The sequence below is a fragment of the Temnothorax longispinosus genome, chromosome 3, assembly GCF_030848805.1.
Source record: "Temnothorax longispinosus isolate EJ_2023e chromosome 3, Tlon_JGU_v1, whole genome shotgun sequence".
In the NCBI taxonomy this organism is placed as follows: Eukaryota; Metazoa; Arthropoda; class Insecta; order Hymenoptera; family Formicidae; genus Temnothorax; species Temnothorax longispinosus.
In genome coordinates, this window is record NC_092360.1 from 15,891,345 (window position 1) to 16,020,678 (window position 129,334).

Genomic DNA, 129,334 nt, shown 5'->3' on the forward strand with positions numbered 1-129,334 from the left:
TAAAGAATACTAAGTGAGAACATACAAGTGTATTTTAGATTCGCCGCACTTTCTTACGTTTATATATGTTCCTACTTCTCATTAGCTTGATTGATTGAAAATTATGCATAAATATGCGCGCTTTGAATAGTATAATTAATTTTGACGTCAGTAAAATACTTACAATTAATTACAACTTACGACACTTAGCGTTCAGAAGATCGGACTGCATAGCGGAATGTAGATACATGTCACGGCGTGAAAAAAGTTTTGTTTCGAAACGTGGGAAATGTAAAGCATGCGTCGTACTGCTACGAACTGTTACAACAGTTTTAATCGCGGCGAGTCGTACGGATTTGTCCCGTGGTTCTTTAATCCCGCGGACTTACGTAATGCGATCCAATTTAGCCCGTTCCTTCGTCCGTTCTCCGGTGATATACGCTGGAATAAGCGCGCGCCGTTTTCGCAATTACGAAGCAATCGCCCGAGAAATCTGCCAGCTCGTAGAACGAAACACCGTATGGTGTATTAATGCTCTAATAATGTATTATCGCGAATAAGCTATCATTTCGATATTTCTTCGTATTAAAGAAATGTCGAGTATCAATCGTGCACAAGCACGTTGATTGTGCACGATCATCGCATTGTTGGTAAATTAATTATCCGCGTATTAACATTATTACAAATTAATTCAAGATATCAAGTTTTTATCTACAAATTAATAATATTTTGAATACAATTACACTGCTTTAATATTCTTTATAAAATGCAATCTTTGCAGCAAAATATGAAACATTGATTGATTTTCTTGATAATTAAGTTCACGTTATGATTTTAAAGCGTATCTTGCTTCCCGAAATGTTGTGGCAATAGCGACGTTTATCGTCATTTTTTATACTGATATAAAAAGTGTCACTTAATTACTATATTAAATTTGCAAGTGTACCCTTTAAATAACTTAATTCCAATCTTTTTTTGATGAAACATTTTTTCTATTTTTTTTTGGTCTTGTATAACTCTAATTAAAATTAATAATTTTACAATTCTATTACGTTCAATATTTTTATTAAAGAAACATTGGTCCCAAATTAGTCCCAAATACGATTGCATTTACTTACTAGTTATATTAATGATATTCTGCATTCATCTATATCAAATTCTGATATTCGTACATTTTCATGCTGCATTCATACAGTGTTTTCGTTTTCTTTTAAAGTCAATAAATCTATTTTTAGAATATACCTGTATCGAGAAAGCTTTTATATGGTTTATGAAATATTATAGTACGGCGTAGCATGTTTTTACCAAGTATGTAATGATATTTTATAGCATAGTTACATTTTACTTATTTTTATTATTAAAGAATATTTTTAAGAAATTTTTAAGAAATATTTATATTCTCTCTCTCCGCCCTTCCCTTTTCTTTCTCTCTCCCTCCATTTTATACATAAAAATTGTAATTAAATAATGAAAACAAAAACAAACCTTAATTTTTTATATAGATATATTTGTTTCTATATTTACGATAAATATAATAACATTGTAAATTTGCAATTTTGTATTAAATTCTTCTATATTCCTCGCATGTCGCGAATTACTCGTCAATAACCGAACCAACGTTCACACGATAGATTTCTTGAATTAATTCATCGCACTATCCCCAAGCTTAATAGTGACATAATCCATGATCGCGCAACAGCAGAACACTTTGTGCAGGCCTCGCAGAAATCGCGCTAAGTAAACAAATCTGTCGCGATTAATTACCATCTGGATAACGCGTGGCCAGATGTTATCGGCGTGAATCCGGGCGAACATTTGCGCGGATACGGTGACTTACGCAAGATTTTCGACGTTACCTCAAGTTTAGTCAACCTTGATGTTACATACGTTCGCTCGCGCGCGCATTGCGTAGATGTTAAACGGCCGATTATGTAACGATTAAGTCCAGCGTTAGTCAGCAGCCACGTAAGTCCCTAATCGCCTCGGCTTGCAAATTGCAAAATCGACAGCGCTAAATTGAGGCGTAACTTCAATAACTGCAAAAAGCAACAATAATAAATTGGTATTATCTGGTTGTTTTTGCTCGAATCTATATAAATATAATGATACAAAAAACAAAGTTGCCATGATAAATATAAGCACGATATAAAAGAATACATTTATAAATAATTACGCGATAAATATTGTTGAGTAGAACTGACATTAGAATTGACGAGAAGCAGAGAGCAAGACTTATAAAATTCGGAGGAACATATCAGGACTTATACGTAATCGCTTAGCGGCTTATGTAACAAGTATGGCTAAGCTCGTGTAATGCGAAGTTTCGTGGTTCGCGGCGTATTTTGCGGCCCACCTCGGCCGAGAAATCAAGATGACACAATATGTGTATACCAGTCCAGGGTTTCGTAAAAGATTTCACAAAGCAGCGATCGTTTGGCTCCCGATATGAATGCGAATGCAAATATTTTTCAGGTAATTAAAATTGCGTGACAAAGTTCTGCTATTCATTGAGTAATATATTCGACATGTCTATCGATATGCTACTGGCCAATCGTTTAAATGTATTTATTATTAAATATTTCAAAATAAACTAGGAAATTATCCAAGAAAAATCGAAGAAAAAATTTTAATTCTAAATAATAAATTATCTATAGTCAAAATATGTATGAGATACAATCAAATAAAAATTAATTAACTTGAAATTGACAAATTTTATATATTTTTTGCTAATTCGGATAAAACACGGTTTTTGCGAAATTATAATAAATATTTAATAAATTTGCTACATTATCAACTTGTATCAGCACTTAATGTTGAAAATAAGTTTTTGTTCCACTAAATTACCCAAATACAGCTTGCAGCTCATTATATTTCGTTGTATTTCGTCAAATGTACCACGCGAATTATTCGGAGAAGTATCGTTGTCATGTAATAGGAACTTGTTATCGTATAAGTGATCATGTTTTTACGATAAATCAGCTAGTGGTATTGAAATGTAACAGCAGATGCTGAGGGAAAGATCGACATCAATTGATTTTCAACACACTCGATATCGTCGATTCGAACCACTTTGCCCACGCAAACTATCAACGTAGATACAACGCGTTTTATAAATCACCAATAAATGTGCCTGTCTATTTTATCGAAACTCTGTAGGAGAGAAAATGAATCTATAGGAGAAAATTGCAGCGTCTCGAAAGTGCAGATATGAATCATAAGACGAATGTCATGTAACAATAACGCAAATGTCTCTGATATATGACAAAAAATGATATATAGAAAATGAAAGCTTGCATGCAAATAGTAAAATTGTAATGAATAATGATCAGGCGTAATTAATTACACATCAGTAAAGATATGTAAGTAGATTGTTGATTGGTCAGGATGTTTCAGCAAGAATCAATCACATATCAGCTGAAAACTGATTTCTCCAAGAAAGATTTTCATTTCTGACTAATTGGTGATTGGTACTTGCACAAACATTATGTATTACCACACATACCACATGAAATTATTACATCATTAAACGCATAAAGTTACATTACGCTGTTGAAAACTGGTTGAGAAAGATTATTTTTATTAAACTGATGATTTTTGCAAGAACTTTATAAGTTGTTATATCGTCTAAAAATTAATCTTTACTAGGAAAGACTTATTTTATAAATGGCAATTACATGAATTATTAAAAAAAAAAAAAAGGATAAAGAATTTTACTTTATATACCCCAAGGGGCCTTAAAGGGCGTTTTGAAGGGACGTACCCAACCCTAACCTTCAATTCATCCTACTACCTTACTGTTTCCTACTTTCCTACTTTGGACCAACGGTTTAACGTCTCTTCCGAAAGACGGAGCCCAGTTTTCTCCGCATCTGCACGGAGGGGCGCGGTTTTTTCGGAAAAAACTTTTCCATGATTCATGTCTCTAGTGGACTCAAACCTGGTTCCTCAGATTACGAGTCTGGCGCTCTACCACTAGACCACACCGCCGCCCACTACATGAATTATTAATATTACTAATTTATTTGTGTATACAATAATTTGTGTATAAAATAGATTTATTCTTCTCTATCTTAAATATATAAAGTCAATATTACATACAAAGAATTCCATTTTTGCGGTAAAATTCTCTAATAATCTTGCACATTCTTCTGCTAAACATTCGATTTTCAGATTATAATTCTGAATATCTCTCTCGCAAATCTCGGCATACAATTCCGTTGCTACGTAAGATCGTATTTCCATTCCAGTTGCGCAAATTTGGGTCATAAAGTGAGATCGCTACAGCCCACTTGGGTTTTATCGTAAACGTGAAGAGATTATGCAACAATACAATATGTCTTTTCTCTGCTCTACAATAAACAGTTAAATATGCCGATACCTCAATGCTAAAGAAACGATATAATACACAAATCTTCGTTTGAATTTTGTATTCTTATCTGATTTAAAATATACGTTAGAAATAAAATCTTCAAGTACGGAGGCCAAATAATCAAACTCTTAACAATTTAGGTTCAGAAAAATTCATATAACATTAATAATAAAATTTGAATTCAAATAATTAACAAACGTACAATAAAAACACATTGCAATGATCGAATATAAAGATTTTTATTTATTCTAAACACATCAAATTTAAGATTATAAAATTTATGTTGTTGGTACGTATTTGAACGGAATCGATTTATATTAAAATTAATACAAATTATATATAAATTTAAAAAAATGTCATTTTTCTAGAATTCTGGATTAGATGTAATTATTTACATAAAATTATTTCAATTAGATATATGATACACAGTGTGAAACAATATAATTTCATGTTACATATTTAATACAAAGTTTTATAAACATGCCAAGCGTTTAACATTTAAGATAATTAACCATTTTTCGTGCCTACTTACGATCTTTTGCACTGTCATCCTACAGATTTCGTTTACATTGTCTAAAAGATTGAATAAATCTTTCTCAATAAGATAAACACATGGTTTTGTAATAATGAGTTATTTTAGTGTCGCATGAAAAAAGATACTGTTACTCACGGAAAGAAATGTCGGCGTCGTGTTCTGCTAACAATATTCCCTGTTGTAAGTCACGCTCGCCTAAGGAGGCGTAATCGCGCCATTTTCGTAATTGCATTATTACGAGGATAGGCATAAGCATCTAGCTAACACGTGTTGTGCAAGCAGCCACGACTTTATTCGTTACATCGCCTCACGATGACAAGTAAATAATCAGTTGCTGCGCGATGTCTTTCATATATAAGGAAAATAATTTCGCAATTTTGTATTAAATGTTACCCGCGTAAAAATTATTCATAAACGGAATCAATCATGCCAGAACAAAATCACGGAATAAATTTTTAATCAAATTTCAATTAAATATCTGATAAGCAAAATTATAGTTTATATTACCTATACTTGTAAGAAAAAAATTGCATTATTATTTGTTTACAACCTGATAGTTTTTATTAAGCAAAATTGGTTCTAAAGTTATTAAATATTTTGCGCTTTGGCAATGAAGAGAGAATAAAAAAAAAACAGAATTACTGTAAGCCAATATAGGTATCAGCATGCACTTATATAATCATCGTAATCGACGGCGCGCGGACGTGGCGGTTACGGCTTCGCAACATTGACGTCTATCGTTGTAAATGATCGCATTTGCAACCGACGCGCGTCCTAGAATATCACGCCCGTTAGATAATAAGAATGCTGTATTCGCCGTATTTACGACGTTTTCTTCTTTCGTAATTATATGATGATACGACTCATACAATTTTTTATCGACATTTCTATTAAAAATGATTACCTGTTTTAAAATATAGTTTTAAATACGTTAGAATTGATTAATCTAGCAAAATAATCTTTATCCATATCTAAATTCTAGTAAAAAATAGATAAAAAGTTATACGCGAATAAATCTGTTATCCATCTATTATATAAAATTATAGACATAAATAATTTGTTATTAATGTGATAAATTCTCTCAAGTATTAAATTTCCTAAAATTTAGCATTTTAATTATTTCATTTTTTGTGTTTTTTTAATACTTTTATTATTACAGATTATTTTAATGTTAATTATTATACTTTTTGTATTTGCATTATATGCTGTATATTATTATTATTATTATTTTATCAGACTCTCTCTTTCTTTCTTTTTCTCTCATTCTCCCTCTCTTTGGACATATATCTCATACAGCACACTTGTCCAAAAGCGGGACATAAGACGTCTAAAAGACGTCTTTTAGATATCTTTTAGACGTCTTACTCAAAGACGTCTAAAAGACGTTGAAAAGACGACTTATGTCCCGATTTTGGACATGGTGCTGTCTGGGATACATATACACACTATGGAATAAATTTCAATAATATGGTGGACTGAATTAAAAGTTAATTTTTTTCTCATTTATTATTTACTAGATTTTTCGCCCGCGCTTCGCGCGGGCTCAAAATCTATTCCCCTTTCCCCAAACTCACTCATTAATTAGGAGCACCTTTGATATTCTTTCTCCTCAAACTCTAACCTACATCTCTTCGAATTTTTTTTTTTAAATAAAAAATAATAGATAATATAATAGATGCAGATTAGCATATTGTCAAATATTTCAAAAACGTAATCCCTTATATTAAAGTCTTTAAGGTAGGCGTCTCGCTACGTGCTAGTCATGTGACTGTTTGTAGGTTTTCACGTTCAGAAATATATTTCAGGCAATTTTTGCTAACGGAAAAATAATTTTATGAATTATGGTGTAAAATTTCATACGTGACAAAGTATGTTACTTTTTCCAAATTATGTGATTTTTCTCATTTGACTCCGTTTTGATCAGCTGATCATGCGAGTCGTCGAGAAAGGTTATCATCTCCTTTTCGATTAAATTTTGACAATTACTGAGAAAGGGTTTCAAAACGCATGACAGGAGTGTCAATCACTATCCAATTCGGCTAAGAAAGACGAGCCCCATAACCTGCAACTACAGTGATTAGCCAGCGGCGTTGCCAAGTCTTCCCAACCTCACCTCGACCAAAAAATGTCTGCTCGATTACCGCATTTTCACTAAAATAAACTAAAAAATTAGCAGCGAAATCTCCGGTAACCTATATATTTTATGGTTGCATCGGATTCTTCGAAATCTAATGTACAAAAAGCAATGTTTTTTTCTTACTTCATCTAATCGAAAAATACGAAAATATGTGATTGAAACCGTGATAGAGCCTTCTTTTCTGTATGAAGTAATGCAAAATTTGTGATTTTCGAGATCGATTTTCTAGAGTAAATAGTCGGTAAGGAGCCACAGAAAAAATCGACTGCAAAGCTGATCATATAATTTGATATAAAATCCAAAATCGAAAACTTTATCTAATACATGCCCTGACGAGACGACTACCTTAAATTTTATTTTTGCTCGTGCCTCGCGCGTTTTTACCCTCCGTTGATCCACCATTATTAACTCTCTTTTATTTTCTTTTATTTTATTTTCTTTTTTTGAAATCATCGAAAAATTAGAAAAATTTGGCACTGGTTTCAAGAAAATCAATTCTTAATAAAAAATTATCCATTAATAAAAAAATAAACTTATCCTAAAAATTAAAAAAATTTTGACTCCTATTTCATATATAATTCTTTAAGATTTGGTTAATTAATTCCCGAAAAATTGGAAAAATTTTGTAACCGGTTCTCAAAAAAATCGGTAACAAAAAATTATACACTTTATAGCAAACCCCAGGAAATTCTACCTTTATTTCATATACAATTCTTTAAAATTCGATCAATTAACTCCCGAGAAATTTGAAAAATTTTGTAACCGGTTTCCACGAAAATCGGTAACGAAAAATTATCTATAAAAATTATCCATAAAAAAAATTTAGCTTGATATCTCAAAATTTACGGAAATTGGAGCAGAAATCGGAAACTTTTTTATTATTAGCAATTTTTCTATAAACTCATCGTAGCCATCCTGAAAAAATTAGAAAATTTTGAAACCGGTTTCCAAAAAATTGATTATGAAAAATTATACACATCTTCGCCATCCCCGAAAAATTAGAAAAATTTGGGCATTGTTTTTAAAAAAGTAACAAAAAATTATCTTTAAAGAATTTAGCTAATATCTCAAAATTTGAGGAAATTAGAACAATCACGTACCTACATTTTTTTAAACAAAAATCGAAAACCTTTTTAGAAAAATTGGAAAAACTTCGTAACCGGTTTCAAGAAAATCAATTCATTAATGAAAAATTATCCATTAATAAAAAATTAAACTTATCCTCCAACAATTGAAAAAATTTTGACACGACTGCTATTTCATATATAAATCTTTAAGATTTGGTCAATTAATTCCCGAAAAATTTCAAAAAATTTGTAACCGGTTTCCAAAAAAATCGGTAACAAAAAATTATACATTTTATAGCAATCCCGGGGAAATTCTACCTTTATTTCATATGTAATTCTTTAAGATTCAATTATTTTCCGAGAAATTAGAAAAATTTTGTAACCGGTTTCCAAAAAAATCGGTAACGAAAAATAATACACTTTATATCACTCCCCAGAAAATTCTACCTCTATTTCATATACAATTGTTTGAGATTTGGTCAATTAATTTCCGAAAAATTGAAAAATTTTCTGATACCAATTTCCCCAAAAATCGGTAACGAAAAATTATACACTTTATGGCAATCCCCGGGAAATTCTACCCCTACTTCATATAATTTTTTAAGATTTGGTCAATTAATTTCTGAAAAATTGAAATAATTTTGTAACCGGCTTTCAAAAAGATTGGTAACGAAAAATTATACACTTTATAGCACTCCCCGGAAAATTCTACCCCTGTTTCATATATAATTCTTTTAAATTCAGTCAATTATTTCCCGAAAAATTAGAAGAATTAGAAAAATCGGTTTCCAGAAAATCGGTAGCAAAAAAATGGCCACGACATTTTCATCCCCGGGAAATTCTACCCCTGTTTCATATACTTTTGGTAAAAATTCGGTCCACTAACGAATGAGTAGTTCGCGTACATACAGACAGACAGACAGACAGACAGACAGACAGACAGACAGACAGACGTGACTTATATATATAGATTTATTTTTATAATGTTTTTATTAAAAGAATCACTTAAGCTATTAAATTTCTAATTACATAAAAGTTACGACTGAATAAGTTCAATAAAATATTTATCAAAAAATATACAAAATTAAGACTGTAATGTTTTTTAGGCGTTTCATACTTATACTCATACGTGACAGAAACTGGAGTATGACGTTTGGTAATTATAAGAAATAGGTTGCAATGCATATTAGTGTTTATACGGAGCTACTCCTGTTCGCAAACGTAACAAAGTATTTTTAGCAGCGTTGGACGATTGCGCGAGAACAAAGTAATCTACATCTACACAAGACATTAGAAATAAAGAAAAGGCATGCATATATATATATATTTTTATAATCTACATTAAAGTTAATAAATAACGTGTCTTAATAAATTATAAACAAATTTTAATGAAGATAGAAATAAACGAATTATTTTTGGTTAGCATTTAATTTAATATCATGGCTTAAAGATATTTGATTTAATAAGAAATGTTTAAACTTACATATGTTATATAAAAGGCTTCTTATATATTCTTATTAATAATCTTATTAAACTTTAATATCAACAATCAATGCTTTACATTTTAATAAGAAAAACATTTTTGTAACAATAAATTAATCAATTTTAATGCAAGTAATTAGCATATACGATAGTGTATATTGAGATTATGCTACGCTTATATACCATTATCTCTCTTATTTTTGTTATAAGTACTCTTAAATTTAACACAAAATACTAAAAACATCGCTTATATCAGGTAGGTATAAAATAATCCAGATGTTTAAAATCACTTTTGATTGCTTACAATCTGAAGTGAATAAAAACATAATCAGCTAAGCAGTGCGTAAAAAAAAACTGCGAAAGTAAGTAAAAAAGTAAAAAAAGTCATGTGGTCAGACTCGAATTATGTGACCCATGTTTGGAATATCGCTTACGACGGACCGTATCGTGAGAAAGACATAGAGCAGCTTCCTTTGTTTAAACGATATCACATAAATACAGCGTGCAAAAGCGCTAAACATCCATTATTCTCGGAACTGTAAAACGCCAGGGCGTCATCTTGGCAAGCCTCGTACTCGAGAAGCCCGTTGTTCTCGGAGCAGTGACATATAACGCGCCGTCTACGCGCGCGTACACACATATACACAATACATATGGAATCATGATGCTACTCCGCAATGAATGTACAGAAGATATTAAATGTAAATAGCGCGTATAATAAAACAAAAAAGCAAGTGAAAAATTCCGACATTTTTTTATTAGAAGAAATCTTTGAATTGGCTTTACAGAATTGCAAAATTCTTTTACAGAATTAAAGTATGCACAAAAATCTAGTGCACACACGATTTCACATCAGAAAAAAAAAAATAAAATTTTGGGCACATAAAGCTGTCACCTGACGACAATATTCGTTTAAACAAAAATACTGCAGTTTATATATACAAAATGATACTCAATTGCACTACGGACAACATGTAGGAACAATATCGTGCAAATAGAACTAAGATTCAAAGCTTAGAAAAAAAAGATTTTCTCTAATAAAGTTTTATTGAGCAGAGGCACATGCAGGTTGATAGGATAACCAGTATATTAGGATAAGCACGTGTAGCGAGAGATGGCGCAGCAATCGGACAAGGACAGATATACCTATAGTTAGACAAGGATATAGATATAGGCCAATAACATAGTAAACATAACCCTACGGGGATATGCAATAAATTACGAATTTTACAAACATAGAAAACATAATTAGAAATGTTGACATTATCGAGATCGAGGAAGTTCGGCCTTCGCTATAGGATCCCCTTAAATAGGGAATTAATTAATTTATAAAAATTAAAGAATGAACCAGTCGTATTATTTTTTTTACATAATTTAAAAAATAAAAATTAAATTAAAAACTAGTTTGTAAAACACAGATTTATGACGCTATAAAATAAAAACTATAAAAGCTATAAAGAAAAACAGAGAAATTATCTTTTATTTAAAAAATTACATTAATAATATTTTAAAACCTAAAGAAGAGCTAATAGAATGTTTTTTAATATTTCAAAGAGATGTTTCGATATTTGTGCTGTAAAAAAATATTAACAATCGTAAAGGTAATTAATAATAAAAATTTTAATTTTTTAAATTTACACACAATGGAGCTTTATGATAAATATGGCAAGAAAGAGAGAATCAGATAAGGAAAGAATGAAATAGAGATTTATTTCATGCAATTTTCGATTACATCAATCGTGCTCCAATTTGGGTTTAACGGCGATCAACAGCTTCTATGCTTGTGTCGCGTTTCTATCCCTACTTTCGCGTACGCCTGTGCACTGAACGATGTTATGTAAACCTCTGTCTTGAACGTGCAAATGCGCGTGGTCGATCACAATATATACATGTTTAACCCATGTTTAAACTCATGGACACATACACAATGATACATATCGTGCTTCACTCATTAATTCAATTTTCAAAAATTCTATTTAACAATTTCTGATATACAATAGAACTATGTAATTGATATCTTCCTTTTTACGAAATAAGGCAAATCTTAATTTTTAACTTCTTTTGTTTATACTTTATTATAAACCAGAAATCAAAGCTAAAAATTAAGAAGATGTGTGCCTACCTCCAAACTCTTTGAAAAAAATTTGTAAAATAGCATCATAATTAATTGTTTTTATGAAAAATAAGTACTGTCTTTAGTAATATTAATTTTTACTAAACATTATGTCGTCTGCTTCAATCTTATTTTTGATGTAGATGAACAAATTTTACAAATAAAGTTTTTTATGAAAAAATTGCTCCTGTCAACAGCTGAGACTCAAAAATCTTTTTTATTTTATCAAAAGAAGGATTATGTCTAGTCATTTCTTTTTTCTCACAAGAATGCAAAGTGACACATCAGATATCGCTGCACCGGCAACAAGGTTGCTTCTGTTATTGAAAATGTAACCGCGATAAAGATACAAAATATTTAAAATAAAATTGTTTGCAGTCCAATTATTTATTTTGAGTGTAAAAGTGTAAAAGTTATCGCGCAAATTGCAAAAATATATGATGTCAGCGACTGTTTTTATTGCAATAACGAGTCTTAAGTAGATCGAGGAAAAAAAACAAAGTAGATACGAGACCAGAAATTGTTTTTTAGATAAGCGTATATGTATATAAGCAGAAACATTGTACTACGTTTATATAAAATATTTACCACGCTGATAAAAGCATGAAAGATTAAATCAAAATCCTATAATCGTGGGCCGTTTCTCGATGCAAATCTTCACATTGATATCATAATAATCTGCAAAAACCTTACAATCAAGAAATCATAAAATAAGATTTTTACATGAGATTTACAAATTAACCTTTTACAAATTTTAAATATAATCAAGAGACACGGTAGTGTCTCGCGCCCACGGTCGTATACACAGGTCTGGAAACGAAGGTGGTGGGGATGGTTCGCTTAGCGTGTGAGAAATTTATTTGGCTTGTGGCCACAAGGGCTGCGCTGCGTGTTATGGTCCTGGTTCGCATAGCGCAAGCGCCCTGCGCATCGGCCATTAGAGCAGAAGTGTCCACTTTGAGAACCGATTTTAACCAACGATTAAGACGAGCTTTATTTTCGTCTTCCATTAGCGCGTACGTCTGTGGGGTCGCGCCTATTATTTTTGTACCTCCGCATTTACATTATAATGAATTATACATTACTATACTTTATTCAAAATGGCTAGAGACTTTTTAACATCCTGGAAAGTGTACCGTGCTGAACAAATAATTCAAGAGAAGTCTCAAATAGTTGTAAATTCAGTTGCTCAATAAAATGCAACGTGATTTATGCAATATTTATTTCATATTATTTTCCATATATGCTTACTAAATAAGATAAAAGAAAAAATATTGTAATTACCTATAAGAAAATTTACGCAATCTCATACGCAAGAATTAAAAAATACGCCATATATGTGTTTTATAGATTTATTGAATAAAATTTAATATAATATATTAAATGCATTTATTTCGAAGAACAACGTGAAAGAGTTTCAAAGAACTAGTTAATATAGAATTTTATATTTTAAAGTTTAGGATTTGAAGATTAAATAATGCGATATATCAAAAGCATATAAGAATATATACGTTAGGAAAAGCATTCTAACATACACAACACAAATATATTCTTTATATATATTCTCTATCAACCAGTTTAGAAGAAAATCTCAATTTCTGTAAATGCTCTAGATAACTCTAGTGATTAATAGATATATCAATCAACCATAGTTTTTAAAGATAAACATAGCAGCGCTCTGTGCTCTTTATGCAATTATAGTTTAATAAACTTGGAAAAATAATATAATATGCATATGTATGTGAATTCATAATTAATTCTGGAAAAGAGTACGCGTAAATTCTATATAATCCAACGCAGCTGTTATCGGTCGTTCCGACTTGGGATCTACATAAGGTTTCATACGGGCAACGCAATAATCGGCCATCTCCTTTGTGAGGTTCTGAAAAAGAAAAAAAAACGATTAACGAATATAAATTGCATTCTTCGTGATTGTAGGAACATTGTAACTTATATTTCTGAATATTCAATAGTATTTGCAATACTTACAGCATATAATTCCTCCTTTGTGACGTACGGCCGATCTGCTGCAGTGATTGCTCGGAAAGCGTTCTCTATTTCCTCCGAGCTCTGCACGTTCTCCGTTTCCTTGCTGATCATAAACGCCATGTATTCTTGCAGCGATACATAGCTGTCTCTATTAGGATCCACGATGTCTGCGAATAATAATATCGTGTTAAAAATAAATGGTTCGAAATAATGTAACCGGAAATAACACAAGAATTAAAATCAACAAAACCTAATATGTTCTCGAATTCCGGATCGGGCTGTCCTTCTTCCATCATAGGAAAGTCATAGCCCAAAGCTCTCAGGCACGATTTAAATTCTTGATGATTCAGACGGCCACTCTTGTCCTTGTCAAAGTGCTTGAACATCATGGAGAATTCCTTTAGTGCGTCTTCAGATACACCGGACTGGTTTCTCGCTTGAATCTGCTGTTCTAAATTGTGTTGCATGCACATTCCTAACTGATCCCATTGTTGTGCCAATCCTACGGTACTGTGTTCTGTGTAATTGTACGAAAGAAGGCTTTTTCTCATTGCAAGATTCGTCGACCGTTGTATTCATCGAGGGCTCGTCCAAAGAGAAATAATTATGCTCTGCACTGATGCAATTGAACAATCCCTAGCAGTGGCGATATTTTCTACCTTTCTCTGACAGTCAAATTTTGAAGGAACAGCCAACGGATGGAGTCGAGTGCGCATGTAAGGAGCCTTCAATAAACATGCAATGAAGTAACAAAATCATTTGAAAGTTAACCCAGCAAGAACGAATCAAAATATTTACTTATGTAAATAGTCACGCAAGTCAATTTGTATATATAATTATAATATAATTAAAACATAGAAAAAATGTAATTATCATTAAACTTACTTCGGCGATAATCCGATCATTATCGTATTTCACCCATTTCTTGAGGATGTGATGTTCTTCGAAATGCTTCTCGCAAACGAATTGCGACGGCTTCAGATCAACAATGCCCGGAATCGCAGCAATCCATTTTTTACATTGTTCAATATTTGACGGCACTTTAAACAACGAACATTTCTTTGCTGAATAATTTCGCGATTTGCACATTGGCACCGCGCACGATTTAGTCATTATATCGCACAGTATCACACAATCGCACGTGGTATTAATGATATTAAACACGCACGATCCGCCGAACAACAGAACCGACGAGGAGTGGAGCTTTCCGCGCTTCATCGACGATCAACGATGGCCCTGGCTTTACCAGGCTTTACTAGCAGGAGCGAGGAGCGAGCAGGTTAGGTTAGGTTATTCACGCGCTTCATTTTAACCAGGTACCATAACCAAAAGCGACGCGTAGTGGCGGCCAGAGACATAAAATTTTACAACTCTAAGCGGACTACCCCCACCACTGAAATTTGACTTGGTTTCCAGACCTGTGTATACGACCGTGCTCGCGCCAAGTACACGCGGAGCGAGACCGACCGTGACTCTTTTACGCGACGCGACGGGTTGCGAGTACCCGAGATGTTGAGATCTCGATAACGAGTGAACGGATCAAGTTCTAAGTAGGCTTGATCGATAGCTTGGGGTCCAATTAGGGGGGGGTTTCTCTCATAATATTCCGCTACGTGCCCTACGAGCGGAGATATTGCGACGCAAAGTCCAAATGGGAAAATTTATTTTTAAGATACTTCTTCTTCTACTTCTAACGCCGACTTATATGATGACGTCATAATCAGAAACGTCACTTTCACTTTTTCGACGCTGGCGGCGCAGGTATCGCCAGTTTCGATATCGCGCGCGTATTTCGAAATTAGGTCGATAGACTTATCGGTCAGGAGGAAGATTTCTATTTAGGTAAATTAGGTAATATATAATATATATTGAGTCAACGGAAAAGAAGGTTCTCTACGCTTGGCAGAAAGTGCCGCTAGGGAATTTTTAAGTCGATTCTTATGAATCAAGCTTGATATAATATATATTGAGTCAACGGAAAAGAAGGTTCTCTACGCTTGGCAGAAAGTGCCGCTAGGGAATTTTTAAGTCGATTCTTATGAATCAAGCTTGATATAATATATATGAAGTCAACGGAAAAGAAGGTTCTCTACGCTTGGCAGAAAGTGCCGCTAGGGAATTTTTAAGTCGATTCTTATGAATCAAGCTTGAATTCGATGTCTAGGTATCCCAGGTTGTCGATGACGAGGTCCAGATAGTGCGCTTCATAGTTTTCGGTGTCCAGGTGTAATAATACGTTGAATTCGATGTCTACGTGTCCCAGGTTGCCGATGACGAGGTCCACATAGTGCGCTCCGTAGTTTTCGGTGTCTACGTGTATTAATACCTTGAATTCGATGTCCACGTGTCCCAGGTTGCCGATGACGGGATCCAGATAGTGCACTTCATAGTTTTTGGTGTCTAGTGTATTAATATCTTGAATTCGATGTCCACGTGTCCCAGGTTGCCGATGACGGGATCCAGATAGTGCGCTTCATAGTTTTCGGTGTCCAGGTGTAATCGTACGTTGAATTCGATGTCTAGGTGTCCCAGGTTGCCGATGACAAGGTCCACATAGTGCGCTCTGTAGTTTTCGGTGTCTACGTGTATTAATACCTTGAATTCGACGTCCACGTGTCCCAGGTTGCCGATGACGGGATCCAGATAGTGCGCTTCATAGTTTTCGGTGTCCATGTGTAATCGTACGTTGAATTCAATGTCTAGGTGTCCCAGGTTGCCGATGACGAGGTCCACATAGTGCGCTCCGTAATTTTCGGTGTCTACGTGTATTAATATCTTGAATTCGATGTCCACGTGTCCCAGGTTGCCGATGACGGGATCCAGATAGTGCGCTTCATAGCTTTCGGTGTCCAGGTGTAATCGTACGTTGAATTCGATGTCTAGATGTCCCAGGTTGCCGATGACAAAGTCCACATAGTGCGCTCCGTAGTTTTCGGTGTCTACGTGTATTAATACTTTGAATTCGATGTCCACGTGTCCCAGGTTGCCGATGACGGGATCCAGATAGTGTGCTTCATAGTTTTCGGTGTCCAGGTGTAATCGTACGTTGAATTCGATGTCTACGTGTCCCAGGTTGCCGATGACGAGGTCCACATAGTGCGCTCCGTAATTTTCGGTGTCTACGTGTATTAATACCTTGAATTCGATGTCCACGTGTCCCAGGTTGCCGATGACAAGATCCAGATAGTGCGCTTCATAGTTTTCGGTGTCCATGTGTAATCGTACGTTGAATTCAATGTCTAGGTGTCCCAGGTTGCCGATGACGAGGTCCACATAGTGCGCTCCGTAATTTTCGGTGTCTACGTGTATTAATATCTTGAATTCGATGTCCACGTGTCCCAGGTTGCCGATGACGGGATCCAGATAGTGCGCTTCATAGCTTTCGGTGTCCAGGTGTAATCGTACGTTGAATTCGATGTCTAGATGTCCCAGGTTGCCGATGACAAAGTCCACATAGTGCGCTCCGTAGTTTTCGGTGTCTACGTGTATTAATACTTTGAATTCGATGTCCACGTGTCCCAGGTTGCCGATGACGGGATCCAGATAGTGCGCTTCATAGTTTTCGGTGTCCAGGTGTAATCGTACGTTGAATTCGATGTCTACGTGTCCCAGGTTGCCGATGACGAGGTCCACATAGTGCGCTCCGTAATTTTCGGTGTCTACGTGTATTAATACCTTGAATTCGATGTCCACGTGTCCCAGGTTGCCGATGACAAGATCCAGATAGTGCGCTTCATAGTTTTCGGTGTCCATGTGTAATCGTACGTTGAATTCAATGTCTAGGTGTCCCAGGTTGCCGATGACGAGGTCCATATAGTGCGCTCCGTAATTTTCGGTGTCTACGTGTATTAATGTCTTGAATTCGATGTCCACGTGTCCCAGGTTGCCGATGACGGGATCCAGATAGTGCGCTTCATAGCTTTCGGTGTCCAGGTGTAATCGTACGTTGAATTCGATGTCTAGATGTCCCAGGTTGCCGATGACAAAGTCCACATAGTGCGCTCCGTAGTTTTCGGTGTCTACGTGTATTAATACTTTGAATTCGATGTCCACGTGTCCCAGGTTGCCGATGACGGGATCCAGATAGTGCGCTTCATAGTTTTCGGTGTCCAGGTGTAATCGTACGTTGAATTCGATGTCTACGTGTCCCAGGTTGCCGATGACGAGGTCCACATAGTGCGCTCCGTAATTTTCGGTGTCTACGTGTATTAATACCTTGAATTCGATGTCCACGTGTCCCAGGTTGCCGATGACAAGATCCAGATAGTGCGCTTCATAGTTTTCGGTGTCCAGGTGTAATCGTACGTTGAATTCGATGTCTAAGTGTCCCAGGTTGCCGATGACGAGGTCCACATAGTGCGCTCCGGTGTCGGTGTCTACGTGCATTAATATCTTGAAATTGATGTCTAGGTGTCTCAGGTTGTTGATGACGAGGTCCACATAGTGCGCTCCGGTGTCGGTGTCTACGTGCATTAATATCTTGAAATTGATGTCTAGGTGTCTCAGGTTGTTGATGACGAGGTCCACATAGTGCGCTTTGTAGTTTTTGGTGTCTAGGTGTATTAATAACTTTAAATCTGAATGTAGGACACATAGATATCGAATTCGAGGTATTAATACACGTAGACACCGAAAACTACGGAGCGCACTATGTGGACCTCGTCATCGGAAACGTGGGACACCTAGACATCGAATTCAACGTATTATTATACCTGGACACCGAAAACTATAGAGCGCACTATCTGGAACCCGACATCAGCAACCTGGAACACGTGGACATCGAATTCAAGGTATTAATACACCTGACTACCGAAAACTATGAAGCGCACTATGTGAACCTCGTCATCGGCAACCTGGGACACCTAGACATCGAATTCAAGCTTGATTCATAAGAATCGACTTAAAAATTCCCTAGCGGCAGAATCAAGAGACACGGTAGTGTCTCGCGCCAAGTACACGCGGAGCGAGACCGACCGTGACTTTTTTACGCGACGCGACGGGTTGCGAGTACCCGAGATGTTGAGATCTCAATAACGAGTGAACGGATCAAGTTCTAAGTAGGCTTGATCGATAGCTTGGGGTCCAATTAGGGGGGGGGGGGGTTTCTCTTATAATATCCCGCTCCGTGCCCTACGAGCGGAGATATTGCGACGCAAAGTCCAAATGTGAAAATTTTTTATTAAGATACTTCTTTTTCTATCTACTTCTAACGCCGACGTCTTATATGACACTACAAAAAGGCGTGATATCCGTACAAAATTACTTTTTTCAAAAAAAAGGTAAAAAAATGCGCCAAGTACACGCATAGTAGTGTATATGTTGTTATCTCGAAAAAAAAAAACAGTGGTAGTATTATACCTTAAAAAAATCTGAGTAACAAGTGGTAGACGAAATCTTTGTATCTTGAAAAATCTCGAAAAAACCTAAACAGTAGTATCTTCACCTCGAAAAAAAAAACAAAGTAGTAGTATTATACCTCGAAAAAACCTAAGTAACAGGTGGTGGACGTAATCTTTGTATCTCCAAAAATCTCGAAAAAACCTAAGCAGTATTATTTTTATTTCCAAAAAATTATTACTCAAGTGATACACATCACAAAATTACGTTACCTTATCAAAAAATGAGTCGCGCTTCAAGTGATCTATTATTACAATTACAAAAAAGAAATGATATCTCTTTTTAAATTACAGCGCCAATTACAGAGAACATATATTTTTCGAGATACAAAGATTACGTCTACCACTTGTTACTTAGGTTTTTTTGAGGTATAATATTACTACTGCTTTTCTTCGATTAGAATAAAAAATTGAATCATGAAGAATTACACAGAGGTAACAGTACAAAATACAAATATTTTATTAAAATATTTAAACCCAATAAGGGAATACAAGGTATTTAAATACAAAATTTATATATGTATTTTAAAAGATTTAATCGCATCGCAAAAAATTACAGAGGTAACAGTACAAAAAATAAAAATATTTTATTAAAATACATAAATTTTTCTTGTCAAAAAACTTGGCGCTGCTAGACCTCAAAATTAGGTCAGCCTGGTGTGTATGTGCGAGCGAGTGGGTGTGGGCGATGTGTCTAGCATATCACGCCTTTTTGCAGTATTACGCATTGTATAAACAATATGTACAGGGTGTTATTTCGAGGTATAATACTACCACTTTGTTTTTTTCGAGGTAACAACATAATACATATGTACTACTATGCGTGTACTTGGCGCATTTTTTTACCTTTTTTTTGATGTATTATACAGTAAATTAATTTTTTTTATAAAACGCATATGTAGGTATGTGGTACAATATATGATCTTAATACATATATTAAACAAAATTTTAAAAATGTGTTTATAACTATCTTATTTTTTGAATCATGTAAATATAATACTTTCAATACCTATTTAATGTGTCAAAGATATCGAAAATATTGATTTTAACTTTTAGCCAACATAACATTCGTTAATAAATGTTTATTTAATAAATTAATAATTTATATTATTAAATTATTTGCTTAATAAAATAATACAATAGTCTTTATTTAAAACAATTGCTAGATTCATAAGCCAAGTTGGCAGAATAGTATTTGGCAAACAGAACGAAGCGCTTTACAAATCAATCTAACTCTATATTTCATTTGTACAACATTATAAGAGTAGGTAACTAGATTTATAACTGGACTAGAAACATTAGGTAGAAAACATGTTTTTATAAACTTTGTTAGAAATATAAATAATTACATAAGTATTATGATAATAATCCTGAAATATAGCTTATAAAACTTGATGAATCATTGGCAAATCAGTAAATCCTCATCACATAAATATAAAAGTTTAATCTTTGGAATAGTCATTCTTCAGTTAATAGTTATTTGTGTAACAAGTGCGGGAAGTTGGAAATTGGACACGGGTGCGGAGTGGACGCACGAGCCGAAGGCGAGGTAAAAATTCATGTTTTTTTGTATAAAATCGGTAAAAATTGTTGAATAAATGCAATGAAAATGCATGAAAGAATACTTTATTGATTAAAAATAGACACATGAAAAAAAAATTATATTGCGACGCGCAAATGCTGCATATTTTTGCATCATGTTCGTTACACATGAGATTGTACCACATTGGCCGTTGACCGAGTGCGAGACCTTGTCTCCATTTCTGTGTAATAATAATAATAATAATAATAATCTTTATAATGAAAAAATGGAACAGTTTCGGTTAAAAAAGTTTTGTAAATATTTACTAGTAGAGTTTACTTGAGAATGTCGCAGCTGCCGTAATAGTTATTTGTGTAACGAGTGCGGGAAGTTGAGAATTGGACACGAGTGCGGAGTGGACGCACGAGCCGAAGGCGAGTAACAAGTGCGGGAAGTTGAGAATTGGATACGAGTGCGGAGTGGACGCACGAGCCGAAGGCAAAAAAACATGAATTTTTACCTCGCCTTCGGCTCGTGCGTCCACTCCGCACACGTGTCCAATTTTCAACTTCCCGCACTTGTTACACATCCTATTTTATATTACAAAGTGCGTGGAAAGTGGCCTATTGCGCGCGCGTTATGTGTGCGACGGATGACCGATTCCGCACGCGCGAGAGATTTCTCACTCGAGGCCGTGCGGGAATAAGATATTCCCGCACTGCGTGAGAATATCTCATTCCCGCACGGGTTTGAGTGGGGAATTTCTCGCGTGGGGAATTGGCCATTTGTCGCACAGATGGCGCGCGCGTAATGGGCCACTTTCCACGCACGTGTGATATAATAGTTATTTGTGTAACAAGTGAGGTAAGATGAAAATTCCCGGGTGCGGTTACCGCACTCGCCTTCGGCTCGTGCGTAAACTCCGCACCCGGGAATTTTCATCTTTACACACGGCTTACACTCCCTATTTTATGTTGCAAGTGCCTGGAAAGTGGTCTATCACGCACGCGTAGCGTGCGTAATGGGGCACTTTCCATGTACGTATTGCATAAAATATTTTAATCGATATTTTATTATTTGCATTTACAATATAAAGCTGCTTATAATGCAGATATATTATCGTTTTGATTTTTGAGATTTTTTGTGATTACAGCTACATTTAAGACTTCCAGAAGAATATAGATGAGTACTAATAACTTTTTTTTTAATTGATAACACTTTTCTGCATTAAATTCTAAATTGTAAACAATTGTAATTAATTTAAAATGTAAATATTAAATTTATTGTCTGTGAACACACATAGATCATTATCCATATCTATTATTCTACCAATTATCAGTATTTATCTTTTACTAATATTGCTAATACGCGTAAGTATATTCGACAAGTGTACATTGTACTTATACAGTATATTACAATATACATTTAGCATGCTTTTATATATTCATTCTTATGCATTTATAACGGAGATGAAAAATTTGTTGCAGTTTTGACAAACAATTGCTCAACTACATGTGCTCAACTACAAAGACTTGCCGATCATATATCAGCAAGCAATTCAATTCCTGAGTTTGAATGACTCAATTTTTTACCAGCGCGTGTAACAATAATAGTCAAAAATACAAAAGTACTTGGCTAACTTGGCTCTCAATTTCGGCAACGAAATACTTATAGCTAATATATATAGTTATAGTTAAATGAATGTGTCGTCTCGTAAACAGGTTTACATCACTGATAATTAACTACGTAACGAAAACTACATCTCATGCGCGTTTAATTTTAACTCCGTTTCAGTCCGATATAAGCATTTTGAAGTCATAGCTGCATGCAATTTCTTAAAAACAGAGATATGAAAGCCTAACATGTCATAGATACTTTTGAATAATATATTAAATAGTAGAAATTAAAATCGATTCATGCAATCGTGTGAAATAAATTTATTTTAATTTAAGTATTAAATTAATTTCCACTGAACTTAAATAAATAAATCTACTGTAATTTTAATTATATATAATAAATGCAAGAAATACCTAAAACACTCATAATATCTTGGGCGATAAAATCTGTATATTTAAGAAAATAAATTTGTTTAAACGTTTTTTTATAGAATACTCGGTATTATGTCGTTCAACATGCTTTATTATAGAGAAGTATTTAGAGAAGCCAATGAATTATACTCTCTACAAATACACAATTGCATGAAAAGAGTGATGGTATATTGAGTCGGCTTTGATGATGGCATAAATCTCGAGCTTTCGCATGACCGAACTTCCGTGAAACATTACGCTCCAACGCTTCAATACGTAACCATCGTTATATCATGGTATGTGAATTTTAGTTCATGGAAAGCTCAGTTAACCTACATTAAAATGACAACTAGAACTGCATTTAACTGTCGATCTTAGATTAAATTCGGTTTTTTGGCGTAACATCAATATAGATCAATTCTTGCAACTCACGATCAAATCTTATACATATGCATACATACATTAGAATATAATTATACATATATTATATATATATATATATATATATATATATATATATATATATCGTTAAATCTGAAGAACCATGTTCGTAAAACGTTTAACAATTACATAAGAAGATAGATACTATCGTTTTTAACACAAATAAAATTGGAATATTATTATTATTATTATATTTATTATTAGAGTAAAAAAACATATAGTTTATTTACATCATACAGATATAAATTTTAAAATTATCATATGACATTTTAGCCACGGGCTTTAAATCTAACAATAAATTTAAAATCAATTTTTTTCTTTCCTTGTTGCAAATTAGCAAATGTTGCAGATGTTGTTATATATAATTTACATTTTTATATAAAATATCTTATAATTTGTAACAGATAAATTCTTTTGTTGAGCATTTTTAAATAATTCAATGTAATATAAAAATTTATATTACAACTTCAGATGTTATCCAAAGCCATTTCTTGAAAAATCTTATATATCTTAAAACTTTGAAATTGTCTTAAGAAATACATTTAAAAATCTTGAAAATATTCGAATATTTAAAATATTAAAAAATTTTAAAAATATGAAATTATTTATATTTGTATAAAAAAATGAATTAAAACAATATTAACAAAGTGCTTCAAAAAAAATATATATTTTTACAATATTTTAGAGATTATATAAAATTTTTAAAACTTTCAACATATTCAAGACTTAAAATTTTCAATATATTTGAGATTTTTAAAAATTCTTTTAATATTCAAAACTTTTAAAAATTATTTTGATCTTAAATAATATTTGAAATGATTCAAGATGTTTGTCATATATTTGATTAGGATAATTTGATCTCAAGTCTATTACTCTTAGAATAAGTCTTTTATCTCATTTAAAATAACGAGTGATTTAATCACATATTAGCATGAATCATTCGGAAATTGGCACACGGAACACTTGATACATGTATAAAGACGTTAGAGTTTTATAAGTTATTTCTCGTAATTGTCGCGTAAGAGGAAAATCCGTCCATACTTATTGTTAAGTATACGCGCGCTGCTCGCAATCCGATCATTCATTGCGGTGCATCGCGTCACCGCACTAGATACGGACTCTCGCGAGTCCCGCGACCCGCGACAGACGTATCGCCGTCCGCCGATGCTATATAGCGTCGCATCGCGCCACGCTGCTCCCCACTGTATCGCGCGACGGGCGCGATTCACGCTCATTCATTACATAAAGCAGCTCACTGTTTACCGAGAGCCTGCTTTATTTTTAGTCATGCCGCGTTGCTTTATGCGACGCCCGCCGATTTGCGAGACCGCACCATCGCCCCTCGTTCGCTTGCTCTCGGTTCTTGCGCGGTTAAGTCCCGTTTACGGCGTTTACGCAACCACGTTTCGCAGCTGTCCTCGTCGTCGGGTCGTGCCACACGCGTGCAAATCCGCGCGTGCAAATCGCACGTTCCGATGCATCGCATCGCGATCGCGTCTCGGCGTTTTATTCGAGCGAAGTTCTGCTGATAACGAGAGTCGGGAAATCATCATTTAGCGCAAAACGTTTATATAACAATCATATTACGTGGCATGTAATTTTAGACAAATTAATGAGGATTTTCTTTTAAAAAATAATTACAATAGTAATTCTAATAGTCGATCTAACAGAACAACAAGAAAAAATGATAAAATGCAAAACAAATCGGCTTTGTCGAGTGGATTTTGTAGCAAGAAGAATCTGAATAATGGTTTAAGTTTAAAACAAATTGTGGAATATAAGTATAAGTTGTATATCATCGATTGCACTATTAATCGCGAACACGAAAAGTCGATACATTTTGTTTATATTAACGCGTAAAATTCTTCTCTTTTTCCAATAACTCCGTAAATAGCAATTAATATTTTTTTTGCAAATTAATCGGCTGAAAAGGCCTTATATAAGCTATTAAAACCGCGGCTTCTCTCGAAGCGGTTCTAACCACATTTTTGCGAAATGGCGCAACCAGTGAGTATCCGCAAGACGTTTCGGTCGTGTGTATCCGGCTGATTGAGGAATCCGAGCCGGTATCCGCGCTTTTCAATCGTGTGTACTGAACTCCTTAAGTGTTGCTCAACGCTCTAATAAACGTGCGACTCGGTAAGGTGCCTATAATTGCGAAACGCGATGATTAATAACGTGCGCGGTAGGTCGACTAATTGTAAGTTATGTCAGCGCACGCGACGAGCTTTTCGCAGTAACCGTATAGTTTTTGAAAATGTCGACTATAACTTTACAAATAAACAAATAAAATGTAAGACAAATGAAATGTAAAATATATCTGTATTACATAAAATAAAAGGTGGAGCTATATTTTGCAAAACAGAAGAGAATAATAAAAATATAAAACTTTCTATATTGTATAGAATTCGAATAAAATTATTATAAAGAATTACAAACAGTATTTTCTACTAATTGCAAGGCAATTTAAAAAATTATAATGTACATTTTTTGAGTTTTAAAATATTGAGATACATTTATAAAATTTTACTTTGTATTGCAGAAACTGATAATATATATTAAGAAGATTTTTAAAATTGATTTAATTGAAGTTTGAAACCATTTTTTTCCTTTTTTTGTTTCAGCTCGATTAAATAAACGTCGATAACATAATCACACGCCGGTTATTTTTATTCGTTACGTCTTCTATCCAAGAGCGAAATTAAAATATTTACATAAACTCACAAAAGTGAGATTAAAATATTAACAAAGACGTAGATTCGCTAGAGGCTACGGTCTACGAGTTTATTGAAAACCATCAACGAGACGGACGATTCAGATTGCGTTGCAAAATTCGCCGAGTGCCTCCTTCGCCAAAAGAAGCAGGTACGACGACGTGTGGTTGCGGCGCGCCTCGTCGACCGTGTGTAAACCATTTACGTAACGGCGCGAGATACGCCGTATTTCGATGATTAACAATTTGTTTTGCGATCGGCAAAGGTGACTCTTTGTACGGCACAAATACCTTACATAAGATAGCAGATAAACGCGCGTATGCAGCTGGAGATTAAGCGCGCGCGGCTTTTCGGATTTCGAGACGAGACGTTTTTCCTCTGCATTCTCTGTGACGATCGCCGTGTTTATCGAAATCGTACGAAGCGCTAGAATGCGACAGACGCGTACTTATACTATCTCTTGTTATGCATATCGGTATACAACTAGTTAGAATTACTTAAGGAAAATAAATTACATGGAAAATTTTAGAATCACTCTGAAAAGTATCTACATTATGAATTTAAATAAGTATATATATACGAGCCGGATAATAACATTAATTGGTAAACTTTTGAAATACAGTAGTTAATATACATTAGTTAATATACATTTATTTTATATATTATTTTATATACATTAGTTAAAAGCATAATTATTTTCTGATATAACAAAATATTACTTTAGTTTCTATAATTTCTCTATAATATATAACTGTTATTTGCTTAGTATTTTATTTTTTATTTATAGTTAATTATTAGAATCGGTTATCTAAATAAACTAAAAAAATAGTGCGTTAAAACGTCTGTATTTAAAAAAATTCAACATTTTATATAAAAAGTAAAATTATATTAATTCAATTTAAATGGTCCTATCTATTGATTTTCATACTTTCGCAATCTTTGTTAAATAACCATAAATTTTTGGTCATTTAACAATAAATAATTAGTAAATAATTGGTTATATCCTATCGCCTTATACGTGACATTCTTATTTTTTGCTTCCTCATAGAGGAAGCTTTGTTTTCGTAAAAAAAAAATTTTTTTTTTGTTTTTCTGAATGTGTTCAGAATGTTCTAAAACGTCGAAAAATTGCAATTTTTAAAAATGTCTGTATGTATGTATGTGTGTGTGTATGTGTGTGTGTGTGTGTGTGTGTGTATGTGCCAAATTTACCAAAATTTCTATAAGTCCAAAACTAATCAACCAAATCTTAACGAATTATATATGAAATAGGGGTAGAAAAAACTGAAGAATATAATAGAAATAATAAAAATTGCTAATAATCAAGGGGTTCTTTTTAAATAAAATTTTGATTTTTTTCAGAAATGTTTGTTTATGCTTTAATTTCCGCAAATTTGGAGATATCGATCTATTTTTAATTTTATTATATTTTTCAGTCTTTTCTACCCCTATTTCATATATAATTCTTTAAGATTTGGTTGATTAGACTCAGCTTTATACGCGATCAAAGGTCCCTAATTTTTAGAAAAATGTCTGTGATAGCTTTAACTTCTGTAAATTTTAAGATATCGGTCTATTTTTAATTTTGTTATATTCTTCAGTCTTCTCTATTTCTATATTTTATTTATATTGCAATCGGAAGTTCTTACTAAATGCGGTTAATATAACACAGTTTGCAAAAATTGATTCGCAGAAACACTAATATTCTTTGTTACATAACAATATAAAAAATAAATATACACAGTATATCTTCCCATGTATCATCAAAATTCCCCGCTAGTTACATCTCTTGATTAGGAAGTAAATTTATTCGTAGAATGCAAAGCAGTTGCAGAAAACTGTTACGAGCAAGAGTGTGTCACTTCAGATTCAGCAGAAAGATACTTCCACTTATTAAAACGGGAATATATTACAAACAAATTAGAATAATACGATAAGCATTTAATAACCATTAATTTTTATCGATGCTCTTATAATCTATAAGTCCTGATTACTTATAAGTGTCTAGTCGTTTATTGATTTATTCAACATTATTCCGCTGTTAAATAACAAAATACGTCATCGCATTTGTTATGCTTTGCTTACCCGCTGCGTGACAAACGCATAATCTAAATTCTAAATATCTCAAGCAATCACGTAAGAGTATCAATACGCGCGTTTGTTATTCCGGCTATTGACAGTTCACCTCACATCCTAGCATAACGATTACTCGCATAATTTCGAACGCAATTGAATCGCACTGCGTAAATGCGCATGTAATGAATGGCATGTAGGTATATCTGTATATCATTCTGATTAAATTAGATGTTAATACATCATCATCCGGAAGCTTAGTAATAAGCTTTTTGCTATCAGCGTCTATCGATTAGAGGTTTATTAATTACTAAATATTTTATTATTTTTATTATTGTATTTATTTATTAAAATATGTACCGTAATGTCTCAACTTTGCTAAAAAAAAAAAATATATATACAATGCGTTATCGGTTGGCAACGATATATCAATTTCATTCACGAATGATAAATAAAATATCAAGAATTTCTCGATGACAGCAATGCTGATATTTATATTTGAATACACGTTGCATAAAATTGTTGCATTAGATACTTTTATATTAATTAAAGTTTTTATTTTAAAAATAAACGTATCAAATTACATTTTAACAAAAAAGTAGGTACATTCACTTGATATTTTATATGTTTAATCTAAGCATCTATTTACACATAATGTCATTAGAAATTCGTGAATTGTTAGTATCATGAATCGCTATGATTGTATAAATCCATATAGATCTAATCCATCAATCATTATCTGCATCAATTTAAATATTGATAGATTTAAAGAGAAACATATACATAAATAAATATTTTCTGTCTGTTATTATAATACGAATACATTATAACGATCTAATCTCTCTCGAATTAATATTAGATCTAATTTATTTTATATTGCTTGTGATCTATCCATCGCAAATGAATAGATAAGACTATTTAGATTGCGTTATATACAGTACACTACTAAACGTAAAATAGTTGTTAAAAAATCGTAAATATATAAAAAAAATTAAATGAAATTAGATCCCTAGATTTATAGTATTAGATCAATAAAAATCATTTTGATGAAACATCTTTTATTATTTAAATAAAATTAATGCTGTGGATTTAATGTAACTTTATACACATACCTACTATATTAAATACTTTTTCAACCAAGCATTAAATAACTACTATTTAGATAAAGTCCATTTAAAAGCATTCAAATAATAAAATATCAATATGTACTGATTAACACTTAGTTTACAATAAGAGTACGATTTTTTATATTGAATCTCTTGCTAAAGTCTCAAAATTTTTGCTTAGGAAAAATCAATTTCAAAGCGATTTATTCTTAAATTTTGATACCGCAAAAGAGAACACTCCATAGATAGACGGTAAGTGCAAGGGGTTAATCACCCCGTGAACTCGCTATATTGATCTCTCATTCTTCGCCACCCTTTCCCTTGCTGCTCTCGCAGTTCAGCCCTCTCCTTTCGATTCGAAGAGCGGTCCTGTGGCGTCTGCGTACTCCCTTTACGCACATGCGTTACACGCACCAGACAAGCGGGATATCTCAGGACAGAGTTACTGTGTTCAGGTTTAGTGAGAACTCTGGATATCAGAAGATCGACACTTGCCGGTGAAAAGTGACTTTTATTAGTTAAAAAAACTTGTCATTCTTGCTCCACGTTGCTATACATCGATAGTGCAATCACGCTTCTTCTTCCTGAAATGTGCCATCGTACAGTTTGCGCACATCCGACGTGATTCCGGCAAGACCATTCCCGTTAGAAGAACCCGATCGAGCTAAAGTTATAACAAGTGTCCGGGAAGGTATCTCGAATAAAATTCGCTATACGAAACTCGATGATATAAAAAACCATTTGTAATTGGATCTTGGCATGAAAAGAGTGACAAGAGTGGATGCGAGGATGTGAAGGATATTAATGGGGAATGAAAGCGATTTGATACGTCGCTGAACTAACCGATAACCACTGACGTTATTGGATTCTAAAGTGATATATCGATACTTATATAATCGTACGTGATAAGAAAATAGTGTGGTCCTTTTTAACTCAGCAGATTTATAAACTTAAACAATTTTAAAGATATTAAAAGAAGCATTTTGATAAACAGACTCTCTGCTTATTAAATAAATTTTATGTCCTCACAGAAATAAAATGAAAAGATTCTAAGTGCAAATTATTACACTGAGAAAAAAATATTTCCAAAAAATATTTAGTCCAATACGTTCAACTAAACATTTCAGTTAGTTAACTAAACATTAGTTGTTTTAACAATTTATTTAGTTTCTTTAATCAAGAATTAATTAATTCAACTAATGTTTAGTTAACTAACTAAAATGTTTAGTTGAACGTATCGGACTAAATATTTCTTGGAATTAATAAATTTGTTTTCTCAATGTATATATAATTTGTGCTTCATGTATTATATATGGTACCTATAATGTGGAATTATAGGTACTATCTCATAAATAGGGAAAATAAATAAAAGCAACGAAGACTTGTTTGCCTTATAACAGGTAGATAAAATCAAAATAACGATAAATAATAATCAGAACTATACTTATATTACTATAAATTACAAGGATAATTTAAGCGTAAAATTTATTCATTATAAATTACAAAGACCAGTTAAAGACTAAAAAAAATTTAGAAAAGAGAAACGATTACGATTTTTATCATTCCCTGGACCAATAAAATCCGTAGATAAAGCAAGAAGCTTCTTATCAACCGTAACATCAAAAACGTGACATAAAGAAGCTTGAGAAAAATAGACAAAAATCACGGATTTATTCCACGAAATCTCTGAACGGTAGAAAGATATCACCGCGTCACACCGTTGCACATGACAATAACAATTTGCTCAATAATGAGGGCCGGAGATCAGGGGGCACTCGGCAGACAAAGAGACGAGGTTCGCTGGACGACGCTGCCTCGCCGGGTGGTGGGAGCAGCGTCGGGAGTGCGGCAACAACACCTACGCGCCGTGGCAGACACGCCGCTACGGTACAAGTAAAGCGGCATCTTCTTCTTCTTCTTCTGGTTTATGGCGCTATACTATATGCTCCATCACGGATGTAAACGGCCATAATTCTATTCGGACTGTATGTCGGCTCAGCAGATGGCAAGTAAAGCGGCAACACGCTCCTCAAGCTACGTGCAGCGTGGTCCGTAATTCCCTCCGCGACCTCCCGAACCAAGCCGTGGTGTATCCGAAGCCGCGTGGCGCTGGCTTCGTATCTCGAATAAGGAGGCGGCTCTGGCGGCTGCACTCCTCCAGTCCTCCACCGCCGCCGTCACCGCCACCGTTGCCGCCGCCCGCGCCGCCAGCACCGTCACCACCACCATCCCCTGCTGACGGTCGACCGAGCGCCGAGCGGCCGACTCTGACAGTGGCTCGGCCGACCGATGACAGCCGAGGCGTCAGTCCTCAGTGCGCCAGCGTGCTGTGTGAAGCGGTCTCGCGCGCGCGTTAACGTGCGGAGCAGCACGCGTGGACAGCCAACTGTCAAACTCTCTGCGTGTCGCTCCGACGATTCCCGGTGAATCCCGCTAAGTGAATCATCGCCGGTGAATCTGTTCCTGAGGGGGTCAAGTGACTCGTGACCGTGCAACCGTATTCCTGATTTCCGGTGAACCGTGTTTCCGTGTCGCGCAACCCCACGTAATATTCGTAATCTCTATAAAAGATGTACGTCGTCTTCAACAGCACGAAACCGGCATCGAGCGGTTTTTATCGAGAGATACGTCTGACGCGCGTACGCGAGTTACTCGTAGAGGGAAACGCGTCGTGAAAGGATACACGGCGTTTTTCATTCCCGAAGAGTGACGCACGAGGAGCAGCGCTCGCGATGACGGAGCTCGCCAAGGAGGCGTTCACCTCCCGCAACTACCACTTGGCGGTCGAGCTGTACGAACGATGTCTGAAGCAGCAGGGATCGAGCTACGAGGTGCTGCTGGACTACGGCGACTCCTTGGTCAAGTGCGGCCGCGTCAGGGAGTCCATCGAGATCTATTCCAGGTGTTCGGCCGCGATGTCCGTGCCGGCCGAAAGACTGAAACACCTGGCGACCGCGCTCCTGGAGGATATGGTCGGCGTCGGGACGAGCTCCAGACGGAGGTTCGAGACATCCTTCGCGTGTCCCCTGTGCGAAGGCACCCTCTGTCAACCGGTGACCGCCGGCTGCGGTCACACGTATTGCAGGAACTGCGTGGATCCGTCGAAGAACTGTCGCGTGTGCGGGCTTAAAATCGCTATGGTGAGTGAAACGAATGTGCTAGTGCAAAGACTCGTGGAGAGATGGTGGCCGCGAGAAGCGGAGGCCAGTCGGGCGAGGCACGAGGGTGATATCCTCTTGAGGAAGGGTCACCTGGGTCAGGCGCTCGAGAGATACAACCTGGCGGTCCATCTCGGTAAGGGAAATAACAATTATCACTTCTTACGACGCATCTATGTATATCATTTCGTAAATATTTCGTCGTATTTAAGTCGTTTGACATATCTAACGTATCTGTACTCTTTATCAGTAAAACGATGTGCGATTAAAATTCTCAGTCTATTGCGTAGGATAGAAAAAAGACTTTTACTGATTACGCGAATCCAGACAACTACGGATTAGTGATGCTTTTGTGGAAGATAATTTTTCGTCTAAGTTTGTTTCAGTGATAAACATGTGCCGTTCCACAAGTTAATATACTTGAATAAACTTATAATATTTAGTTTGGATAAAGAAATTTGTTTTAAGAATAGCTGAGACCCCAGCTGAGACACATTTAATAAGATTAGATAAATATTAGAAATTTTAGCCACAGAAGTGAGTTTTGCAAAAGTGTTTAAAATATTTTTTTATGTTTTTAGACATATTTTAAGGAGTCTCTCTCTAGTGTTTTATTTTGTATAAAAAGTAGAAAAAAATGTAACTTAAAAAGAAATATTTTATATTAAAATAGAAAAGATTAAAAGCGACTAATAAGTAATACATTAATGGTAACAATAGAGATGTAATATATACCAATGTGTGCGTGGGACAAATACAATATCTAAATATTGCGTGATGACTATGAATTATAAAGATTCAATTATCAAATTTTAATATTTTCTATTTGAATCATGTTGCTCATCACTTTGACGTATCGTATAAATATCACAATTCATTGATGCGTTTGTCACCAAATGCTTCCATGACTTCAATTTTAAATAAAATAAATTAGTTGTAACCGAATAAATAAGTTAGTAACCGGAGTTGTATCAAAAAAGCAATCATTTTTAATAACACTAGAAACAATTCTTAAAAAATCCAGCTACCATTTTTAATTCATTTCTATTCGTGAGCAAAGGGTAACAACATGTGGTTATATAAAGATTATTACGAAACACCTAATCTGAATAACGTTTCAGGCAAGTCGGTAAACTCAAAGTATACTGGTTTATCATTTGCATTTTATAATCTGTCTCGATTTAATCAAAATCACGAACGTTTAGCGCTAAAAAATCACACCTCGAAAGGACCACATTCCCATTATCTGGATTAATACAGGTAGACCAGTACGCTTAAAGTACGCAATGTATTCGTGGATTTAGTCCACGTACGGATATATGTATAAAAGGTAGCAACAGAGCCAAATCTGCTGCGACAATGAATGGAATCGGCAGTCTTTTAAATAGCAATTAATTAAGGCTTGTGAATAATAGAGAAAAAACTTCATATCGGAAAAATTTCGGAGATTTATTTTCATATTATATCATTTAGGAGATAATATCTATAAGTATTATAATTTTACATTATTTTTTATTTCATTTATATTATTTACCTACACGTGAATTCTCGCTGCATTTTAATTTCAAAAAATTAAATGCTAGAGAAATAAATAACAAATATATGAAAATAAAAGTTTTAATAGAAGTAGAATAGAAAACATATTGGACAAATCTTTAATATATTTATAACATTTATGAAAACTGTTATAAAGCATGTGTCGAAAATTATAATTTATTCATAATTCGTATAAAAATACTATAAAATAACGAAAAAAAAAAACATAAATTATAATAAATGACGAAATTATTCCAAAATTCTGTTGTAGTAATATTAAGTCTAGACATAATAATTATTCCTTCAAAATTTATGTGATGTTAATAATATACTTTTATTCATGCACTAGCAAAATGAAATAAAAGAAGAATGGACAGTGCACACACAAGACAAGTTTAAAAGAGAAAAAAAGAAAAATTTTTATTTACCCTACTGTGTGCGTACGTATTTAAACTTAATAACGCTATTTAATAAACACTTTTATTAAATAGCGTAATTAATTATTCACTAAAATCTACCAATTAGAGCCATTTTTAACAAATTAATCTTTCTTTGGAAATCGCGCCAAGTCCGATAAAATTATTTTGCTAATTTCAATAAGTTTTCGTTGCAGTTTATTAAAAAACATGCACATGACTCTTTCGCTTCAGTTTTTTAGGAATTAATCAATAAACATTAAAGAAAATCATGGTATATTTTGCTTCTCTTCTTTTCTAATAACAAGATTTATTCTCTCATGTGCTCTTTCCGTCATTCTCTTCCTCACTCTCAGATCATTTTTTATCACTCCAAGCTGAAGAAGAGACTACGATTATTAACCTCGGTGTAACGGTGTAATCAATTTCCAAACATCTGTTTTCTGTTACTTTAAATTTTAATCAATCTCTTTGACATTTGAAAATTTACTTCCGTTTTATTATAAATATTTTATAGAAAGTTACTATTTATTGCACTTTTATATTTTCTAATATTAAATAAATTACTTTTATATAAATAATGTTGTAATAGTTTTATGTAAAATTATATTAATAAAATTTTTGTATTGTAAAAATATTTTTATAACAAAAATTTATATTTTGTAACAAAAAACAAAAAACAATCAATCAAACAACATATTGCTCACATTTTCTATTTTATATACATATAATGTATACATTTGCAAATTAATATTAACAATAGAATTTCAAGCTTAATTGGCTAATTGGTTAAATATTTTAAAAAGTAAAGAATTGTTTCTATGACAAAATATTACTACTTTTTTCTATAAAGATTTAAAAGCTTATTATTTTGATTTGAATCAATTTTACTAAACTTTTAATGACTTTTATATTAAAACCATCTAAAATTTTATTAAATTATAGGCAACTTTCTTGCTTTTTGGCTGAACTTTTTAGAGCACCGAGGATTTAGAATATACAATATTTCGAGAATAGAATTGCTGATTTGTGGATATCTGGATATCTAGATGTTGGAATAATGTTTCTTTGGTAAGATCGCGTCTGAGAAGGTGAGAAGAGATGTGGAAATGATTTATTTCTCAAAAAACAAATGTAAACTTTTGCGTTAAAGACAGAACATCAGAGATCGGAATTGTGTTTGATGTTTAATCCTTAACTGCTCCGAGTACGTGGAAGAATTTTAGTTACTGAATAATTTTTTATCAGCACTATCACGAAAAGTATCTTAAGTAGTTTGTAGTTTTATCTCATGCAGATAGGGAAAGTTTACTTAAAAATAGATTATTGGTTATATTCATAACAATTTTATTATTTAAATAATTTAATATGAATATAATTATATTAAAATCTAAACTTTTTATATAAAAAACAACATTGTAAATCTTTATTTACTTTTATTTGTTAGACCTAAGACTAATTAGATCTAAAATCCTATACTGTTAAATTTAAAAAAGATAGTTTGACATTAAATGTTATTCGTTATAATTAATATATATGTATATTACTAATTTTGATTAATTTCTAATTATAAATTACTTACAAAGTTTTTATCTAAGCATACATGTTAGATGATACGATTTAGAACAGTTAAAAGTTAAAAATAAATTATTGAGTTACATACTGTTATAAGCAAAAGCAAATAGTGAGATAGGTCAACGAATGATACATTTCTAGATATAAACTTGATAATTGTTCAACAGTTCTATAATTATATGTTTACAAAGATAGATTCGCGATTTTTTATTGAGAGTTAGAAAGGGTCGAACTTTATCTCTATACTGAGTTTATCTCTTAATTTCCGTCTTTCATTATATATTTATAATTTTTTTCAAAGAAAGTAGAATATATTGAATACTATACTGATTACCATACTGAATTTATTTTAAACGTAATAACTTTATGGAGACTCGAAGATAAAAGAAATAATATAAAAAATCGGCTAATAGTTATATCAAGAATAAAACAAAAAAATGTAGTTATAGATATTTAAACTTTATTCCTGCATATCTATTTTATTTTTAAATTAATAAGTAGGTTAAATTAATTAAATCGTTATATACATATATCGTTAATATGCCATCCATTTTTTTCCTCTTTGTTCTAATAAGAGTTATTTACTGTATATTTCTGTGATAAAAAGCACTAAGTTGAATATTGAAGTCCGTATAGGTATATTCTTTCGTGCATATCCGAGTGCACCGGACGTGTGCGTAAAGTGCGTGAAAAGGGAAGCGTTTGCGTTCGACTGCGACGATCACGACGACGACGCCGTTAAGTTCACGGCCAGTACGAGGCGGTTCTTACATAACACTTCTTGGTGGAGATATCGGTTTGAATCGACGATGTGTCCCATCTGGAGGCACGCTACGTCTACCCCATGAGATATATCGTATAAATATTTACATGTTCTGAATCAATCCTCACATTTTTTAATGTTTGACTTGCAAAACTATATTTTAAAATGCTAAAATTAATCTCTCTTCGTTCGGGAGCACTACTTTTAGATTGCAGACAATATTAAACGTATATACACTTAATTCTTACATATACGCCAACTTCTAATCATTTATTCTATTAGAAATTCTAGATATTATTTATGTCACATAACAAAATATTTATAATTTCTTCTCAACTTTTTAAATTGAATATTCCCAAAACAGTGGAAGAAAACCTTGTTCTACTAAAAAAAAAATCACTTTTTCTCAAAGTACTTATACCTAGACAACAGTTAAAAATTTGTATATTAAATCTAACAATTAAAAGTTATGATATTAAAACGTAATAAAATAGTATTTTTATTGATGCTGCGCTAATAATAATTTTTGCTGCGAGTTATGGCTGGATGATCGACCGCGTCATCTCGACCTTCTTATTCATGCCGATTTTTGAAGCGGATTATAGAAGTCATCTATACGATTCTCTCTCTCCGAGATTGTCGAGCAACAAAATTACCAAGAACAATGACGCGTATCGCGATAACAAGTAAGCACTTCGTGACTAATCGACCTCGCCAAGATCGTCCTTGTTATCTTCGTCATCACGCATACCTTACAGTAGGACCTTTCGCGAGAAAAATATCCAAGGGATCGTGCATTGTGACACGTATTCGATTAGGCTTTCCATTGCCTGAATACCTATTCATCTAATGATCGATGGTAAGATTTTGGCAGACATAAAATTAAACGGTGAAGAATTTTTCGCCAACAGCTCATAACGGGAATTAAATATTCAATGAATGTATAAGAAGTATAGAAGCAAAATTGATAGAGAAAGAATTGATAAAAACAAATATACGCAAACGCGCGCGCGAATATATATAAACATCGCATAAGAAATTACGATGTTGATGTATTTCATTTTGGATTTAGAAAGAGTGAAATTAATACGAAGAAAAAAAGACGTGGACAATTATCATAAATAAACTCGACAAGCGTATTTCAATGATAATCGTAGTGCATCAGTGCAAGATTTCCTCGAGAAATGCGATTAGAGAGTGACGCAGTTGTTTACACGTATGTGACACGTAAATATTGCATATAACATATTGAATCAGAATCTTCGCGAATATATTACACTGTACAATAAATCGTCGAGTTAATACGCGAAGATTACGTAAAGCGACATTATCGCTCACGACGTGTCCGCTAATAAGCGGTTTTACGTGGAAATGAAATTTTAAGCATCGAAAGATCTCGCTAAAATAAAACGGACTATGAGTACGGTAGCCATGCTGCCCTCGGTCGCACCTGCATCGTTCACCTGGCCTACAGGTCGATTACGGTAGTTTTAATAACGTTCTTCAGCGACGCCGCACACTGTACTTTAGAACAAGAAAAAATATCTTATTTTGTCAGTAAATTATGTAATAAATAAAGAAATAAGTAGATGACAAAATTATTACAGCCAAATCCTTTATAAGAGGTTCTTTACCGTAAGAAATGCCTGAACTCCTTGAAGTTAACATTTTTTGAAAACAAAACTAATTATAAAATATGTAAAACACGTTAATTATTATAAATTATAGAAAATTTAATTTAGGATTAAAATTGTTTTGATAAATTAACCATAAATAAGATACTTGAGAATAAAAATAAAAAAATACAAATAAAAAAAAAAAAGAATTTAAGTTTAAATAAAAGAATATACTCCTATTCTTTGTCTCCGAAACATTTTGTATCGCAGACGTCGATGATCTAGTTGAAAACATCTTTGTCAACGGACGAGAATGCCAGAGACACTCAATTTAGTCTGACTAATTTGCTATTTTAATCGATACAAGTTCTCTTTACGTTATTTAGTATATATATAGTTAATATAATAGATTATTTTTTTAATTACAAAGAATTTATATAGAATAAAATAATATTTTATTATATTAAATAATTCATAATAATAAAAATACATATTAAATTTGAAACAAAGAAATTGAAAAACCTAATAATTCCTGATTTATATAATATAACGGATCTTAGATTGTACGCTGCATGAATTAGATTTTAATTTAAAGATTTTTATAACATTTAAAGCATAAAGATATATATATTTCTCTTTTTTAAACAATAATTGAATACATGTATCTAAAATTGCAGGTATTTAAATCTATTACTCGCAATATAAAAGTTAACTCCTATATCAATAACTTTCTGTTCTTTTATATTCTATTACAAATTAGCAGTTTTTACATTTTTCTTTCCTCTTGGAATTTACGATTGCCAGCGGTTGGGAATCGCTGTTTAAAGAATGCCACCTACAAGCGCATTTCGCCGAGACCGATACTCGTCTCTCCGCGTATTCGCGAATCCCGGAGTTTCGTTTCTCTAAAGGCAGCTATAATTAAATTCGCCGCGCCGCTGCGCTTATATAGTACAAATTTAGCGTGTGTCGCGTCGCGTCGCGTCGCGTCGCGCCGGTGCAACGTGCTCGACGAAATAAAAGCGATGACAGCGTACGAGAAGGAGCGCGCTTTTATGCACGCGAGCTCCATATATCGGACTCGCTTATATAATGATCGCCGACGCTGCTTTTCTCGCCGCCGATAAGCGTCGCAAAATTACGCCAGTGGATCTAATGGTCACAGCTGAACAATTCACATCCGATGTCATTGTTTCTAAACATGCAAATTACATAAATCATTTAATTATTAAATTTGTTGACTTTTCAGTTTCTATTTCGTAATATTTTTGTGAAAAAACTTACAATTAATTTTATAATGATTTTATTAAATATTATAAATCATTATATTTACATAGTTTATTTAGAAATCTAAATATAATTAGAGATATACAATAAACTTTAAATTATTATATTAATTCGAGTCAATTTCTCATCCAGTTTGTATTTAAATTTTTACTGAATTAAATATTATATTAATAACAAATATATATTAGCACAAATGACTCAATCTATAAGGAGATTATACTATAATATTAGACACATAAAGAATATTCTCATATACATTTTAATTATATCTTGAATTATCTATTTAAAAATGATTGAAAAGAGAAGGTTTTTGAACGATTGAAAAAGAAGAACGATAAAATTTCATATAATGATAAAATAATATAGAATGTTAAAAATTATCTCGCGTTATCGATGCGGTATATTCATTGTTCAAACTATATATAGGTATTACTAGTGCGTGTGTCAATACGATATCAGAAGTCTTTCAATATACGAAACGCTTATGTAAGATGGAACATGATATTAAACTGTGAGTGATAAGAGATAAGACAAAATGCGCGAGACACTATTTTAGATTAAATGCACTTTTAACCGTGCTTGCAATTTTTATTTCTTTTATTTGTAATAGATATATCTATAAAAAGTGCTGTGTGAATCCGACAAACCAAGTTGGCTCACAGTTTTTCAATGTTCATATTGAAAAGACGTTATTTATTGCCAGTCACGGTCGATTTAAATTACTTTAATTGTTATTCTATATACTGGCGAAAGAAATTTATTATTCAGATATACCTACATTAAAATTGAAAAAATATTTCTCAAAATAAAAATTAAACTAAATATGTACCTACTGTATTACAATCGACAAATATTTAATAAATCTACTCTTTAAATCTCATAGAGTAGTTTTGTCACTAATATATCAGAGTTATGCGATAGTCACTTCAAAAGAGAGGATTGTCACTCTAATTTAAGTAAATGTGGGTAGGGGAGACCGGGGGTAGTTGCCACACTATTTAAATACTGATATAAACAAAAATGTTAGCAATATTTTATAATGTTGTATACTACTTTATAATGTGGCTACATCCTTTAGGTGTAAGAAAAAAAATATTAGACTTGTAAATATTTATGCACAAAAAAGTTATTTAATTATAAGCAAAACCGCGAAAATGTGACAACTTACCCCATACCCAGGGTTATAGTTGTCACATGACTCTGGATTGATTGTCATGTATCTTTCATGTATAGAGGAAACATACGACAAATAGTTCCTGTTTTAATATTTTATTAAAGTTAGTGCCAGTTTTTGGTAAATTTAACTTAATAATTAAACGAAGGATGAATTAAACGAAAAATTAATAATTTTCATAAACTTTGTAATATATATCTTATAAACTTTGTAATACTTTCATAAACTTTGAGTAAATAAAAGAATAATAATTCTCATAAACTTCGAATCCCATCTCATTTGAGATATCTTACCCTGAACGGTCATTTTGAACAAAGATTATATTTATAAACATAAATTAAATTTATGTTGCAATGACGGTTAACTAAATACAGGAAAAATTATCTAAAATCTAAAACTATAATATTTCTTATGACCAAAAGGAAATTACGACTAGTAATTCCAAAAACCAACGGAACAATAAAAATAAAGGCAAGAAAAATTTACTCACAACCTCCAATTTTTAAAAAGTGCTCGTAAATATCACATGCGATGTTTTTGAAAGCGACGAGCTATTTCGTACACCCGACTAACGTACGCGATAGGAGCACTATAAAGAAGAATATTCCACTCAATTTATTAGTGAGATATAAGCTTTGTAACAACTTACCCGTGTGACTTCTAGCCCCGGTCTCCCCTACTCATATGGTAGAAGTGACAAATTTTTAGAGCGGCTGTTCTACGATCTCACTCTAAGCTATAATGAATCACGATTCTCTAAAGATTGACTGATTAATGATTCTAACAGAGTGAAATTTTTCACTCAAAATTGTAGAGTGATATAATTCATTTCTATTGACATTGATATACTGCACTCGAAAAAGAGTGCTCTTTTACTCAAATGGAGTGCGATTTCACTCATTATAAAGCACAATTTTACTCTTTCTTAGAATAGCAAATTACTCGAAGTGCACAGGCTCAATTTTTACTTTTATTACACTCATTTTGAGTGAGTAAATTTTTTATTTGCTTGTTCTTTACAAATTTTTTACATTGTTTTTATTATATTTATAATTATATTGCTTTTTAAATATAATTGAAAAAGTTTATTACGTATTGCTTTTTACATTACAATTAAGATATTTAAAAATATTTAATTTACTTGTTGAAAGAATGTACTTGAATTTCCATAAGATATAGAGAATACTAAACTATCTTATATAAAATAGTAATTGCACATAGTCAAGAAAGAATATTTGTATGTTTTTTTAATTTAAACAAAAAATTGTTTTGTTAATTTTTTAAATTAAATTATTATTGTTTGTAACGTTTAAGGCAGTTAATTATTTATCAAAAGTTATTTCAAATCCATTATAGAAATCGGGGTTATAGCAATCTGCCAATGACCCAATTTGCCACAATTTAATTTCTACTAGTAGATCGCAAATAGCTCTTTATGTATCATTTTGTATTTCGATCAATAGTCAAGTAAAGCCTTGCCGACAGAGCCCTGCCGAGCACTGTTGAACTGTTACGCTATAAATATAACGTGAACAATAGGGCAATGTTACAAATGCGTGTTAAAAGCTTTCCGACGCATTAAAACAAATTTATCTTTAGCGCGTCATAGGACCAAGTTAAAATAATGATGCAAAGAAATAATTATGCAAACGCTCAGTTCTACAAACTAATTGTAAAGAAATACCGTTATTTGCTTTACATTTTTGAAGCTAAAACAATGTTTAGCTAGCATGAAATATATCTTGCATTCACAAAATATGATATATTAATTTCAAACGCATCAAAGAATTTATTGTATTCCTTTTCATGAAAGATCTAAGGAAAGATCTACAAAGTTACAAGTCAAATAAAATTCATCCAGGAATTCCACCTCGGTTAAAATAATGTGTTTCCTCCAAGGGAAATTAGAAGAGTGACACGTACCTTGGAAAACACATCGGGCTGCGGGCGTACATCTCGAGAAACCTCGCGAATCCCTACTCGACCCCGGCACGTGCATGGATCTCTGCCAAATCCGAGATGTCATCGTCTACTCGAGCCATACTCACTCAGTCTCGCAGGACGCGACTCCAGCAGGTCCTATCGTATCAAGGACGCTCTCGTAGTGCTCCAACAATTTGCAAAAAGAGCAACGGGAGCGATTTTCGGGTCAGGGCCGCGCCGATCTCTGGTCTTGTAAGGAAAGACCTCGAGGGGAAACTTATTTTCGAACGAGTCCGTGCTCTCTTACTGCTTTACTTATTTGGTTTATTTTGCAATTCTTCACGGTGAAATTATAGCGCGTTATAAATATTCTTTTATTTGTTCTTGTATCATGATCTTTTTTTAATCTGACAAAAGATTTTTTATCTTTTGTGTGGGGGAGAAATATTTAATTTCAACACACATGGAATTTAGATACATACCGTGCTTTGGAATAAAAGTGAAATACGAACCGACAGCGACGTGCGGACATTATTACGCTTGGACAGATTTATCGAGTAATGAGTTTCAACTATAATTCACGTAGAAGATATCTTTATGAGCCACTAAGTTACTATATACTCTTTGATAATAATTTATTTTTAGGTTGAAATAATATAATGTTTCGTCTTTCCATTTTAAGCTTAATTTGTAAATAGATTAATTTAACATTACCACCTTTGAGATGTTTCGTTAACTTTGGACTTAACAAGTTGTGATTACAAGCTGCCAAGCTCGTAACATTAAAGTTGACAATGTGCGTACAGTGTGACAGCAAATAAGACGAGCCATGACGAAGAACGCATGCTATCTTGTTACGTGAGTCATGCGATAGTTTATTTAGATTTGCTTCTCTGATCTAACTGCCATATAAAATTTAATTATTTATAAATTATTTTTAAATATAAAAAAAAACTTGCAATTTTTTATAATTTATTTATATTTAATCTGATTCATATGACATTATATTATTTATATTTTATTCTTTTTTCTAATTATATATTTATCGGCAATATCTAGGTAGTTGTTCCATTTTTTAGTTTTGTGATAACTCTTGATTTGTAGCTACGTGATTATTATACACTGTTAAAGGTTGGAGGATGAAATTTAAACCAATACCATGAGTTACATTTATTTTGTTATTTTTAACTACCATGTGCGTCAAATTTATTATTTGAAACAAAATAGGATTATTTCAACTCCATTGGTTTAGTCAAATTAACATTGTTTTAGTTAAATTAACTACATATTGAGTAGGAGCAGTGGCGACCTATGGAATAGTTAAAAATTACTCAAATTGAGTTCAATTTAACCCTATGAATTTAACAGTGTATAAAGCTTTAAGGCCGGTTTATCATCGATGTGTATGTTCAGAGAAGCTAATCTTATCAAAGAACAATACTATAAAAATTTGCACAATGTTTTAACTTGAATACCTTTCATACGTAGCCATATGGTTCTAAGAGTTGATAATTAAATTTTATATATTACAAAAATTGAGATAAAATCCTCTTCAAATGCACAATCAAACAATGTACGAGATACAAAATTATATCTAAAATTAGTGCGAGGTATTTATTTAAGAACGACTATAATTAAATAAAATTCTACAGGTAAACAATATGTATATAGCGGTGAGCTATCCGCCACGAACGTACGACGGGACGCACGCGGCGTGGGCGGCAGCGCGGGCTCGCGCGCGGCGAGAGTTCGACTCGCGCCCGCTACGCGGCACATCGCCAGTATCCTTGCTCGTAATTAAAATTCAACATCAATCCCGATAATTAAAGCCGTCTCAGCGGGGTTTCTAGCTCTTTAATCTGTTTACGTCATTAACGTCTCCTTTTTTTATAATATCAAGTATCGCTTTTAAATTCTGAACCGCTTTCAGAAACTGAAAGAGTTCAGAATTGACAGAATTTAAACGTGATGCTTGATAGGTACAATAAAAATTTTGAATTCTTTCAGTTTCTGAAAGCGGTTCAGAATTTAAAGGTGATGTATTTTAAAATACATAAGATTTTCATTAAAAAATTATAAATATGAGTCAGATAGTCGCGTTTAATTATGCCCAATTTCACCAACGTCGTTTAACTTGAACCTTATATAGTTCAATTCACTCTTTGTTTGTTTCTAAGGGAGACTGTTAGAAAGAGACAAAGAGTGAATTGAACTAAGGTTCAAGTTAAACGACGTTGGTGAAATCGGGCATTAAGGTGCGAATTCATGGGACGCTCGTTTCAGCGTATCGCGAGATCACGTGATTTCGATCTGACGCTAGCGTCAAGCAAAGAAAGCTGGATTTTCTCAGCTTTAAGCGTCAAAGCCAAAGCAGCGCGAAGACGCCGAAATTTTGACGCTGTTTTCCTTTTCATGAATTTCAATTGACGCCGGCGTCAATTGTGGTCATGCGACCTTCTTGCCGCTGCACTCAGAGAAAAAATTTGTACCAGCAACTAGAATTTTTTTAGTTAAACCGACTAGAAATTTGTGGATAAATAACGCCTCAACTATGTATAATATAGTTGTAATAACAACAATAAATAAATTATTTAAACTACAAGAAAGTAGTGGCATTAACGAAAAATATATTGTGTATGCCAAAAGTATGTTGTAGTAACATGAATAATTATTCATTGTAGTGATATCAACATAATTTTTAGAGTTGTCTAATAAAGAATAATTTCTTATTTGTTAAACTAAAAGATTTATAATTAATATACCTAGGCGACTAGCGCCTGAAAATATCTGCTTTGGTCCCGTAGGGGGTCTCCTTATATACATCAGGTCGGTGCGGAATTTTGAACTCGAGAGAATGTACGGGCGATGCGACGCCTAGCGGCGTCGATGCAATCTATTTATAATCCAAAATTGATTAATATATATATGGGTGAACACACCCTGACTAGCGAACCTTAGAAGGATCGCTGGAAAAACCCTGCTGAGCGACCCTAGTTATAGGAATCGATGTTGAATTTTAAACACGCAAAAGTATACTGGCGATGCACCGCGTAGCGGGCGCGAGCCGAACTCTCTCGCCGCGCGAGTCCGCGCTGCCGCCCGCACCAGCTTCTGGAAGTATGCTACACAACAAAAAAATATTTGTCTAAACAATAAGTCAAGGAGTTGTCTAAACTTGAAAAATGTTATTGTCATATCTTGTTTTATGGAGTCTATATAACTATAATAATTATAGTTGAGGCGATATTTAACTATCAACTAATAGTTGACAAATATTGTTTCTGTGACCATACTTTTATAGTATTCAGTACTATTTAGTTCCTATTACTTTGAAAAACTAGTTACAAGTAATTAAACTGCAGAGTTGCCAAAAAAATAGTTGCCACAACTATTCAGATTTCTCTCAGTGTGAAAATGAGCGTCGAGCGTCAGCATGAAAAGGCACCTTTAGAGTAACGTCGTAATACGACGAAAAAACTGAAAAAGCTTACAAAAAGATCATTGTTTTGGATGGAATACATCTGAATTAATATCAGATTTTTTCGTTTATCTCTTTTACAATATTCTACAAATTATTTATAGTTTATTATTAATTTTCTAAGAATGTGCATGTTATATGTTGAAGATTAAAACCGTGAATACTCTTTTGTAAAATAATATTTTATGGACAGGTACTAACATTTCTATTACGAAATGTATTACGAAATGCTAACAAAGAGAGTTAAGACCATATATACCATTATGTAAAGAATGGTTATGCGAATCTCGCGTCTTTGCAAATGCAAGACCGATACATTGAGATTCAAAACGCCAATCGTGATGGGAAGATGTGAGATTATTTTGAATTTGAGAAGTATTATTGCGGAATGGCAATTAAGAAAAAGAAATGGTAGTTTACGACGTCCGTGAAGATTCCGTCGACAAAAGTGGGTCGTGTCCTCGATCCCTTTCCGATCGCGCCCATCCATCAATCGAAACTCAATTCGTTTCACCCATCGAATATCATATAACATTTTAACTTACGTTAAAATAAAATTGCCAGTTATACATCTCGCAGAAGATTTTAAACATTATAAATTATTATAATTGTTAAAAATACAAAGAGAATAAACAAAAGAAAATTGTGAAACTTTAGTAAAGTATTGATGAGAAAGGTGCGATAATAAGGATTTTATTGATAATGTTTTCCTCAGACTTTTCTATACAATAGAATGACCAAATGTAGATTAATCAGTTTTTCTTGTAAATTTTAAAATAATATTAAAATTGTTATATTATACGAAAATAAATTGCACTTTGTGCTTGCTGTTCAGATTATTTAATCATTCCTTTAATTTCTTTCTAAAATTTATTGTCTTTTATTTACATATTATATGTATCATTATTTGCTACTGTGTGTGTGTGGAAATTAGATATTTAATTTTACCTTAAAATAATATTTTGTAAAATAATTTTTTTTATTACCGATGATATTTATTACTTATAAAAATCAAATAATAAACTGAATCTTGTAATGTAAAAATTATAGCTTTATTAGCAACTGGTATATTCATAATCTCTTGTGTCAAAAGCTAATACGAGAGCTAGCGTATCCGTTATTCCAATTTACTTATTGCATTCGTCTTCTTAATAAATACGATTTGTGATTTGCAAGTATAATATTACTATATTGTACTTTTTATGTACGTTAAATAAACATTTAGGACACTTAGATAATTTTAATTAAATGTCTATAATATCCTACTTCTTTCATTTTATATAATAATGTGACTTAATTATTAAAATGCGATTAAATATAAAAATCGTATTTATCCGTAACCTCCATTTAGCTATATCTAGGAATGACTACATAATTCGTCAACTTTTTATCACCGAATCCCTGAATTTAATTTGTTCCGACGGTTGCATTATGTATGTAGAGTATGTAGACGGTCGCAATGTTATTATATTTTTACAGTTTTTCAATTGTATTTCAACCTCCCGCGCTCGTTTACGACGCGATCTATCTCACGACATTTAGCCTCTATATAGATATCTAGTGAAACATTTTTACATGCAATTATTGATCTTTTTTTGAGAACTTACACGTCATAATCGTGAGTTCGCCCACGACTTTTGCCTGCGACTTGCAAGTTACGCGATCGATATATATACATAATATATAACAGCGTCACGCCTGAGCGAGTCCATTACGGCTCTTGCAAATCCGCGAGTGCGTTTCGGTTGTGCAATTACCGCAAAGCGAAATTAATCCGTCGCAGGCGCAGTCGATTTGTGTCAAGGCGACGACAGAACAGCAATCTACACGTCAGTTTTCTCATATTCGAGGGTGGCACAGACGACACAAAAGTGCCGGAAACAATGCGTACAAAATTCTCTCTCTCTCTCTCTCTCTCTCTCTCTCTCTCTCTCTCTCTCTCTCTCTCTCTCTCTCTCTCTCTCTCTCTCTCTCTCTCTCTCTCTCTCCCCCTCCCCCTCTCCCCCTCTCTCTCCCCCTCTCTCTCTCTCTCTCTCTCTCTCTCTCTCTCTCTCTCTCTCTCTCTCTCTCTCTCCTCCTCTCTCTCTCTCTCTCTCTCTCTCTCTCTCTCTCTCTCTCTCTCAATCTTCTTAAATTCTTATTTTATAACGTTAATTCTAAAATACACATTAAAGTTCTCAAGAACAACGATATTCTCTTACATAAAAAAATGTACCACTTTTCATATATATTATTATTTTAATGTAACATAGCGCTTTATATATATATTTCATTTTTTACATTTTTATAAATTACTAGTATATTAAATATTATTTTGTTCTAGCATTTTTAAAATCCGTCTTTATTCTGTATTATTTTAGAATACCTTTAAATTCATTAACGTAACAGTAACAGCAGAATTTATTTCAATTTATTAACATATAAATAATTTTAATTTAGAATTGTAGCAAAAATGAGAATGAGAATCTTGCTGTTTCTATCAGTAAATCAGTCTTTCTCTTTCATATATACATATTACTAAAATCTTCATTCTACTCCTAATTCTGAATAATCACAAGTGTGATAAAATGAATCCATCTCAGACATATGTAAATAAATATCGTAGTTTCGGTCCTCATGAATAAAGCGATAATCGACGTCAACGCAGAGGGTCTCACGAGGTTGCTTCTATCAATGCAGGGTGCTTAAATTGATTTAGTTGCTTGAACTCTTACGTATTTTCTAATTGAGTCCGATTACGATTCGTTTCGCGAGAGGCACAGTACTGGATTGCACAATATTGGCTCAAAGCATATCTTTGCACTATGTTGCCGTGGCGGACAAGTACAAGTTACAGTTAAATTGTGCTCATAATTGTCACTGTTGTTTTGAAATTACTTTTGATTGTACATATTTTACAAATATTAATGTAAATAAGAAAAATGTATATGTAAAATCTAACGATAAATAACATAATTTCTAAAAAAATTAATGTTTTAATTAAAAAATTTTGTTAGTAAACACTATATAAACAGTTTTAGAAAGACATTTGTAAAGATAAAGAATAACATCTTGAATAATTTTTCTAAAAATAATATATTGGAATTAAGTATACGAAAATATATAGAAATTATAAGTCGTGTAAAAGTTAGGTAACGATAAAAAAAAAACAAGCACAGTAACAACTATGCCGCAATTAACACGTAGAACTACGTCTATTAGAATAGAACATATATGGAAGAGGCATTGAAACTAGACGTAGGGCTACGTCAACTGTCAGTTGTCGTAGTTCGACGTTGTTGGCACAAACTACGTTGTTGCTTGCGGCACAGTTTGTGCCAACAACGTCAAACTACGACAACTGACAGTTGACGTAGCCCTAATACGTCTAGTTTCAATGCTCTTCCATATATGTTCTATTCTAATAGACGTAGTTCTACGTGTTATAATTGCGGCACAGTTGTTACTGTGCTTGTTTTTTTTTTTGTTATTTTTTTTTGTTGGAGAGGAAAATCTTCGTTTCGCTCCTCTAAAAATGTTCTCCTGATACTTCGTCGATTTATTAAATTGCAAAAACATTTAGCTTACATCGAAATCTTTCAAAAACTATATAATAAAGTATATTTTCCTTTAATACTTTTCGAGAACAAACCCATATCGAAAAATTAACCACGAAAACATTTAGCTTACATCGAGAGCTATCAAAAACTATATAATAAAGTATATTTTTCTTTAATACTTTTCGAGAAAAAGAAAACGTTGCATGAAAACGTTGCAAGAAAACGTTGCATGAAAACGTTGCAAGAAAACGTTGCAGTCATACCCCCATACCCCCCGAGAAAGACGTAGTTCTACGTCAAAAAACCGATGGAAGACATGAACGGCAATTAAAATAATTAGTATAACTATTTGAATGCTGTTATCATAATTTCCGTAGTCTTTTTGTTTGTAAGCTTTAATGTTTTCAGTTGAGTTAACAGGCATTTTTAATCGATAATGCTGTCTTAGTCTTAGTCTTGTGATAGAAGATTACTTTAGAGATTCATTGTTATACATGAAGAAATTATGTGTAGTCTACAATTGCATGCTACACATACAAACAATTTCAAGATGCAGTTTCATCAATCGGTTATACATATTTATTGGTGACAAGAATATAAACATGATATGAAAATCGGAAAATCTATTATTATAAATTGTAAGCACAAAAGCTTGTGGAAGCTTTTAATATAGTATGAACAAAATTACAAATTTTTGCTTAAAGTATTTATTGAAATACAAAAAATATATATTAAAAAATCTTCCTTTAATTTATTTTCCAGATCAAAGAAGCAACATTATTTATAAGCAATTAATTACATAAAAGTATATAATAAAATATTTACATTAAAAAAGAGTATATATTCCTACCTTATTAAAAATCACACAGCTTTTTCTACAGTTAAAAGTTTAGCTTAAAAAGCCATTTTAGCTTAAACTTTATAAAATGTCTAACAAATTTTATCGCATAATTAAAACACAATTATTTTATTATAAATATATATTTATTTATTATTTGTATTTAACAATATATTACCTGCATAATATATTATTAATATTTATTATTTATTTATGTAATAAATATTAACTAAAAAAAATAACTAAATATAAAATTAATATTAATATTATATATATAAATTAAACATGTATCATTTTATAGTTTATTAATAATTGTATAATGTGTGGATGTGTATTTCCCATCTTGAAAATAATTATTATTTTAATTATTCGGTAATAATAAGTGGTGATCGTTTAACGAATTACATTATTATCTTCGATGCTTGAAAATGACCCGACCAAAAACACAAGTGCATAATCGTCGTGGTTACGACACGATCCAAGAACAATACAAAATAGAGTGCAAACGATCCCGATGACTAAATCTGACTTTCGCAATGAGGCGGATTTGCTGTCGGCTTGACTAGTCACCGCGGGGCAATCCGGCCAGTTAGTTGGATGACGCCTGGCACGACAACGGAAATTTGGCCGATACGATGTTAAATAGGAAACCCACGTAGCAAATGAAGGAATAGCCGCGAATCGATCCAGATCTAAAGCAGGGTTTTACAGCGCGTGTTGCGCCCACACTCCGAGTTGCGATGACCGGGGCGAATTACGTAAGATAGTCGCGAGATTTGCTCTCTTACTCATTCACCGGGTTGCAAACGTGCGTGCACATTAATTCGTGATTCATCGTTTAATCCGGCGGAAGCTTTCCCTTATAATTGAGAGGGTAATATACGCATTGAAAAGTATCGTCACCTATCTTTCGAGTAAATCGTATTGATTTAATAATTAGATAGTTCAGAGCTCGACAAAAGCTCCATAAAACGCAGAACATATCCTTAAAGATTAATAAGCACACTACTTATACACAGTTGATAGGTATGTTTAAATTATAATTATAATTATAATTTAAACTATTAAATCGCACTGAAACAATACAAGAAAAATAGTCATAAAGAAAAAGACAAAACCAAAAACATAATATAACTATATAGGTATATATAAAAAATGTGACAGCTATTATAATAAAAATATATATATTATAAAAATTATTTTATTTATAGGAATTAGTTATTCTTTTAAGCGTAATAGTAATAACATTGTAATAATTGTAAGCTATTACATGATTTTATAATTTGACTTACGTAATGTTATATAGTGTTAATACATAATATAATAATCGTTATAATTTAATTGTCTTGCAGATGTTATCATTTGCTGTGCATGTTAGTAACTATTAGATAATTTTAAATTTTTGCGTGTAATATCAATTTTGTTATCCATATTTTAATAATTAAAGAAAATAAATATATTAATGATGTTATTATATAACAATTCTGACTTCGGATTCGGATTCAGCGGGTCAAAATACATGGGAATACACTAGTGTAGTTCGGCCAAGACACTTTTTATTTTTTGTGTGCCTGTGTTATTAAATGAGTCAATTATCTATATCAATAATCAATTATCTATATATTATATCTTAACAGTACATTGATAAAACTAGAAAATCAATTATTTTTTATTGTAAATAATTGTAGCATAATTGTGTTATATAATCTTGGAAAAAATTCTTATAATAATTAGAATAATAAAAACACTGCACAGTGACGAAAATATCATATTCCAAATATTTTAAAGCAATCATATTTCTTTGTTTTAATATTACACATTATTTTTTTACAATTTAATTATTATAACACTTTAAAGATATTATTTTTATATCGAATATTATTTCTTAACTAGCTGCCCCGGCGAACTTCGTACCGCCTAACAGTAATGAATGTAGTGATAAGACACGCAAATAGTCCCTCTCTCTCCCTCTCTCTTTCTCTCTCCCTCTCTCTCCCCCCTTTCCCCTCTCTCTCTCCCTCCCCCCTCACTCTCTCTCTCTTTCCCCCTCTCTCCCTCTCTTCCTCTTTCTCTCTCTCTTTCTCCTTCTCTTTCTCTCTCTCCCCCTCCCTCTCTCCCCCTCCCTCTCTCCCCCTCCCTCTCTCCCTCTCTCCTCTCTTCCTCTCTCTCTCTTTCTCCCCCTCTTTTTCTCTCTCTCTTTCCCCCTCCCTCTTTCCCTCTCTCTCTCTCTCCCTCCCTCTATGTATTTTTTCTATGTATTTGGATATCTTTCTAGATTAATTTTTTTTTACGTGAATTTTTCCGATATTTTATTAGTTATTCTGCTATTCCGGAAAATTCTACCCCTATTTCATATACTTGTAGTAAAAATTTGGCCCAGCCGTTCTTGAGTTATAAATGGTGTAACTAACCCGACTTTGTTTTATATATAAAGATATATATTAAGGATGTTTATATCACATGTGCGTGGAAAGTGGCCTATTCCGCGCGTGACGGCCACTTTTCACGCACTTGTAATATAAAATAGGGTGTGTAACACGTGTGTTAAGTTGAAAATTGGACGTGCGGGTGATCGCACTTGCCTCCGGCTCGTGCGTCCACTCCGCACGTCCAATTTCCATCTTACAGCACTTGTTACACAAATAACTATTTCTTGATTAAGGGCCGGTTGTTCCAACCTGTTGGTAAGCTAACTAATAGTTAAATCATATGTCTGTCTTTGTCTAATGTAAAGGATAAACAAAGACATATATAGAGGAAAGTCCCCTATTATGAGATAGGTTCCTAATATGCGACAGCGAGGTTTCTGCTAAACTAATAGGCCCTATCTGTTGGTTCCACCATGAACTTATTGCCTTTGGGGTAAAACCTATTTAGTGAAAAATTCATTGTTTGATCGTGCGTGTAGTCGTTGCAGAGAAAGAAATTGTGAAATTGGATGTTGTCAAGTGTCATGGATATGAGTCTTTAAACCTTGTTTATTATATAATTAATAAATATTTGGTAATAAGTTCTGCATGCAGCGATAGAGTAAGGTCGTATTAATAGGAAAATACGGGATATGTTGAGTTTGCTCAATTGTAGAGATTAGATTTGGTGATCGCGAAACCGCAAGGCGTGGTGCTCGTAACATGAGATACTCAGGGTACTCCTGAGTTGCTGGAGTATGAAAGTTATTGTATAGTAATAAAAGAAGAGAAAATACTATATTTACGTTAAGGGAAGGTTTATACGAATTTATAAGACTGTGCTGACCTTGATTTGAGAGGGAAGGGTGGAGGGGGAAAATTAGGTAAAATATTCAGTATAAGTGGGTTTACAATTGTTGCAAATATGCTTCTCCATTACATTTGTCTTTCAAAAACTTTAACCCTCAGGGTACGGACTATAAAAAAGTTACGTTCCGTACGGACATGGGTTAGCCTAACCCGGCGACTTTGATTGACTGTATATCGGGCTGTAATTTTTCAATTGAAACAATTTTTTTTTAGATTGGAAATTTTCTCAAAAATACAATGGCGTTGATAGATTTATAACATTATTTGTTTAAACAAAGATACATTCGAAAATTTTCATTCACTTCCTTTGAAATGGCGCTACTTTCAAAATTCGCTCGGGTTACGCTAACCCAGTCCGTACCCTGAGGGTTAAATAAAGTTTTTTAATTGCAATATCATGTATTTTGCACTTTATTAGCGATTTCCCGGGGTCTCTCATATTAGGAGCACATTTTTGCAATTTTGCCGAAAACTCATTTTTCACATTTTTCTAATTTTCAGCAAAATTAATATTCAATTTAAATTTTACATTTCAGCATCTTAAAGCTTATTAAATTTCCTTCAAAAGGACCTACTATATTTTTCAATTCTGCCCATAGACTTCCGGCAATCACACAAAATATATATGGTATCTCATAATCGGGTACTTTCCTATATGATTTAACTATTAGTTAGTTTACCAACAGGTTGGAACAATCGGGCCTAACCAGTGTAAAGCTAGTCTCAGAAATTATTCATGAACAACATGTTATCATTGGGACAGAAAGAGCGTAAAAATCGCAATTTTGTCCCATTTTTGTACTTGATATTGTTTAAATAAATCATTAAAAAATTGAAAAAAAAATATTGACAGAAAAACTTAAAAAACCGTAATTGCAATTCTTGATGTCATAGAAGTGTATCATAAAAATTTTATTCATTTTTACTGTACAAGAGCAGAGATACATATTATGATATTTACAGAAAGTATATTTATATATATATATATACAATTTCTGTAACTTGTAAAGCAAATATCTCAGAAACGGGTCAGAACAATCGATCGCAAATTTAACACAGGTTTTTGGGATATATAAGTGCACAATCTCTGTAAATTTCAGCTTCATCTCTCTATTTTGACATAAGCGATATACATCTGTTAGAGCCTTTTTATTGCTTTTTTTCTCTTACAAATCGTTTTTTTTTTTCGCTCGCTCGCTTCTGTTTTTCCTGCCTCGTTCGTCACGCTCGTTCCTTTTTTACTTTCGCTATCATACACAGATATCGCACAGATCGCGCGGAGTATCGCTGAGTAGCGCCGATACGAGCGGTAGATTAAGAAATATAAGTATAACTCTTACAATTTCGGCCAATCCTGACTTACAGTCCGTCCTCGGACAATTAATTATTATAATCATATCTTACAATTTCGGCCAATCCTGACTTACAGTCCGTCCTCGGACAATTAATTATTATAATCATACAGCAACATAAAATAAACGATATTATTATAACTGATTGCTTACTTATTATTTAACTTAATATTGAACAATTAACGTATTAGTGATATGTTGGACTGGGCAGTTATATTTAACCATGGTCGCATGTTAGAGGCCTCCCATACTCCACAATAGGGTTTGTTAGTATTTTGGAATCCAGTTTTGTCAGCCACCAGATACCTATCATTTCGCAACTCTTTGGCAATCACATACGGTCCTTTAAATTTAGGAATTAGTTTTTTGGCAGCCCCTGGATTTGAATCAAAATTACGTATCATTACTAAGTCTCCCTCATGATAATGATGAGCTTTTTTTCGCTTCTTATTAAATTGTTCTGCGCTTTTTTGCTGATTTGCGACTATATTTTGTGATCCTTTAGCTCTAATTTCGTCTAGATTCCTATTACTATCTTTTACATCTTCTAAATAATTAGCAACTTCGTCTTTCAAATTTCCACGTTGATTGACACCAAAAAGGAGTTTGCTAGGGACTTCACCAGTACTCTTATTGAAACTGTTATTGATTGCAAATTCGGCGTCTGACAGAACTTGATACCAATTCTTATATTTATCCGGTTTAATGAGCTTCGCTATCATTGGAGTGAGTATACGGTTTATGCGTTCGACTTGTCCGTTGGCTTGCGGCGAGCCGGTAGCTACAAGTGTATGCCGAATACCGTGATCAACTATAAAATCGTGGAATTCCTGGGAAGTAAATGCACTTCCACGATCTGAAATGATTATTTTAGGTATGCTATAATGTCTGAAATAATCGATGAGATTACGAATAATTTCTGCGCTAGAAGTAGTTTTAGTGGCATACAATCTAACATATTTGGTAAACGCATCTATCACTAAGAATACATATCGCTTCGATGGATGTTTATTATCTATTGGCCCTAGATGGTCTATGTGCAAAGTATCGAAAGGAATGTTTCCCTTTGGAATAGAATGGAGTAAACCCTCTTTTCGTCCACTATTAGGAGAAAATGCTATACATTTTAAGCAATTCTTTATGTGATCTTCGACCTTATACTTCAAGTTAGGGAACCAATAGTTGCGCATGATATTATTTACAGTTTTTTCTACTCCTAAGTGTCCCATTTCGTCATGGTACTTGTACAAAATATTCTTTTCCATCGACGTTGGCACATAAAATAGCAATCCTGAATGTTTTTTTCTATAAATCAAACCATTTCGCATTTCATAATAAGAGTCCTCTTTTTTCTCTAATTTGTCACGTAAATTCCGTATAACTTCATCTTCACCCTGACATATTGAAAGGTTAAATTCTAACGGGTTGTCTTCAATAACCAAAATATTGTTTACTCTACTGAGGGCATCCACATGCTGCATTCGTGCTCCTATCCTATGCTCGACTTCGTAATCGAAATTCTGGAGTTCCAGTGCCCATCGTGCTATGCGTGGATTAATATCTTTTTTATTTAATGTAAGTCTAAGTGAATCACAGTCAGTAACAATCTTAAATTTGATTCCCTGCAAATGAACTCTGAATCTACGTAGGGCGTAAATTATTGCTAACGTCTCCAATTCGAAACTGTGATAGCGACTTTCTACCTCGGAAGTTCGTTTAGAGAAGTAGAATACCGGATGAAATTTTAAATCTGATTTACGTTGCATAAGGATTGCACCGAATCCTAAGGAGCTCGCGTCACAATGTAATTCGGTGATGTCATTAGGATTGTATATAGCTAATAACGGAGAAGAAATGAGTTTAGATTTTATAGTTTCAAAAGCTTCTAATTCCTTATTACCGAATCTGAAGGGAGTATTAGCCCTAAGTAGATCATATAGAGGTTTAGCAGTAACTGCAAATCCTTCAATAAACTTTCGAAAATAAGAGCTTAATCCGAGAAAGCTATGCACGTCTTTTGTGTTTCGGGGTATGGGAAAGTCTTCAACCGCTGATATGCCACTCAAGGTAGGCTGTATTCCTTCTCCAGAGACAGTATACCCTAAGTAGTCTATTTTAGTGGCAAGAAATTCACATTTGTCTAATCTTAGTTCCAATTTATTACGCACTAATAATTGAAAAACTCGTTTCAAGATCGCTAAGTGATGCTCCAACGTCTCTGACATTATCAATATATCATCTAAGTATATCGCTACATCTCCAGAGTCTATTAATTCTTTGAATATTTCGTAAATAAATCGTTGAAATCTGGGCGGCCCGACTTTCAATCCGAAGGGCATTTTTAAATATTCGTAATGTCCTAATGCAGTAACAAAAGCGGTATATTTAATTGATTCGGGCGCCATAGTAATGTGAAAAAATCCGTTCCTTAAATCTAGCCGGCTAAAATATTTCTTATTATTTAAGAGCATAAGTTGATCTTCGATCAATGGTAAGGGGTGATTATCCCTGGCTAAAATCTTATTTAGAAAACGGTAATCAACACACATACGAGGCTCGCCATTTTTCTTTTTCACCATAATAATTGGAGAAGCGTATTCGGACTCACTGGGTCGGATTACATTTTTAGCCCTCAAATCGTCCAACATTACACGTAATTGCTCTTTCTCTGCGTACGACATACGTCTAGGCTGAAAATGGAAAGGTTGTGGATTATTTAGATTTAACTTAAGTTCGCTTTTAGTTTCGGTTGTTTCTGGTCGTAACGGTTCCACATAATGCGTAAGATATAATCTTCTTAACTCTGTCTTAATTTCATTAGGTACGTCAGGATTTATTTTTAAGGAATCTATGTCTTTAGTAGTCGAAGTTTCAACATCTATATTCATAATTGCATCTACTGTTTCTTTTTCTTCCTCTACATTTCTATCGGATAAAACTAACTGGAATAACTTAAGAACATCGCGACCCAGAACAACGCATGATGTCATCGTATCGTTAGGCACAACTAATAACGTAACGTTCTCTTTGGTATGACCATTTAGGGTAACATTAGCGACTATAGATCCCTTAACAATAAGTTGTGATTGATTAATTCCACAAAATTTATTAAATAAGTGATTGTCTCTTTGAATATTAAAGTGTTTTACGAACTGTTTCTTTATAAAACTAATGGGACTTCCGGTGTCTAACAAAGTACGTAGCGAATAATTATAATTATTACTTTCAAAGCTTATCTGATATTCGACATTCTTTTGAAAATCAGTCTCCTCTGCGACGCTGTCGACGTTGACCACTTCTTTCTTCTCCTCTTTCTTAGGGCAATCTCTCGCTGCATGTCCCATTGTTCCGCATTTGAAGCAGGATCCACGTTCGCGTTTGGGCTGCTTACACTCGGCGGCTATGTGGCCGGTTCTGCTGCAGTTATAACATCGGATAGTTGTTGAACTCTTATCTTCCTCGTTCGCTCTATTCTCCTTGACTCGAAGACTTTTGTCATTGGTCATCTTTGCTCCCTGCCTGACATTCGTATCGGTGCGTAAGGTGATTTTCTTAAAAGACTGCATCAACTCTGCCATAGACGAGAAATTTTGCATCCGTGCTTGATTCTGCAACTGACGATCAGGAATGCCGTCTATAACATAATCCATAATCTCATCTGCTGCTATAGGTATCCGATTCGCTTTAATGATTTTGTCATGATAGTAGTCATGGAAACTTTCGCTGGGCTGCCACATGCGTGCCTCGAATTGTTTACGCAAATCGATTTTATTTGGTCGACAATCGAACATCGCTTTCATTTCTTTTAGAAAGTCATCAAGCGTCATTTGTAGCAATTCAGGTTTGGAATGCAGCCAATTTTGTACTTTGCCTTTAAGTCGAGATCCGAGTAAAATCTTTGCGGTATTATCATCGAGTTCATAAGTCTCACACAGAAATCGTAGCTGCCTTTCCCATTGCTCGAAGTTGGAATCAATACCCGTAAATTCGCCTAGCAGCTCGCCAATTGCTTTAATATTGATCTGCGATTTAGCAATGCGTTCAGAATCATGTGAACGGGGAGACGCGTTTCTCAAAAGCTCATTTTCACGCCTCATAAGATCTAATTCTCGCTCCATCAATAGTTTTTCACGTCGCATAAATTCGAGTTCCTGAGCATAATCGAGTCTTCCCGTTTCGGCCGGTAGTACTGACCTTTGGTCCTCCGCATTTCCGGTTACCTGGGACGTCGTAAATGTCCTCGCTAATTCCTGATTATCCTGCGCCATTTCATCGTCTTCGTCCATCCACGTTCCTTCCGGATCTGCCTGCATTATCCTGCCTATCAACTCAGATTTATTTCCGCTCGTACTCAAGCCTAACCGCTTAAGTTTCTGCTTCAGAGTATTAACCGAAAAATCCAGCGGACTCTTCCTTGTTTCGTTGTCCGCCATAATCAATTCTCGATGTCGGATATCGTTGCTTTCTAGAAGATTCTCGTCTCAACCTCGAATCGTCACGTAATACATAAACTCGTGGACCGGTTCTCGGTACTTAATTTACGAACTTACAAGATCTGGATCTTTATCCCACTTCTGAAATTGTTAGAGTCTTTTTATTGCTTTTTTCTCTTACAAATCGTTTTTTTTTTCGCTCGCTCGCTTCTGTTTTTCCTGCCTCGTTCGTCACGCTCGTTCCTTTTTCACTTTCGCTATCATACACAGATATCGCACAGATCGCGCGGAGTATCGCTGAGTAGCGCCGATACGAGCGGTAGATTAAGAAATATAAGTATAACTCTTACACATCCTTAATATTATATATGTATATATATAGCATTATGTAACTATTATATGTATATATAGTATTATGTAGTATATTTTATTAATATATATAATTAAAACTTTTTTTAAAGTGGAATACTTGTAATTGTTCCGTTTTACTGAACATAATGTAGTACATTATGAAGAAAAGATCGAGCACGCTCTCAGCGTTTTCCGATATTTAACAATAAAGTGTATTTGGAAAACGCGAATGGAAAATGGGTCACAATGACACGCAACTTATTTTTTTTTCTGCCAACTCGTATTTTTTTCTGTATACACATTTAACCTCCTCCTTTATTTGGTATGTCGTAATAGATAGCCGCAGAGAGAACTGTAATCCGCCATTCCAAACCTTTTTTCGCCTTGCAATCGAAAACAACAGGTTACAACACACTTTCCTACCTTCATACGAATCGATCTATTTTTTACACTTTTGATATTAGGTACATAACAACAAAGAATGTTAAAGCAAAAAGGTTGAGAAATAATTATGCGGCTTAGGCAATTAAAAAGCAGAATTGAAAATAAATACGACTAAAAATATATTAGTATTGATATAAGAAATATATTATGAAATGTATGTAAAGAATATGTGCCTCATATTTCAAGTGCAATAACACAATGCAACCTCGCAAAAGTCGATTGACAAAACTCGAAAAAACAATTGAGAATGTGCCCTTGTGAGTGCATAGTACATGCTGCATACTACCTGCCATCTAAACATCTAACAGATAATGTTTATTAGACTTGAAATGTAATCATATCATGAGAGATCTTTCAAGAAGCTTACTTGTACTCATCAAGAAATTTCATATTGTGCACGTTCAAACAGTATAATCGACAAGTGCTCTAGCGCAAGTCATATCGCGAAATGACAAACGATGATAAGATCTACTTAATCGCATGCAGCAAGTACCTTGCGAACGACATTTGCTCCTATACACGTGATTCCTCCACGTGAGCTCGTTGTATAACTTATGCGCCAAAGAAAACTGCATGCTACACATCGTAACAGCTCTGTTCCACACGTACAAAATTACGACCATAACTTTCATCAACGTTACACTTATATAACACCGTCTTCATCTTCTTCGTCAATGAAAATCTCGAAAGCGAGATTATCGCCGATACTCCAAATTTTAAACACTTCCTGTAAAACGAGAAACGATTTATCGGACATATTTTCGAAAAATAATACATGGCTCGATGTTGTCTATAAAATACGATAAAAATCTAATACTATATTTATTACAAAAACATTTAACTTATTATAAAACATTTAACTAATAAAATTCATTTATACTTATAAAACGCAGTATTAAATATAAAAATATAAAGCTACAGTAAGACATATTTGTGTGTGAAACTTGTGAAAGTGTTAGCCTTGAATTCAGATTTAATTCAATTAAAATCTTAATAGAGATTAAGCTTAGCAGACATAATATTCGTACAGCTGGAAAACTTTTACGTGTTTGATAGTCTCGTCGATCTATAGGCTACCAGATGCATTTCATTAAGGACGTTTTCTCGTTCTTATACTAGAGAAAATCGATTTTCTTAGGATTTTCTTGAAACTGTAAATATACGTTAATTTAGGTGTGCTTTATGCGTGGTATAAATTTCAGTACCTCTTCCGGTATAAAAAATCAAGATACTGAGCCTCAAAGTTTCAACTTTTACTAATGAAAAGGTTTTCCAGGCCAAACGGTAAGAGATACGAGGTTGGCCAAGAGGACCAAAGTTGCTCCTCTCGTCGAGTCCTTTCTATAAGGAAAAAATGCCAAAACTAAAAAAAATTAAATTTTAATTTTTTTTTTTGAAACTTTGAGGCTCAGTATCTTTATTTTTTATACCGGAAGAGGTACTGAAATTTATACCACGCATAAAGCACATCTAAATTAACGTATATTCACAGTTTCAAGAAAATCCTAAGAAAATCAATTTTTTCTAGTATAAAGACGAGAGAACGTCCTTAAAGTACAAGAGATACGTTTACAGGTATCACATTGTTTACACAACTTACAATTAGACATACTCAGAAGATAAGGGGGAAAAAAGCGTATTGCAAAGGTTGATCTGGGTAGCGGGTGATTATTTTATCTTGTCTACACTGCAGGATGCCGGAAGCTTGAAGATATCAGCGGAGGATGCCGCGGACCAAGTTGGCGGGAAACGCCCAGAGCCTAGAATGGCCGGTCGATACGGGCGACCACCAGTTACGTAAAAGGGAATAATAAGAGCGACGTGCACACGCCGCGGCCGCGGCATGCCGGTCGTGTCGGTCGGGCAGGCGTATTTGCTGAGATAAGATAGAGGCCGCGGTCACGTGCCCGGCGTACTGTCAAACTCCTCTGTTATGTAAACTTTGCGCTCTCCTGGCGACTCGCCATGAGCCGACGTCGTGTCGCGTCCGCGTCGCGACGCAGCGCGTCGGGGTTTCGGTTCCACGCCATCGGGGATTCCGATTTATTTTCGGTGGGGCATAACTCCGGAGTGCCGAGACGGATACACCGTAGTTTCCTCCTTCCCGTTGCATTCGGGAAATAGTATCTTGCGGTTTGGCTTACAGACGTTTCCTCATCATTCACCCTTTGCGATTTCGCAGTATACCTATTCCGAGTTAATCAGATGAAATGTAACTGCTTAGTTTACGCGTTACGCGTAACTGCGCGTATAAAACTATAAGATTACTTAATTTGTACATGTACATGACTTTATACCTATAAATAAGATTATAAAAATTGATTTATTATTTTATATTGTTATTTAAACGTGTGATAATGTAATATGAAAATGATGCAAACGTTTGAGAAAAAAGTGAAAATCAGGCAAGCACTTAAAGCCTAAAGGCGGATATTACTTACAATTACATTTAATTATTGCGTATCCGCCTTTACAACACTTAACAACAGTGCTTTTAATACTCAAAATAAGTAATTAATCACTAACTTAATACTTCCAATATTAAATTTCGATTAAGTTTACGCAAACCCCCCTAGGAGGGGGGGGAGGTGCGATACCCCATATTGTAGCGCTTGACAAGAGGAGTTGAGTGGTGGTACTCTTCCTTTTTAAGAGCCTCCGCACAAGACTCTCGTATGATAGCGTAGCGTAACTTAACGTGGATCAACGCACAAGAAACGTATCGGTTAGAGCTTCCGCACAAAACTTTCGTATGGTAACGTAACGTAGATCAATGCACAAGAAACGTATTGACGTATAATGCCGTAACCGATACGTTTCTTGTGCGTTGACCCACGTTTCATTACACTACGTTACCATACGAAAATCTTGTGCGGAGGCTCTAACTCTCACCCGTTGAACTCCCAAGGTAAAATAGTATAAAAAATAGATATTTGCACATTTAATCACCTTTTAACCCCCTACGGATGGTGGCACCTAACCTAACCATAACCTAACCTTGTTTCGCGCGGAAAGTGTATGCGTGGAGGCAGTAGGTTCCGCTTCCCTGCGGGGGGCTCCACTATTTTTAAACTAGACACATAGTGCATGTGCCTTACAAAGTACATGCGTGAACTTTTCATGCAAATATTTATTTTTTAAACTATTTTACGTTTTCCCCCTTGGGGATCCAACGGGTGAGAGTTAACAAGGAAGAGGACCACTCAACTCCTCTTGTCAAGCGCTACAATACAGGGTATCACACCCCCCTCTCAAGAGAAGGGGTTTGCGCAACCCTAACCTAAATTTCTGTAAAGTCGTGTGTCATCATTGCATATAAATTCAATGCTACGATACAATGTGCTTTTGCATAGTTTCCAAATTTTGATACACAGTAAAAAATAAAATGTTAATCGTAACATTTTTCAAATGTCCCAGAAAGTTCACTCTAAATTTTGAGTTAAAATAACTCATTTATCGTGTGTTACTTGTTGACAAATTAGAAATGTTAATTTATTGACACTATATTTTACATTTATATTTGTTCTTTTAACTTTAAGTATAATGTGAAAATAACTTGTAAAAAATGTCGATATAACATATTTGAATAAACGATAGTTATTTCAACTTAAGAGAAATGTTGTTTTGAACATTTGATTGTAGTAAATTTGATTATTTTGTATGTCAAAGTTTACGATTATTTGAAAATTTACTTTAACTTTTGTTTAAATATAAATGTTTATGTTAAAATAACTTTAAGGCGTGTTGATTTTTTGAAATAATTACGTTAAAATAACTCAGAATAATATTCAGTTTCTAAATGACATACATAAAGTGTTAAGTTATCACGTTGACATTAATATAACACATGAAAATGTTACGAAAATAATAACATAGCTGTTGTATGTTAATTTTACATTGAAATAATAGTCAAATCTTGGTAACACAAGAAAATTTTAACATTTGGACGTACGATTTTTTACTGTGTACGTAATGGTGTAACACTATTATCTATATATACGACAGTACGATATGCGGATGTTTAACAAATCTGTATCCGACTTAATACATTTAACATGTCTTATCTTCAAAATCAACAATAAATTAATTAAATAAGATAAAATTATTGAAATGTTGAAATGTTAGAAGTAGAACCAAGATTATTAATTGCTCAATGTATTTAATGTAATAAAATATGAAATATTTTAAATCTATAATAAAATTAAATCAGGCTCGTATGTATCAACAATAATATAAACGGTTAACAGCCAATAATGAGTATGGAAGTTGTTAAATTCAAAAAGATTTATTGTTACAAACAATTAATTAATTAGGGACGTTTTGACAACACAGTGCCTTCTTCAGCCAAAAATAATAAATAATAAAAATTATATATATACGAATCGTCAAGAGTTACACATTTCCACATCCAAAAAGTAATAATAAGAACATCATATAAATACTAAAACAGAAAAAATCGAAATCGCTGTACATTTGTGAGGTTCTTAATTGAAAGTCAAATAATAAAATCTATGATTAATTCTTCAGTCGGAAGTGAGAATAAATCGAGTCAATCATCGATGAAAGCTCGTCACAATCAAGAGTCAGATAATTAAAATAAAAAGTGTATAAACTCTAAATTAAAAAAAACTTGTAAGAGCGAGGAAATGTAAAAGACTTTGATTATACATACTGAAACTAAATGTGAGATTAAGCTTTGAATTGTTGCTAAGGGACCGTACCGTGTCAGATCTTGTGCATGACTGAGCATTACCGCTCAATACAGGTGTCGGTTGACAATAAAGGTTGTAAATAGACAAATAAATAACTCCCTAGGAATTATTACTAAGTTCGTTGAGAATATTAAAATAAGAACCATCCAATAATTCAGTATCATTATTAGAATTAATACCATTTTTCTATTCTTTTATGTGTATCATCTCTGAGATAAGTCGTTTGTAATAATTAGTTTTAAAATCTAAAATCTCCGGGTTATTCCAATTAAAAGTATGATTCAAATTTAGCATATGTTCTGTGATAACTGAATGTCTTGATGGATCCAATTTATAATTGTTTTTGTGTTCGTTAATTCTTGTTTTCAATTGTCGTTTTGTTTGCCCGACATAAGAGGCGTCGCAATTGTTACACGTGATCTTGTAAATTACATTATTATTCGAGCACAAAACGTTAACATCTTTTTGTGTTTTAATAAATTTATCCAATTTATTGAGAACTCTATACCCTATTAAATGTTCTTTTTTATCAAATAGGTGAGCTGTTTTTCCCGAAATATTGCTAATAAACGGGATAACAATAATTTTCCTTCTATTATCATCTGAATCCTTCTCATCGATCTCATTGTTATCAACAACATCTACAGTATTATTCTGCTTAAATTTACCATTGAATAATGTGTTTAATCTTTAAGTTAATTCTTTTAAAAATCAAATTTAAAGGATTTTTGATAGCATTTAAACCATATAAAATATCTCCAAGATTTTTAAAAATTGTGTATGATTTGTATCCTGTAACATGTTTTCTGTTTTTTGAATATAGAGTTTTTTATTCATGGCAACCATGCTGTTTGAGATCGTAACGACTCGCGAAACAGACGTGACTCAGATAGATTATTTTGCATCAGTCGCATCGTGAAACCGCTTTAGATTGTTCGCATAATGTCTCGCATCAAATTCGTCGCGTCGATGTTCAACATAGCATGGATCTTTCTAGCATTCGCATTTTGGAAAGTTCGCCGACATTCACTCGGCGAAAACGAAGTCAAGTAAACGAGCTAAGACAAAGGAAAGATCCATGCTATAAACATTGCGTGAAAAACAAGTATCGATATCGGCGGAGGGTCACGTGAAAACGGTGACGTCCGCACGATGACGTAGGGCTCCGGTGGCCAATCACCCTCCCGAAATTCGTGGAAACCTGCCGGGAGGGAGGCTCTTCCAGGAGGTAATAAAAGGACCGCCGCTACGCCGCGCCGCGGGATCGATTCTCGCTCGTAGATCACCCGCTAAAGTATTATCGTATACGACCGCTTGTACTTTGCTTCAACCGCATTTTCGCATTCGCGTAACCGCTCGCCGCTCTTGCCGTGCTAACTATTGTGCGCGCTCACGGCTTTTTCCTTCACTGGAAATATTAAAGACCTTGTAAATACTTGTAAATATAGACTTTATTTTTCATTTGTACTTGCTGTTCATTTTTATTCCTTTTGTGGTCATCTCGTTATCTCGCGCGATACCGCGCTACCGCGTGCTCTCGAACACATGCTTTATCTGCACGTGTAAAAATAATGTAAAGATTGTTTTTACAAAATCTTTGAGTTATTTTATACATAGTTAAAAGTTTTGTATTAATGCTGTTTGTGGTGGGTTTAGAGTATAAATAGTTATGTAATTGTGGGATGACAAACGTTTCTAATTCTTGGGAGATTATTAATATTGTAACGTTTCGTATTGCCTTCTATATCTTTTATGAATTTGTGTATGGTTTTCTTTCTGTTCAAACTACTTAGGAGGCAGAAATTGTTCCCAAATTGTAACAGTTTGGTAACATCCTGAGGAATATCAATATTGGAAAAGTTGACAAACCATTTATCACTGTTTGTTCCAAGGGTTCAATTAAGTTGTCTATGAATTCTGATGATTCGATAAGGGTTTCTATGACATTATTATCTGGATTATTGATCGGTATGTTACGAACATATAGTACTTGGTTAGGATTATTATTGTTTACAATTGAAAAATATCTAATTGCTTTAGATGACTTAATTTGAGTGAAGTTTTTGTTTTTGATAAGCCAATTGAACTTATTGTTAGAATTATTTAATCTATGTTGTAGGTTTAAAAAAGTTGAAAACTTTAAAAATTTTTGTTGAAAACAAGAATTAACGAACACAAAAACAATTATAAATTGGATCCATCAAGACATTCAGTTATCACAGAACATATGCTAAATTTGAATCATACTTTTAATTGGAATAACCCGGAGATTTTAGATTTTGAAACTAATTATTACAAACAACTTATCTCAGAGATGATACACGAAGATGATACACAGAGATGATACAGAGATGATAAAAGAACAGAAAAATGGTATTAATTCTAATAATGATACTGAATTTATTGGATGGTTCTTATTTTAATATTCTCAACGAACTTAGTAATAATTCCTAGGGAGTTATTTATTTGTCTATTTACAACCTTTATTGTCAACCGACACCTGTATTGAGCGGTAATGCTCAGTCATGCACAAGATCTGACACGGTACGGTCCCTTAGCAACAATTCAAAGCTTAATCTCACATTTAGTTTCAGTATGTATAATCAAAGTCTTTTACATTTCCTCGCTCTTACAAGTTTTTTCAATTTACAGTTTATACACTTTTTATTTTAATTATCTGACTCTTGATTGTGACGAGCTTTCATCGATGATTGACTCGATTTATTCTCACTTTCGACTGAAAAATCAATCATGGATTTTATCATTCGACTTTCAATTAAGGACCTCACAAATGTACAGCGATTTCGATTTTTTCTGTTTTAGTCAGTTTTAGTATTTATATGATGTTCTTACTCCTTGGATGTGGAAATGTGTAACTCTTGACGATTTGTATATATAATTTTTATTATTTTTTATTCTTGGCAGAAGAAGGCACTGTGTTGTCGAAACGTCCCTAATTAATTAATTGTTTGTAACAATAAATTTAACAACTTCCATGCTCGTTATTGGCCGTTAACCTTTTATATTATAGATCAAATATTTTAATAAAATATATAAAAGATAGAAGCATGTGTTTTAAGAAGATATATTTAATATCGCAACCGTAATTTCTAGTGCAGAGTATGTTATTTTTAAATGCAAAAAGTTTTATAAAATTTAATAATATATTTAAATAGAATTGTATTGAAAGTAGGATGCAAATCAAGCAAACAAGCGCAAACAAACAAGAATGAACAAGCGGCTTTAATGAATGCGAACGAGTGCCGCTGTTTATTTTTTATTTACAATTGAACTCAAAAGCTATTGATATTTAGACATTTCTGTTTAGTTATTCCAAATTGGCTGAATAAATGAAAGAAATGATAATCATTCTGTAGCAATATAATTATGAATATCTAGAAATAATTTGAATATCATATGTGAATATTTATTTGAATATTATTATATTAGATATTTATATTTATAATTATATATTGTATATTATTAAAAAAAAATCTCTTTTAAAGTATCTCTCTGATAAAGTATTCACCAATACAAAATATAGCGTTATGTGATGAAAGAGGTGTATCACGAAGGCAGCGAACCTACACGTATGATAAAGCCAATCTGCCGTAACACATGTATATGTATGTACATGACTATATAGTACCGATATGGACATAATATGCTGCCGCCCACACGTTCTCAAACTGTTTCATTCTCCACAGTCTGAATTAGAACGTGCATAAATATTGACGCATTTGTAGAAAATAACTGGAATTGCTACACTGAAACGCGAAATATTGAAGCGTTATACCAGTGACAAAAATGAACTCTAAATCATATATACATTACACATACATATATAATATATATGTATATATTTTACTTTCCAATTACATATACATATTAATATGTACCTACATAGTATATACATATGTGTATATATATATATATATATACTTTTTACTTTTCGATATTCTTTCTTATTAAGAAAATCGCATAGCGTTTTTCATTGGGAAAAACTCACTAGCACTGCAGGCAGCACTGAATGCTTAAAGCGTATTTTGTTGGTAGAATTAGTGAGCATGTTTCTGAAAAACTCAAAAACTGAGACGCTGAGTGCTAGTGAGTTTTTCCCAATGGAAGACGCCTTCACATTAGTTTTAAAGTATGGAATACAATTGATTGTTTAAATAGCTTACACGATATTCCAATACTATGACAAAATTATTAGTACCCGTACCGCGATCGGGACGCGCGTCGTAACGGTGGAGATCGGCCGACCGATTACGTAACGATAGATTTATATAAATGGTTACGTTGACACCGCGCGCGCGGAGCCCGGACCGTAGCCGCCTAGGCCATCGTTACATTATCTAACGAGGAGCACATAACATAGGTAGGATTCGAGATACATACAATACGAGGTTTGCTCTCTTGGAGCTTTTGAGGCGAGCTTTGCAAAATACACGAAAAAAAAACAGTCTAATATAGAATAAAATTAATTTCGTCAATTTTGGCGAGCGATTTGACGGTACTGTACCTATTATATAACATATATGATGTAATTTGTTCCAATATTATATCTATTATGTTTTGCCCTCATAATTCTAAACACAAAACTCGGTTCAACCAGGAACTTTATAGAATTTTTAACAAAAATAAATTTCCAATTTTATCAGTAACGATTAACGATAATATTAATTTATATAAGATTTCTAATGTTACCCGATCTATATAAATAGCAAAAAATTAATAGAAGTGTGATTGTAGACCTCTCAACGCGAAAGGGATACACACGTAGATCATATAATATGTACGTAATACAGTTATATAATGTATACAAGTATTATATCATTAAATCGAAAAATGTGAAGCATTGCGTCAGATAAATGCTAATTATTTGCGTCACAGAAAAGCATTGATTCACTCTATATTTATATATTATAAATTTTGCAATGAGAAGACTAGATCCTTTACACACATTTTTATATCTACGCAGCTTGGGTATTATAAAATTTAATCATTAATAAATTAAGATAATTAGAATCTAACATATAATTATATCTATGTAAAAGGAAATAAATGAACAAGTTAGCAGTTTTTTTTGAAAATTGAATAACTTAATTTTTTTATACAAATGTTTCTAGTGATTGAAGTTTCACAAAATGTCTTTAAGTCATAAATAATTAGAATTGATCTCCGCTTTTTCTCATCAAGAAGAAGATTCAATTAACTGTTATATATCGCAAGTGTTAACTCGAATCCACCGAAATTTCAATTATTTCGGAGACTTTTCTGGATGCGGGATTTTCGCCGGCGTACGCCTGCGTGCGCGCAGGGTCGGCGTTTCTGTCAATTACATAATAAAAAGCGTTATGTAAGGACTAGTGCTACGCATAATCGTAGACAGCGCTCTCGGCTTATGCCCATCCCGATCAGTGAATCCTGGATGTCGAGCCGTCGATACTGCCAGCTACTCCAGCTATAACTTTTTGGATGCGCGCCGATAATTATAGAAACGATCAGATTAATCGAGATTTCTTGGGAATTAGTAATTAGGTATAACACTAATATCGAGTCCACATAAAGTGACCTTAGTTGTCGTAAAATTATATGAGATCTTAGTTGTCGTAAAATCAATTAAAAAGAAAATAGGAACGTATATAATTTAGAAGCAATTTTTCTAATTATGTGTGACTCAAGTATAATGATTTTATTAAATGATGACAGGTGTGATTAAGAAATATACAAGACCGCTAATATTACTCTTTAAGAATCGATACACATATCTTTAATATATTATTTAGAAATCATTAAATAATTATATATTTATAGTTTACACATATGCCTTCACTCCTCCCTCCTTCTCTCTTTCTCTTGCTTAAATAATAAAAGAAAAGGTCCTTAAAGATTTTAAAGGTAAAATTTAATTCTAAAACAAGTTTGCAAATACATTATTTCTTTCAAATGGCGCAATAAAGTAAAGTATAATATAATTTTATGATTTTACGTAATAACGATAACAGAAATTTTATCAGCACTGTTTAAAACTTTATTTGATAAATTTTATGAATCTCTAGTATTGCCAAATAAACTCGCCTTGAATTTCAACTATGTGATAGACATTATAAATTATACATCGAACAAATGTCATATCCCCGCCCATGCTTTGATTTTATCAGTATAATAATATAGGTCCTATATTGATATAATCTATACTATTATTATAAAGCAACAGGGTTTGCATTTTTTTTGTCCGCTATGATCTCGGAAACCAATGGACCGAATTTTTACCAAACGTATATGAAATAGGGGTAGAATTTCTCGGGGAGTGCTATAGGGTGTATAGTTTTTTGTTACCGATCTTTTGGAAACCGGTTTTTCTAATTTCTTCAATTTTTCAGGAAATAATTGGCCGAATCTCAAAGAATTATAGATCAAGCAGGGGCAGAATTTTTCGAGGAGTGCTATAAAGTGTATAATTTTTCGTTACCGATCTTTTTGGAAGCCGGTACGAAAATTTTTTCAATTTTTCGGGAATTTATTGACCGAATCTTAAAGAAGTAGTGGTAGAATTTTACGGGGAGTGCCATGATGTGTACAGTTTTTGTTACCGATCTTTTTGGAAACCGGTTTTTTTAATTTTTCCAATTTTTAGGGAAATAATTGATTAAATCTCAAAAAATTATACATGAAGAAGGAGTATAATTTCCCGTGCTATAAAGTGTACTATTTTTTGTTACCGATCTTTTTGGAAACCGGTTCGGAATGACCGAATCTCAAAGAATTGTACATAAAGTAGGGGTTGAATTTCCCGGGGAGTGCTATAAAGTATATAATTTTTCGTTACCGATCTTTTAAAAATCAGTTTTTTTAATTTTTTCAATTTTTTGGGAAATAATAAGGGGGGAGGGGGAGGGAAGAAGAAGGGAAAGAAAGAGAGACTATTTGCGTGTCTTAATACACATGTTCTCCGGGGCAAAGCCCGGCGAGGCATGCTAGTAGATATATATTTAAATAGGCATTTTATTTCATATTGGGTCATTTTATATCGCTTTATTTTATATCCTATAGAATGTATAAAATAATAACCCTTATAGAAATTTAATACTGTAAGTGATTTTTTGGCTAGTAATTAATCATTTAAAAGCACTATTAAAAGCACTATTAAGTTTTTGTACGGATATCACGCCTTTTTGTAGTATTACGCATTTTATAAACAGTATGTACAGGGTGTTATTTCGAGGTATAATACTATACCACTTTGTTTTTTTTCGAGGTATGTATATACAAAATATGCTTAACAATGCAAGCTATTTATTTGAAGAACAATGAAAATGTGAAAAACAAATAAAATCGCCATTTAGAGATATATGTAGTTCTACGTTACTCGTATGGAATGTAAAATACACCTTAGCTTTAGAAATTTGTTAAATTTTTCATTACCGATCTTTTAAAAATCAGTTTTTTTAATTTTTTCAATTTTTCGGGAAATAATAAGGGGGGAGGGAGAGGGGGGAAGGAGGGAAAGAAAGAGAGACTATTTGCGTGTCTTAATACACATGTTCTCTGGGGCGAAGCCCGGCGAGGCATGCTAGTCAGTATATAATAATACATACTTATCTGCATTGCATTTCCCCGAAATGTTATCGACACTTAGGAACTTCACCGAGCTTCTTGCGTATCATATAATTATCGAATAACAATGACCATTCTCTAATCTCCAGCGTTGACTATATCAGAATCTTATCTATGCATATACAATTAATGCGTTATTGTACTTTTTTATATATTTACATTTACTAGATTTGTTATTTTTTAATGCTTTTCAAGACTTTAAAATCGATAAAAAGATCTAGATGCAAACATTAGATAACTTTCAAATGTCATATACTTTCAGCCTTGCATTATTTGATAATTGAATTTTTTTTGTATGAAAATATTGTTTTGACTAATTGTAAGTCATTTAACTATTGTTACAAAATTAAAGCAAAGATCCTTAAGCATGCTTAAAGCAAAGATAGAAGAAATTGTAAGAATATATTAACAAGGTCTCTGAGAGAGAGTAGGTCGAAGACAGTCGGGAAACTCGATCAAGCGGAAGTATCACCGGCTGTGGCTGTGGTACTTGACCATGAAAAGGCACCTTGGCTATGCGCGAAACCACGCGGATGAAGGTTACTATTACTATCGCATGTCGAAGACTGAGAGGCGCTTTCTGTAGCCGAGAGAAAGTTGAGACACTTTCCAGAGATAATTCCCGATAGTAATTGCACCTAGCAAAAGTGGGACAGAAATTCTCACATGATACAAAAGCGGGACACGATGTGATATAAATTTCACAAGAAATTGTAAAGCTGTTAGAAAAGATAAATATATAACTAAAAAAATTATGTTTATAGTAAAATGCATCTTGTTTTACATTGAAATTAAATAAAATAAAAGATTAAAAGACACTGGATTTTTTTAAAACAATTGTCGACTAAATAGAATATAATTAAAGTAAGCATGCTCTCTGTTTCTCTCTTTATAAAAGTATATTATAAAAAATATGTATAAAGTAATATTATAACTAAATATGTGCACAAAATCTGTTATATGTATATGTAAAATATAAATAACAATTTTGTAAATTAATCAGCGTGACGTTTAAATAAATAAAAAACTTAAAATTTGTAGAAAAATTAAAATTAAACTATAATTATGACTAACAACATTATAACTTAACTAGTACAAAGTATGTTACATAATGTAAATAACATTAATAAAACATACATTGTTACAAAATTAATTTAGGTATATATTACTTATTTATTATTTGTCAGAGCGTAATTTTATTATTTTTGTTCAAGAATCATATATAGCATCTTCAGAAACTTATATCATGCTAAAATAAATGTTAAAATACCTTACATTTTGTTGCGTATATTTTCATAGAATTCAATTATACTATTCAGTTTAATACAGCTGCTTAACGGCAGCATATTTCAATCATTGTCCGCAATAAAAACGGATATCGAATTTATCGAGGAAACAGTAGGCGTTCGACGAGGACGAGTCTACGTCTTTAGGTATCGTCCATTATATACATCGCCGCGTCTATTATAGATATATATATGTATATAACCGCCGTTACATAATATTACCGTTTACAATGAGCACGGCACGCCGGCGAGACGTGTCAGTCAGCGATAAACAATAATTTCCGTGCTCTCGTTCGAGGAATTGCGCAGTCATGGTGATCATAATTTCCTACACGTATTTCGCTTGGTTATCTAATTTCCACTTTTATATTCATTTAGTCGCTATTATGTGTATTATGAATTCTGTTTCTCCTCTTCTCCTCATGCAGAATATTTCAGTTGTACATAATGTGTGTGTGTGTGCATGTGTGTATATCAGATCATAAGGTTACACATATTGCTTAAAAATGAAAAAACCGTGAAATGAGGAAAAATTTCATTAATCAGGATTTTGTTAAAAAAAGATAAAGATGCACTAACATGGAGTACTATAAACAAAGTTATATTCCGTATGTTATCATATTACTGCTTAATTATTAAATTCTATTATATCTGTAAATTAAATTTAATAATTGGTTTTTGATTAAAAAAACAACTGATAACTTTTTATATAATTTTTTTTACTAAAGACAATATTAGCAAATCTAACAAAATCCTTGTATGATAGCTAGAATAAAATAATGCTGTAAAATCTATGCTATGTACAACAGTTTTAAATGTTAATTGTGACATTAGTAATAGTGCAATAAAACTCATGTTTGCAATTACATGTATTAAATTCATTGTCATTTAATCAATTCTGACGAAGTTTTATATCGAACACTCTATATGTTAAATTGTAGTTTGGGCAAACAACCCGCCCGTGATGATACCATCAGGAATTATTTTGTTCTTACGTAACTGAACTGGAACTGCTCACTGGATCGAATGTTTGAGTTATTTTGGGCAACTAAATTTCCGTTAAATATCGTTTAAAATTGTTATTTCTTTCGATTTAATTTTATCTTGTAATGTCTTGAATGTAAAACGCGGTCAAATTAATAAAATCATGACTGTAGACTTCAATATTCAAATAAGAATTCCGACCAATATTTTTGAAATTAGCGCGATCACAAATTCCATGAATTTCTTGTGAATATCATAAATCGCACAAATGAAATTATATTTATAAGAAACCTATTTCATTGTTAATATGAAATGGAAATAGTGATAGAAGTAATTTCATAGAAAGTTTGATGGAATTTGATGGAAGTTATGAGTTGAGTGAAATAATTTTCGAATGTAAAAAGTTAAGAATTAGTTAAAAAATTAGAAAATATATTGTTTCAGATGTAATAGAAAATTAAGATATATTATTTAAGCAATATATGGTATTATGATTTCTGCAATGCTAGAATTTGCATTATGTATTACAATATTACATCAGCATTAATATTAATATCATGTATTAAATTACTTTTTATTATATATATATATATATATATATATATTAAAAATATATTACACATTATTATAAAGTTGTGCAATTAGCGAACAATCAATTATATTGATATTATTAGAATTTTATTGCATTATATTTATTCTAGTTTCTTTATTATGTCAAAAAATAGTGTTTGTTATTTACTTACTTATAATTTGTTTATTATATGCAATCTTTATGTACAAAATTTGACAATTACTTATGTACAAATTTAGAAATTTCTATTATCATCTGTGATGATCTTTCACTGATATATATGTTTTATAAGTTTTCTTCGTAAGTTTATTGAAACGCTTCTATTGCACTTTTACCTCGCACATCTCTAAAAAAAGAAAAAATTATTGATAAGACTTATATTTTGGTCACGAAAGGTGGAACTATCACACATTAATTTACTGGTAAGGTCGAGCACGATTAACGTAAATGATGCAAAAAGACGCATCCAAGAGAAATACCTGCGAATAATTTGGCAGATGACATGTGGAGGAATTACGGCGTACGTTCGTTCCACCACGTACGACACGTGGAGCATTATTGATCGTTGCCGTTGCCAGAATAGAAAGACAAGATATATATATATATATATAAGTAAGTCTATATACATGACCCCCGCAGCACACAGATAACCAACGAGATGTCATACGCTGTTGATACATTGTGCATCTCGTTGGCTGGCGTATCATCATTAGTGTCTGCTGAATGGTTCAAATAAAGCATTTCGATGTTTGCAGCGAATTTAACAGTACAATTATTTTACGATGTTCTCTCACTTCCAAAACAAAGATAATAATTCTACATGCAAGTGACACTCAAATTTCATTATTAGCCACGGTTATTTTGTGAGATCTCGCTAAATCGAGACAACCTTTCCGTTCCCGTAAACGAAGACGATAATTGCACGCGGCAAGCAGCATCAGTGATGCGATGCCAGCAACAACGGCGGTGACGGCCGCGGTGGCGGTGCCGGCGGCGCGACGCGGCGCGGCGGCGTGATAGAGTAGTACGCGCCGGGTGACCGACCTTTACGTAACGTGCGGCTGTTTGTGCCGCGCCACGCCGCGTCGGCATGGGTGACGTCTACTCCGCTGCGCGCTGCAACGACGATGCGTCGACCGTTGCAGCTGCACCGGCGCAGCTCAGTCCGCGCGACGCGTTCGCGATGCGGCCGTTTAAGCTGTATTCTTTCCCTTCCCGCCTTTCGCTTCTCCCGAGGCTTCTCCCTTCGTGGTTGGCCAGCGGCCGGCCGGATGCAGTTATATCGTGCTCCGTATGCAACCAAGAGGAAGATCGTCGCAGTATCTCTACATAAATTGGGCGTTCGCCGCATCACGCGAGAATTGGATAGATCAATATCATACTGAAAACGATTAATTTACTTTTTACACGAATTTATTGCCTGAAAGAATGGGGAATATGTCGACAATATCTTGAAAATAAAGATCTCTGTTATTTTTTTTTTTATATTAATTAAAGGTGAAAACAAGAATCTTTCGTCGGAATATAAATAACGGTCTAGTTCCACGCATATAAAATATAAATAAGTATAGTGATTTTTAGTAGAATTTTATTCAGAGTTTTAGTATTTTTATATAAAATATATGTAAGTATTATATGGAGTCATTAAATTTACATGTTCAAATTTACATTAATTAAAGATATTAATTGTTTCTCGAAGTATATTTGGTACATTTAACAGCATTTTACATGCTTTAAAGGAGAATATGTTTCTGCCAAATTTTCGCATATTGAGAGAGAAGTACCTTGATAATAAGACGTTCACTAATTTATCATTCATCATCCGTGAAGACTGAACAATCCGTACACTCTTACTCCCTTGACACGCAGCTATCTGTCACGATTCCAATTCTCGGGAATGCCGAGAATGCACAAGCTCGACAACATGTGCAGCAACAGTTCTTGCTCCGATTTTCACGTGAGCGCTGACAATAGTATACGCTCCGTATGATGCTCCGTTAACTCGGTTCTCGAACTCGGCACTGGCAGTCCTCTCTCTTCTTCTCTCTTTTTCCCTCATTCCATACTGTTCGTCTTCTTTCCAACGAAGGTCAGCAACCGTCTGTCGCGCCTGGATGCGCACGCGGCATCGAACCTTTCGATGTGCGTCAGCGCATCTTTGTGCAATTTAGGAATTTCGAAGATACAAAACTATACTTGATTTTTTAAGAATAAATGATAGCTTTGGTTTTCAATTTGCTATTAAATTCTATTTTTGTACTAACAAATGCTGAATATTCAAAACAGCTTTTTCTAAATAGTATAAATATTTTTGAGTTTTTGTAAATTTGCGATTCAAGATATATCGAGAAATTTAGTTTAATTAACGCATTGTAATCTGAAGATAAAAGTGATTATGTTAAATCAACCATCAATACTTAAAAATTTAACGTAAGAATAAGAGAGGTTTATACAACAATGTCCGCGTAAATTGGATATCTTCGCATCGCGTCTTTAAATATCAAAAGTTCAGATACTCAATGAATAAAAGTTTTGTCCCAACTATATTTTTGGAAAAAGCAGCTTAATTTAACTTGTCATGCGATTGATTAAGACTTGTGTAGTATGTAATGTAGATTTAATCTAATACATAACGAGAAATTGCGTTATGAAGAACGCGTTCTAACGATCGGGTCGATTGCCCGCGGTGAGCAAGCAATCGATCATCCGAGGCGGACCTTGGCATTCAATCGAACAGACAAGAAAAGTGCTTTTTATAGTGTATTTGAAGAATAATCGCGCTAATGAATGAACTTGTTCGTCGGTATCCCGTTGTATTTCTTGCAGCTTAGCATTGACGCAGAAAATTACCTTCTTTTGCACGCATTTAATCGCGCATAAGTGCTTACATAATCGACACAATCAGAAGCACGACTTGATTTCTCGATGAAGTATTTATAAATTATCACGATGTAATAATAGCACCGGAAATATAAATTAAAGTAATTTTTGTGTAAATCCTGATTTTACATTTTATACGACCGCAAAATTAATTCTTTCAATAAAAAAGGATTTATGAGAATTTAATTTATTTCTACTTCTACTACCTACTGCTCTTTTTACTATTTTAAGAGATAGTATGTAATATTAATTTAAGATTAATAATTCTAATTGTAAGACAAAAGTCACACTTAATGTAAATTTAAAGTTAAGTTTAACTAAAAAGTAAAGGTATATATAGTAAAGGCACTAATAAACTTAAATATGTTACACGTGTAATTCAACGATAACAGGATTTTTACGATATAAGAATAAGAGGCTTATGCAATAATGTCCGCGCAATGATTAGGTTTGTGTCGCGTCTTTAAATTCAAGCGTCGCAATATTTAAAGACAAGTTACGTAAGCCGACTTACGGGGATCGCTCTTTGTATTTATTCAGTATATCAAATGTTGGAGATTCTTCTAAGCAACATCGCAGATCCATTATGATCATAAGTAGACTAAGTATATCATTACTAATGAGCGTATCCTGCTTCTTATTTATCCTGAAAACAGAAGTACACGCATAGATAAACTAAGGCGGTTATGCAAGTCGCCGTCGCATTATACAAGTAATTATTATATAACAATTGCTTTCAAAATTGCAATATCTATTGAGGTGGAACTTTATAAAACATATTGTCTTTTTTTACTTTATTACAAAATATTTATATATTTTTAAGATAATTATAAAATTTATAAAATATTTCTCAAGTAGTTCAAAATATGATATAATATAATATCCAAAATATTATACGTTTTATGTTAATACTAGAAGTAAGTGAAAAAGTAGATATTAATGTATTCTCCACAACAATCTTCTTTGACAAACAGAATTTTATCAAACTCTTTGTTATCTCGTTATTTTAATTTCCATTTTATGTAGACATTATATATATTTCTTCTCTTATATTAGATCTGCTATCTTTAAACATATATCTTAAGGTCCAATTAATTTTTTACACACTCTCAAAAAATTGATGTTGGATATTTTAAATTTTTATTGTAGGCAATAAAGACAATTAGTTTATCCTATACGTTTTTATTTCACAATTTTTTACTGCAATTTTTTTCTCATTCAAAGTTTTGTATTATCTAAAACTTAACTTTATACAGAAATTTGGAAAGAATAAATATTCAAAATTTTTTAAATGTTAAAATTTGGCAAGTTATATGATAGTTTATTTGAGCTTGAAGCACATTTTTTTTCTAATTAATTTTTTCATAGAGTATAAAACATATACACACTTTTAGCATTCGCGATATTGATGTGTGCGTCGGAAATTTTCAAGTAAGGGACTCCAGCCGCGGAGGCAATGACATTGCTCACAATGGCAGAACGCGCCGACGCCGCCTGCATCGGCCGATGGCATCGTCCGCGATCGCTTCTATGAAATGTGTTTCGCCGCAAATAAACGGCGCTTTTTTATGAGACAAATTTCCACGAAATTAAACAAATCCAGACTGCTAATCGCGTAAAAAGAAACTCTTAAACCGCTCAGAATTTATAGACGATGATAAGTCCGTAAATGCATTCTTATGCAAAATATGCATCGAGTTATGCGTCAATGACCCAATGCTCTTTCGAATGCTCATTTGATTTAAATGTCATACAAGTGTGTAATATTATTGCATCAAACCATGAATATATGTAAAATTATAAATAAAAGTTGCCAGGACAAGCGATTGCGCTACCAAATATATGCACTTATTAATTTATTTGCAAAATATCTACTTTGCATCTCTATTGTTCCATATGAAATGTGTGAATCATACTGCTAGTCACCAGTCATGAGACAGCATTCACTGACGTTGATCAAATACCTGCTCTGCTTTTAAAACACTTCAGGATAGAATAAATTTATTCCAATTATTTCTCACAGAACAAATCCTAAGGCGTTTCAAACCAGAACTCGTTCGCAATTCGGTAGGCATTCTACGAGCTTGTTTTCTCATGTTTCAGCACCGAACAGCCCGCTCCACCTTAGCAACAGGGCTCACGTCTTGCTCCTGTTGAATAGGCCTTTAGCCGCTCTCACGGACGCTGATTATGCAGTTAGATTGCGGCCAGACTGGAGCAAGGTGAGGAAATACAGGACCAAAGCCTATATATATATATCGGTACATGTATCAGCAAAACGTGCCTGCTTTAAATCTAAATGCATTCAATCAAAATATATTTTGATTTAGTAACCTTTATCTAATTTCAACTTGGCAAAATGTTTTAATTAAAATCCAATATCTAAAAATATATTATCTTTATCTCAACATTTGATTATCAATTTGTGACATATGTATATGTAAAATATGTTGTAGTAGTAGCAACGCTAATTTTACTAACATTTCCGCGCATATAATAGTATAAATTTTATTATGATCTTATTACTGTTATATAATAGTTATTTGTGCAACAATTAAGTGCTGGAAGATGAAAATTCACGGGTGCGGAGTTGACGCACCCGGGAATTTTCAACTTCACGCACGTGTTGCATACCCTATTTTATGTTGCAAGTGCGTGGAAAGTGGCCCATTACGCACGCGACGCGTGCGTGATAGGCCACTTTCCATGCACGTGTGACATAAAGATAATTATTAAATTATTGCGGCACATAAATTTTATTTAGAAATAAAACTTATTACAAAACTTTTTATAATATTTTAATTTTAATAGTTTTACTTTATTCTTCAGGGACATTATAGAAGAGGGATCGCTTTATCGGCGCTTGGAAGACACGAAGAAGCGCTCTATGCTCTCTGCATTAGCGTGGCCATTGACAAAAATCCGCAAATTGTGCGTCATGAATTGACCAAGGTACGTTTTCTCATTGCTTTTTATTATAAAAATAACCAAAAATAATTTATTATCAAAAATTATTAAAAGTTAGTGAAATACTTGTTCCAATTCCGAGACACTCGCAAAATACATATGTATGTTTCATTATTAATAAAAATATTATTTTAAAAAATAATAATTAATTAAAGAAATATGACTTTGGATAACATTAAAACTGGAATATACTTAAAATTAATCGGTTATCTGCACCTGCAGCATCAATTATTTTCCAATAAATAGCATTGTGTGTAATTGAAAATCTTTCAATAATAAAAAATCATCGAGTCAAATTCGATTCACTTCAAACATATTCGAATCGTGTTACACAAAAATTTATCAGTTCTCATAATATTCTTATAAACCAAAAAAAACGAAAAGATAAGACAAACCGTAGCCCGATCATAGGTAAGGGATCCACGTTCCTCGCGGAGCAATCGCTATCGCGCGACTGGCGGAATGCGCCGCGGGGAACCGAATGCATCCATCTCTATCCGGAGAGCATCACCAACACAAAAGAAATGTGCGCCGCGGCGTTTCCGGCACGACTGCTGCCGGCCGCGCAGGCTTAATGACTCGGTACGATGGTCGTCAGGTGAGTGACCCGCACGCCAGGGGCAACGATAACCACATTCGCGCAAGCGAGCGAACTGATGTTACTCTCGTGAACAAACGCGCCGTTTCCAGTGTTTCCACGTGTTGTTTCACGCGACGGCGTCGATATATCGATCTTCCGGCGTGTGACGCACGGCCCCGCACCCGCTGCGTTCTTCACCCTCTCGTATATAATGCAAAATGCTTTTCTTCTACGTCGAATTTTTTAAGTGCTGCACATTTCTCATTCACATCTTTTCGGGAAGCTTTATTTGTTAATCAATTTCTCGTCTTGAGATACATGTAACAAGCTTCTAGCTGCAAATCCAGCTCTGTTGTGCGGAGAATTTCTTACGTAAAGATTTGAACGGTATCTTAAATTACCCTGAAATTTTTATATATCGTTAAAACCGACATAACTTGATAAAAATTTATTGTAAACCTGATGTCCGATCTATAAGTATAAGATGTCGTATTCCGATCAATATTTAACTTTGAAACTACTCGATGTCGTTAAGTTTCGCAATATTGCGTCACGCAAATATTATTGCTAAGCTCGAAGAAATGCGATTGCGTATAATAACAATTGATGAATATTAAATAATTTAATGCGACAGATTGCGTCAAATTTCGAACTGAGCTAAATAATGTAAAAAGCGGAGCGTGTTGAATTTCGAACGTACAGCGATTACATAAGCGATGGCAGAATCATTGATGCAAGCTGCACCGCCACTTATGTAAGATCAGGGAATCATTTTTTCCCGTGCCGCTGAATCCGTTGGTTGGGTCCGCATTATGGAAGGCGCACTTTTACTTTCATCGTCCGAAAACGTCTCGGATTACTCAACCGTGTTATTTCATGCGTTAATCGCGTCGATTTAGCGACCAGTTGAATATCCGTCGCGATCTTGCAATTAGAAGCATTTCATATATAGGACACGTCAAGGAAGAAATACGTGCTATTGAAGAAACAAGTAGAATTTGTACATCGTTAGCGAAAGTTTTATCCTTAAGTTTAAATCCTTATTTGTGATGTTCTATTAATGTTGAGTTCTTATGTTGGAATAACGACTCAATTATCTTCTCATGATAATTTATTGTATTTCGAACCCAAATTCAGGAAAAATTTCGCATCTTGCAAAATCTTGCGTTTTTGGCAAAAGTTAGTTTAAAATTAGCTCAGCATATATACATTAACCCTTTTCATGTACTTATTCTATACATATTTAATATAATTGTACATTTAATGGAATTTGAAAAGTTCGATAATTATCTATAAATCCTAATATAATATTTAAAAAATTAGCACGTTTTTTTAAATCAGATATCTCACAATAAAGAGTATCAAAAATAGGTATATAAATTAAATTAACTTATTTCTAGGATATAATTCATATTTTATTTTATCTTATGTAAAATATTTTATTAACAATATTAAATTTATTTTGGGGAAAAATCAATTTGGTTTGGTAATTGCAAGTGCGTGGTTTATATTTTGTACAAACTTATTCGATTGATACATATGTTACCAAATGGTCGTGTTCCAGGTTCTGCACAGAGTACTGTCACCTAAGGTGTATCGGCAGAGTGTCCTGTCGTCACGCACGCCGTATAGTTTAACGAAGAGCGCGTCACGCACGAGGAATCGTCATCAGCTAATGAATTCCAAGCGTAGCCGACGCGTAGCCCTGAACAGGTCCGATTGCGAGGACAACAGCAGCGGCGAAGAAGAATTCACACAGGTGCTTTCTTCGAAAATTACCTGATTTTATGTTTGTTAGATATTTTTTATACTTAACAAAAAAGGGTTCAAGTTAGATTATGTCACTTAACATAAGTAATTAAGAAATGTGATAAGCGCCTATTAGATATTTTGCAGTAACTGTCATTATCATTAACAGTATTATCTGTATTATTAGGAGTAAAAAATTACAGTATCGTCGACAGCACAGTCATTATTATTAATAACAAACAGTAAAATGAATACTTAATAGTATCTTAAGTTGTACTAACAGTCTTTTATTTTATTATTTGTTTATTATATTTTATTATATTTTTTGAAATATTTAATTTTTAAAATTTTTATTTTTATCTTAAATATCGATATATTTCTAATCATCTGTTCAACTTTTACATAATTATTCCAAGCTTAATTATTTACTATATTTTTTATTTTACAGACAATAAACAGAAGAGTTCGGTCTTCCATTGTGCCGCAAATTACAAAGATACAAGCATGTTTGGATCGTGTATATCAGGATATAGAAAAGTTGAAAAGTAAGTATTATTGCCCGTAGATATAAGAGCATACTTTTTTTATATTCGTAAAAATATCTTAAGACGACGTTATTTGCAGGAATTGAACCGAGACCCGCCGAAATCCTCTTGCCAACTCTTTCCAGCGGCACCGCTGGAGAATTGGATTGTATCTTATGTTGCCGCCTGCTTTGGAAACCTGTCACGACACCCTGTGGTCACACCTATTGTTGGATGTGCCTGGACCGTTGCCTAGATTACTCCTCGGCTTGTCCCTTGTGCGTCACGTCTTTGGCTGACGTAAGAGAACTTTTTACATAAATGTTAATTAATTTTATAGAAATGCTTTGAACAGTATTGTTATTCTGACGCAGCAATTTAAAATTAAAAATCAAGAATTTAGAATAATTTTGATTTCAAAATCAAATTCTGGTGATATAGAATCAACGAATTTATAAAGCAAAAAAATCTTTGTTTCTTTATTTCTTTCTATAAATTTTATTACAAAACTCAATAATCTTTAATTAAATAATTTATAAATTATTTAAACTTTTGCATCATTTAGTTTCAAAGCACAGAATAGTGTTAATTGTCTATTCAAAATTATTAGTCAGCTTTAATTTTTTTACTACCATTACACATTGCAGCCTTAGCATTTATGTAAGTGTTATGACTGTGTATTATGACTGTTGGTCTTTATGTTTATGTAACTGATGCATTTTACATTTTTCTCCAAAGAATTTATATCTTAAAATCTTATTCACGAGCTCTCGATCTCAAAAAGCTCGGCAGGGAAATACATCGATGCAAGATTCCACAACAACACCTGTCCATAAATGAGACGTAATGCTTTCTAGCTGTTAACGACGATGCCGCGAATTGAAATGATTGTTTGCGGTCGTCACGAGTTTCCGCGTTCGTGGCGTCATTACTGATCGTCTGTATTATATTTAATGACGATGAGGACAGCGACGTCAACGATAATCTTGCAGCGCGCTACTCGTTGTTTTTTCGTTCTATCTCCGCAATATATCGCAATATGATTGTACTTGATTGTCTAGAAATATTCTTTCATTACTCTTTGGGGATTTACAATTTTTATATTAATTAATCTATATATATAAAGGAAGATGTCCTGACTGACTGACTCACTCACTGACTCATCAACGCCCAGCCCAAACCCCTGAACCGAATTTTTACCAAAAGTATATGAAATAGGGGTAGAATTTTCCGGGGAGTGCCACTATGTGTATAGTTTTTTGTTATCGATTTTCTGGAAACCGGTTTTTTTAATTTTTCTAATTTTTTGGGAAATAATTCACCAAATTTCAAAGAATTGTAGATTAAACAGGGGTAGAATTTTCCGGGGAGTGCTATAAAGTGTATAATTTTTTGTTACCGATCTTTTTGGAAACCAGTACGGAAATTTTTTCAATTTTTCGGGAATTTATTGACCGAATCTTAAAGAAGTAGGGGTAGAATTTTACGGGGAGCGCCATGATGTGTATAGTTTTCGTTGCCGATCTTTTTTGAAACCGGTTTTTTTAATTTTTCAAATTTTTCGGGAAATAATTGATTGAATCTCAAAAAATTTTTTATTATCGATCTTTTTGGAAGCAGTATCAGAAGTTTGACGAATTTTTCGGGAAATCATTGATCGAATTTTAAAGAATTGTATATAAAACAGGGGTAGAATTTTCCGGGGAGTGCTATAAACTGTATAGTTTTTCGTTACCGATCATTTTGGGAACCGGTATTTTTTTGGAAATCAATTACGAAATTTTTCCAATTTTTTAGGAAATAATTAAGTAAATCTCAAGTTGTATACGACAGAATGGAACTTCAGAGCCATTTTAGAGAGAGAGAGAGAGAGAGAGATTGATTGATTGATTTATTTTATGCCATAGTCACTGACTTTAGGCAAATCATGAAATAACAAATAAATTTGCAAACAAAATATAGACAGGAGTATGAAGCACTATGTGGCTGCTGTCGACGTGCACTCGGCAGTAAATAAAAATAAAAATAAAAGAGAGAGAGAGAGAGAGAGAGAGAGAGAGAGAGAGAGAGAGAGAGAGAGAGAGAGAGAGAGAGAGAGAGAGAGAGAGAGAGAGAGAGAGAGAGAGAGAGAGAGAGACTATTTGCGTGTCTTATTACATATGTTTTCCGGGGTGAAACCCGGGTAACCAGCTAGTTTACATATAAATACGTAAAAGTTGCGAAAAATGGTTTTTAACAAAAATTATAAATAGAAATAATTGTTTGTTCCGCCAATAATGATTAAAACAGAAATGTTTATTATTCTCGACAACAATTGGCAATAAGAGTATTAAGACGACTTTACAACGTTTTGATCCTCAGGATTGGGTCCTTCTCAAGCAATCTAATCTTTGTCACCACTTACACATCTGAGTTTACAAAAATTTTAACCGAAATGATCATAAAATTAATCGATGTATAAGTCGGTGATAGCAGAGAATGCGTTTTATCAGAAGAGTGTGACCACCGCAATGAAGTGCTGTCGTTAATGAGCACAGAAGGATTTCGGAGCAAGACATTATCGCGGAGCGACGACCTGCGCGTGTTCATATGTCGGAGTTGAGGATGTACTGAAATTATAAATATTTTAATGCTGAAAGAAATAAGCAAACATTTTTATTATGTAAACATCAGCAGTTATCATAAGACAACGATAACATTTTTTCACTCTTCTATTTCTCGTTTTAAATAGTTTTATTACACATCTACATGCTATTCATGAATTTAAAAATCCTGATTAAAAATACTTGTCGTTCTCTATTTACTTATGTGCTTTACTTGTTTAAAACCGGTATCATAAATGGCATGACACACGGAAAAAAAGGCTTGGTTGAATTTAGCCAAGTTTTTCTTGGTTACATAATTACAACCATTGACTTGGTTGCCGTAACCATGTACATTGAGTTAGTTTGACAATTCAAATTTGGTAAGAACTATTGGTGCTTATAACCAACGCAATTGGTTGAGGTAACTAAGAAACTGTATTCCGATTGGTCACCCAGAAATTAGTTCTCACAACCAATAACCGTAGCTAGTTTAACCAAGTTCTTGGTGAATTAAGACATGGGGCGGGCCATGACCGCCATGGCTGCACTGCAGTCGAAGCCTGAACGTGCTGACGTGCGGACGTGATGTCGTTGGACCTGTCGTTGCGTCGTGTCAAAAGTCTTCGATTTTTCTCATCGGCGTCGTGTGCGGGTATCAGTCGGGCGACGCTTGCGGGCCCCGAGGGACTCATCGACTTTTTCCGCGCGCTCGGTCACGTCGGCGACCCGGGGCGGCGCGGCACCGCGCGCGTCACGTCGCGACGCGGCGTGGCGCGGTTTGGCGCGGCTTCGCTCGGCTTGGCTTAGGTCTGGCTACGCTCCGCTTCGGTCGACTTCATAGATATTGGACACGGATACGCGCCACGTACGTACGCCGCCGTCCCGACCGCGAAAGGACGGACGAGGCCGCGAGGGGAGAAGTAGGGGAACTCGCGGCTTGATAGCCGCGGATCGCGCGGAGGTGAATTATGAGCGTGCGACGTTTCCCAGCGCGCCGTCATCGTCATCGTCATCATCATCGTCGTGGTCACCGTCCCGCGATCACCGGTTGCTTTGCCACAATCAAAGACTTTTGACACGAGTGCACCGACCGCGCGAATCTTCGTCGTCGTTGTCATCGTCATCAACAACAGAACCGCAATTAACTAGAAAATTATACATTTTTATGTGAAATATTTTTTGTAGCTCAGTTTATCCGTTAAAATATTTTTTCTTGTTATATAAGAAAAAATATTTTCACGGATAAACTGAGCTACAAAAAATATTTCACATAAAAATGTATAATTTTCTAGTGTTTCGATCTATTAATTTCACCAATAAAGATGGTTAAATTAACTACGGCCGTTGGTTGCATCAGTCATGACAGTTGATTCCATCAACCAACTAACTTGGTAAAGTCAACCAAAACAATAGGTTAGAGCAACCAAGTAACGCGTGGAGGTTACCAATTTCTTTTGGATGGTCCAACCAAGTACCATGGTTGCTCCAACTACGGCAGTCTAACCAAGTGCCGTTGGTATATGTAACCAAGATATCAGCTGTCTTATATATAATCAAGGCACTTGGTCGAGGCGACCATTTTTTTGGTTATCTCAACCAAGTCTTTTGCACACGGATATTTTATTAACCAATTATCTTCTTCTACTTTCAGTATCTAGCCAGTAGCCAAAAAACTGTGACGGATTTTGTAGAGAGAGCGCTTAAAACAGTAGCGCCTGCAGAATATACCTCCAGAGCTGTGAGTCATCAGCTCGAACTGGTCCAAGGACTTGGTCTTTTGGGTAACAAACAGATCGCCGTCTTCATCTGCACGACAGCCTTTCCCTGCGTTGCCTGTCCCCTGTTTGTCTATGAGCCTAGATACAGGCTGATGGTCAGAAGATGCGTGGATAGCGGAGTGCGTCAGTTCGGAATCGCTGCATGTCTCAACAAGGAGGCAACGGGCACGAAGAGGTGTGGCAAACAACTTTATTTTACGATAACTTTAAATGAAATTTGTTTGCGCAAAATCCCAATTTAAATTAATATATTGAAATGCGTTATTTCAATTTTTTTATATTTTAATTTTTAGCTTCTTATTTATGTCTCTTTCGATCAATCTTAATTTGTCATATTAACCGATTAGCAGCGTCGAGAAAGGTTGTTATTCAAATACAAAAAAATAGTAATTACGAATAGTATATTGCATGTAAATGTAATTTATTTCATTAAATTTTTAATGTACAGTTTTGTATATATGATGCACGATTTACCTACATGTCGTTTATATATCATATATTATTATTATGTATCTGAAAGATATCTAAGAGATATAGCTACCAAAAACAAATAATACGTTAATCCATTTTTTCAGATATGCAGAATATGGAACTATCTTAGACATTCGAGATCGAGTATTGCTCAAGGATGGTTGCAGTATTCTCAGCACTGTCGGTGGTAGAAGATTTAGGGTTCTTTCTGGTGGAGAAAAAGATGGTTACGATACAGCACAGGTGGAATTTCTCAGGGACATTGTTGTACAAGAAGATCAGTTATTAAATCTTCTGGAACTTCATGATAAGGTAAAAATGGTACAAATGTAATTATATCGGCAACGCTGCAAAAATTGTATATTATTTATATTATTGTTTTATTTACATTAAAACACAAAAATATTAACTTCACGGTTTTAAATGGTTTCTTGCACACTTATTTGCAATAACCAAACTGTAAAAGTATCTTAATCGTATTATATTAATATTTGGAAAAGTTTTAATTTTTTATTTACTTCTATTCCTCTTTACTTATATATTTTTTAATCTCATCTTTTGATTCTCATTCGTAATATTAATTAATTTAAAAAGAGGAAAGAATATATTTTTTGTATCATAACAGCAAGAAATCAGTTAATTTTCTGACAATTTAGCGTTACTTATCCCTCTAACGTTACAGGTACGAGCAAAAGGTCGAAGATGGTGGGACACAGTATCGATTTCTCAGAAGTCCGAGATCCAACGAGTGTTTGGACGTATGCCGGACACAGAGGAAGAGTGGCCGCGTCTACCGGATGGTCCATCGTGGGCATGGTGGTTGCTTGCGATTCTGCCGCTGGGACCGCAGCTGCAGGTGGGTATTCTGGGCACTACTAGCTTGGAGAAGCGTCTACGAGCCATCGAGAAGACTCTCGATCACATGGAGCAAAGACAACTGACAATCGCGGCTGCTCCTTCCGAGCAAACGACGACATCATCGAGCATCTGCCGGGACGGAAGAGCAATTACGGAGACGGCGATGTCGGTCATTCAACAATCGTAGAGAGTAACAAAGGGTCGCGATACCTTAGGAGTAACCAATGTCATTCTGTGGCCTGGAAATAGGATCGCGAACCTTGTATCTCACATTCTGTGAAAAATTTCAAGTAGCAAAAGACAACAACCTTAAGTGGTAGAAATTATTTTTAAAAAATGTATAAAATTTATTCAATAATCTAATTCTTCAATTTGGCAGACAAAGTTTGAAATATTATTCAGTAAAATTGATTAAGATATAATATCTAATTTTTCCATGGACTGCAAGTCTTGAATACTGCATTTACTAAGCCCATATTTATGATCTTGTCGCACTCTGATAGAAAACACGTTTCTCTACAGCCATGTCACAGGAGGGCATTTTTATTATATTTACTTTCTAATTAAGCTAGTAAACTAATTTAGTCGGTCGAATCTTTTCTACGTCGATCTCTCATCCGTTGCTCCCGCGATACGATTCCTCGATTGACCCTTCGAGACCTCTAATCGACGTACAAAACATCTATAGAATGCGTGGAATCTATAGAGCTCTTGGAATGCCTCGTAAGAAAACTGGGTCGATCGATCAGCAAACGCACCTATCGTTCAATTTCGTTCAGCGGGGAGTTTCGAACGGCTCCTTCTCTCTCTTCTTAGATCTAGCAAGGAAAGTTTGGGAGTATCCTTCACCGATTTTAATAACCTTCGGATATTTCTTTTATTTTTGAGCTGTTCTATAGCATATCCGAAATTTATCAAAATCGACGAGACACATTTCCAGATGTTTCCAAGTAAGTTAAGTTCCAGTCCGAGCATTCTGCACCTCGTGCTCGTTAAATCTTCTGCTGAGCGCCTTATCGATGTGACGACGAAAAGAAATAAGTCTGCCTAAACTATGAAGTGATAATAATTATTATTAGTTTAAGTTAGAACTAATTGTAAGGTATAAACAATATTTATTTTTATGTAATATATCATTTTCTAATAATATGTAATAAGTTATGTTAGTACGAAATTAATAGTGTTACTTGATAATTTTCTATTAACGTAACGAAATTGATTGCGAAAGAACAGCGTTAATTTATAATATGCAAAGATTTTGATCATGATTTTGACCGTTGGTGACCGGTAACATATCTGAGAGGCCGCGTTTCCTCGGTAAGGCGTTCCAATCCTCTTCGCGCTATCGCAATATGCAAATCTGTTCTTCCAAAACATTATATGGATATTTATTATGTAAATCTATATTGTATATGTATACACATATATTTATGTATACACATTCGAATGCGTACACGTGGCAACTGGAAAGTAAGTTATCCTGTTTTTAACATTTCAATGTGTCATAACTCATGACGCACAAATACTATTTGAGTGCATGTACACATAGCGAGGGAAAAATAAAAATGAGACTTGGATATAATCCCCACGGATTCAATTTATATATTATTATCTTTGTTAGCTAATCTAATCTAAAGATTTTTATTTTAATCGGAAAATTTAAGTTATAAAAACAGTTTTAAAATCATTTTGACTAATTTCAGTATCCGTACATACATGTATACAATTATAATATTTTATACTAATTACGTAAACTTACTTCCGTTGCACGTAAATGCATCGAAATCTCTCGTGCATGAAAATTCGTCAGTGAGCGAGTGCACCAAGTAGAAAGTTATATTATCGATAAAAATGCTCATAGCTGTCATGACATAGATTGTTTATTCCGCGTATTCTGCATAATACATAGGGGAGACCGGGGCGAAGTCGTCACCGGGGCGGAGTCGTCATTGCAATTATCTTGAAATTTGTATGTTGTGTGAACTCGCTATTAATACTGTAAATGCGGCTTATGGTGCCCACGTAACCAACGGAGTTTAGTGAGATTATGTGCCATGTTGTGATTCTTATCGAGGCAAACGTGTTTTCGGAAGTCGAAAGTAAAATTTTTTGCGCGTCGAAAATTTGTAATATTTTAAATATTATTGTGTCTCCAAATCTCAAAGTAAGTGATCCTAAAGAGTAATGCATGCTGAACACGAATCCAGTGAAGTGTTTTTATTTTCATTGATTTCTAATATTTTATGAGCGACCAAATTTGAAACTTGTGTCCGGGGCGAAGTCGTCACCAAGTCATATCATGGATCGAGGTTTCCGGCAAAAATCAAAGTCAAAGAAGCAGCAGTGGTCGGATTCCGGTGAGGACTTGGATAATTTGTGCGCTTTTCTTGTAATTATTTTCCGCCATCGTGTTTTTAATTAGTGTTTCCATTTTTCTATTAAAAAATAATTAATAAAATGTATCCTATTATTTTTCATGATCAAAATTATAAATTTTTATTTAAAATTCAGTCCGAAAATGGAGTGACGACTCCGTCCCGGCAATTTTGACATTTTAATTTTTGCACCTTTGTCGTTTTCATTCTATACCGGTTGAACAAAGCGACGTAGACCAAAAATGTCCGTATAAATTTTATAGCCAAGGGCTCATTCTTTAAAACGATATACCACATTTTACTAAAATTATTTGTTTTGTTGTTAAAAATCGGCACCGAAAAAATAGTGACAACTTTGCCCCGGTCTCCCCTACTTATGTATGTATTGGCATATAATTATGATTATAAGAACGATTGGTTAGATCTCTATTAGAATAAAAGCTAACTTCTATCAGTTTCTTAAAAATATAAAGTACAGTAAAAGAATTGAAGATGGAATATATAAAAAAATATCTATATAATTGGTGCGTCAAATAATTATCTATTAAATATCAAAATAGAAATTACTGTGAGTAAATGCTGTTGAATAATTTTTTTGATAAGTTACAACGGCATTTGTACATTCACTGGTGCAATCGCTCTACGAACGTTTCACGAGTCTGCTGGAACAATCACGCGCGAAAGCGCGATTGTAGAAAGAAGTATAATATGAGAAACAGGTTTATTCGAAAAAGCGCAAATATTCTTGAACGAAAACGAAATCCTTTTCGGCGATTTAACGTCGTTGCACGGCTGCGAATTACAGGAATTTTCCGGATATAAATAATCACCGTACTGATTTTACACAACAGTGATTCGTGTGTCCCGTGCGGCCCGAAATCCCGAAATCTTTTTATACTTAGATTTATTCCGTCGCTCGTAAGATTTTTCAATTATGCTAGCACGTAATAATTTATTCATGCGGCTTTTCGTTGAGACACAGCGATCGCCTGAGGAGCTAGAAATATCATATCAATTGCGCAATCAAGTATTCGTGAGAAACATAGATAGTACGGTTGTTGTTATTTATTATCGCAAGTAATTTTGTAAATTTTGAATTAATCTACTGATTACTATTACACTAAAAAGCTAACTAAACAGAAATATTCCGAAGAAAATTATGTTTTTCAGTCTTTTAGCGGTTTATTAACTTGTGTCATTTCAAGCATAAAATGTGAATAAATAATTCCTTTAAAATGTATTATTTCTTGTGCATTGTAAAATGTTTTGTACAAATATTGTAGGTATATTTTATCGCTGAACTTGGACACGCTCCATGTTCCACGCTCCAACACTATCGTGTCTCATGATATCAGCCTATATTATGCAGTTAACTAAATATGTCCATGATGACAGATTTTTCCATTAGTAGCTTTAAATGAATCAATAACTAAGACGAAAATCAATCTATATATATTTTCTAAATAACATTGTATTTTTTAAACATTGTTTAACTTAGAATATTGCATGATTTAAATGGAAAAGAAATATCAAAAGTCTATTACTTCTTTCATAATACGTATCAAATAATTTTTAATTTTTAACAAATTTTTAAAAATTAAATTTTTAATTTTTCCGCTATTTATACCAATTATAACATTTTATTATTATGAGAAATTTTGATATTTTTCCTACAGATTTAGCATTAAAAATGGCTGTCCGATTTTAGATCTGCAATCTTCAGATTAACTATGTAAATTTTGTGATTTTTAAATAATCACATTTAAAAAAAAACAGATTATTATTGAATTACTAAGCAAGCACTGTTGATGCGATTATTATATACATATAGATCTCTTTACACGATAATAATAACGACAATCGTTACGAGATGGTGTACTTCAAGTCCATTTTTGCAAAAAATGAAGAGTATGATAGAAGGTTTTTTAATTGATCGACATAACGCGGTACTCTGTCTCTACGGCAACTCAATATATGAGAAGCATCCTCTATCTAGATTTATATCCTATTCTTTAGATTTTTATGAACATGTGAATCATGCATTGTGATATTACTATATAGCCTACCTTGTATATTGTTATTGCTACGTTACAACTACTATACGTAATGCCACACGACTTTCCATTTTTACTTCGACATTTCTATATTTATCTTCATCTCTTCATATAAAAAATATTGTAATAAAATATCACAACGTCAATTTTGTTTGTGTTCTTTTCTGTTAAAAAAAATCCTGAACGATGCTTGGCTTTCAATTTTTTTAAATTCAGATTTTGTGTTCCTGAAAAAGTAAGATTGTCAAAATATCTTTAAACTTATTTATTATAGCTTTTTCGCCCGCGTTTCGCGCGGGCTCAAAAGCTCTTCCTTCTTTTCCCCGAATAGTAATATTTACCCCCAAAAAATTTTTTTTTGAAAAAAAGGGACTTTTTTTAGACAATTTTGTATGGGGCCTCTTGTCCCTGGGCTCAGACCCCTTTCCAAAACCCTCTACGGTCTAAGTATCATGAGATAGTATACCAAATTTAGTTGTTCTAATTTGAAAACTGTGATAGAATAATAATATCACAAATTAAATTGATCATCAAATTCTAAACGCAACTGATGCTAATAAGCATTCTTTCCCAGCAGATCTTTTCCCCTCGCTTCGACCCCTTCCCAAAACCCTCTACGGGCTAATTTATTAGACAATAGACGATGTTTTTTCTCTGAATAGCAATATTTACCCCCCAAAAAAGTATTTTTGAAAAAGGGACCTTTTTTAGACAATTTTGTATAAGGGCTCCTTTTTTATTTTCTTTAATTTTAATTTTTATTTTTTTATTAATTTATTCTTTATCGACACCATTCCCGAAAAATTAGACAAATTTTGGCACCGATTTCCAGAAAATTGGTCCATTAATAAATGAGTAGTTCGCGGTCAGACAGACAGACATTAAAAAAATTTTGGAACCGGTTTCCCAAAAAAACATTTTTGTGAAAAATAAAACTATTCGTTGCCATACCCGACAAATTAGATAAATGGACCCCAAAGAAACATTTTTGTGAGAAATGAAACCAATCGTTGCCATCCCCGAAAAATTAGATAAATTTTGGGCCCGTTTTCAAGAAAATCGATTTATTTGTGAAGGAGTATTTTGCGGTCTAATCTAAAAAATTGAAAAAAATTGGGCACCGGTTTCAGGAAAATCGGTCCATTATTGAAAAATTAAACCCATCGACACCATTCCCGAAAAATTAGACAAATTTTGGCACCGGTATCCACTGTTTCCAGAAAATCAATCCAATCGCTTTCCCAAAAGATCGGTAATGATGCGGTTCTCAAAATACATCTACGGTCTAATTGTAAGTCAAAGTATATCATAAGATAGTAGGTATACCAAATAAATTTTAATTACAGTATTCTTTAACTTGTGTTTATATATTGTAATATAATCGTGAATTAAGAAATAAGAGGGGATCTTGTGGAGTGACGGCCGAACTCCGACGAAAAGCGCCCTCATCTAAGCGGAACTAAAAATGTTGACAATTTTGACCGTTTTCTATGTTACCGGCCTATATCTGTCCTTATCTAACGAGATATCATACGATATTATCCTTGTCAGATTGCAACGCTATGTATGTACACTGCGTGTGTGTATAGTAGGGATCATTAATACCTTCCACCTGAAGCATAGTACATGTAACGTGCACTATAGAAATCCCAAGAACACAGCTAGGATAAGGCATTAATGACGCCTTCTGTACATGCATAAAATCTGTCGATGTGAAAATCTTTCTTATTAGGCTTTTAATCTTAGTTTCAATGATTCAACGTTGTTCTTTGATCTAGTCCGATTAGTGAGGTATTTTCGATTTGCATGTACACGTAAGCTATATAATTCGTATATTAAATGAAAGTTTTCATGAAGTGACAGCTCTAAATACAAAAGCTGCAACACCAAAAGTATCAAATATAATTTTTTCAATTTTTTTAAGTTTTTAGTCTTCAATTTACCATTCCACCCATCATTTCTGTACATACTTTAAACTTGTTAATGGGATTTCAAATCTGTAAAGAAAATTTGAAGAAAATCGGGCACCTATAAATATCGATAATTGCCGTCGCTCCAGGATCCCCTTAATGACAATTAATAAATATCACATAATTATCACAACAATAATTATCTATCTACATTACAGTTATCAAATTATGTTTTCGTTATTTAACTCAAATTGGTTTTTAATTAAAATGTTTTTTTCATAATTTACATATTTAAATATAAAAATTGCTAATAAAAATATTTAACTATTAGACCAAATATCCAAAATGCAACACCCTATACGTTTCGATTTGATATGCACGTCAATCACGTCATTCTGCATTAAGGAGCCAACACTAATTGCGGTGTTCAGATCAAACTTCCTCGACGTGATCCCGTCGAGCAGCAACAATATTGAATACTTGGTGAAGTATTCAGTTGCACCTTCGCCCAGCAGAGACTATTACGGTCTGAAGGTTTTTCAAGACGAGGTACTGATAAAATTAACGTCATCTGCTTTTTTGTTAACCTTTTCATATTTCTTAGATAATTCTATTCTTATGAAGAATTTCTCACGGACCTTATAAAGCACCGATCGTATATCGCGCCAAGCTTATAGAATTCAGTCAAGAAAAATCTTTGCAGAACGAAATACGTCGTGGATTTGGTGAGGCATTTATTCAAAAAGAATGCTTAATTCTATCTATAACAAATTCTGCAGGTTTTATATATTTAATTAGAAACACACAATAAATGACAAGTGTGTCCGATAAGTTCATATATGTATAATTGTAGTTACATGCAATGAAAAAAATAAAAATATTTTTATGTATTAATTATATTATGGGATACTTCATCAAAGAGATAAGGTTATTTTTATTCTCTTAATAATTTCGCTAAGTTGCAATTTCCAATTTATCGCAGGTAAATATTTATTAAAACATGTATACAACATTGCTGAAGGAAATAAAAATACTCTTTTAACTTTACCAATATTTTTCATCGAAAAAATATCAAGATATCAAGAATTTACAGACATAATTAAATTATCGTCATTATCACATGTCGCCTATGAGGTAAAAGAATTATTAAGATTAATGGTAATTTAATTTTCTACTCTGCTTCTTTGTCTTTTTTTTAAGATAGCAAGAAACATATATGCTATCAACATACAAAATATTGTTCTTGTGCATTATTTTTTTACTTTTATGATATAGATAATAAAAAGAAAAAAATTGTGCTGTCTTTAGTTCAGTTTTTATTAAAAGAAAATTAATTATTAAATAAAATAAATAAAATATAAGAAAAAGTAGAGAAATAGGAATATACTTATTGCTTATATTAATCCTATTATTTGTCTAATAGATTGTATTTTTACCAGGTATTCAATACTGATTTAATTTGGCAAATATTTTATACCAGAGACAAAAAAGCCAATATTAGCTTAGAAGAGAGGGAAATAATTGTAGTCTGTGGTTGGAAGCAATTGTATAGAGACAAACAAATGCAGGCATCAATCAAAGATCAAAGGGTACGAAATAGTAAACGGAAATAATTAACAAAAAATTTGTATTTGATAAAAATATATAGTAAATATATATTTTTAAGAATCTTCAAATTCCGTCATCAATTAAAAATAATAAAAAAATTAACAAATTATTAATGAGACCTATCATTGATGCATCAAAATCTGTCTCAAACGAAACGAAAAAACGCTCAGAATCTTCGATTACAGATCTCGTAACAATCCCATTTTCCAAAACAATGTCTGATACTCGATTTCGCACATCTACAAAGAACGAGAAGTCGCTTTTGCAAAAAAATGATATAAAAAATACTAGCTTCACATGCAACATGAATGAAAAGAATATAAAAAAAGATGTAATTATGTCAAAAACAATCACAAAACAAGAAACTGATAATGTTTCTAAACGTAAAAGAATACCTAACAAACAAATAAATCGGACGATAAAATTGGACGAAAAATACTCGAATATAATTAACAATATCACTATAAAATCAACGACATCAAGACAAGAAAGTAAATTAAAATCTAAAACACAAACTGCTTCTAAAACGTCTATTTCCAAAAATATTGTAGGAAATATCGAATCGTCCCCAGTTTTAACACAAAATTTGCATAGCAAGACTCAATCAAAAGTAAAGAGCAAACCTAAAAAAAAAGTAATTGCGATCCAGTCTAAAATATTTAATACTGATAAGGCGTCGTCCGAGAATCTTTTTATAGTGGAAATAACAATTTCGACCTGGCTGACATAATCGAATCAAGTTTGAAGAACATTCAAAGTCCGCGAAGCATATTTGATTATGATTTCAACTGCGTACAACAATCAAGCAGGACAAGGGACATTTTAGATATTAGAAACGAAATTCAGAATATCGATGAGTTGAAACAACTAAAACCTATCAAAAGCAATGCCACAAATAGCTTTTCCCCCAAAATGATTCCAGATGACAGAATTCTGGAGAAGCTTTCGGAGAAATCTGAACCGTTTAGTGAAGTATCCACTGAGTCCCTTATAAACAATAAACAGTCATTACCAAGAGAAGACAATAAATCTTTCTTATTATCTAATAAGTATATGAAGGTTCGAGAAGAACTTCGAAAATCTTTAGATTGGAAACGAAGTAATCTATTATCTTCTCAAGATCGATGGAATCCATATCCAGATATAAGCTTTCAAAATTAATCCTGTACAAGTCCTAGAAAAGTTGACAACAATAGAGAGAAATCCTCTCTTCCTAAGAGACCGTTAAAAACTTCCTTTTTAAAACCATACACTTTGAACGGCATAAAGAGTACAAAGGAAAAAAGTTCTAAGATGTCCAAAGAGGTTAAATAAAATTTACGAAAATCGTCGAAGATATTTTTGGAAAATAATAAATAACAAAAATTTGTCATATAATTAAAAAAATTTTTGTCCACATTGTGTATCAGCGCATTAATGCAATCAATAATTTTAAAATAATTGATGAAAATAAATATAAATTTTGCAGACGTATATAGCATAATTTTAAAATTATTATAAAGTGTCCGAGAGCACGCGATAGCGCGAGATAGCGCGAGGTAGAAGACGACCACAAATGACGACACAGCAAGTAACAGAAAATTAAAGAGTATATTTACAGAATATATGTACAGTTCTTTCTTTTCAGCAAAGAAAGCAGAGCCGTGAAAGTGCACAGACGTTATACGGCAAAGCGGTGCAAGCAAGCGAGTGCGAAAAACTAATTGGTTGTACCGAAAAACTACTTGGTGATAAGCGAGCGAACAGCCGAAAAAGCGGACAGACAGTTCCGCGGCGCAGCGGCGGTCTTTTATCGTCTCGGAGACGAGCCTCCCTCCAGGCTAATTGTCGATAATTTCGGGGAGGTGATTGGCCACCGGCGGCCTACGTCACCGTGCATACGTTACCATTTCAAGTGACGACCCGAGAAGATCGTTACTTGTTTTTCGACTGCTTTGTTTATAGCATGGATCTTTCCTTTGTGTAAGCACAAACAAGTCGTTCAGACCGTCGAACAAGCTTGACCTTATTATTCATAACAATGTTAGAGAATTTTCCAGACTGCAAATACCGAAAGATCCATGCTATACTGAACATTATTACTGCGAATTTAAGGCAAGATTTTAAGCGCATATTAATTATCGCAAGCGTGCATGCGCTGACAATCACCTGAGAGCGGTTCTCGAGATGCCCGTTACCGCGATCTCAAACATAAAGTGTAAGACATAAATAAATCAATTAATTTTATACAATCATTCTTCTATATAATATTACATTTTATAGATTTTAAAATAATATATTTTAATAAATTCATTATTTGGTAAAATAATAGATATGTGTAATCTATCCTCTTTATTTTTGCACTATATACAATTGCTTTTTTATACTGCTTTTTTTTAATTTCCGGATTTTTACTTTAATATACATATATCTGTATATGCATATAATAGAAGGGATTATTAAATTATTATATTCAAAGATTCTGAAATGCGGTAATGAAATTTATTTATCTTTATTTATCTTCAGCATTTTCTGAGTTTATCATTCTTTTGCAGATATATCGCAGGTAGTAGATATAAAATAAAATAAAGCGTATTAATTTGCATTTGATGATATGTGTTTAGGTACAAGCTTTTCTCTAAAAATTATTTACATTGCATGATGTGTGTGATAACAATTAAGCCGTCGAAATGCACAAATTGCACGATTATATTTGTTGATATTTGCTATTAGAAAAAAACTTCTGCTAAACACTTCTGCCTAATAATAAAGATTAAACTTGTTATTTATATATGTTTATAAGCCTCATTTACAAAATGCATCATAATTTTCAGAAATTGCTAAACTAGTGCAAAATTACGCATACCAGGAAAGATGCAATATAAAGTAATGCCTTCTTATAATTCGTATTTTTGTTGTTATTAATTTCAGAGTAATAAAAACAGTAAATTTAATTATAAACAATGCTACAAACTTTAATCTTATGTTAAAACTAGTTTTTAACGCATCAAAGCTGTTTATTACATTTTGTAATGACATAAAGTAATATAGAAAAAAGATTATAGATTTTTCGCTTAAAATGTGACAGTAGACTTTCTTAACAAAACATTTGTGTAAAATTTTATTTGAGAATTTAATAAAATAAATTTTGGCGTGTATGTATAAAAAATTACCTATGTATTGAATTACGTGCTTTTTACTATTAAGAATATTTCTTCCTTCATTTTTTCAAAATTACACCCAACATAAATCACTTTTTCAATCAAACTGTCAATAATACAGTTCCATTTTCGCTTTATTGTCATTTTTATTATATTCTTAACCCTCTATCTCATCGCTATGTAATTTTTAATATTTTATTTTAAAACTTAAAGTTATATTCTAAATCCCAATTTTCAAATTTTAACTTTTCATTTCTGTCAGCGTTATAAGATTAATTCCTTAACGCAGTTTTGTAAATTTTTTTTTATATTAGAAACGTAAAATACAAAATACTTTTCACAATTTAAGGCGCAAAATCTGTGCAGTGTTTGCATTAGGAATTGACGTGTCCAGCGTCGAATACCGCGAAAAATTTGACAAATATCGATTTACATCAACGGTATTAACAAGATTGTTTTCATAATTGACTTCTCCGCTTTCTCGGCGCTCGAAGACAATTTGATTTTGTCGGAAATATTTTCAAGACAAAACATTGCAAAACGTTTCTTTAAAGTTTCTTTAAATTTTCAAAAAATCGGTTCTATTTCTTCTCTCAGACTAAACTACCGCCATGGCTCGGTCTCATCGAACATTCGATCTATGTTATCTCGCAGCATTTTCTCTTGTTCTAAAAAATCGAAATATAAATATTTCCAGCATTTTAAACTTATTGTTAGAGTTTTCTAATTAAAAAATTATAATTACGTCAATATTAATTAAATATGGATATATATAATCACCTTTAGTTAAATTAGCAATAATACATTGTTTCCGGAGAAACTCTGTGCATAAAGCTCGTGACAGGCCGAAAGCATGCATGTTACAAGTAAAAGTCCTAAAAGAAATCATTAAAAATTGTTATCGTTAAAATAAAAAAAAATTAATAAATGATTAATTATAGATTTCATTTAATTGATTATGGAAGTATTAATTATGGAGTATTTACCCTAACTGTCCGAAGACAATGTTTGCTTGAAACTTTCTATCTTCGGCAGCGAGACTTTCCTGATCTAAGGATTTCGGTCGAGGTGGTACCGGTCTTGACGCTCGCTCACATTGTACTGCGTCAAAAAAAGCAGCCGTCCAAAATCTCATGGACGTCCATATTGGTTGTACGCGTAAATGCGTGTACAGATATTCACGATAGGGCTCTAATCCAGGAACTTCCACTAAAATCACATAATGTACAATCTTAACCATAAGTACTCAGCGCATTAATATAAATAGTAGGTAAGCAGTAAAAATGAGCAAGATTTACGAATTAAAAGGTACATAATTTTTTAACAGTTTAATAGTAATCATGCATATGTCTTAGTGTTTATTATAATTTAGCTTGAAGATTATATTATTATTGTGTCTCTTAAATATTTAATTAATAACATAATGGTATTATAAAAGATTATTATAATACGTGTTATATTAGTCATCAATGTTTAATATAATTCTTCTTTTTGCAATATTTTTGTATTATTCTAAAATTATCATCTCAACATTTAATAATTAATTTAATGTTTTTCAGGATTTTTACTTTGAATAGCTTCTTGTTACCTTCGTGATAGAAAGTGAAGCACATATTCATGAGGCTTTTAGCGGGCGCAAAATCGTCCGCTTCGTGGCATTCGAATAGCGCGACTGCAAAATGCTGCGCCAAAGAATAAAATGAAGCTTCTGTGACACACGCACGTGCTCTTCTTGCGTTCACCACCCTGGAGAACCATATTCTTCCCGATTCTGTCTGCAAATTTATTATTACATTAAATCAAGTGTCAAAATAAATATATTCTTTTACTAATTATTCATAGAAGAGTTACATCTATTTTGCAATTTGTTTAATATTTTTATTTGTTATAAAAAGTAACTATAATGTTGCAATTAAAATTTTTTTATAACATTTGATAAGTACCAAAACCATCTGCCCAAAATTAGCCTTTTGCTCTTGATCGATAGTATTAGGCGCGTCGAATAGTAAAGGTACAAAAGCTTTCATGAAGTCCGCGGCAGCTTCCTCCGATTGACTATCAGCCGATAAGCTTGAAGCCCAAGACTGAACGGAACCCGATGATCCTGAGCAACAATGTTATTAAACATGTTGCAGTACTTTTATTTATAGTATTGTTATATGCACATTCTTATTTAGACAAAGACTTCAATTGGTAAACAGTTTAAAATTGTTTCTCAATAAAAGTGAATACATATACAAAAATTATAATCGATACCTGATCTTTGCCATATTCTGCGACCATCCATGTTGGAATCTAAACTAGTACTAGGTCCGTATCCATCTTGATCGCTCGTAGAATCACTACTACACGGCATGTCTAAAATAGAAAAAATACCTTGTGCCAAATATACATATATCTGAGTGTAATCGTTAACATGATTGTAATTAATGTATCAAGCAATGGTGCGTCACGGGCGACACCTAAACTTGCAATCGAATCTAATCTAATGATTTGTCGGACAAAAATAAATGAAAAAGAGATAACAGTTAACTAAACTATGCAACTAAAGTGTCCGTTACTATTGCATAATTATATTCCGGTTGCATTAGTTCTGAATTAATATTAAGAATTTCCGCAATAAAATATGTAAATAAAAGAAACATATAAATCGATAAACCCGAAATAAAATTAAAAAGCGTGTCTTATGATATACACTAAATTATATTTTAATTAAAGCAATATTTTTTTCAGATTTATTTTAAAAAATATATAAATATAATCAATAATCTTTAATTTTAATGCACTATTATAATATGAATTTTATGCAAATAAATATTTTATGCTAAGGATTACTTGCCTAGAGTTACTATTCATATCCCATCAACGAGACGTAAAATTACCGCAGTCACTTGTTGACTTGTGTCACAAAATGTTTCAAAGTAAAATGATCCACAGTATAGCGACGCACACTTGCAAGTGGTCAGTGTTATATATGATATCAATAGTTACATATTTACATCCGCGATATTACTTAACTGTCTACATATCCTTGCAATGTATCGCTCAATGTTGCGGAAATAACTGAGCATCCAGTAGACGATAAGTGTGATTGTTTATCGCGAGACTGTTAGGTACTGCACGCAATGGAATTTTTCCCACCCACGTAGAACGGTTCTTCATTCAAACTATGAATAGTATGAATGCAATCGGAGTGTAATAGGCAGTTCGTGTGAAAGTATGTACACATATACACAGGTAACAACATTTTTACCAAAAGGATGCAATGTCTGGTAAGAAACTACAAGTATGACGACGTGTTCGAATATACAAGTGTCGAATTGTATTTTATATATAACACGTCTAAAAAAAAGTGATTACATTGAAATAACAAAACAAAGTGTTTAATCGTATCTTTTCCAAAATTTATTTTAAATTTATTTTAAAAAATATATTTAAAAAACCATGTGTGACTTTTAATTTAAATTTCATAATTTAATACAATTAAATTTTATACATATAATTAAATTTTGTGCAGTTCTAATTTTAAAGAAATATAAAGATGCAACAATTGCTAATCATAGTTCTCTTTCTGATATTAAAATTTTATGATGTGTTATATACATATGTATAATACAAATAATTTACCTCTCTTTTTTTAATATCCTCGTCGTTATTAAAATGTATAAATTTAAGATGCATTTATTTATTCTCGCCGTGTTTATTATTTATTCGTAAAAAAATGATATTAGATAGAAATCCGGAATAATATAGGTAAGTAAACCCGGAATAAAATTTAAAAGAGTGTATATAATATACACATTAAAATTATATTTAAATCAAAACAATCTGTATTAATTAAAAAGGATTAAAAAAGTCTTCTATTTTTTATTTATACATTGTATAACTTAAATATAACGCAAAAGAGACTAAAAAGCAAATTAGATTCTGATCCATTTAAATAGCTTGAAGCACCATAAAACGTTTAATTACGAAAATCAATACTTTCAGGTCAAACCACATGAAGTCTCATCGCAATCGACCCACGGATATTCGAACACCGGGTTACGCGAACATATCGATTGCACTAGTATTCGCTAATCACATCTAGCTGAGGAAGAAGGGTCAGAAACTCGAGCATAAGATGTCAATAGCTTCTAAATATCGAGACTTTGTTCGGATATATATTTTAAATGTTGATAATTAATTTCATTAGCTGTGCATATCAATATTTGGAAAAAATATATTAAATCGCAGCTGAACATAACATCGTTAATATTTTATCGCTATTAGAGACATAATAATCTTTTATGGAATAAAATTTTCTAAAAACTAATTTATATATTTTTATAAAATATAATAATTATTTGCGTTGTTCTTATTTTTTCCTCAATATATCAAAAACTTATATACAAATATATAGAATACCATTGCATTTTAATAGAGTGTCAAATAAAATATCAATTGGTACTTCACGTATCCTAATGGTTTAGTTTATTGGTAAACATGTAAAAGTATCGATATTTTAAGCTGAAGCATCCCTACGTGTAGTACACTGAGAGGACACGCGGGTGAGATCACAGGGGCAGTCCACACTGACTGACTGTTACATTTACCTAAACGGAAAACAACCGTCTGATAGCGGGTCGGCGCTCTTGCTTCGTGAAAAGAAAGAAGAATACAGCATATTATTTTCATCCGAGTCTCGATAACTGCGCATGATCGCGACAACCGCGAGTGAGAGAGATATATGTAGCGATCGTCGTCAAAGACGAGGAGCGTTCGACGTCTGCCGCGGATAATATAATTGGAGACGAGAGCTAATCACCTGCTTTGTAATTCAATTTCTCATAAGGATCAGGTCCGGTCGCTTTGATGTCCTGCTCCTGAATGGGCTCTATACTTTCCTGGCTGTCGGGACTGATATCGTCCTGCTCAGCTCGACTCTCCTGTTTCTTGCTCGAGACTGATCTGGAGGATGCTATCTCCTCGTAGGTCATCCCAGGCGGGTACTTTCGCGTTCTAGAAAGATTGGCGCTTCCCTGTCGTTCCAATTTATGCCGCGCCATTGCCTCGTAATCTTCATAGGATAATCCAGCGCCAAACCTACGAATGAAATTGCGTGTCGCAGAGTGAATATTCATGAATATAGCAAACATCACAATATTATCCTTAACTGGCAAGGGTAAATTCATGCTGTAGTGCATACGACACGTTAATAGCTTGCTAATAGTTGCGCATACAATTAGAATTTACATTGTAAGAAAATTGTAGTACCTATACGGTTTTATATACATATACTATGTACTGGCTAGCAAATATTTATATGGCAAATTGTATAAAAAATAAAATTATAAAGCTACAACACAATGGCAAATATAAAAAAACTGTAATAAATCTAAAAAAATATGATAATCTTTAACATTTTTATGTTTTGGATAATTTTTCTAAATATGTTATTTATAAAACGGGAAATATATTTATTTATAATAATAAATTTAAAGAAATATATAGATAATAATTATTTGCGTGTATTTTAATAATATGGAACTTCGTTTCAATCGCAATTAAAGAAATGTTAGTTTAGACAATAAAAATAGAGGAAAGTACCCGATTATGAGATACCATATCTATTTTGTGTGATTGCCGGAAGTCTATGGGCAGAATTGAAAAATATAGTAGGTAATTTTGAAGGGAATTTAATAAGCTTTAAGATGTTGAAATGTAAAATTTAATTTAAATATTAATTTTGCTGAAAATTAGAAAAATGTAAAAAATGAGCTTTCGACAAAATCGCAAAAGTGTGCTCCTAATATGAGAGACCCCGGGAAATCGCTAATAAAGTGCAAAATAAATCAGTATTACTATTAAAAACCTTTATTTAATGTTTCTCAAATACACATGTGATGCAGAAGCATATTTGCAACAATCGTAAACCCACTTATACTCAATATTGTACCTAATCTTCCCCCTCCACCCTTCCCTCTCAAATCAAGGTCAGCACAGTCTTATAAATTCGTATAAACCTTCCCTTAACGTTAATATAGTATTTTCTCTTTTTTTATTACTATACAATAACTTTCATACTCCAGCAACCCAGAAGTACCATGAGTATCTCATGTTACGAGCACCACGCCTTGCGGTTTCACAATCACCAAATCTAATCTCTACAATTGAGCAACTCAACATATCCCGTATTTTCCTATTAATACGACCTTACTCTATCACTGCATGCAGAACTTATTGCCAAATATTTATTAATTATATAATAAACAAGGTTTAAAGACTCATATTCATGGCACTTGACAACATCCAATTTCAGAATTTCTTTCTCTGCAACGACTACACGCACGATCAAACAATGAATTTTCCACTAAATAGGTTTTACCCCAAGGGCAATAAGTTCATGGTGAAACTAACAGATAGGGTCTATTAGTTTAGCAGAAACCTCGCTGTCGCATATTAGGAGCCTATCTCATAATAGGTGACTTTCCTACCTTAATTGTTGAATCACACTATCATGTTTACAGTTTCAATATTGTGATATATACCTATGCTCTCAACATATATGACCTAATTATTATAAGGCATTTGGGATAATAAAACGCTTACTTACCTCGGGAGCCTGAGTTTCCGTCGTCCTAATTGCTCCTCTGGCTTGATAACCTGTGGTGGTGCTTGTGGTGACAATGACAGCGAAGAAGGGGTTGTAGTTAGTTCGCTTTCCTCTAAGCTGCTGCTAAGAACGGATCCTATTCTATTCCCTAGGCCCTGAAGGTACTCTCCGCTTCCTCCTAGAGCGGATCGCACAGACCTAAGAGCACCTCTGGTGCGTCCAATTAACGACACTCCTCCATTGGATGGCAAGGCAGTTGTAACGTCTACCATCTCCTGGAACATGCATTGCATGCATTGAATCGCAATTAACCCGTGAAAGCCCATATCTTCAAGACTGCTACTGGCACAAAGAACTCTTGTATATCTAGACAACAAGTTATTTGTAATAATCAATTAATATCTGAATTCATAATAGCATGCGAGAGATATAAATGTAAAAAAAGTAAAATTAAAAAATTAAAATGTTACGTACAACAGATGGCAAAGATTAATATGTGCTATGCGTATTTGGAAATACAAATACTTATCATATGTTTGCAATTTTAATTAAAGCAGCGAGTGTTTTGTGACGCAAATGGATTAAGTTCGAGACAACAACATAGAATTAATTAATATGTAGCCAAATCCCATATATTAATATACATAGCTTTTAAAGATTCAGTTTTTGCTTTTTCGAAAGTTTACGTGCAAAATATAAACAGAAACTCTTGCTCTTACAAAAGTGCAAAAGCAGAAAACATAATGTAATAATTGTTTTGATGAATAAAAATTATATTTTTACAAATTTTAATTTATATATCCAAAAAAGCAGTCTTTGCATCTCTGAAATCATAAATAGGTAAGTAAAATAGAAAAACATTTTACAAATTTAAAAACAAAAAGTAATAAAAATAAAACAGTAAAAATAAAAAAATACTTTTTCCTAACGCGAGCGTGAAATGGGTCGCTTTTCGCGCCTGTTTTTGAGTGAGCAAAACGATCCATTTCGCGATGATGACGTAAGCGTTGAAACATGGAGCCATTTCTCAACTAGTGGAGAAATGAAATTGTAAAACAAGCGCGAAAAGCGGCCTGTTTCACGCTCTTGTTAGGAAAAATAGTATGAACAACTCGTGGGAAGAGTGGTCGAGCCCAAATGAGTGTTATGGTCGCACTCGCTTCGCTCGTGCGACCATAACACTCATTTGGGCTCGACCACTCTTCCCACGAGTTGTACAATATACTGCTATTGTAGACTTTTTCAAAATTTTAAATTGAATCACGTTATTTTCTAACCACAAAGTTAGCAATAAAATTTAATAATTAATTTATCTTATGGGTTATGACAATAAGGAGAAATTCTAGCAAATTCGGATCTTATTCGATACAACTTCGTTTGAATGCCGATCATGCAAGGGTTTCTAATTCGCTGAAGTAGTTTGCACCGGATTCCGATTACGCATTCCGCCGTTTCAGCAAAGCAATTTGCGAAACTCGCGCGATTTACCTCGTCGGCTGTAGGCTCAATATAGTCTTTGCGAAACGAATAAGGCTGAAAGTAATCTTAGATAAGAGACGTAAGCTTCATTTCCGATGTATATAGGCCACTGCGACCACCTACTCATCTATGCACACGTGTACGCTATGCGTAAAACGATGACGGTGAATCGTAGTAAAGAGAGTTGAAAGAAAGATACGTCGACTGGAAGTGATATAAAAATTTCGAAGCCACCGAAGTTGTTTGAAATCGTATTATTTTAACCATAATAAAAAAAAAATAGAAAATATTTAGAGTTCTCGAAAAAGTGAGAATAAATTACATATGTAAAAAATAAATAGTAATTTGCATTGTGCGTACAATTTATTATCACAAATAACTAATTAATGATATGTGAAGTCTACTGCCATATGAAAAATTTTCACGTTATTAGTTATTTGCTCTGTACATAATTATCACTAATATTACTTTAAGAATAATTTTTCTTTGTTATACTAACTCTGTTACTGTAAAAAAGTTAAAATATTATTATTTATTTATCGGCAAAATCATAGACGCCTATTAATTGTAAATTTCCATGAAAAATTATCTATTATTGCGTGTTTTATAATAATACTACATTAGTAATAATATGTAAGCTTATTGATTAAGCTTTCAGCGACGTAATCACAATAAATCTAAATGTGTTTGGCGCCCGTTCATCCAATATCATATTACGCTATGTCGCATATACGACCTTTTGCATTCATGCTTTACACCAAAAAGTCGAACGCGCAACATGACACTATTAGGAAAGGGCATTCCATTTATATCGTGCTCCACTTTATTACTGACAAAGAGACTTTAAAACGATTTATTTATTCTGAGAACTTCTGGAGTAAAGCGAATATATAGATTTATCATAATACTTTACAAACACACAATAATTTCTATTCTATTTCTTGCATAAAATAACATCTATCTTCAACTGTCCATGGAAAAAGGAATGATAAAATAAGTTGAACTAACAAAAATAAAGTCGCAAAAATCGTATATATATACAACCGTGATCAGAACGGTCGTCTGTTATTGACTGAATACATTAGACTGAACAAACTTTTATAATTGGCTTACCATACGTTGTGGTGACCGCAAAAGATATAAAATCAACACGGATATCCTTTACGGCAAGCTATCATTGACCACTGCACACGAATTTTTGGTAATTCACTCTATTCCAACGCTTGCATTTATAAGAATTTTACTTTCATATTATAACATAATTCATCATTATATAACAATATATAATTACTCAAAGCAATGTACATAATGCGTTTAAAAATATATAATTTTACTTAATAACAATTTAATTTATATATTAATTGTAACGTGTATTAATATAATTAAGATTTTAATAAATAAATAACTAAATTATTGATCTTCAATGTGCTTTAAAAGAGCACAAAAATTTCATTATCTTATTATTATTATCTTATTATTAATTTAATTATGTTAAAATTTAATTATCGAAGTATATAATACCAGAATTGGAAAGTTGCAATCAGTTCTAATTTCATCAAGAAATTCTGAAATCTATTTCTTTTTTTTTTACAATAAAAAAATTATATAAGGTAGGTAAGTTTTGCAATATGTAACCTACGAAAATGCATTAAACTTTCAAGAAATTTTTTTTTCAAATTTATAAAAAAATACATGTGTTTACTTTTATTAATCAGCGTTTTTTTGAATCTCAATTATATATGAATATCTTTTATATATTTATTACTGCAGTTAAAACATTACGTTACAAAAATTCTCAATTGGTCGACATTTAAGATAAAATAAAAAAAGTAATAAAATACATTTAACAAAAATAATTGTGATAAGGAATAATGAAGAATCACGGGATTTTGTTGATAAAACCGTAAATATAACTCTTTTCACAATGTCTAAAAGATAGATCATCGATTGCGTCCACATGTTTACGGCAAGTTCGACGCCGCAAGAATTTCCGTTTAATGTGGGTGATGTGAAACCGAAAGCACGTAATATCTACTGGATATTATATGTCAAAGATATATCTCAACATTTGAAATATAGTTTATAGTCAAACGTAATCAAACTTGAGAGAAGAGCATAAATCAATAATAAAAAAATTCATCAATTTTAACAAAAAATGATTAATGTAAATTAAACATTTTCTTCAGAGCATCAATTCTTTTTAAGGAAAGATATATTCAGTAGTAAATAATAAAATAAATAATAGAAAATAAAAGCAAAGTTACTTATATTTACAGAGTGGAACTAAAACATCATAAATACTTTATTAATTTAAATCATTCTTACTTATTTTTAATTTTAATAATAAAATAAATAATATTGCGCTTACTAGTAAGGTCCGGCCACTATTGACGATGATACATAAAAGATATTTCTCTGATTATATTAGAATAAAACTAGAAGCATATCAACACGTACTGAGAGATATAAAACTTTATATTAGTAACATAAAGTTTGTATGTGTGATAAAAGGAAAATATTATAAGGAGCAATGACCGGCATGCACAAACAACAGATGGCAAACAAGTATCAATAAGAAATTTATTATATTAGACAAGCGGATCATGCGGGAGTGGACGATATCGGACAGCACGTGAACGATTGTATTTCACAGTGGAACCACAACTGCAATGCAGCGTTATCTATATTATGCAGTTCCGCGCTATGCGGGACATACTGACATACGGACGTTCTTAAATATTACAATTACAAGAGAAAAAAGAGGGAGGAAGAGAGAACAAAATATTCTTTGGTTTATTCGTGAACGTGGCGTATTGTTGCAGCGACAAATTGAAATTACGAATATTATATAGTATATAGATACAAGTGCGGCAAAATACAATTTGTCACAGGAGAATGTCTCGACAAATGCGTCGAGTCGAAGTAGCGTGATCTAACAGAACTGCATTCGAACAGAACAGACGACGACGGTTTTGTTTCTGACGAGTGACACATTATTAACGCAAAATATGATATAATATATTCCGCATGCAAAACTAACGTCGCAAAAATGTCAAACAAGAAACATTCGTAATAAATGTTGCAATAGTAAATTTGCGTATCAGTGCTGCGTGATCGCATTTGTTAAAACGTAAGCTAGAATTTGCATTACTTTGAAATATTTTAAATGCAATTTCATGGTAATTGCTTAATTCTTTCGGCTCTTAAAAAATGTGTTTCAATATTCTGCATATTAATCTGTATGTTTGCATTACTCCATAACTATATACAAGTGTGAAAATAAATCTGTGTGTAATTTGTTATAAAAAAGAACTTTTAACATATATTTCTTTGTAAGGTTATTACAGTGTTAGTAATTAACAACTGTTGCTAGATTACAGACGCTAATCATCTACACATTAAATTGACAAATGCTTGAATATTTATAATTGTCAAATAATTATAATGCCAAACAACCATTATTTTCACTTATAAAATATTATTACAATGTTTATAGCAATTGAGTAGAAAAAAAATTTTTTAAATTGGGAAACATTAAAAACACAAATGTTTTTTATTAAATAGATTTTCAACGTGTAACACGTTATCGACTCTGTTATCGAAACACAGTTTAGTATATAGGTGATTTGTACATTTGCACATTTCTGCATTTGCAAGCATATCAAGTATATTAACGAAACAAAAACATTTCTTAATTTATTATATGTAAAGCTTTTAATATTTTGTAAAGTCTTTGATTTAAGAATTTATGATATTAGTTAAAAATACTCCAAATAATTTACAATACATAAAATAAAAAAAAAATGATAAAACAGTTGCGTAAGCGTTAGTTAAAATTTAAAACATATGATATCTTATTATCACATTAACTATTCTTGTACAATAAAATCGAGAAACATATACAGACCAAAAGTTTTGAATACATGCACACATTCGAGAAAAAAAATGATTACCAAAAGTAATATAAGATATTATTAAATAACTAAACTCAACATATAATGAATGAATTATTACAGTCCTAAATTTTTATAAATGTTTCGCGCAAAAAATTAAAAATAAGATAACATTAAGTGAAAAATGTTAAAAGACAGTAATGGGCAATTTGCAAGTGACACGAGCACAGCTGTTAAAACAAACCACACTCTATCATTCTATAAATTGCGTTTTATCGATTAAAGTAAACAGTGTCCTAATGGCAGATTCCACAAACTCATAGATCCCCTTTAAAAAAATTATTATAAGAAACAATATAACCGGGGGAGGGGGGGGGGAGTAAAATAAGTCAATGTATCTGTTGGAACATACTGTGAATTAATAAATCAAATTTGGATATATTTTTTGAGTTAAATACCGTGCAGGTATGAAGCTCGGGATCAAAAACGATCACTGTCACCCTCGCCGAATGTTCGTACAAACACGTGCAACACTGCTTTTGACATACTACTATGGACTTGCACCATCGCGAGCTTTGCAGCTACCTCGGGGCCCATTGGCACGTAACGTTGCATTACCCCTCCAGTATACGATCGGATTAATAAAGGCGCATGCGTTTATCGCGATCAATACAACGTCTCGATTTACCGGCACGTTGATTAATTCTGGTCGTGAAGAAAATCGCCACCGTGTGCATATACTGACAGTCGATACCATGCCAACTAACAATAAATTATCCGCGACAAAATTAATTCAATTAATATCTACTCTAAATCGAAATAGATGAGCATAATCGGATAAAATAAACGTATTACTGTTAGTTCAAAAATTCTTATCATGTAAATAAAATAATTATTAAATTTTTTTATACTTAACTGTCTAAAATTTAACTCCGACTGAATATGCAAAATAATTAAATAATGCAAATATTACCATATTTATACCTAAGTTTTTTATATTTACATAATTTGAAATAAGTATCTAATATATTAATAACTCCAGAAACAGAACAGTGGCAGTGATGCAAAACAAAGTTTCAGATATCCGCAACATTAATATGCAGCAAAATTTTATAATACGTACAAATTACAAGTAATTAGATAAAAATTACAATTATAGGTACTTAAATGTACCAAAAATTCTTAATTATTTCTTCTAATAAATATAGCCATAGTCAACTAAGTTTGTTTTATTTGTTTCTTTTTATTGCAAGAAAGATTACACAAGTGTAATTAAAAACATTTGTAAGAAAAGTTAGATATACTTCGGAAATAATATATTTATACAGTAATATATACTACAGCAGCTTTCGCAGGTAGAGATATCGTCTTCACGTCAATTAGTTTCCTACACAAAAAAACACAAACGTAATTTATTACATTGTTATCAATTATTATATTAAATTTATAGATAATATATAATTTTCTTTCAATCATAAAACAATATAATATTAGTAATTACTTTAAAAAGTCTAAAAGCAAATTTTTTACGAAAATTGTTTAAACAATTGCATTTTTTACAACATATATCTTATATGTACGCAACCAATTAATTAAAATACAAAAATTTATTTTTATTATTAAGAGTATCTAAACGTTTCTGTAATTAGATCTTTCATAAAATGTAATTTAAAAAATTAATAATTTCACCAAGAAATTATGAAGAAAATTAGAACTGATGTTGACAGAACGTTTATAAAAAAATCATAATTTTTATATGAAAAGTTATACTATTATTTACTTATTTATATGTAAACATTGCAAACAATATCAAAAAATACATAAATCATACCCAGCTTTCATATTAGAACCCAAACTAGCAACTTGGACCTTTAGATTCGAAGGAAGACCTTCTTGTGACAGATCGACAACTTGAGATTCATCGTCGCTGAAGTTAATCAGAAGCACCACGATGCGGTAACCATTGTTTCGAATTACACCCAGAACAATGTCATTGTTTGTCGTGATCGATTTATAACTTCCTTCGGTAAGAGCCGGCTCCGTACGGTGCAAGAGGGCTAAGGTCTTATAAATCTTGTAGTGTGATTCCTTGGCTTCCATCTGCTTCGCCAGATTCAACTGCTTGTAATTCTGATTTACTGGAAGCCACGTCGACTTTGCCGTGCTAAAACCTGCCGTAACAAGAAATAATTAAATAGCAAAGTATATAAATTAAAGTATATTATCCATTCTACTAAACACACTAAGAGGACACAAATGATCATCCTTTACCTGCATTCTTCGTCGCGTCCCATTGGAATGGCGTGCGTTCAGGATCTCGGGTCACACTCAGGTATTGCGCTTGACCCGCGAGGCATGCCTGAGGATCTTTCGTGTCTTCCCAGGATATATCCCTTTTGTCCACCATGCCGATTTCATCACCGTTATACGTCACTGCCAAACCCGGTAAAATCATAGATAACATGGTCATTTGATCCGATCTGTCAGGAAAACGAGAGGCAATACGCGGATTATCGTGATTACCCAACTGAAAAAAATTATATTACATTTTAACTTCCCTTATGAAATAAGTAACTGATTTTTTATTTTTATGTAATGCGAGACAGGCATTCTGTTACAGATTAATCGCCAATTTAAAAAATCTTTATATAAATCCTTATACAGTTAAAAGAAATCAAGGTAATTGTGTAGATGGAGGAGGTCACCTTGGATGACCTTGATTTTTAAGTATGTTGTCAAGGTCACCCTCTTGAGTGACTTTCAGAAGGTTTCAGCCCGCGCTCGTTGTTTATTAAAAATTTATTATCTAATAAAAAAAGTTTGAGAAATGTAGCAGTTATGAGTATTAAAAGGCATAAATGATTAATATATATGTCAAAATAGTACATGCATGAACAAGAAAAGTTATTTAAAGCAGTGAATCGTAAATATATTGAAATCTTTTTGGTTTAATATACATTGCCATTAAGCAATTAAATGTTTAAAGCAGGTAATAGTTTATATTTTTGGATAGTTCCCCTGCAGGGGGCTCCACTATTGTTGAACTAGACACATAGTGCCTTCAAAATACATGCGTGGGCTTTCCACGCGTGGAAAGTTATAAACCCATGTGGCGTTTTTTGTGAAATTATTATACGATATGTTCATAGAACAACAATTATAGACCTCGTTTCGAGCCGAAAACAACACGATTCGCTGCTTTAATGAATATGCTAATTAATGAACGTGCAATTGTATGATTGTTAATAAATTTTCAATAAACAACGAGCGCGGGCTGAAACCTTCCGAAGGTCACTCAGGAGGGTAACTTTGACAACATACTTGAAAATCCAAGGTCATCCAAGGTGACCTCCTCCATCTACACAATTACCGAAATCAATTATAATAACTTGGATTCTTTTTATTAAAGTTCTAAAATGATATTTTCCAACTGTAGTACAAATTTAAGTAAAAATTGTCCTTAATGCTTTATAAGTACGACTAATTTTTCACATTGTTATGAAAGAGTATACGTTCCTTTAAAAATATAATATGTAATACATATGATGTATTCAGTTTTACAAAAAAAAAAAAGACAAAAATCACAATTTACATCAATAAATTTAGACTAACAAACATTTTACTAAATTTTATAAAGAAAAAACGTAATTTGTTTGTAATGTTTTTATCATCATAATAATAATTTCATATAAATACGTACCACCCAATTAGCGACTTCACCTCTTGGCATTGAATTCATCCAAGAATCCATTTCTCGTTTAAAATCTTGCGCGGACGATTTTGAGTTTAAATTTCTAATAAACTTAAAGTTAAAAGGCAGCAAGTTGTAATCATAATATTGTATAGTGTGCTCTAAAGTAGTGTACGCCTCCATCACTACCATCTGAATCAAAAGAGAAACGTACGTATTGCATCATGCACGAAGATAGCACGATATGGATGGATTTAATATAAGAAAACAGAAAATCAATTCATGTACCTTCTGATCCTGATTATGTTTAGCAGCATACAAATCTACGAATTTTCGCCACTCTCCAAACAGCTTGTAAGTTTCGATTAAATCCAAAGTATAAATATGATTCAAATACGTATAATCTCGTGGCGTGGCACCTTCCACAAAACTTCTAGGTTCATCCCGTAACTTTAAGTCTTCATAAATAAATGCAGAGGAATCAATGCGGAATCCGTCTATACCCAAATCCAGCCAAAATATCAAAACTTTCTATAACCAATCAAACATATGATCAAAAATTATAAGAATAAACTTATTTTAAAAATAAGTATAATAAACATGTGAGTTTAGTTTTGTAATTAAATTCTATATTAGAATATTTGCATATATATATATATATATATATATATATATATATATATAATACCTTTCTAATTATAATATTTAATAGTATATTGTGCACTAAGGGGAGAAAGCAGCGTCTTTTAGACGAGTGTGAAGTTTGCCGCCCGAGCCGAAGGCTCGGGCGGCAAATCACACGAGTCTGAAAAAGCTTTCGACCCGAGGTACACACAATATTTTTCACAACACTTTTACGGAAAATTCGACTTCCATGCCTAGAGAGGGGCGAGAGTGGCCATTTCACGCCAGGGCTTACTTTCCTTCCTAGGTAAGAAAATTGATATTTTCCCGTATCTGCCCTAGGAAGGAAAGTGCATGGTTACTTTCCGCCCGCTATGCCACCCTGGCGTGAAATTGGCCACTTTCACCCCTCTCTACAGGCATGGAAAGTTAAACTTTCCGTGGAGGTGTTGTAAAAATAAATTTAATTTCCAGTTTAATTTACTGTTACAAATTTATTACATTATTCGAGAAATATATGCCTTAAATTAAAAAAAATTATAATTCAGAATACATAATAAATTTAGTAATTAAGAAATGTATTATACGTACAAAAATAAAGGCGAACAAATTTTTATAATAATAAATTATGTAATTATTTATTTTATTCCCGATTGCCTACAAATCGATTGCCTACAGTGTCGTTTGCCAACATCTCATTTGCCGACACTTCGTTTGCGCACAAAAATTATTGCCTACAAGCTCGAGCTTGTAGGCAATCGACTTGTAGGCAATAATTTTTGTGCGCAAACGAAGTGTCGGCAAATGAGATGTTGGCAAACGACACTGTAGGCAATCGATTTGTAGGCAATTGGGACTCTCCCGTTTGCATATAGTAAAAAAAAACAACGATCACAAACAGCGCGTCAAAGTTCATATTAAGTATTTATATTAACATAAATTGTAATAAATTTAGTTAATTATATTAGTAATGTCAGTAAGATAAATAAATACGATGTGTGTATTCAAGATATAAATTATTATCTAATCGTAACCCAGGTAGCACATATTAGTTTCATATACGTTTTCTGAACGTATACATAGTTATTTCATAACCGTAAAGAACCATTAAGAAACATTTGAACAAAAATGTTTTGGAAACCATGATTTAAGAAACGTATTTTTTACGTTTCTACAGTTAACAAAAATACCTATTTGTTAAATTTTTCCTTTTAAAATTATAATTTGCTTTATCTATATATACATATAATAGCTTTAATAGCCTTTTTTGAAACATTTTAATTTATATTGCACTAATTATTGCACAAAATAAATCATTTTATCCATGCACATATATCCACTTATTCACTTAAATTAATTTTGTCCTACCGGTCTTAATCTATTTGTCATCGGACAAATCTGAGCTTAGAAAACTTCCAACAGTTGCAAAATAAACGTTCTGCTGATCGTGGCCATTGAAAAAACATTTATACGTGTTCTGTTTTGAAGAACTTTCTGAACTGGTGCATATCAGTAATGCAATTAAGTTAGAGTGAAACAAGTATATTTTGTTTTACTTTAACTTATATAGCACAAATGTGCACCAGTTCAGGAATTTCTTCGAAAAAGAATAGACGTCATGGATGGTATATGCATAAAGCTTCTAGAACATTCTTACGCATCATGTCTCAAAGACGTCATAAACACGTTCAAAAGACGTGAAAAGTAGGAATTTCAAATGTCTTTATCTAAAATGTCTTTATCATTAAAACAAAACGTTTCTATAATAGTTTTTTAAACGTTATTTTATCGGAAAAGAAACGTTCCATCGAACGTTTTCGAATAGACATTTTTACTCGTGATAAACGTTTCTATAATAGTTTTTTTAAACGTTATTTTATCGGAAAAGAAACGTTCCATCGAACGTTTTTCGAATAGACATTTTTACTCATGAGAAACGTTTCTAGAAATCGGTTATAAAACGTTTCGGAAAAACACTCATAAAACATTTCTGAAACGTGTATGTGCTATCTGGAAAGTGTTATAAAAATTTTCCAAGTTTACAACATATGACAACATCTTAAAGAAAATTAAAATTCTTCTTGTTACTTACTTTCATCTCTAATCTTACTGCAGGGTTACGGAAATTTAAGTCAGGTTGTCTATACTCGAACTGATGAAGATACCATTGTTTTTGTGATTCAACATAAGTCCACGCGGAATCACTAAATACGCTGATCCAATTGTTGGGCGGTGTTATGCCGTCTCCATTTCGACCGCGTGCCCACACATAATAGTTCTTATACTTCTTATGACCTTGTAGAGCCTTTTGGAACCATATATGCTTGTCAGATGTATGATTCGGCACAAGATCAAGAACCACCTGTAAGAATGATATTATAAAGTGGCTTTAAAGTTGCAGTGAAAAATAAAAAGTAACGTGTTTTCTGAAATAACATAAAGAGAAGTAAGTTTATACATATTTGACTTATTGTTAGATATATATAATCATAATATAAGAAATTTATTTATAATTGTGCACGATATTGGCAAGACGTCTCACTTTTAAACCGAGTGCTTTAGCGCGTGCTAGAAGAACTTTGAAGTCTTCTAATGAACCGAAGGTCGGATCGATGTTTTTAAAATCGGATATGTCATATCCGAAATCGATCATGGGACTTGGGTATATGGGCGACAACCAGATCGCATTGATGCCAGTGTCCACGATATAGTCCAACTTTGAAATTATCCCTGACAATGTAAAATAACACATCTAAATATCGCCGACATTATATATATATACGAACCTATTTTTGACTACATTTACCTCAAAATTTTTAGAAAACAACACAGTTTTCAGATTAACTGTATAAAATTATGTAACAATTAATTAAGTATAACTTGTAATATCTATATATATAAGTCACGTCTGTCTGTATGTACGCAAACTATTCATTCGTTAGTGGACCGAATTTTTACCAAAAATATATGAAATAGGGGTAGAATTTTCCGGGGATGAAAATGTTGCGACTTTTTTTTGTTACCGATTTTTTTGGAAACCGGTTCCGAAATTTTTTCAAATTTTACGAGAATTAATTGACCAAATCTTAAAGAATTGTATATGAAGTAAGGGTAGAATATGTCCCAGAGAGTGCCATAAAGTGTACAATTTTTCGTTACCGATCTTTTTGGAAACCGGTTACAAAATTTTTCCAACTTTTTGGGAATTAATTGACCGAATCGTAAAGAATTGTATATGAAGTAGGGGTAGAATTTCCCGGGAATTGCCATAAAGTGTATAATTTTTCGTTACCGATCTTTTTGGAAACCGGTTCCAAAATTTTTCCAAATTTTCTGGAAATAATTGACCGAATCTCAAAAAATTGTATATGCTGATTTTTTTTAAACCGCGAGTTTAATTTTTTATTAATGTACTGATTTTCTTGAAACGTTTCCGATTTTTGTTTAAAAAAATCTACGTAATTTTTTTAAAAATGTACATTAGAAGACGGTCAGGATGCTAAGAGCAGCACTAAATTATGAAATAGAGGAAGTTGCAAAGGCAAAAAAAAATCTTTTTTTTATAATTTTCGGGAATTAAGTCGTTCAGGGGTCGATTAGTTTTAAATGAAATATGTTGTATGTAGGATTTGTTACCGATTTTCTGGAAACCGGTTTTTCTAATTTTTCGGGAAATAATTGACCGAATTTCAAAGAGTTACATATGAAACAGGGGTAGAATTTTCCGGGGAATGCTATAAAATGTATAATTTTTTGTTACCGATCTTTTTGGAAGCCAATATAAAAAATTTTTTAAATTTTTTGGGAATTAACCAGTTACTTCAATTCGTGACTGTCGCGAGCGATTAAGACCGGTTTTTGGAAACCGGTTACGAAATTTTTCCAATTTCTCGGAAAATAACAAGTAGTTTGCGTCAGACAGACAGACGTCAGGTACTTATATATATAGATAGGGGTAGAAAGAACTAAAGAATGTAATAGAATTAGAAAAATTGCTAATAGTAAAGTGGTTTACGATTTCTGTTAAAAAAAAAAAAATATACGTGATTGCTCCAATTTCCGCAAACTTTGAGATATCAAGCTGAATTTTTTTATGAATAATTTTTATGGATAATTTTTTGTTACCAATTTTTAAAAACTGGTTTGGAAATTATTAAAATTTTGAGAAATAATAAGTATTAATAATTGACCTATTTTTTTTAAAACAGTGCCAAAATTTTTTAAATTTTTAGAGGATTAGTTTAATTTTTTATTAATAGATAATTTTTTTCTAATGAATCGATTTTCTTGAAATTGGTGCCAAAATTTTTCCAATTTTTTGTTGATGATTTTGATGAAATTGGTACCAAAAGATTACTAATTTTATGGAGATGGCTACTATGGGATTGAAAATTGGGTTTTATGGGGTTCTATTGGTGCTCCTAATTAATGAGTGAGTTTGGGAAGAGGGGAATAGATTTTGAGCTCGCGCGAAGCGCGGGCGAAAAATCTAGTTATATTATATAACAATTCATTGTTATTTTATTATATGGGACATAATCACAAAAGGCTGAGGCTGTTGGCATACACTTACCTTTCAAGTCGCCTATTCCATCAGCATCCGAGTCATACAAACTTCTCGGATAAACCTGATAGAAGACGGTGTTATTCCACCATGACTTATTAAGAATCTTATTATTCTTATGGTTAGCGAAGGAGCCGCTCGCAAAGAGCAAAAGAGTACACAAGTGCGTTGTCCACGACATAATGCCGTTTGTGCTTGTCAAGTCTCAAAATTGTTTATATATATCAGTGGTAAAAAGAATCGCTATCAGTCCAATTATCGATTATGCTTAACAAAGATTATGCTATCTCAACGTTGCATTCGAAAAGAAAAAAATAAAAATAAAAACTGTTATAGTACTGTAACGATCACAGCATGAAATATTTCCATCGTGATAATTGATAACATGACAAATAGCAAATGTATCTTTGACAAATTGCAAAATTAATAACCATAGACTTATAATTCAACAGCGTACGGCATATTTTTTCGATACGTTTATCGCGTACAAACACTACAAACTAATACATACATTAAAAAATGCACTACATATGATATAATAATTAATGCCAGATTGATGATTTGCATCGAATTAGCACAAAACATATGTCTGTTAACGTATATGTTAATGACATTATTGTTTGAGTCACCCGGAAATAACATGAGAATAACAAATCGTGTTGAGCATGACATATTCTCACGCGTTTCACTTTACTACGAATATATACGTTACACTTACCTATACGTGGAAATATGTCAAAAGTTTTGAAGTGCGCTAATTGCATAATTCTTCAATTTTGTTAGTTAACATCTACCTATATATATATATATAGAAACCAACCTAGAGAAAAATTACAAGACATTGTTTATAAAAAAAAATATATATAATATATAAATGTTTAGTATAATAAATTATACCTAAAAAAAATCTAAGTAACAAGTGGTAGACGTAATCTTTGTATCTTGAAAAATCTCGAAAAAACCTAAACAGTAGTATCTTTACCTCGAAAAAAAAACAAAGTGGTAGTATGGCCGCATTATTCACCGTTACACACACACACACACATCACCCACATTCACTCGCTCGCACATACACAACAGGCTGACCTAATTTTGAGGTCTAGCAGCGCCAAGTTTTTTGACAAGAAAAATTTATGTATTTTAATAAAATATTTTTATTTTTTGTACTGTTACCTCTGTAATTTTTTGCGATGCGATTAAATCTTTTAAAATACATATATAAACTTTGTATTTAAATACCTTGTATTCCCTTGTTGGGTTTAAATATTTTAATAAAATATTTGTATTTTGTACTGTTACCTCTGTGTAATTCTTCATTTTTTAATCTTTTAATCTAATCAAAGAAAAGCAGTGGTAATATTATACCTCAAAAAAATCTAAGTAACAAATAGTAGACGTAATCTTTGTATCTCGAAAAATATGTTCTCTGTAATTGGCGCTGTAATTTAAAAAGAGATATCATTTTTTTTTTGTAATTGTAATAATAGATCACTTGAAGCGCGACTCATTTTTGATAAGGTAACGTAATTTTGTGATGTGTATCACTTGAGTTATAATTTTTTGGAAATAAAATTACTACTGCTTAGGTTTTTTCGAGATTTTTGGAGATACAAAGATTACGTCTGCCACTTGTTACTTAGGTTTTTTCGAGGTATAATACTACAACTTTGGTTTTTTTCGAGGTAAAGATAGGTACTACTGTTTAGGTTTTTTCGAGATTTTTCAAGATACAAAGATTACGTCTACCATTTGTTACTTAGATTTTTTTTAGGTATAATACTACCACTGTTTTTTTTTCGAGGTAACAATATATACACTACTATGCGTGTACTTAGCGCCTTTCTTTACCTTTTTTTTAAAAAAGGTAATTTTGTACGGATATCACGCCTTTTTGTAGTATTACGCATTTTATGAACAGTATGTACAGGGTGTTATTTCGAGGTATAATACTACCACTTTGTTTTTTTTTTTTCGAGGTAACAGCATAATACATATACACTACTATGCGTGTACTTGGCGCCTTTTTTTACCTTTTTTTTGAAAAAGGTAATTTTGTACGGATATCACGCCTTTTTGTAGTGTTACGCATCTTAATCTTAACAGAAAAAAATTACACCTTATAAAGAAATGTGTCTGAAGTTGTTAATATATATAATATATACATTGCCAGACATTGCTTTTATGTAAAATATGCATTTATATAGTATTATGTTGCTTGTAAAAATTATTTCTTATCAACTTTTTCCAAAAATAATCAATTGTGAAACATTTTAAGACTAAAACCAATTCGCTATCTGTATTTTAACTGGTACTTTACTCTTGTACGTATGGGGTACTCACGTTCGAGTTGGCCAAAGGCCGTGTTTTTATTTTTCCGCTACGTGCCCTACGAGCGGAAATATTGCGACGCAAAGTTGAAATGTGAAAATATTATATTAAGATATTTCTACTAACGTCGACGTCTCTCAATATATGACATATATATATCAAAGAAACGTAACTTTCACTTTTTCGACACTGGTCGATAGACTTATCGGTCAGGAAGAAGATTTCTATTTAGGTAAATTAGAAAATAATATTAACAGGTCGCTTATCGCAATTTTTTATTTTTCATTTAGTAAGATAGAAAAAATTTTATAACTATCTAACAAACAGTAATACAGCATTGCTCTACATAGATTTTTGTAGTAAATTTACCGCTCTACAAAAAATATTTCTTATCATTTTTTCATAAATTCAACCGTTCAAAAGATATTCAAAGTTAAAGTTTGATAAATATAAAACTTGTTTTTGCTTCTTATGAATTTTGTATCATATCGACTATCAAAAATTATGAAATAATCAATACATATTTTTGTAGAAAATTTAACGATCTACAAAAAAGATCTTATATTTTTTTCATAAATAAAACCATTTAGACGATATTAAGGTTTAAAGTTCAAAGTGTATAAAAATTATTTTTTTTTCATATTAAATAAATAAAGCTCAGAATTTTGTTATAATATGAAAAAAAAGAATAATTTTTATACACTAAACTTTAAACTTTAAACATCGTCTAAATAATTATATTTATGAAAAAAATATAAGAGACCTTTTTTGTAGATCGTTAAATTTTCTACAAAAATATGTATTAATTATTTCATAATTTTTGATAGTCGATATTATAAAATTTATCAAACTTTAACTTTGAATATCTTTTGAACGGTTGAATTTATGAAAAAATGATAAGAGATCTTTTTTGTAAAGCGATAAATTTACTACAAAAATCTATGTAAAGCAATGCTGTATTACTGTTTGTTAGATAGTTATAAAATTTTTTCTATCTTACTAAATGAAAAATAAAAAGTCACGATAAGCGACCTGTTAATATTAATTAATATTAAGAGTTCAAACTTTAACAGGTATCTTATTTTACCCTCCTGTAAGTATATATGCTATTCGTGAAATAAAAAAAAGCATAGTTTTTTTAAGAAAAAATATGTAACATCAACAATGTATAATCAACCGACATTATATATATTTCAACTTTTATTTATTGTATTACAATTATTAATAAAATTATATAATTTCCTTCATTCACGGTCGTACTTATTCGTATCCTGCGCCGTGACATGTCATAAGTACGTTCCGAGCTCATGTGTGCCAATGGGCCTGCTTAGTCTGCCTAATTCTCTATTAACATTTTTTGTCATATTTTGTAAAGGTTTATCTATGGTAATTTCATAAAGGAATCATTCCGCCGCACATGATAAAAATTGGAATACATTATACGTAGAGTTTAAAAATGTAAAGATTTTTTGCATAAATACATTGTCATATTTATATTTAACAGACTGTTAAATCTACATATAATTTTCTGCAAAAACTAATGATGTTACAATCACGCCAATATTTGTTTTACTGCCCTAAAAAATAAACAAAGTTTTATATATATTGCATAAATATACATTTCAAACATAAAGAAACGAGTAAGAATTAAAATAACAATTTTAGCCGAATAAATATATTACAACTTCTCTCTGCAACTAATTTTGCATGTGAATATCTTAATGGGGACAAAAAAATAATTTGAAAATGTTCTTTATCAATTCTTTTACAAACTGCGGAGAGAGTATTACAAGATACATGTGGTGCAACAATAAAAGTAAAGTTTTATGGAAATGCACCTATCGGATTCTACAAATACAAATATCCTAAGAAGCTTTGCGAGCAAGGAAGTTATGGTGCTAAAATATTTTATTTCTTAGCCAAACATATGGATGGAGATATCAACAATAACGTAAAATACCAGTGGTTGGATCATGAAGAATTAGAAAAAGTATTACCTACTGGAGTACAACAGAGTATTTCACAATTTATGTTTACGTAAAGAATAATAATAATAATATAAAATATTGAACTCATTCTTTAATCTCTTATTAATATTGTCTATTATTACCGTAATATTAACATTATAACGGACTCCTAATATCCTTTTTAAAGGAAAATATTCCCCTTTACACAAACATTTATGCACAGTCATGATTATTAAATTTCATGTTTGATATTCTTTAACAAAAAAAATTTTTAGGCACATATTTTTCGTTACTAAAGAAAATATTTTATGCATATATTATTTTTAAGTAGTAGATTAATTATATAGAAACAGACAAAAATTAATTAGATCAATTTTATCAATTTTTTAATTTATAATTAACATTATAAATTATAAAAAAAATTATTAAAATAGTGTTTTTTATATTAACAAAGTATATCTTACAATTAGAATCTCCCGGGTCTCTTTCGTCCAGTATATTTGGAGTCATCTCTAACTTCTTTTCTTTGCCGGCGCCGCCTTTCTTTCTTCTCTAAAATCCAGTCCTTACTTTTCTTCAATGATTTACCCTTGGCTTTCTTTATGTATTCCCTATGTACAAAAAAATTATCACAATTTTTGGAAGGTAAAATAGAGAAAAAATAGATATAACAGACAACGAGAGGATCAAACCTTCTTGAATTAGCGACGGTTTGTCTATCTTCGTTCTCTACGCCTAGTGCCTTTGGAAGCGGAGCAGCTCCTCCGGTCATTAAAACCAAGACCATTTTCTTTGCTTTTGCGCTATTCGGAAAATCGACAACCACACCGCCATAAAAGCCAGCTTTTGTGGCTTGTGCCGTGATTAATTCAACCTGTTCACCGTTCTCTGGATAGAATTGTAACACTGCTCTTGCGCTTCTTGACAGGCATGCATACAACGTTGAGAAGAAACGATATAAACGTTTTGTAGGATTGTGCAAAGTTTTGCTTGCATAGCACAACCACTGAAGCGCAGAAATACTGACAGCCCCATCAAACGTACCAGCTTTAAATGGCAATCCTTGACCTATATCTCCCAAAATTAAGTCACCATCTAATTCTCTTTCATCACAGCTACGTCTAAAAATAATGTAATGTGTTAATATGATTATATATCATTTTTCACGCAAATTTTTACAGACAGCGTTACTAGCAACGTGCACAACTTTATTTGAGGTTATAATTGGGTACAACATTCATCGCACGATACTGTTATACGTGCAAATCGGAAACGTACCTCGAGTCCAGCTCTTCTGCGATCAACGAAGTCGGGATCGAACGTGTCAGTCGTCACTTTCTGCCAAGCGTAGAGAACCTTCTGTTCCGGCAGCGGTGCAATGGTAACACGATGTAGAGATACGAAATCTCCAGATAAGAGCACAAAGCAATTCAAATTCAGTATATCGCCGGCACGATTATACGGTGTTACTGCCGTTTCGCGTACGCGCGTGCGGCTCGTGCAAACGTTATTAACGAGCGGCCGCAATCGCGCGGCAGAAACGCCTCGTGTGAACAGGCTCCTTGATCTCAGTATCCTCAACTCCCTGCCGTCAATATAAAAATAAAAAATAATATAATAGGTTATTAACCTGTATGTATAAACACTCACGTAAACGTAGTAAACAGTAAATAGGTTATTAACCTGTATGTATAAACACTCACGTAAACGTAAAATAATAAACAGTAAATAAAATAAGTATAATATTAATTAATCGTCGCGTCGCGTAAAGAGTCACGGTCGGTCTCGCTCCGCGCGTACTTCGTACTTACTGTGTCTCTCGAGTGCTCTCGAGATAGGTTAACTGATGAATAGGAACTGACTGACAGCGCGCTAAACGAACGCACTGTCTACACTGCACTGCACTGCGATACTAACGCCGCTAGCCGCCAGTGTCGAAAAAGTGAAAGTGACGTTTCTCTGATAATCATAATAATATTGAGATGAGAGACACGGTCGACGTAGAAGTAGAAGAAGTATTCGTATTTTAAAAATAAATTTTTACATTTGGACTTTGCGTCGCAATATCTCCGCTCGTAGGGCACGTAGCGGAATATTATAAGAGAAACCCCCCCTAATTGGACCCCAAGCTATCGATCAAGCCTACTTAGAACTTGATCCGTTCACTCGTTATCGAGATCTCAACATCTCGAGTACTCGCAACCCCTCGCGTCACGTAAAAGAGTCACGGTCGGTCTCGCTCCGCGTGTACTTGGCGCGAGACACTACCATGTCTCTTGATTATTTTAAAAAGTACGTTTATCCGTATTAATTAATCTTTTATTATTTCTATTTATAATTTTTATAAGATAATATATAGAAATTATTTTTAAAAATATTGTTGACAGAGACGATAAATATTATAAATTATAAAACACATAAAACACATAAAACATTTTCATATGTTTCAAGAAATTGATATAAACAAACCGGACACAGGATATCGTTGAATATTTCTTTCTTTGGCCAAATTTTTGTTTATTTTTTTTTTTACGAATTCTTAATATTAAAATTTAAGGCTATTTTAAAAGTACGGATTTTGTGAGGGTAGAAACGTACAAGATATTTAAACATTTATAATCCGGGAGTCAGGGGATTAGATATTGAAGTTCACGGCGCAAAGCTGGAATTTTTTTTAATCGATTCTTATGATATCCCGTAACAAGCGTGTAAAGTCTCTAGAATCAACTCGGCCCGCTTCGCCTTTTTTTATTGCAAAATATATTAAAAAACGCGTTTCTGTATAGTTTTCTTCAAATAACTCCTTTTGTGTTGGTCAAACGACAAAACTTGAAGAGAGGAAAATTGTTCGGAAGGAAATGTCCTATAAGAATAAGCCTTAAAAAAAAAATTTAAAAAATTTTTTTAATTGCAAAATTGCAAAAAAAACGCGAAAAAAGGGCCATTTTTACAGGTTCCCGAAAACTGGGTTAAAAATTATCATATTTAAGCGGACATTCACTCAATGATACCTTTCAGTATGCTGAACAAGTGTGCACAAGGCTCGCCTCCAATTTTTATATGGCTGCCTATTAACAAATTATTTATGCAAATCGGACGCTTGGCTCTCACGTCTGAACGGGTGAACTTATTTTGATGCACTTTATCGGAAATGAAAGGTAACGATGTCTACTTTATGAATTTAAAATAAAAAAAAATTTTTTTTTTCTAAAATTTGACTATTATTTTAAACAATTTAAATTTCGCATATTAAATATCGGCGTTATTTATTGGCGTACAGTAATGCAAATAGCACCATTGGTTTGCGCTTAAAAAATTATGAATTTCAAAAAAAAACATCCCGATACGACCAATAGAAGCCGAGATAATTGACTTTTACATAATTAATGATTACAGCTAAATTATTTCATATTTTTACTTGAAATTT

At 32.9% G+C, this 129,334-nt stretch overlaps 5 protein-coding genes across 10 annotated transcripts; 1 reads left to right on the plus strand and 4 right to left on the minus strand.

Moving 5' to 3' along the window:
- Nucleotides 1–13,020: 13,020 nt before the first annotated feature.
- On the minus strand, nt 13,021–14,985 carry LOC139809813 (spectrin alpha chain-like). 3 transcript variants are annotated; one of them, XM_071773029.1, is made up of 5 exons: nt 14,840–14,985; nt 14,557–14,711; nt 13,922–14,396; nt 13,672–13,838; nt 13,021–13,564 (listed from the first exon to the last, which is right to left on the minus strand). In XM_071773029.1, the coding sequence occupies exons 3-5, from the start codon at nt 14,220–14,222 to the stop codon at nt 13,436–13,438; spliced, it is 597 nt and encodes a 198-aa protein (XP_071629130.1). In that variant the 5' UTR covers nt 14,223–14,396; nt 14,557–14,711; nt 14,840–14,985; the 3' UTR covers nt 13,021–13,435. The 3 variants fall into 3 exon arrangements, with proteins under 3 accessions (XP_071629130.1, XP_071629128.1, XP_071629129.1); XM_071773027.1 differs by having other exon boundaries at nt 13,922–14,048; nt 14,557–14,971; XM_071773028.1 differs by having other exon boundaries at nt 14,557–14,971.
- A 15,557-nt stretch (nt 14,986–30,542) lies between these two features.
- On the plus strand, nt 30,543–94,254 carry LOC139810550 (LON peptidase N-terminal domain and RING finger protein 3). The gene is made up of 9 exons (XM_071774200.1): nt 30,543–32,244; nt 80,271–80,389; nt 80,997–81,119; nt 83,279–83,473; nt 83,912–84,008; nt 84,088–84,287; nt 88,224–88,525; nt 88,926–89,133; nt 89,504–94,254. The coding sequence occupies exons 1-9, from the start codon at nt 31,683–31,685 to the stop codon at nt 89,864–89,866; spliced, it is 2,169 nt and encodes a 722-aa protein (XP_071630301.1). The 5' UTR covers nt 30,543–31,682; the 3' UTR covers nt 89,867–94,254.
- A 5,839-nt stretch (nt 94,255–100,093) lies between these two features.
- On the minus strand, nt 100,094–113,348 carry LOC139810551 (uncharacterized protein KIAA0513-like). Of its 3 annotated transcripts, none has more exons than XM_071774201.1 (10): nt 113,192–113,348; nt 107,362–107,636; nt 105,574–105,851; nt 105,362–105,403; nt 103,023–103,124; nt 102,710–102,870; nt 102,355–102,541; nt 101,753–101,975; nt 101,547–101,641; nt 100,094–101,434 (listed from the first exon to the last, which is right to left on the minus strand). In XM_071774201.1, the coding sequence occupies exons 2-10, from the start codon at nt 107,631–107,633 to the stop codon at nt 101,370–101,372; spliced, it is 1,425 nt and encodes a 474-aa protein (XP_071630302.1). In that variant the 5' UTR covers nt 107,634–107,636; nt 113,192–113,348; the 3' UTR covers nt 100,094–101,369. The 3 variants fall into 3 exon arrangements, with proteins under 3 accessions (XP_071630302.1, XP_071630303.1, XP_071630304.1); XM_071774202.1 differs by having other exon boundaries at nt 107,362–107,633; nt 113,192–113,340; XM_071774203.1 differs by lacking the exon at nt 105,362–105,403.
- A 608-nt stretch (nt 113,349–113,956) lies between these two features.
- LOC139809724 (maltase 1-like) lies at nt 113,957–121,813 on the minus strand. 2 transcript variants are annotated; one of them, XM_071772858.1, is made up of 8 exons: nt 121,622–121,813; nt 119,591–119,778; nt 119,141–119,410; nt 116,713–116,955; nt 116,434–116,616; nt 115,005–115,260; nt 114,565–114,904; nt 113,957–114,120 (listed from the first exon to the last, which is right to left on the minus strand). In XM_071772858.1, the coding sequence occupies exons 1-8, from the start codon at nt 121,791–121,793 to the stop codon at nt 114,054–114,056; spliced, it is 1,719 nt and encodes a 572-aa protein (XP_071628959.1). In that variant the 5' UTR covers nt 121,794–121,813; the 3' UTR covers nt 113,957–114,053. The 2 variants fall into 2 exon arrangements, with proteins under 2 accessions (XP_071628959.1, XP_071628960.1); XM_071772859.1 differs by lacking the exon at nt 116,434–116,616.
- A 3,294-nt stretch (nt 121,814–125,107) lies between these two features.
- Nucleotides 125,108–127,144, minus strand: LOC139810035 (18S rRNA (guanine-N(7))-methyltransferase-like). Its single transcript, XM_071773377.1, has 4 exons — nt 127,140–127,144; nt 126,600–127,028; nt 126,372–126,518; nt 125,108–125,517 (listed from the first exon to the last, which is right to left on the minus strand). The coding sequence occupies exons 1-3, from the start codon at nt 127,142–127,144 to the stop codon at nt 126,374–126,376; spliced, it is 579 nt and encodes a 192-aa protein (XP_071629478.1). The 3' UTR covers nt 125,108–125,517; nt 126,372–126,373.
- Between the last annotated feature and the right edge of the window lie 2,190 nt (nt 127,145–129,334).

Excerpts from the sequence above, each read along its gene's own strand:
- LOC139809813 (XM_071773027.1), bottom strand. The coding sequence starts at position 14,889 with ATGAAGCGCGGAAAGCTCCACTCCTCGTCGGTTCTGTTGTTCGGCGGA. Across the intron at positions 13,839-13,921 it reads GGAATTCGAGAACATATTAG|ACATCGTGGATCCTAATAGA; the intron begins GTTTTGTTGATT and ends TATTATTCGCAG. Across the intron at positions 13,565-13,671 it reads CAAAGGAGGAATTATATGCT|AACCTCACAAAGGAGATGGC; the intron begins GTAAGTATTGCA and ends TTTCTTTTTCAG.
- LOC139810550 (XM_071774200.1), top strand. The coding sequence starts at position 31,683 with ATGACGGAGCTCGCCAAGGAGGCGTTCACCTCCCGCAACTACCACTTG. Across the intron at positions 32,245-80,270 it reads CAACCTGGCGGTCCATCTCG|CACCGAACAGCCCGCTCCAC; the intron begins GTAAGGGAAATA and ends CTCATGTTTCAG. Across the intron at positions 83,474-83,911 it reads GCGAAGAAGAATTCACACAG|ACAATAAACAGAAGAGTTCG; the intron begins GTGCTTTCTTCG and ends TTTATTTTACAG.
- LOC139810551 (XM_071774201.1), bottom strand. The coding sequence starts at position 107,633 with ATGGTAGACGTTACAACTGCCTTGCCATCCAATGGAGGAGTGTCGTTA. Across the intron at positions 105,404-105,573 it reads GAAATTGAATTACAAAGCAG|CAAGAGCGCCGACCCGCTAT; the intron begins GTGATTAGCTCT and ends CTTTTCACGAAG. Across the intron at positions 101,976-102,354 it reads CTTCACTTTCTATCACGAAG|TGGAAGTTCCTGGATTAGAG; the intron begins GTAACAAGAAGC and ends ATGTGATTTTAG.
- LOC139809724 (XM_071772858.1), bottom strand. The coding sequence starts at position 121,793 with ATGTCGTGGACAACGCACTTGTGTACTCTTTTGCTCTTTGCGAGCGGC. Across the intron at positions 119,411-119,590 it reads CTAAAGCACTCGGTTTAAAA|GTGGTTCTTGATCTTGTGCC; the intron begins GTGAGACGTCTT and ends TCATTCTTACAG. Across the intron at positions 115,261-116,433 it reads GTGAAGTCGCTAATTGGGTG|TTGGGTAATCACGATAATCC; the intron begins GTACGTATTTAT and ends AATTTTTTTCAG.
- LOC139810035 (XM_071773377.1), bottom strand. Across the intron at positions 126,519-126,599 it reads ACCGTCGCTAATTCAAGAAG|GGAATACATAAAGAAAGCCA; the intron begins GTTTGATCCTCT and ends TTTTGTACATAG.